The 144,179-nt window shown below is 43.0% G+C and overlaps 3 protein-coding genes across 3 annotated transcripts; 2 read left to right on the top strand and 1 right to left on the bottom strand.

The window, feature by feature from the left end:
- The first annotated feature begins 43,664 nt into the window (after positions 1-43,664).
- PDIA6 (protein disulfide isomerase family A member 6) lies at positions 43,665-65,501 on the top strand. Its single transcript, XM_069975728.1, has 13 exons — positions 43,665-43,860; positions 46,581-46,722; positions 48,254-48,311; positions 49,357-49,483; positions 50,650-50,768; positions 59,814-59,941; positions 60,660-60,774; positions 61,357-61,497; positions 63,239-63,323; positions 63,542-63,614; positions 63,810-63,968; positions 64,108-64,204; positions 64,955-65,501. Exons 1-13 carry the CDS (start codon positions 43,842-43,844, stop codon positions 65,021-65,023), a joined length of 1,332 nt encoding a protein of 443 aa, XP_069831829.1. The 5' UTR covers positions 43,665-43,841; the 3' UTR covers positions 65,024-65,501.
- A 543-nt stretch (positions 65,502-66,044) lies between these two features.
- Positions 66,045-92,828, bottom strand: ATP6V1C2 (ATPase H+ transporting V1 subunit C2). The gene is made up of 13 exons (XM_069973975.1): positions 92,739-92,828; positions 90,692-90,854; positions 87,651-87,718; positions 80,566-80,651; positions 76,315-76,409; positions 75,023-75,114; positions 74,090-74,188; positions 73,272-73,340; positions 72,371-72,463; positions 71,506-71,599; positions 70,376-70,473; positions 69,736-69,865; positions 66,045-66,515 (listed from the first exon to the last, which is right to left on the bottom strand). Exons 2-13 carry the CDS (start codon positions 90,818-90,820, stop codon positions 66,417-66,419), a joined length of 1,152 nt encoding a protein of 383 aa, XP_069830076.1. The 5' UTR covers positions 90,821-90,854; positions 92,739-92,828; the 3' UTR covers positions 66,045-66,416.
- Positions 92,829-96,091: 3,263 nt separating this feature from the next.
- NOL10 (nucleolar protein 10) lies at positions 96,092-133,592 on the top strand. Its single transcript, XM_069975727.1, has 21 exons — positions 96,092-96,285; positions 97,728-97,773; positions 98,307-98,405; positions 98,849-98,926; positions 99,705-99,742; positions 100,324-100,460; positions 100,890-100,955; positions 101,113-101,173; positions 101,269-101,354; positions 103,766-103,844; positions 104,454-104,603; positions 106,780-106,846; positions 107,306-107,358; positions 114,284-114,410; positions 115,246-115,325; positions 115,412-115,510; positions 115,854-115,940; positions 117,276-117,449; positions 118,078-118,325; positions 128,761-128,863; positions 132,400-133,592. The coding sequence occupies exons 1-21, from the start codon at positions 96,220-96,222 to the stop codon at positions 132,517-132,519; spliced, it is 2,064 nt and encodes a 687-aa protein (XP_069831828.1). The 5' UTR covers positions 96,092-96,219; the 3' UTR covers positions 132,520-133,592.
- The last annotated feature ends 10,587 nt before the right edge of the window (positions 133,593-144,179 follow it).

Raw genomic sequence — 144,179 nt, 5'->3', positions numbered from 1 at the left:
TAGTACAGTTACAACGACATGTAACTTGTATAACTTTTATTTTATTTGATTGCTTTGAAAAAATTAAAACCTTTTTTAAAAATATGTTCCTTAAAATTGCTCTATTACCATGCTTATAGTGCATCCTCTGGTCTGTACTTTCTATCAGTACCTTGATTGCGCATATGCGACTTTTTGATCACTTTTTATTACAATTTTTCTAGATTTGATGCAACCAAAAATGCGCAATTTTGCACTTTGGAATTTTCTTGCGTTTACGCCATTTGCTGTGCAAGATCGGGAATGTGATAATTTATTAGTTCAGGCGATTACGCACGCAGCGATACCAAACATGTTTATTCATTTATTTATTTTTATTTATAAAATGGGGAAAGGGGGGTGATTCTGACTTTTATTAGAGGAGGGGATTTTTTATTAATACATTTTTTTTTTTTTAATACACATACTAGAAGTCCCCCAGGGAGACTTCTAGTATGATTGCTCTGATCTTTCATTGAGATCTATGCAGTATAGATATACTGCATAGATCAATGAGATCTATGTTCTATAGAGTGCCGAGCAGGGATCAACGACATTACGGCGCAGACCCCGTCCCGGAGCAGATGCGGGGATCGCCCCTCCACGATTGCATAGCAATTGTATTAAGGTTTTATAACCATGCTGTAGCATCAGTATATACGGGGGTTGGGCCACTGTTTACATCTTACCTGGAGTGCTGTTTTATTTACTTGCTGACCCATACCTATTTGTATCTATGTGTATATTGCATTCCCCTATCAGGGAATAACCATTGAGACAGAGATGAAAGCACACTGTATTGTGGTCTTGCTCTATGGTTGTTCTTGTTTTCAATAGTTTTTATTAATATTTTCTGTGCTCTAATAAATATTTTTTTAAACATTCTATTTATCAGTAGGTGTGCTGCATTTTTGTGCTTGTCTTTCTTCTCCTTTTTGGTACATGTTGTATTTCCAGCACAGCAGCACCCTGTTATTAGTTACTTAGTGGTGCCCTCCCTATTCACATAGGTACTCATTGAGAACAATCTTCAGCGTGAATGATCTGATCTCACAACGATCAGATCATTCCCCTCCATTCGGCCAAGACCTCCATGACAATTTCTTGCAGCTACAATTCATCTCTTCAGAACCTGCCAGACAGACATTTTAGGCTCCGTACTTTTTCAGCAACTTCCTTACCTTTCTTCCTCCTATAAGCTTCCAAACTGTAGTAATTGCGCTGTTTGGTGTCATGCTCTGTTTGGTGTCATGCGCAATAAAGTGAGTAGGTATGTGGGTTGTATCCTCTATGTAGGATCCCCCATATACTAATAATAACCCCTGCTGTGCCCCTCATTTAATAATAATGTCCCCTGATGTGCCCCTTATACAAATATTGCCCCCTGATGTGCCCCCTTATACTAATAATGCCCCCTGATACTAACAATGCCCTCTGATGTACTCCCACATAGTAATAATGCCCCATTCTGTGTACCCCATACAATAATGCCCCCTGATGTGCCTTCTTATACTAATAATGCCCCCTGATGTTCCCCTTTATACTAATAATGCCTCCTGCTGTTTCCCCACATTGTAATAATGCCCCCTAATGTGCCCTCCATATAGTAATAATGTCCCCACTACTGAGCCCTCTTTAGTAGTAACACCCCTGCTGTGCCCTGAATATAGTAATAATGCCCATGCTGTGCCTCTCGTAATAATGCACACTGTTGTGCACTCCATAGTAATAATATACCCCCTACTGTGCCCTTCATCATAATAATGCCCCCATGCTGTTTCCCTGAGTATAAATGTCCCACCCCTGCTCTGCCCCTAGTAATAATGTCCCTGCTGGAGAGGTCACGTCCCGGTGTCTCATAGGCTGCTGGCATAAAGTGTCAGTGGCCTATGGGATTCAATGTAGGAGCAGGACGCTGATACTTCCTGCTCCTACATTCTGCTCAGTTGAACGTTCCGCCCGCTCACTCAACTTGTTACAATTTGTTTAGTTAGAAGGGTTCACAGAAATTAAAAGGGTATATAATCTTTTAAATGTTGCTGGGGACATACTGAAAAAAAAATTACACACACAGACTGCTACTGACAAAGCGGACTTGTCCCGACTGTGACAGCTCGCTCAGCCAACCAATGACAGAGGCGGGACACAACAGCAGCTGTTGATAAGAGGGACGACAGGGCGAGTCCATCTCTGAAGCAGCAGCTCGAAAGTGTTCAATCAGGGACCGAAAGACATCACGGGGGAGCCCTGTGGGAGCAAGGTAGGTAAGTATGCAACATTTCAAAAATTCTGTTATCGGAATACTCCTTTAGGGTAGCTTCACACGTACCGACTCTCGGCGTACTGCTCTCCCGCCCGGCCAATCAGTGTGTTGCCCTGCCGCAGCCACTGATTGGCCGGGCGGGACCCCGAGCAGTACACCAGGACCCCGTGCAGCGAGGACAGGTAATGTATACAGAGCGGGAGTCGGGCGGCAGCTGAAGGGGTTAAGCGGCCGGCAGAATTACATACACGCAGCGGTCGTTCAGACCGCTGTGTGTATGTAGTGAAAGTGATCTGCCAGGACCTAGCCGACTCGCAGCGTTATTAACACTGCGAGTCGGTACGTGTGAAGCTACCCTAAGAATGTGCGGTTAAACTGATCACTTATTGCCCCGCTGTTGGCACTCCCAGCAGTCAGCTGTAATCCAGAGTGACACTTAGCAGCAAGTGTTCAGTTCTTTGGCAACGCCACCACCCGAGCTAATAAAGGGGTTATCCATGGTTAGAAAAACATGGCCAGTTTCTACCAGAGACAGCACAACTCTTAGATTATTTGACAGTAGATTTTCCAGTCCAGACAACCCATTTGGTGGTGATGGATCTGAATACAAAAAGATGTGAGAAAGTTTCAGAAATTTTCATTACACATTGATGACGCTTTATTAACATGAAACCAGCAGGGTGCTAGGATGCGATGTAATGTTGGATACGTATCCGGCTTATGTCGCCATAAACTACAGCGAATGAAAATACTCTCAACAAACATTAATAATAGAGAGCAGGGAACGCACACATTACAAGGTAGAAAAAGCCACTTTTACACTTAGCAGAGCATGAAAACACGACTACAATACACCGGCACGCTGAATAACGTCCTTCAGCTAGTACTGAGGGTAAGAGAAGGAGTGCGGCAGCAGAGTCACACCTGACCATTTCAAGGTTTTTGCAGCACATTATAACAACACTTTAGAGTGGATGTGTAGAAAAAACAAGCCCAAGTAAGTAATGTGACTGGCGTATAGTAAACTCTGAGCAGAAATTTGCTCTTTACCAAAAAATCTTGTGCACTCACCACAGTGCTAAAGTATGAACTTTCCACATCTTTCCACTCATCTAGAGTTAGGAATATCTCTCAGCCAAAAATTATACACTCATGTAAAAGGTTTAAACATAACTGATTGAAGGAGTGTGTATGCTGCGTCATCAGCCGCGATTGGCTGAGCACAGTTATGCTCAGCCAATCGCGGCTGAGCATCTGATGATGCGGCAGAGGGCGGCGTCCTCGGGACGAACGGAGAGCTTCGGCCGGCTGTCCAAAGATGACGTCGTGGCACAGAAGATCGGAGACGGGGGTCGGCACGTGACAGGCAGGGGCGTAGCTAGGATTCATGGGGCCCCATAGCAAAAAGCTGTATGGGGCCCCATAAATCCTGAACGCTCCCCCCCCCCCCCCCCCCGCCAAACACAGACAATGACGCACATATACACACACAGAGGCACCATTAACATATATACAGATACGCCACTGACATACACACATATATACGCTGTAATGTGATTACACTAGTGCTGATGTATACACCATGAGTAGACTGTACACAGGGAAATCATCTCAGTGTAATAAGAAATACTCAACCAGAAATAAAAGAAAATGCAGCAGATATTAGTGGTGGGTTCTTTTATTAGAGCCCAGAATTAATAGAAGCTGCTGCAGAACATCTTTGGGAGCAAACACACACATATACACCAGTGCTACAGATAGTGCTGACATACACACACACACATATATATAGCCACAGATACATACACATACTGACATATAAATATATACACAGATACATATATACACACACTGACATATACATATACCCACAGATACATACATACACTCACTGACACACATACTCAGCACTTACAGCTCCCAGGCTTCCCCCCTCCTCCTCCTGTAGTCCGGGCTGATCTTCACATAGGTATTGAGGACCTTTGGGTCATGTGACCCAAAGGTCCTTTATCCCTCTCCTGTGCCCTCTGGCAGGTCCTGCTCCTCTGTTCAGCCCGCTCACCCGGCACTACAGTGAGGGGGCTGAACAATGCAGTGGGGGTCCCTCTTCCTCTCTGGACCCCTGGGGGAGCGGGGTACCTACCATAAAGGCAGGGCAGGCTTCCTCGGGCCCCCTTCCTGCAGGGGCCCCATAGCAGTCGCCTTCCCTGCCTTCACTGTAGCTACGCCACTGGTGACAGGTATGTATAATGCACCACACTTCCGGGTATATGTGCGGGGGTGGGGGGACACAGGGAAGGGGGCGATTCACAGACATAACATACATTACAAAGTTGTATAACTGTGTAATGTGTGTTATTCTGTGAATAATTTCTTAGCGCCGCACTACTCCTTTAAGGTAGATCCCGTAATTACCTCTGCTTTTTGGAACAGTCATTAGTCATTTGTGGGATTATAATGTAAATTTAGCTTGACAGAATAAAATATTGCATGCTTTAATATTGTGCTCACATATTATTATCTACCATTATTGGTGCTATTTGTCACTTAATTTTTATGTATTAGGACATGTGGATGTATATGATTTTTTTCTACAATTTACGAATCCTTGGACGTTGTCATTTGGCAAGGTTTTTTCCCTGTTATACTATACACAGAGTAAACCTTATAGGGATGGAGCTCCACCCTGTGGCTATATCTGGCACTTTACAGCTTTTGACTACAGATGTGAAGAATTAAGCATTGAGGCCAATGAGCCCTGGCGAGAGCACACAGATTATTGTTAAAGGGAATCTGTCAGCACCCAGGCGCCAGTGCACTGTAGATGGCAGGATCCTTGTGAGCATGGTACCTTTTGTGAATGAGTCTGTGGAGTAGATTCTATACAATCTTGGGTCCCATACTGTAATAGTTAAAGAAGAGTAGTGGTTTGGTGTTTGTGCCACACTCTGCCACGGTTTGTACCAGATTTTATTAATAGTAACTGCAGCAACTGAAGGGTTAAAGAGAAAGGGAGCCCTGTTCACCACCTTTAACACAACTGCGGGATACCATTGGGTTTTCATGGCAGAAAAGAACATAGTGGAGATAGCACGCCTCTAACCAGATGCCAGACGTTTGTTGTTAAAAGAAATCAGTAAAAACAGAATGCACTGCAATATAAGTCCCTTAAACAAATAGCTTCTTTCTTTAAGAAAGAGCGCCACTCTGGTCCTCAGTTTGTCTGCAGTTTTTTAGTTCATTTCCATTAAAGTCAATGCAGATGTGTTGTAATACTACACACACAATAGATGTGGCTCTCTTTTTGTTAAAGGGGTTATTCAGCATTAGAAAAACATGGCCACTTTCTTCCAGAGACAACACAGCTCTTGTCTTCAGCTCAGGCGCAGTTTAAAACTAAGCTCCATTCCCTTCAAGAGAACTGAGTTACAAAACCTGCACCCAAACTGGAGACAAGAGCGGTGCTGTCTCTGGTAGAAAGTGGCCATGTTCTTCTAACACTGGAGAACACTTTTAAGAAAGCAACCATGTTTTCTGGTCATGGATAAACCCCCCTTTTGAAAATAAATGAATAAAAATAATAATACTAAAAAACACTAAATACTAAACAATAGGGTAAACAATCATTCCCCTTGATATTATGGTAACCTTATAAGACATGAGCAGTCTAAGCCCTTCTGGCCTATATATACCTGACGCCTCTATAATTATCAGATTTTAGTCCAGACTTGTGAAGCTGCGGGAACAGCCGTCCTTTCTTCTATTATAATCTGTGATAATGGCAAAAGTAAACATTGCTGTGAATACATAAACTTTTGATAATTCCTTTATGTTAGAAGGGTTCTCATATAGAAACTGATCATGTGATGTCCTGCTGCTGGTGATCGGCCTGGCAGCAAGTGTTCAACTCCCCACCGCCACTGCAGAGGAACGGAAACTTGACATTGTGCCCATTCACAACAATAGGATGTCCATGTATGTATGGATGTGTTGGGTCCCCAAAAAAGAGAGAAGCTCTTGGCAGACACTACCAAGTTTGAGTACCCATTTGTGTATGAGGCCAAAATCATCATACAGGTTGTATTTTTTGGCATCACGGATCTGTGGCCTCACACCAATGTGCAGATGTGTGGCTGACCCTATACAAATCCAAGGGTAATTTTTAGTAAGTATGTTAATTTTGTAGAATCATTAGAAAATGTAAATAATTATTTTAATTTTGTCCATTTATAATTGTAGTATCTGTTCTATGTCCATAAGGCATAGGGTAACAGGATGTATTTTTCATCTTTTCCCTCCATAAACCATTCCATACTAATGGACAACTGGAATGGTACAATAGTTGTGTGGGTTGTTTGATTTGAAGCAAGTTGTTTGGTGAATTACGTCTATAGTGATGAGCCCTAGAAAGTACTGTTATGTCTCTGCATGTTCAGACCTCAATGCAGTTCTCTTTCCGTAAAGTATGTTTTCCTTGTACCTCTTATTCTGGTGATTGACAGGTTCTCCACCACACTGTCTGTTTTTTCTGCTAGCCTTGGGCCGGGCTTCAGATGGTTTAGACCAGTGCGAATGTCAGAGCAGCGTGCGATGTTACTGGTACTGTCAGTGGTGTGCATCTCCCAGCCCCGTGACACACATGAATTTCCATTCCCTGAGGGGTGTAGTTTCCATAATGGGGTCACTTGTGGGGGGTTTCAACTGTCTTGGCAGCACAGGGGCCTTTTAAATGCAAAATGGCCCTCGAAATCCATTCCAGCCAAATCCAGCCTCTAAAATCCAATTGGCGCTCCTTCCCTTTGGAGGCTTACCCTGCACCCGCATGGTGCTTTATTTCCACATGTGGGGTATTTTCGTACTCAGGGGAAATTGTTCTACACATTTTTTTTTTTTTATCTTTTAACCCCTTGTGAAAATGGAAAAATCAAGACAAGATCAATGATTTAGTGTAAAAATTTTAAAAAATTTACACTAAACGTTGGTCTAGCCTTCATTTTTTTTTCCATTTCCACAAGGGGTTAAAAAAGGAAAGGAACGTAAAACATGTAGGGTAATTTCCTTTGAGTACGAAAATACCCCACATGTGGACATAATGTGCCATAAGGGCACAGGGCAAGCCACCAAAGGGACAGAGCGCCATTCAGAGGCTGGAATGGAGGATGGAGGCCATGTCACATTTACAAAGCTCCTGTGCTGCCAGGACAGTGGTGTAAATGTGTCTGTCACCAGGGGGCCATATTCCGGCTGCACCCCTTGTTAGATTCCTTATGGGGTGTAGTTTCCAGAATGGGGTCACTTGGGGGGGTTTCTACTGTCCTGGCCGCACAGAGGCTTTGTATTTGCATTATGGCATCCTCTAATGGGAATGGCGGCCATGCCTATTTAGCTGGGGAAAAAGGACAATTTTAATTTATTTGGGGGTATTATGCCAATTATTACTTTATAAGGTTGAAAAGGACAGGTGTCTATCAAATTCAACCTGTGTTGATCCAGAGGAAGGCAAAAAAAACCTCGTGAGGCAGACAACAGTAGCCTCATCACAGGGAAAAAATTCCTTACCGACTCCATAATGGCAATCAGAATAATCCCTGGATCAACGTGACCCCTGAAATAGGAATAAGGGACAGAACTTAGAAGATTTAGAACTCCAATGACGTGTGGTACACCTTGAGGCGATCCAGTATGCAGAGGCCGGGGTGATCAGGACAGGCGTCACACTGGAAAATGGTGTCCTTCCTGATCTCCCTGTTACGCCACACTCTGCACTTCTTCTGGGGTCTCCTGTTTTCCAGGAAAATGTTGCCCTGGTACGATAGGGGGTCCTTCATATCCAGAAGCGCTGGGTCCGCTCCATGGCTGCTAAATATTAGGGCTCTAATTACTGTTTCTGATATTTTCAGATCGTGCCGCAAGCTACAGTAGCTCTTCCAGCGAGGGACCGGAAGAGGGGGTGCTGGTATAAAAGTTATCCCCGTACCGGTGGTAACCTTTATCCAGCAGCGGGAAGATCAGTTCCCAAACGATCTTCCCACTAACTCGGAGGATGGGGGGGGGCATCTGGGGGCTGGATTCAGGTGTCCCTTCCTTCATGCACTCTAAGGCTGCATTCCCACGTTCCGTGATCCTGACGGCTGCACCGTTAGGATCACGGAACGTGGGAATGCAGCCTAAGGGTATGTGCACACTGCGGAATTGCGACAGATAATCCTTTGTGCATTCCGCAGCTGGCACCCAAAGGCGGACTGATACGGGCGCGCACGTCTCCACTCATGTCAGACTCATGTAGTGACTGAAAAGACATACTGATAGTACTGGCGGAAAAGACGTGTCTGGGGGGCAGGGTACGCTACGCTACCCCCAGACACGTCACTGGATGATGATGATGATGAGGATGAATGGAGGAAAAAAGGATCCCCCCATTCATCCTCACTGGCTGTTTCGGTGTCGGAGGCAATAACAGCGTATGCCTCTGCCGCCGAAAACACCCTGGGGGCCATCTTTATACGGCGATTAGTATATGGCATATGTAAATGTGTAATGTAGTGTAGTGAAAAACTTTATTTCATGTAGTGTAGTGTAATGTAGTGTTTTTTACGTGTTTTTTTTACATTAGGAAGAAAAAAAAACCTATGCCAAGAAAGGTGTTGCTAATAAATGCCACACGTATGCGTGGTACTTATCAGCAGACCGTGGCAGTAGGATATAGCAAAAAAAAACCTATACCAAAAAGGAGGAGTTGCTGATTAGCAGCGCACTTACGTGCAATGCTGATCAGCACTCAGCGGCGGTAGGGCGCATAAAAAAAAACACTCCCTACAACCCTATAGCTACTGATAAGTGTATTATATACATTTATCAGCCGCTAGGGGACAGTACGACGCTGGAGCCGAAAAAAACTGAAGTTAGGACGACGAGGAAGAAGAGGACGCCGCGGGACACGGAAGACATCGCTCCTTCCCCTGGATCAGGTGAGTATGGCCCAAATACCTGCTGTGAACACCTCAGCTACCTAGCTGAGGTGTTCAGAGCAGGTATTTTACATTTTTTGGGGACATTTATCGCCGTGATCGGCCGGCCAGACCGGGTGTGGCACCGTGGTCACCATTACTTTTAACAGTAATGGCAGTCGGTGCTGTCTTGGACAGCACCGATCGCCATTGCTTTCCGGGTCACCGATGACCCGGAAAGCTGAAGATTGCTCTTATTGGCTGATCTGAATTGATCAGCCAATAGCAGCGATTGTCGGCACGGGGGGTGGAGAGATGGCCTGCTATGTATATAGCAGGCCATCATTACCCGATCTGTGTGTGTTTACACACAGCGATCGGGTAAACCACAGGCTTCGGGGACGTACATTTACGCCCGTGGTCGTTAAGGGGTTAATGGTCTGTATCTTTTTTTTGCCAATTTCACCTATACAATCCCTTGAGCTCACTCCAGCAAAATCTATTGATCCCAGATAAGAAAAACCAGCAGGTGATACCACAGTCTCAGCATATGTTGATATTGAACATTCCAGCTTCCATCTGACTAAAGATAAGGAAAACTACAAAGGGATCATTGTCACTTAAAAGTTATGAATAAAATAAGAAATTAGACATATTTGAAAATTTGGCCACTGTGAATGAGGACGTTGCTGCAGAAATTTATTGTTTTTTTAATTCTGCTTAAAAAAAACCTCTGACTTATCCCCTGTACTTTGAAAAGGCCGTGCCATGCCTCAATTGTCAAATAATAAAATTTATATGATGGCGGATCTTTATCAGTTAAGGTGAAATGTGAAAATGGACATGTGCGATCCTTATGGGAGAGCCAACCAAAAATCGAACAACAATCAACTGGTAATGTTAAAATCTCTGCTGTCTGTTTGCTCAGTGGAAAAAGTTTCCTAAAAATTAGGCAATTCTTCTAAATATAATAAATATGAAATGTATTGGCCAATCAATGTATTACTTTGGTGTGGACATGGAATGGGAAAAAAGCAAGAAGCTGTAATCCAGCAACTTGGAGGTTTGACTGGTGACAGCCAGTCGGAAAACCTCGGCAATACAGCTAAGTACTGTGTTTACAGTATTATGGATGTTGATCATAAAAAATAGCCTTTTCTTAGAACAACTACTTCCTACGGTAACATTGCTGGCATTAGAAAACGCAGCTTTCCAGAACCGCATGCAAGACCTGCAAGAGAAGGGTGTTGAGATGAGCGAACCAGGGTGTTGGAGACCTGGTGTTGGAGACCTTCCTGAAATCCTTGTTAAACATTGGAGATCAGTGCTATATCCTGTGGAACATCAACACTCATGAGAGTGTGAAACAGCTTACAGTGCCTACACCATGATTTGTCAGAAGCAGATGTACATGAAATAAACTGGTTGATGTCAAATACCCCACTGCATGACACATTGAAAAATATTGTGGAGAACCTGTTGTTCTTAAAAGAACTTAGACACCTTTCCTTGTTTTGTTACATGGGTGAGTTAGAAGTTTTCCACAGTTTATGCCAACAGTATCGGCCCAAGCGAATACATTTCTCCTATGACAGCCCAATGGCTCACATCCAACTAGCAGCACTGCACCATAATCGTAATGTTGGTCGTATTAAAGCTAGAGTTAAAAAAAATAGCCACATCTACTAGAGCACTAGAAGGAACTCTATGCCACCACACTGGGTTGAGTATAGTAAAGGTCGTCATTAGAGATGAGCGAACCTCGAGCATGCTCGAGTCAATCCGAACCCGAACTTTCGGCATTTGATTAGCGGTGGCTGCTGAAGTTGGATAAAGCCCTAAGGCTATGTGGAAAACATGGATATAGTCATTGGCTGTATTCATGTTTTTCAGACAACCTTAGAGCTTTCTCCAAGTTCAGCAGCCCCAGCTAATCAAATGCCGAACGATCGGGTTCGGATGGACTTGAACCCGAACTCGGTTCGCTCATCTCTAGTCGTTATGCCTGGGCGGTCAAAGCAATTTATGGACCAACAGCACAGGAACTTCTATTGGAAATAATGCATCAAGTGGTTGAATGTTTTAGACATCCAGAGCAGGTTCACTGGCAGACCAGAAGAGACTCCCTGCCACGCAATATTGCTTCTATAATAATGTTCTGGATTCTATGTAAGTGTTTTGTAATGCAAAAAGCTATACATATTATCTTGTACTATGTTTAGCTTGTATGAACTAGTTAAATGTTTTTGTCAAATCATAAATAAATCTGTCTGGGGCGTGGCCTAGCAATGGAGGAGTGAAGACGCACCTTGCTAGAGCTCCCGCCGCGAAGCTTCTTTCCTCCGCTTAACCCCGCTCTCTTCAGCCTGCTCGCACGGCCACATGTCAGGGAGAAGTCGGCAGACGCAATCCGGCACCCGGACCAAGCGTGTGGCCCCCCCGGCAGAGCCGCCTGGACGGATTCGTCAGTGCCGGGACGCGGCCTAGTACATCCCCGCCGGAGACGTCACAGAGCCCGGCGGTACGCGCAAGCACACAGCGGAAATGTTGCGGGAGAAGGAGATTCCCTACATGTAGGGTTTCCCATTCCAACTTATTGTACGCCAGGGAGGCAAGAGACACACCCTCAAAGATCCCATGGAATTGCCCTCCTTCCTGAGTGCTTTGGGGCTGCCAATGGTTCGTCTGCCAGGATGGTCGCTTACCCCCGCTAGCACTGATATGGGAGGTTCTGTGAGACCTACTTCTGACCGCTCAACCTCAGAGGGATGAAGTTGGTGTCCATCATTGAATTAACTCTTGATTCTATGGATGAATCTAGATGAGGCCTTTATAGTTACCTGTTGTTGCCTCTGTTTGCGACATAGTTTGGTGCTTGTGGGTCCCACATCAGACCTTGCTCCTCTAGCGTCTATCAGGATTATCTTTTTCTTTTCCTTTCCTGTTGGGACCATGTTGTACTGTTATATTGCTCTTTAAGTTTCTGACTCATTTAAGTAACCATGTTTCCTATGTGTCATAGGGGGGGGGGGGGTAGTTGGGGTCCTCATTGAGTGGGAGGGGGGTAGCCTTCACACGCTTCAAGAGATAATATGCATCTATATACATGTATGGCTGTTATTCTGTTACTCTTAGCGGGTTATATGTGGAGTTTGGTATGCTCATCAATGTTTACTTCGCAGCGGGAGCCGCCGTTACCACTGTTAGCCAGGTTCTATTTTTAGGGGCGCGAATTGCGCTGGTTATTACTTTTTTTCTTTTTCTGTGGAGCTTAGGACTCTGCAGTTACAGGACTTCGTCTGTAAGTCCTTGTTTTCATGGTGTCTTGTCCTGTGGTGTTCCTGTGTGTCTTTTTGTCTGTGTGTCACTGTGTCTTCCCCTTTTGTGTCTATCTCCACATTTCGCTGGCCCCAATGGCGCCGGTCTCACTCAAGGAAGCGTCACTGAATGTACGTGGCTTTAATGAGCCAATGAAAAGATCGCATATTACCTATGCTTTGCACAAACAACATGTTCATGTTCTGCTATTACAGGAGACGCATTTTCGCACGGACCATGTACCTCGGCTGCAGAATCGCCACTACTCGTACTGGCTGCACAGCACCAACCCAGAAGCGAAAGCCAAAGGGGTATCCATCGCTCTGCATAGATCCCTTCAGCACGACCTGTTGGATGCCTTGGTTGATCCTAATGGTCGGTCGATGCTTTTATCAAGGTCAGGGTGGCCTCTACTACATATACAATAGGTAATGTTTATCTCCCTAACACGAACCAGGGCAGGGTCCTTAGGGACATACTGCTGGAAGCGGATGCTTTCATGGAGGGCACGTTGATCATTGGGGGGAACTGCAACCTGACTCTTGACCCTACTATTGACACCTCGACTGGTCGCTCAGTAGTCCCCAAGTCTGCGGTAAACATGGTGACAGGAGCCCTACACACTCACAGACTGGTGGACATATGGCGGGTGTTACACCCGATGGATAGGGACTATACATACTACTCTCCTGCGCATGGTTCCCATAGCAGGATCGACATGATCTTTCTCTCCCACAACGCTCTGACTCATGCCCCACATGCTACCATAGGCACTGCTTTATGGTCCGACCACTGTCAGGTTTTCCTCTCCATTGCGGTCCCCGGTGGGGTACCCACAGAATGGACGTGGCGTCTCAATGAGACCCTTGTGAGGGACCTTGTCTGTAAAACGGAAATAGAGAAAGCGATAGCTGAATTTCTCACTGTGCATGAGCATGACTCCACCTCTCTTCCTGTGCAGTGGGAAGCTTTGAAATGCGTAGTGAGGGGGATATGCATTCAACAGGGCGCCCGCCTTAAGCGGGAACGGAGCGCCAAAATCACAGCACTACTGGCGGAGCTAGCAGACCTGTCCCGTAGACATAAACAAACGTCCGACCCACTCCTCTTGCCGTCGATAGCTAGTGTAAGGGAACAACTCAAGTCACGTATATCTGATATAGACCATAATCAAAAGATTCGCTTTCAGAGCTATTTGTATGCCAATGCAAATAAATGTGGCCGGGCTCTTGCCAGATATATCCATCCTCACACATCTCCAACGTATGTCCCCCATATTAGAGACCGCGCGGGCAAGTTAGTCCATGACCCTCGCTTGATTGCTAAGGAATTCCGAGATTATTATAGCTCCTTGTACTCAATAGCGGGCCACTATGCAGATCTCCCTCCTCAGCAACTGGAAGCGAAAATCCAGACCTATATTGAGGCCACGGCATTGCCCTCTATTGATCAGGAATCTAGGGAAAGCTTAGCGATGCCTTTCACGGAAATGGAGCTGGGTATGGCTATGTCATCTCTAAAGAACGGAAAAAGCCCTGGCCCTGACGGGTTTACCACCTTATTCTTCAAGACCTTTAAGGAGAGGCTGCTCCCCTTCATGACCAGGGTTTTCAACTCAGTATCAGATTCTACTCCCTTCTCTAGGCAATCGTTGGAGGCCCATATTGTGGTCCTGCCAAAGCCGGGCAAAGATCCTTCCTACTGCAGCAGCTATAGGCCGATCCCTTTAATTAACTGTGACATCAAGCTCTACTCCAAAATGTTGGCCACTAGGTTAAATGGGGTTATCCCGCATGTTATTCACTATGACCAGGTGGGGTTTGTCCCGGGGAGGGAGGCGAGGGACAATACTCTCCGTACCATCACTCTGGTGGCGCATGCTCGTAATTCTATTCCTGGAATGTGCCTTCTCTCGGTTGATGCGGAGCAGGCCTTCGATAGGTTTTGATGGAAGTTCCTGGTGGCGTCTCTGACTCAGATTGGACTTAGCTCTGAGTTCATATCTAGAGTGATGGCCCTCTATTCTTTACCCTCGGCCCGGGTGAGAGCCAATGGAACCCTATCGGAGGCCTTCCTGATCAAGAATGGCACGAGACAGGGGTGCCCCCTGTCCCCGTTGTTGTATATTCTCACCATGGAGCATCTCGCAGTCGCACTGCGTGCTAATGCGGACGTAAGGGGGGTGGACATAGGCGGGGAGTGTCATAAGCTTGCGTTATACGCTGATGATCTGCTTTTATGTTACCCATCCTCTCCTGTCCCTCCCATCGGTGCTGCGTGAATTTGAAAGATTTGGTAGACTTAGCAACTTCAAAGTCAATCTTTCCAAAACAGAGGGACTCAATGTCTCCATGTCATCTCGAGACCTACTAAGTGTGCAGGCTAACTTTTCCTTCCACTGGAGGGCGGAGAGCATTACATACTTGGGGTGCAGATTCCCTCTCGTTTGGAAATGTTATTTGAGTTGAACTACTCCCCTCTGCACAGAAAAACCATGGACATGCTTCAGGCGTACCAACGCAAATATATATCTTGGTTCGGGCGTATGAACGTCCTCAAGATGGATGTGTTGCCGCGTTTTCTCTATATTTTTCAGACAATACCCATCACAGTTTCCGCAAACTATTTCAAACAATTACAGCGTGCCTTTGTTAGATATGTGTGGGGATCCGGAAGAGCCAGACTTAGCTCCAAACTGCTCACTAAACACAAACTTCATGGGGGCACGGGTCTCCCTGATCTGAGACTCTACCACGAAGCAGCGGTGCTTTCCAGAATAGTTGATTGGTCCCACCACTCTACAACTAAGAGATGGGTTACCTTGGAAATGCATTTAGCCCCAGCGATCCTTGTCACGTCCCCCTGGCTACTTAAAACTGACAGAGAGTCACTGACGGGCTGGCCCTATTTAGCCAAACATACGTTTTGCGTGTGGGAGACGTGGCTGGCTAAATATAAGATCTCGAACAGGCCGGGGCCCATGACCCCGCTTTTTTCTAATCCGGCATTTGAGCCTGGCATGTTGGCCGCCGCTTTCATGATTTGGAGTCGTGGAGATGCGCCCAGGCTCCACCACTTGTTGGTGGCATCTCGGGTCCCATCCTTGCCCGACCTACAGGCTGTGTGTCCCGACAGGACCCTGTCCTGGTTCACCTACAATCAGCTCACTTCTTTCATGCGTGCATCTCACGCAGGTCTGCCGACTAGCCCTGATCTTACCGATTTTGACAACTGGGTCCTATCTTCGGGGGGGGAGTCTGGGACACTGTCAAGAATGTATGCTATGCTTCTTGCACTGAGCAATGCAGACAGAGCATCCTTCTTCTCAGCCTGGGAAAGGGACCTGAGTGTGACCTTTTCCGCTGAAGACGAACTAAAAATTAGCTCTTTCTCGCATGGGTTGTCCCTTGATTCCCACTCCAAAGAAAAAAATTACAAATTGTTGTCACGCTGGTATAGATGCCCGTCTTTACTCCACCGTATGTACCCTGAGGCATCAGATAGGTGCTGGCGTTGCCATATAGACGAAGGATCTCTGTTGCACGTATGGTGGGGGTGCCCCCTGATCCAGCGTTTTTGGGAGGGAGTTTTCGCGGTATATGAAAAGTTTGCAGGGAAGCCTGTCCCACATACCCCTCAGGTAGCACTTCTTTCTTTGCTACCGGGTACCCTGGCGGCACGGAAAAAAGGCATGTTAAGACATTTGTTGGCTGCTGCGCGGTCAGTGATCCCACGACATTGGAAGTCTGCGATAGTGCCTACGCTATCTGAGTGGCACCGTGAACTAAAAACTATACAAAAATCTGAGGAATTGGTGGCCGAGGTGCAGGACCGTGCGGAGAAATGTGCTAAAGTGTGGACTCCATGGATTCTCTTTGAGAGTTCTGCAGATTTCCAGTCTCTTCTGTCTTCTTAGATAAGAATGTGGCTTCTCCGGCATGTACAATGTGAGGTGCCTTCTTTCTAGCCAGTTGGATGTTTACCCTGGTGTGTGTGTCTACCTTGTGGGTGTTGTTGTGTTTTGTCTGTCTTGGTGTTACTCTTCCCCCCTTCTTCTTTTTCCTTTTTCCTTTCTTCTCATTCCTTTCTGCTTACACTGTTTTTCTAAATGCTGTGGGCACTGCCCATTATGAGAGTTACCATGTTTAATCTTTATAGTGTGTCACTGGATATTTTATATTGTAGTTCAGTGATAAAAGCAAGATTGAGGCCTGTGGGTATGGGGCTATATGAGTGGGGTTTGGAGCCTCTTACTATGCTATTTGCTTTGCTGGTACTACTGCTACTGCTACACACTTGTTTCACGAATCTGTCAGTGTGATTTACATTTTGCTGAGCATCTTGTTTGCCCATGTTCAACATGTTTCTGAGGCTTTCTATGTATATTTGAAAACTTTAATAAAATGAGAGTTGACATAAATAAATCTGTCTAACTTAAAATTTTAAATAAATTAGAAATTTTCTTTATTAATTTTCTTTGTCTTTTTAGAATCTTAACCTTTAAATAAATAACAACTCTAAAGGACAGTACACTTTTTAAATAAGATATAAAGCATAAATTAAATTCCAAATGTGTTGGACAAAAAAGTAACAAAACTTCAATGTTTGTCTATAAATTTACTTGAAGTAGTATATATCACCTGATGCATACTCTACAAATCACTTGAACCCTGTGTTAGATCCATTTGGTTCTGGTTTTTGTCACTCTGAATAGTCTGCTCGGTGATGCCTGGTTGAAGGCGAAGCATGTGTTCAAGTAAACGTCTATCGGACGAGGTTGTGGAGTTAAGGGCAATCACAGACACAATCGTAATCTTGACTGAATCGACAGATGTTCCCAAATTCTTTACAGCAAATATTCTCTTCTCTGTCCATGGATCAACAATGTTGGCAATGGAAACAATTACTATTTCCAAGTCTCCCCTCGCTGTCCTCCATTGGCAGTAAACATGACTCCCCAACAAGGATCTTTCTGAAAACAATAGGGATGTAATTTGGTTTTCCTTGCTTTAGTATTTCAAGTTTTTGTCAAAAAGCCTTAAAAAAATATGTTTACCGCTTGTTTCTGACTCTGAGGCAAGTTTGGAGGAAGAAGTAGGCCCTTCTTTCAGGGATGAATTACTTTGTTAGGTTGGTTCAAACTGTGTTTTTGCACTCCATTTTTTTTCATCTGTTTTATGTAAAAGACAGATGAAAAAAACAGATGTATTTTTGTTCATCCGTATTTCCATTTACTTGCATTATAAAAAAAAATATCTGAAAACGGATCAAAAACCTGGTTAACCACATTTTGCTATGTTGACTGGCACCGGCCTCTGACTTCTAGGAAACAACTAGTTAGGTGCTGTGACATTGCTGCCACCTAGTGGACAATTGACACATTACTAACCTGTAAAATGAGTTATGAAGGTCCACAGTATATACACAGCCCATATCATGGATTTGAATAAATATTAATTACAAAATATATTGCAGTTACCTACTTCACCCTGGAGAAGTGAGTCATTGTGGCATTAAAGGGATACTCCAGCAAAAAGCTTTTTCCCAGTAATTGAAACACATTACAAAGTTATATAACTTTGTAATATGCTTCAATCACCTATCTGCCCCCTTCCCTATCTTTCCCCCCCTCAATCTCCCACCAGGAAGTAAAGTAAAATCATTCTTATGTAATGACTGTTGACCCCAGTTTTTTCTGCGGCAGCCATTTTGTGACAATGACATCATCAAGAGGGAGGCAGGTCTAAGTCCTGTTAAGCCAGCCTCCCCTTGTCAGATAACACAGGTTGCTCAGCTCTTATTGGCTGAACAAGATGTAAGCCATCTAACAGTTTTACAGAGTCAGACATCAATGGAGACAAAGTGCATCATGGGAAACCCCAAACCAGGAAGTAAAGAAAAAAATGAAAACACCAACTGGAGCTTCAGGGACATTCAAACAGCAGGAAATTCAAACAGAGACAGACTCTGGAGGGATGGTAAGTGTAAAAACTGTGTTTTTGATTGTTTTTTTTTTATTAGCGCCAGAGTACCCCTTTAATACCATTGTTATGCTCCCTGGGGTTAGTAGTCATGGTACCTCGGGTTCTGTGGCCAGCCTGTGACTGTTAGGAACCCACACACCTATGGAAGTGTGATAGTTTTGAACCTCTTGGAGGAGGTAGGACCTGGACAAAAGTGATGGAGTATAGCGAACTGCTGCAACCTGTGCTTGACGGGCAGTGGTCTGGCTGTCAAATTAAGCAATTTATATATATATATATATATATATATATATATATATATATATATATATTTTAACTTATTTTTCGGTACATCATTTATATTACTTTTTCATCACTTTTTATTCATTTTTTTCTGGTTTCTGAGCTAAAAAATCATCTCATACTATAAATATAGTCTATCATGTGACTGCTATACAGGTATACTGTATATTTAGCCCATGACGTCGCCGGCTCACTGCACGAGTAAGAGGGCAAAAGGTGACATATTGCTGCAGATTAGGGAAACATCAGCTCTGCTATTGTTCGTATCAAATATTGTTTTATTGCTATTGTTTTATATCAAGTATTCCTACATATCATAAAAATAAGATTTACTGCAAAAACGTAAGTCTCTCTTTGAAAAATATTTCATAGCCCATGATTAAACCTTTCTTGCACAACCACTGGCTTTTTTCCCTTGTTCTTTCCCCTTTTTTTAGTTTATGCAGTTGATCATGTGGGATCAATAACATATACACTCACCCGCCACTTTATTAGGTACACCATGCTAGTAACGGGTTGGACCCCCTTTTGCCTTCAGAACTGCCTCAATTCTTCGTGGCATAGATTCAACAAGGTGCTGGAAGCATTCCTCAGAGATTTTGGTCCATATTGACATGATGGCATCACACAGTGAAAGGGTGATTTGGGTGATTTGTATCACCCCTCTTCGAATGACCATCCCTGTCCAAATTATAACGCTGAGGCCGGCAGTGAGAAAATAACACCAAACACGTGCGTTGGTATCGCTCCTCTCTCAGCAGGGTGCACCACTTTATTGCAAATACAGTGGGGTCTTATACAGTTTAGGGTGGGCTCAAAATGGACAAGAATATACATGTTAAGTTCTCATTGGTTACAGTCCAGAGACAGGGCACAGTTCTTTGCATAATTATAACTTCACAGCAATGGTCTGGTACTTCCATTTAGAGCCAGGGCTCCTCTCAATACATCCAGGATGGTATAGCTTGATTGACAAGAGGGTCTGTTGTCCAGCAGCATGGCAGAAACAGAAAACCTTCACCCGCAGATTCCATATGCTAAATATATATTGGGCTGAGACTGAAGTTAAGGAATAGCAATGGTTTTTTATATATATGTATATTATTATATACCTTCACAGTCCCCCCTAAAAACAATTGCAATTCATAAACTTTCCCTAATATCCCTTGGGGCCTTTGAGTCCGTCTGGTCCCAGGCGGGTAGGGTAAAGGAGATTTCACCAATTTTGAGATGAGAGACCCCTAATGGGTCACCCCCCTTTGTACTTGGACTTCCCAGGACCAGGGGACTCCCACTAAATTATCCCTAAATCCTATTTTATACTATTACAACCTTGATAATATTTGGTCGTCTTAAGAGAGGGAATATCATCGGAATCATAATCATTTCCCATTTACTTTAATGTTACAACTCCCCAATATCTAGAGTCATCACATTAAAATTATCTTTCACCCAAAATCTTATATCATTATTAAACAAACCCCTCATCTTCCTCTCCTAAATCTGTCTGTTGCTATTGACAGAAACCGGTGCGGTCATAACTGGACTTAAAAACAAATCAAAAGACTTATAGAAAAATTAAAAAAAGAGTTCAATTACACAAAATACACTGTCTGTGAATGTCATGTTCTGGTGTGTTTATTATAATTATGTGTATGCGTCTACACATATGTGACCATGACAAATATACCTCTATATGTCTGCATAACCTGTTTACAGTTATATATGTATAGATATCGTACTATATACTATGTTCTTATTTATAACTAGCAACACTACCCTCCATATGATATGTAACCATGAATAGTGCTGTACTAAAATGGTATCAGTAGTTTATAAACGTGCACTCCAATACAATACAATCCAATTGTTCATTGTAAAATCAACCCATCATATTTAACATTTCCCCCTAATGAGGGTGAGATACATTGTATCGATCCTTCAAAGCATTAAGATTTTTCAATGAACAATAACCTTAGAAGCAAACCATTACTGAATCTTCTTTCTTCATCTCCTCTCATGGATACACATGGCAATGTCCATAATAACCTGTCTATATAAGGACCATAAATATAAGCATACTATGATTTATAATATTTGTGTTATGATAAACTGTGATTGGTTTCACAAAACAATAGAATACTACCTAAACCTAATCTAAAAATGCACCTTCTTGTCTTCATTGTGAGCCATGATAAATTTAGTAGTTCAGATGACTTCATTCTTCTTGGTATAACAAAATTATAGATCTCCGTCATTATTAATTAAATATTTGATTGCTAAAGTTCTTAAAAGTTCATAATAAAAAAAGTAAACAACAAGCTAATGTCCATAGATTATTCCTCATGCAGCCATACACTTCACTTTCTTTGCATGGAAAGCATTTTTTGTTTCTTTGTCTCTCTGGAGTTGAAGCTGTGAGGTAACATCTGCTAGGCCTCTGAAAGAGCAAACCAAGGGTTAAAAATCCTTGAAACCCCCCTTGATGAACAGCAGCTTTCACATTTCATCTGACTTCTCATAGGAAACCTCTGCAAGGGTCGTCTTTAATTCTATAACTTCAGTACCTGAAGCAGACATCTCGTAGCGTAGCATAGTCCCAGGATAGATGGCCTGAAGAAAGTTCAATGACAATATAGCGATGTAGATGTAGTACTAGAGATCTCAGCATGTCTGTTGTCTAAACAAAACAATAGAAAAAACTGTCCATGGTTCATGTTCTCATATCAAGTGCTTCACTTGGATAAAGTTACAGGCCAGTCTCTTTCTCTTGCTTCTGGTCATCTGCTGGAGTTTGGAAACATCAGATATCAAGAATCTTTGCAAAGAATTGTAGGCTTTGATGTCTTGATTGAAGATTTTCTTTTCCTTCCCTATCCTATACCAAAAACTTGGTAATCATTGCTATCCTATGATAATCACAGTGTATCATAACATAGAATTCTATTTGTCTCTATATAATAGAACAATATGCTTATTATAGACCTTGTTTTGTTAATGTTTGTGCTCATGTGTTATTCCAATGTATATACTAATTCTTTTATTTACCTAAACAATGTCACAACATAAAATGTCATTTTTATTAATATTCCCACATTATATTGTTTTTAACATTATTACCCACAAATTGGTATCAGTGAGTGGTGTTTAAACCCAGATTGATCTATATGAAACATTCGCTGAACTTGGCAGCTGTCTTACTGTAATCTGAGACATCAGTGATGGTAAGTATACTAACAAGGACCCACTAACAATAATCAGATATTCCCAATGACCATACAGCTGTGTGTATATGTATACATGCACTTATCCATACACCTATCCAATAATTATACACCTGTAGGTATATACACTGCATCTGTGTCATTATATGTAAACTCTTTTGAAATCCCACCATAAAGAGTCCTGTAGAAATAAAAACAAAATTTAGTTAACAATTCAACTCCAAATTCTGATTATGACATCATTATAACCACATGATTAAAATCACCCCCTTGTATCTAAAGCATCATGTACCTCTAAAATGTATCTTTATGTATATCCGGATAAATGTCAATGTTTTTACTATAATGTCACAGAATAAAACATTGTGCACTTAATATTTTTTCCTATGTTTCCTCATATAAACATCATAACTAAGACACTTTTTCCTTAGTCATATGGTTTGTTTCAATTATTTTGTCACATCACACACACACATACACACATACATTCCCCTTACTGAGCAGCTGCTACAACACGTCACTCATTCATCATCGATAACTTTTACATTTACTTCCACCATCTAAAAATGCGCATTGCAACTTTTTAGTATTTTCATAGGAAAGTCCCAAAAAAATAGATGTTTAATGGATCCAACAAGTCTTGGTGTATTGGTTGTTCCTCAATATTCTGATCTTTCCATGGTGAACAAAAATATATATATATAGGCCTTTCCAAAAAAATTCTTCTAAAGACAAAATAGACATAAAAGAGAAAACATGGACACAAATGTATGCATCTATCTCAGGACATTCCAGGCCATCCTGTTCCCATCAATCACCTCCTAAGCACATGCTTTTATGCTCACACTAAATGGGAATTAAAATATCATGCAACAAGACTTGGTAGATACAATACATTGTTTAATCAAATGCATTCTGTTATATTAGTACAACATATTAGCAACATATTATAAAACAGTGCATGCTAACACAAAGCCACTGTTTACAATCCACCATTATATACAAGGATGCACATATTCTTTTACATAGAGACTCTGTAACGAGAAAGAATAACATTAGAATCACATATTATAAAATTTAGCCATTGGGAGTGATTCCGGAAATAATCTAATAATGCTATATTATGTGGAAAAGTAATAGATACAATAGAGAAACATTGTACATACAAATTCTTCCTGACATCTGAGGAATGACTCCAATACTTATTAATAACTTTCAAATTTTCCACAGGAAATTCTAGGGGGAGAAAAATGTAACCCTAAACCATACATTTGTTATACTAACGACTAATAAGTAATAATTCTCTTCTCTCAGGGTCAAATTATAATTACAATTAATTAGCATATTCTTCTATATTACTGCTAACAATAGGATAACTACTTTTTACTCCAGGTCATTTGCCAATAAATCATTACTCCTTTATGTACTGGGCTACTTCTAGCCAATACCTATACCAGGCCTGATAACTCCCTGTTTCATTACATCATTGAATGCATTCCTACTCAAATATTGAGATTCACCTAATTTATACATTTTCCCGATCTTCTCCTTAATAAATGTAATGCTGCTTCGGTCTTCTATCACCTGTCAGTCTGTTATGGAGAAATTCTCTGTGTATTCTGACATTCTTTTTCTCATGTTTCCTAGCCATATGAATTACAGAGGCAGCTTCAAAAATAACTCCCTAGCCAGAAACCAATACACAGGTCACAGGATCTAAAAATGGAGCCAAAAACACAGATCCTCTAAACAGTCTCTCTTTAACCCTAAAAATCCCTTCACAGATAACAACTTACTTGCTCTAAGGGCCCTACAACAAAATTGTCCCCACAATACAACTCTGGTCTTTCCCATTAATTTACCTCACTTTTTATTTTTATCTCAAATAAACAAAACTTTTCAATTACTGAGATAAAGCAGCAGTCACTATTTGTTAGTTTAGTTTTCAAACATTCTAAACCTGAGACTAGAATTGTACACAGATCTTACACAATCTGATTGCAACTCTCAGAAATAACACACAACTGCAGTACCCCCAAAAAATCATTATAAACTCCAGACCTCAAAGATATTACTGAGCAGGGGGATGTGTCTGACTCTGTAGAATGACATACTACTCACAACACAAAATACACACATTTGCTATGCAATAGCACTACCCCCACCAACTCCATGTAACAGACATAGGCAATAAATCAGCCTCAGAACCTGCACTGAGAACACAAAACACAGAGGAAAGATATTACCTCATCCAGCAACCCAGCTTTCTAAGGAGCTAAGCTTTCCTAACATTCAGATTCACAACTCCATACAAGCTTCCATTTTCCACTATACTACCCCAAACAGACAGTTCAGACACCTTTCTACTTTCTCCCTTGATATTAACTAGGGACTTCCCCACTTTCCCCTAAAACAAGAGGACATGTAGATTGTGGCCTAGTGGGTGTACCCTAAGGGGTGTCCCTTCCTACAAGAAACACAATACTCAGCTGTGGGTGGGTTTTGCTGGCCACAATGGAGACACTCTCAGCACTGGGGATTGCTACCATTATAAGGTGGGGGGCAGATTGTTTTCAACATGATATAAATATCCACTAACCTTTCCATTACAATATTCCAATTACATATATCCCACACAAATCCATCAGCTTTTTATCTCTACAAACCACCAACTCCACTGGAGTCTTGTATCCCTCAAGACACACTTTTGGCTTAAACAAAAATCGTAAGCCTTTCATTATGTTTGTTGGTTTCTGTTCCCCGCAGGGGACTATGACTGGTTCCCCTACACCGCCGTCCAGGTGTCAGCTTGTTTCTTCCCCCGTGATTCAATCAGGTCTAATCCCAAATTGTTTCACAAGGTGAATATCGGATTACACCGAATGCTATCCTGTGTACAAAAATATCCTGCGTGTGAGACCAAAAGGTCACACACACTGTCCAGGAAGCTTTGCTGACGCCCGTAAAAATACAAAAAACAGCAAAAAAGAAAAATCACAACCTTCCTCAGACAGAGTAATCAATACAGTCATAATCTTCCCTTTGGAGTTCAGTAACCCCCAAAAACTGAGCAACTGAGTGAATTTCCTACTTCCGCGTCACACCACGCCCAGTCTCCCTGCGTCAGCCTACTCCTCGTGTTATTACCGTAGCTAATCTATCGGTCTCAACAGGAGGCGGTTACCTGTAGAGATTACCTGTAGAGATCCCGCGTCCTCCACAATGTAGGGTCCAATTTATACACAACAAGGTCCCATGTCCCCCACAGTGTGGAGCACGACTTAATAATCCCCAGAGGTCCCTCACAGTTCCTGGACATATAAAATGTCACTGACACAGTAAAAATGAACAACCGATAACTGTAACCATTCCTCTAACCAAGAGTCCTCTAACCAAGAGTCTTCACCTCAAAAGAGTCCTCCAACAATGAGTCCTCAGTCACACAGTTCCTAAGGGAAACCACTTCCACCAACCCAGGGTATGGTCATTCGGTACGGCAGTATATATACATATATATATACATATACACAATAAGGGTTCTTGGGTCAGTACAACAGGGACAATAAAACTGGCTGTTCAGTCCTGATCTAAAGGATCGATATAGCCACACCCAGTTTCCCAAGGACCGTCTAATACACGCATAAGCCACAGATTTATAAAAAATCAGCAGACTTACCGTGTTTTAGTGGAGGTGATCAGCCTCCTAATTTAGGCAGGTCCTGGGGTCATCCAGTATGTAGCAAGTTGTCGGTCCTCGCGATCAATTGTCCCATGAAGACCTCAGGCCCCACGTTCTAGGCGCCACTGAAAGGGTGATTTGGGTGATTTGTATCACCCCTCTTCGAATGACCATCCCTGTCCAAATTATAACGCTGAGGCCGGCAGTGAGAAAATAACACCAAACACGTGCGTTGGTATCGCTCCTCTCTCAGCAGGGTGCACCACTTTATTGCAAATACAGTGGGGTCTTATACAGTTTAGGGTGGGCTCAAAATGGACAAGAATATACATGTTAAGTTCTCATTGGTTACAGTCCAGAGACAGGGCACAGTTCTTTGCATAATTATAACTTCACAGCAATGGTCTGGTACTTCCATTTAGAGCCAGGGCTCCTCTCAATACATCCAGGATGGTATAGCTTGATTGACAAGAGGGTCTGTTGTCCAGCAGCATGGCAGAAACAGAAAACCTTCACCCGCAGATTCCATATGCTAAATATATATTGGGCTGAGACTGAAGTTAAGGAATAGCAATGGTTTTTTATATATATGTATATTATTATATACCTTCACAACAGTTGCCGCAGATTTGTCGGCTGCACATCCATGATGCCAATCTCCCGTTCCCACATCCCAAAGATGCTCTATTGGATTGAGATCTGGTGACTGTGGAGGCCATTTGAGTACAGTGAACTCATTGTCATGTTCAAGAAAGCAGTCTGAGATGATTCTAGCTTTATGACATGGCGCATTATCCTGCTGAAAGTAGCCATCAGATGTTGGGTACATTGTGGTCATAAAGGGATGGACATGGTCAGCAACAATACTCAGGTAGGCTGTGGCGTTGCAACGATGCTCAATTGGTACCAAGGGGCCCAAAGAGTGCAAAGAAAATATTCCCCACACCATGACACCACCACCACCAGCCTGAACCGTTGATGCAAGGCAGGATGGATCCATGCTTTCATGTTGTTGACGCCAAATTCTGACCCTACCATCCGAATGTCGCATCAGAAATCGAGACTCATCAGACCAGGCAACGTTTTTCCAATCTTCTACTGTCCAATTTCGATGAGCTTGTGCAAATTGTAGCCTCAGTTTCCTGTTCTTAGCTGAAAGGAGTGGCACCCGGTGTGGTCTTCTGCTGCTGTAGCCCATCTGCCTCAAAGTTCGACGTACAGTGCGTTCAGAGGTGCTCTTCTGCCTACCTTGGTTGTAACGGTTGGCTATTTGAGTCACTGTTGCCTTTCTATCAGCTCGAACCAGTCTGCCCATTCTCCTCTGACCTCTGGCATCAACAAGGCATTTCCGCCCACAGAATTGCCGCTCACTGGATGTTTTTTCTTTTTCGGACCATTCTCTGTAAACCCTAGAGATGGTTGTGCATGAAAATCCCAGTAGATCACCAGTTTCTGAAATACTCAGACCAGCCCTTCTGGCACCAACAACCATGCCACGTTCAAAGGCACTCAAATCACCTTTCTTCCCCATACTGATGCTCGGTTTGAACTGCAGGAGATTGTCTTGACCATGTCTACATGCCTAAATGCACTGAGTTGCCGCCATGTGATTGGCTGATTAGAAATTAAGTGGTAACGTGCAGTTGGACAGGTGTACCTAATAAAGTGGCCGGTGAGTGTATATGGTGTGATTAAAAAAAACTGTTATCTTGTTATACCCTGCCTATTGCTAAAGTAGGACCCCCTGGTTTGGCCGTCCCCAGAAGCCAGGAGGAACTGTCCCTACCACAGCAGAGTGGGTAGAAGGGTCCTGGCCTGGGATTTATACGGTATGTTTAAAGTAAATGTACCATCAGGTACATTTGCTTTAACATGAGCCACAAATAGATCGGCGCCGGTGCTGCGGTCCATTTATTAAACTGCGGCCTAGTTCCCATGTACAGCGTCGTTCTATCCACAGGTACCGGGCCAGGGCTGAAGAACTGGAGGCAGGCTGGGCCTCCCCCAGTGGGAGGAATCCCCCCGCCCCTCTATGACACGGCTCCGTTAGAATCAATGGAGCCGCGTCATAGAGGGGCGGGGGATTCCTCCTGTCGTCCATGATAGTAAAATATGATTCTCTGATGCGGGACTGGATCTCACTGACCTGTCTGGCTGAGACAATGGTTATCAAAAAAGCTGTTTTGAAAGCAAGATATCTCAGGCATGAGTCCTTAATAGGTTCAAAAGGGGCGCAATGAGGACCTCTAAGACTATGTTAAGGTCCCAAGGAGGATGCAGGGTTTTTAAGGATGGATTCATTCTAGATGATCACTTTTGATAACTCTCTTCACCCATCTGTGGTCTGCTATGTTTGAGTCATAAATAGCCAATAATGGTCATATCTGGACCTTCGGTGTGGCTGGTTTAAGACCCATTTCCTGCGTGGAGGAAATCCAAGATTTATGGAATATTTGGCTTGGCTGGAAACAGAAGATGGGATGGGCACCGTGACGCAAACACTTTCCATACTATAGGGTGACTATGATCTGTTTTCTACTCTTTTGAAGAATAGAGATGACATCCTCAGAAAGTCCTCTACTTAACATGGACCTCTCAAGATCCAGGCTGATAGCTAAAGTTTGGACAAGTCCAGATGTAGAATAGGTACTTTAGGTGGACTGGAGGTTCCAGTGCCAACTCCGGAAGTAGGCCGAACCACACTCTTCTCGGACAATAATGAACCAGAAGAATCACCATGACTTTTTCTGTCAAGATCTTTTGTAGTGTTCTGGGTATTAGTGGAATTGGCATGAACCCCTAGGCGAGGCTGTAGTTCCAAGGTCAGACCGTCCACTGCCACAGGTCCTTCTTTTGGATTTAGAGAGAACTTCTCTACTTTCTTGCTGTGCCTGTTCGCAAATAAATCTATCGGCGGTAGACCCCATTTGTGAGATAACATCTGGAAAAGATCCATATAGGCTCCATATATCTGTTATCTGTTCGTGGGAATCTAGGAGAATACCTAGGAGAACCTTTCGGATACCTGATTTCTCTAGTTTATCCTCCAGCCTAAGGAGAATTCACTGAGATAGGGTATAAGGAAATAAGATCTAAAATATAACTTTTAATGATCTTCATATAAAATAAATAACCAAAAATGAAAACCAGACATAAACCAAAAGTGCCAAAACTAGGAAAATGTTTATCTTACCGCTCAACGGTGGCTGCTGAATCGGAATAACTTGGAGTGGCCGTGGACCATTCACATCGCCAAAGCTGTCCTTAATTCTGAATGGATTCCACGTAGGCGGCTGAGATCTCCCGGTAAGGTGAATAGGAGAAAACACAGTAGAGTGTATACACAAATGGGAGATAGGACAGCCGGTCCCTGACAGTGTCCTATTACACCCTATTAAATCTGTCCCTCCAGACAGAGCTCCCGCCCTAAAAAGGGCGACTCCGCCACACTCACTCCTAGCATCCCTAGTTAAACCCTACTAATACACGTGGCTGTGTCCCAATGCATTTCATCTCCCGTAGGGGGAATCATCAGGGGATCAAAAAGATATTCAAGTGCCACTAAGCAAACAAAAAAGAAAAGGAAAGGGTAAAGACTGCACGTATGCAGTTCTTACGAGGGAACAAAGAACTGCACTGGTAGAATTGAAAGGGATGAAAGATGTACTATTCAAACCAGCCGATAAAGGGGGGAACATAGTGGTCTGGCCAGTCCCAATGTATGAGAGAGAGGCATTGAGACAACTACGTAATCAGATATGTTATAAAAGATTGACTTTCAATCCCACAAAAACATTCCAATTGGAATTGTCATATCTGTTACAGGATGCCATGATGAACGGCGTCATTACAAAGCAGACTTTTGATTGTTTATTTGTAGAACATCCGAGAATGGCATGCTTCTATTTATTACCGAAGGTTCACAAGGATTTGAAGACACCACCAGGACGACCTATTGTGTCGGGGAATGAGAGCTTATGCGAACCACTTTGCAGGTACGTGGATACGTACCTCAAACCCCTGGTGGAGGATTTGCCATCCCATATTCGTGACTCTGGGGATGTCCTAAAAAAATTGGACCAAGTGTTCCTTGAGAAAGATATGTGGCTGGTGACGTGTGATGTGGAGGCATTATATACCTCCATATCGCACAAAGATGGTCTAGAGGCAGCCGAATACTTTTTGAGAATGAGCGCCATTGATCCCAAAGTGGTCGAATTCCTGATGAGCTCTTTGGAGTTCATATTAACACACAATTTTTTCCTCTTCAAGGAAACACTGTACCTACAGCCCCAGGGAACTGCGATGGGGGCGGCTTGTGCGCCCTCATACGCAAATTTGTTCCTGGGGCTGTGGGAAAGAGACATTTTTTTGATACATCCAGTCGCTAATATTGAAAAGGTCCACTTTTGGACACGGTTTATTGATGATGTCCTTCTGATTTGGCAGGGTACAGAGGAAGATTTACGACAATTCATGACAGATTTGAATAATAATAACAAAAACATCCGACTCACCATGAAACATAGTCAACAATGTGTGGAATTTCTGGATATCCTGATTAAGAGGGATCACTCCGGGTATGTACAGACTGATCTCTTCAGAAAAAGTACTTCAGTAAATTCCCTGCTTCATGCATCATCATTCCATCCGGAGCCCACGAAGCGCGGGATTCCAGTGGGCCAGTTTTTAAGGGCACGGCGACTCTGTTCTGACGATGCCTCCTTTCTCCAACAGGCCGATGATCTATCAAGACGTTTCTATGAAAGAGGTTATAGCAAAAGAAGTGTCAGGAAGGGCCTGGACCGCGCTAAATCCGTACAAAGAAAAGAACTGCTTATCCCAAAGAAGAAAAAAACTAACCAACAAGATGTGGTGAGATTCATAACCCCTTTTAATTCTCAGTGGTACCAAATGAAATCTACTCTTGCAAAACACTGGCCAATTCTGCAATCGGACCCCAACATTAAAAAATGGATTGGAGATTACCCGTCAATTACGTACCAACGGGCGAAAAATCTGAGGGACGAATTGGTCCACAGTTATCACAGAGGGGTATCACTGAGAAATGTTTTTGGATCCAAGGGACCCAAATGGGGTTGCTCACCTTGTGGTAGGTGTGTCGCATGCCCTAATGTGGAGAAAGCGGAGGAATTTACATCAAGTGATGGTTCCAAGACATTTAAAATTACTCAACACATTGACTGTAAATCAGAAGGGGTTATCTATTATGCCAAATGCCCCTGTGATTTAATTTATGTGGGACTAACCTCACGACAATTAAAGATCCGCGTGAGAGAACACGTTCATGATATTGTGAGAGCCAGAGAAGAGGATGACCTGACTACATTGAAACCGATACCAAGACATTTTAAGATAGTACATCAGTGCGACCCAAGTGGATTGAAGATTCGTGGAATAGATAAGATATACATAGGAAACCGAGGAGGAGATTGGAAGAAGCGATTGGCCCAACTGGAAACCCGATGGATTACAAAGATTGACTGTATACGCCCAAAAGGATTAAATGAAGTCCTGAGTTTTGCCCCCTTCCTGTAGATCATAGGTAGTCCATATGATGTTGGTACTACTCTTGTTGTTTGTTTTTGTTTTTATATTCATGATTTTAATATTTTTTTATTATGTTTCTAGATTGTTGATGCCTTTTCTGCCCTCAATTGTCCTTTGCCCGCCTAAGCGAACGAGAAGCTGATGTCTTGAATTCAGAAGAAAATTTAAATATAGAGTGTTGGACTGCCTGTATATGTGGTTTTTCATGTCTCTATTGTTGGTACATTGGGAGTGGTATGGGTATGTTGGATCACTGTTTAGTGGGCGGGGGGGGGGGGGGGGGGGGGGGGTATATATATTTTTCTTCTATTTATTTTTCAGCACTTTCCATATTTGGCACTTGTTATGTATTTTCCGTCACATGGGCACATATAAACGATTCATGCTATTCGGTTTTCACTTGTACACATATTGTAGTTTCATATACTGCAGTGTATATACTGCAGTTTCATATTTTTATGCACACATATTCTGCATTCATTATTTTTATTTTTATATAAATTTTTTTTTTATTCATTTATATGTATTTATATATTTCATTAATTACACATTCACATGTCACAATTCTGATATTTTTGTTTATATTACTTATTATATATATATATATTGTTTTATTATTCACTAATACTTCCAATTATATTTATATATATATTTTTTCTATATATATTTGTAGTTGTTTTGATGAAATTTATACACATATTTATATTCAACAATTGCACTATATGGTTTTCACTCTTATTATTTTCAATGTACATGCCCATTTCTACTACATTCTCCCAATATATACTATATACCTAGACTCGGCAATGATAACCTGCTTCTCATTCATTTTAGTCACACACCTAGGTGGGTTCCATCAGCCGTTCTTACATGGGACGCTGAACTCAGTGCGTCGAGCGTACGTCGCACCATGGCAACGCGTCGCCTTGATGTTTGTGTGTCCCACCGTCATGTGACTACGTCACTGGGGGTGGGCGGACGAACGGAGCGGCGCTACGTCAGTGGCGTGATGACGCGGGACGCATGACGGAAGCGTCCAATGATGGAAGCACGGCTGATGTGTATATAAACTGGGAGGGTAGTGAGTGTAGCCACGCCCCGTGATCAAGCGAACGCGAAACGTGCGTTGGGGAAGGAGGAGGACCACGCTGTCCCTGGACTTAAGGTATACTGGGCATTAGCCTGTGATTTCCTTTGAGAAGCTGGTTAGGCACCGTTGCCCCCACTTTGTACATATGTAGTAGCAGCCGTTCAGTTGTTGGAGTGTTTACATGTATACATCGCCCTAGTATTCTTGTACCTTAATACATACCCTGATTGCTGCTGCATATTTATTCATTGGATATTGTATCCGTGGCATTATGCACTTTGTAGTAACTGCACTTTATGGTTGGACCGCTGACTAAATGTACCGTGCTTCTTTTTACTATTTATCCCTGTCCGGGTGATCTCTGTGGTCTGCCTATGTCACCTGCCAAAATCTGTTTGTATGTCTTGAAAGTCATATGTGTGTTTTTATGAACTTCACATGAATTAATAATAAAGTTTATATTGTTTAGTATATTTTGTGTGAGCTATCAATTTTCTAGGAGATTTGTGCGGTTTATGATAGCCTTATTCATATATCTTGGTCTGTGTAGGAGAGGGTAATTATTTTCTGTGTTTTTTTGCAGAAATTGACCATGGATCTAAATGAGAGGGATTCAACTTGGTTGACCCAAATAGATGGTATTTTTAAAACAGATTGGCAGGGTGGAAGCAGTGATGGTGGGCAAATTCAGGAAATGCAAAACACTTTAAAACAGCTATTGCATAAAAGGATGCGAATTTGGTGGAATAAGGCCACTTTGGAAAATTATCTACTTAAAAACCTAATACCAAGGGGTCTGCGTATACAAGTCTTCCCATCATTCCCGGTGGAGGACACCTTTGTCCGGACGAGATGGGAAGAATCATGCAACACATGCTCTAGAAATTTTATTGAATTGCTAATCGGGATGAATAAGAAGAGCCTTGAGACTTTAGAAGGAGAGATCGCAGAAATCCAAGGTAAACTGTTAAAAGAGATGTCACCAGGGAATATGGAAAAATTCAAAAAAGATCTGGACTCACAATATCCAACGTGGGAGAGTGAAATCCAAAACCAGAAAATGAAGAAATTTCAGAGAGATCTGGGAGATTTTCAGGCTAATAAAGTGTATAAGTGGCATCATGGTAGAGTGAGACAACAAACATTATCAAGAGCGTCATCAGTCACTTCCATTTCATCTGTAGAGTGTGAGACTCCGGCTGCACGAGGCCATGATTACCAACGATATCGTGGAGCAAAGAGAAAGAAGGAGGACACATATAGACGAGGAGGTGATCAGAAACGACCCCTCAAGGTAAGTGATCATTCTCAACAAATACAGGTGATTAATCTATCAGAAGTGGTTCTAACACCTCCACAATTGGAGGTACTTGGGCTGGGTCTAACATTTTCACCGACGGCCTCCTTTGATACATTTACAGCACTAAAAGACCTACAGTTGTTTGCACGGAAGTTGATTTTAAAGAAGTTACATGAAAAACCACATATCTCTGATCCCACCTGGAACACACAGGAAGCAGCAGCTATCTCAATTCTGGAGGAATTGCTGGAGGAGTCATCTGTAAAAGAGGAAGATACAGGTAAGAAAACACACCAATTGACCCCTAAATCTAAACGGTTCCCCCCACTAAATTTGTGCCCCAGTGTCGATATCTTTGTGCAATTGGTGAGTGATGATTTTAAGAAAATGACATCTAGGGTGACGAATGATAACCTTACGAGGGAACAAAGAACTGCACTGGTAGAATTGAAAGGGATGAAAGATGTACTATTCAAACCAGCCGATAAAGGGGGGAACATAGTGGTCTGGCCAGTCCCAATGTATGAGAGAGAGGCATTGAGACAACTACGTAATCAGATATGTTATAAAAGATTGACTTTCAATCCCACAAAAACATTCCAATTGGAATTGTCATATCTGTTACAGGATGCCATGATGAACGGCGTCATTACAAAGCAGACTTTTGATTGTTTATTTGTAGAACATCCGAGAATGGCATGCTTCTATTTATTACCGAAGGTTCACAAGGATTTGAAGACACCACCAGGACGACCTATTGTGTCGGGGAATGAGAGCTTATGCGAACCACTTTGCAGGTACGTGGATACGTACCTCAAACCCCTGGTGGAGGATTTGCCATCCCATATTCGTGACTCTGGGGATGTCCTAAAAAAATTGGACCAAGTGTTCCTTGAGAAAGATATGTGGCTGGTGACGTGTGATGTGGAGGCATTATATACCTCCATATCGCACAAAGATGGTCTAGAGGCAGCCGAATACTTTTTGAGAATGAGCGCCATTGATCCCAAAGTGGTCGAATTCCTGATGAGCTCTTTGGAGTTCATATTAACACACAATTTTTTCCTCTTCAAGGAAACACTGTACCTACAGCTCCAGGGAACTGCGATGGGGGCGGCTTGTGCGCCCTCATACGCAAATTTGTTCCTGGGGCTGTGGGAAAGAGACATTTTTTTGATACATCCAGTCGCTAATATTGAAAAGGTCCACTTTTGGACACGGTTTATTGATGATGTCCTTCTGATTTGGCAGGGTACAGAGGAAGATTTACGACAATTCATGACAGATTTGAATAATAATAACAAAAACATCCGACTCACCATGAAACATAGTCAACAATGTGTGGAATTTCTGGATATCCTGATTAAGAGGGATCACTCCGGGTATGTACAGACTGATCTCTTCAGAAAAAGTACTTCAGTAAATTCCCTGCTTCATGCATCATCATTCCATCCGGAGCCCACGAAGCGCGGGATTCCAGTGGGCCAGTTTTTAAGGGCACGGCGACTCTGTTCTGACGATGCCTCCTTTCTCCAACAGGCCGATGATCTATCAAGACGTTTCTATGAAAGAGGTTATAGCAAAAGAAGTGTCAGGAAGGGCCTGGACCGCGCTAAATCCGTACAAAGAAAAGAACTGCTTATCCCAAAGAAGAAAAAAACTAACCAACAAGATGTGGTGAGATTCATAACCCCTTTTAATTCTCAGTGGTACCAAATGAAATCTACTCTTGCAAAACACTGGCCAATTCTGCAATCGGACCCCAACATTAAAAAATGGATTGGAGATTACCCGTCAATTACGTACCAACGGGCGAAAAATCTGAGGGACGAATTGGTCCACAGTTATCACAGAGGGGTATCACTGAGAAATGTTTTTGGATCCAAGGGACCCAAATGGGGTTGCTCACCTTGTGGTAGGTGTGTCGCATGCCCTAATGTGGAGAAAGCGGAGGAATTTACATCAAGTGATGGTTCCAAGACATTTAAAATTACTCAACACATTGACTGTAAATCAGAAGGGGTTATCTATTATGCCAAATGCCCCTGTGATTTAATTTATGTGGGACTAACCTCACGACAATTAAAGATCCGCGTGAGAGAACACGTTCATGATATTGTGAGAGCCAGAGAAGAGGATGACCTGACTACATTGAAACCGATACCAAGACATTTTAAGATAGTACATCAGTGCGACCCAAGTGGATTGAAGATTCGTGGAATAGATAAGATATACATAGGAAACCGAGGAGGAGATTGGAAGAAGCGATTGGCCCAACTGGAAACCCGATGGATTACAAAGATTGACTGTATACGCCCAAAAGGATTAAATGAAGTCCTGAGTTTTGCCCCCTTCCTGTAGATCATAGGTAGTCCATATGATGTTGGTACTACTCTTGTTGTTTGTTTTTGTTTTTATATTCATGATTTTAATATTTTTTTATTATGTTTCTAGATTGTTGATGCCTTTTCTGCCCTCAATTGTCCTTTGCCCGCCTAAGCGAACGAGAAGCTGATGTCTTGAATTCAGAAGAAAATTTAAATATAGAGTGTTGGACTGCCTGTATATGTGGTTTTTCATGTCTCTATTGTTGGTACATTGGGAGTGGTATGGGTATGTTGGATCACTGTTTAGTGGGCGGGGGGGGGGGGGGGGGGGGGGGGGGGGGGGGTATATATATTTTTCTTCTATTTATTTTTCAGCACTTTCCATATTTGGCACTTGTTATGTATTTTCCGTCACATGGGCACATATAAACGATTCATGCTATTCGGTTTTCACTTGTACACATATTGTAGTTTCATATACTGCAGTGTATATACTGCAGTTTCATATTTTTATGCACACATATTCTGCATTCATTATTTTTATTTTTATATAAATTTTTTTTTTTTTTTATTCATTTATATGTATTTATATATTTCATTAATTACACATTCACATGTCACAATTCTGATATTTTTGTTTATATTACTTATTATATATATATATATTGTTTTATTATTCACTAATACTTCCAATTATATTTATATATATATTTTTTCTATATATATTTGTAGTTGTTTTGATGAAATTTATACACATATTTATATTCAACAATTGCACTATATGGTTTTCACTCTTATTATTTTCAATGTACATGCCCATTTCTACTACATTCTCCCAATATATACTATATACCTAGACTCGGCAATGATAACCTGCTTCTCATTCATTTTAGTCACACACCTAGGTGGGTTCCATCAGCCGTTCTTACATGGGACGCTGAACTCAGTGCGTCGAGCGTACGTCGCACCATGGCAACGCGTCGCCTTGATGTTTGTGTGTCCCACCGTCATGTGACTACGTCACTGGGGGTGGGCGGACGAACGGAGCGGCGCTACGTCAGTGGCGTGATGACGCGGGACGCATGACGGAAGCGTCCAATGATGGAAGCACGGCTGATGTGTATATAAACTGGGAGGGTAGTGAGTGTAGCCACGCCCCGTGATCAAGCGAACGCGAAACGTGCGTTGGGGAAGGAGGAGGACCACGCTGTCCCTGGACTTAAGGTATACTGGGCATTAGCCTGTGATTTCCTTTGAGAAGCTGGTTAGGCACCGTTGCCCCCACTTTGTACATATGTAGTAGCAGCCGTTCAGTTGTTGGAGTGTTTACATGTATACATCGCCCTAGTATTCTTGTACCTTAATACATACCCTGATTGCTGCTGCATATTTATTCATTGGATATTGTATCCGTGGCATTATGCACTTTGTAGTAACTGCACTTTATGGTTGGACCGCTGACTAAATGTACCGTGCTTCTTTTTACTATTTATCCCTGTCCGGGTGATCTCTGTGGTCTGCCTATGTCACCTGCCAAAATCTGTTTGTATGTCTTGAAAGTCATATGTGTGTTTTTATGAACTTCACATGAATTAATAATAAAGTTTATATTGTTTAGTATATTTTGTGTGAGCTATCAATTTTCTAGGAGATTTGTGCGGTTTATGATAGCCTTATTCATATATCTTGGTCTGTGTAGGAGAGGGCACTTTTGGTTTATGTCTGGTTTTCATTTTTGGTTATTTATTTTATATGAAGATCATTAAAAGTTATATTTTAGATCTTATTTCCTTATACCCTATCTCAGTGAATTCTGTTGGTAATTTGTTAGGCGTTTTTTGTGGCTTTGTTTTTGGATTTGTCCAGCCTAAGGAGGAATTCTGGCTTTCATTAAGGTCTACCAAGTCCCAGGGGAACTTCTAATTAATGTAAAAGGGTTTTTTTTATTAGTAAAAACACCCCTCCTTTAATAAAAGTTTGAATCACCCCCCCTCCTTTTCTAATTTTCTAAATAAAAATAAGTAAATAAATAAATAAACATATTTGGTATGGCCGCGTGCGTAATTGCCCGAACTATTAAATTATCCTACCGCTGATCTCGTATGGTAAATGGCGGAAGTGCAAAAACCCACCAAAGCGATCAAAAAGTTGCATATATGCAAGTAAGGTACCGATAGAAAGTACAGATCATGTCGCAAAAAATGACACCTCACACAGCCCCATAGACCAAAGGAGAGCAATTTTAAGGAACATTTATTTTCTTTAAAAGGTTTTATTTTTTATTAAAAACCATTGAATATAAAAGTTATGCAAGTTGCATATCATTGTAATCATACCGACATGAGGAACATATATAACATGTCAGTTTTACCCTATTTTAATTTCACTGCGCCTATAATTTTTTTTCTGTTTTCACAGCATATTTTATGCAAAAAGTCTGCCATTGCAAAGTAAAATTAGTGGCGCAAAAAATAAGGGCTCATGTGGGTCTGTAGGTGAAAAAATGCAACTGCTATGGCCTTTTAAACACGAGGAGGAAAAAATGAAAATTGGCTCTGTCTTTAAGGGCTTAATACAGTCTATAGCTCTGTCTGCCATGAGTGAAAAGAGGCCATCAATGTCCCCTACTGTTCTGAGGGAACGGCTGGTGACTTCCAAAGGTGGAGCACCATTCAACGTTCTGGCACAGTATATTGTAAGCTATTGTGAAGAACGTATTATTAACCTTTAAAAACTTGTATCACATTTAATCCGAAGTCTACAGCTAATAGCAACTAATAATGTCAAATTTAATATGAAAATTGCCTCTTATTTATAGTCACATGGACATACTATCCACCTACAAAGAGAAGTATTGGAACATTCGGCGCCGACATAGACAATTGATAAACACTTAGAAGTAAGATCAGGCGTCGATCCTTAAATGTCAGATTTGTTCTCATTGGCTTAGATAACATTCACAGTGAAACCTTGGATCATGAGCATAATTTGTTCCAGGAACGTGCTTGTAATCCAAATCACTCGTATATCAAAGCAGATTTTCCCATAAGAAATAATAATCTGTCTGTTAGGCTGCAGGCTATGCTCCACTCCCTGCCACTCCTCCCAGGGTGCTGGGGAAAGATGGACCCAGTCCTGGGAAACTTCTCCCAGTTTCCCAGGACTCGAAAAATAAGTATTTCATACACTCCAGTTTTTACACGCTTTCCCACCTACAAAGAATGGACATCGGGGGAATTAGATTGTGAGCCCCACTGGGGGCAGTGACTGATCTATACGGTGAGTGTACAGTGCTTTGGAATATGTTGCTGTTGTATAAGCTAAGGGAAACCAATTACTTATAATTTTGACCGGCGTCTTCACGTCCTGCACAGCCAATCAGTGCGCTGTGAGCGGGACGTGCTGGGAGCCCCAAAGCAAGCCGGAGGGTGGAGCAGGTGATGTATACGCTCTGGCGGCGGGGGTTAACAGGGCGGGCTGCTGACATACAGTGGGATATCCATCCCGCTGGGAGTTTGTCTGCCCATAGAGTGTACAGGCAGGGATCCGCAGCGTATCTCGCTGCGAGAAATCCACTGTGGATCCATTACATGTAAAGGCACCCTCAACCTGCTCTGGCCACCACATCTGTTGGTTTATTGCATTCTGTGGTGGGGAGAAAACCACCTGGCTAGATGGTCTTTGTGGTCAGTCATTTTCTGGCTTATATAACCAGCAAGATGGCAGCCTAACAGTCTGGCAGTGGCATTCTTAAACTGACCATACACATTACATTAAATTTAGTTTTTAAATTTGGAATATTGGCAGGTCCATGCAATCGTCTAATGTGTTTCAGGGCCTCCTATTGGTAGATGTTAAATAAGAGGACGGCTGAAATTTTAGATTTCAACATACCTAATGGTCTTAATGGTCTTCACAAAACTGTAGAGATTAGAAAACACCGGGGGCGCACATAGTGTGTTACTGCAAACTGGATATTCAAATAAAAATGGTGGCTTTGGAGCCGCTCACTTGGGGTGGTCGTTCTACGAGCCCGACACCGCCGATTGCTTAATCAAATATTGAGCCTCTGGCAGCCTGTCCACGGGGCCGGGAGATCCCGGAGGAGAATCAAGGGAAGGTTATGCCAGCTGGAAGTCTAACCGTGCAAGGAGATCCGGGACTTTTGTGCAGCTGACTGCATCAGATGGACATCACTCCTTCAATGATGGGAGTAGTAGTACTTGATGTCATCAAGTACTACTACTCCCATCATTAAAGGAGTGATGTCCATCTGATGCAGTCAGCGCCATCAAAGTCCCAGATCTCCTTACACGGTTGGACCTCCAGCTGGCATAACCTTCCCTAAATGGTCTACACAGACAGATTTATTTGACTGATTTTTGAAGCCAAAGCCAGGAACAGACTATAACAGAGAACAGGTCATAAAGGAAGTTTAAGATTTCTGCTCTTTTCAAATCTATTCCTGGCTTTGGCTTCAAAAATCTGTCAGATAATCTGTCTGTGTAAATACACTATTGGGCCATGTTCAGACAGTGGTTGTTTTAAAATAACAGCAATTATTTGACATTAAATGGTGGCCATCCACTCAATTTCAACAGTGTGTGAGCATTGTTTTTCAATCCACTCCTGGTTTTGGTTGCATAATACTGAGCAATACTACTGTGTGGGAACATAGCCTTAGGGAGATACACTGCAGCTAGATGTGCATGGAATCAGCTTACCTTCCTTCTAACCCATCTCCATGCAAAATTCATGCTTACCGTACACGTCTAAATGTTTGGCTAACTTTATACTGTAGACACATTATATATCAGCTTCTTGTGGTGTGCGGCTGTGCGCAGGAAATACAGGTGCACCGAGAACAAAATCATGGGGGATAATAACACTTAAGAATTTACGCGTATCGTCACATCACATGACTTCGTCAGGGGTAATGGTTCCACAGTACATGCATCTTTATTAGAGATGAGCAAATCGGGTTCGAGTCGATCCGAACCCGATCATTCGGCATTTGATTAGCGGTGGCTGCTGAACTTGGATAAAGCTCTAAGGTTGTCTGGAAAACATGGATACAGCCAATGACTATATCCATGATTTCCACATAGCCTTAGGGCTTTATCCAACTTCAGCAGCCACCGCTAATCAAATGCCGAAAGTTCAGGTTCGGATCGACTCGAGGATGCTCCAGGTTCGCTCATCTCTAATCTTTATATATCCATTTGTCAGGAAATTGAATAAACTTGAACAAAAAACAGGTGTCCGTACCTTATTAGCTGAGGGGGAGTATCTGTGTATCGCCAACATGGCGGATGTCAGCGTGCGTGTCACGCAATGTGGTGTGGACACCTGTTTTTTGTTCAAGTTTATTCAATTTCCGGACAAATGGATATATAAAGATGCATGCACTGTGGAACCATTACCCCTGACGAAGTCACGTGATGTGACGATACGCGTAGGGTCTGCAGTCTGGAGCCCCATTCCAGAGCCCTGGGTGCTATTCTATGCAATAACATTTTTTCCTCAGTACCGATTCTATGGGAGTAGGGTGTTGTAGCACGGGGTCACTTTTTTGGATGTATATATGAATTTTTCCATTGAGTATTTATTTATTCATGTATTTGTGTGAGCACGTGCACTTTAGGAGGTATTATTATTAGTGACAGTGTCTGAGGGTCATTTTGTCATATGTTGTACAGGGCCTGGAAGGATCTTTCTGTGTAGGGGCTGCGGTGGGAGCGACAGATATTTTCATGCACTTTCCCTGTTTCGGTTCACCCTTATTGGGTTTTTAGGTGTTTTTAAATGTGTGTCCATTTGTTGTGTAAATTGCTGTATTTTTTGTTAATAAGGATATTTATCTATTAGGTATATGATTGTGGGTGCGCCATTTGTTGTCTTTCTGTGTTGATTTCGAATATGTTCTGCAATTGGGACATAGACAGCATCCCATATGTAGATTATTAGCAGCTCCCACCTTTGTTTGTACAAGTGTATACATGGATACGACGCCGCGGGCTACAACCAATGGGGTGCAGGAGCAGAGGAAAACCCCTGGAATCCTGAGGCAAACACTCCACAGCGAGGCTGCATTCATACATCCGTAAATTTTGCAGACCTATGTACGGTGAATGCCTGTCCTGGATTGTTTCCCTGTCCGTCATGATGTACCAACATTATGCTGGCAGCGGGGAAAATACTTGAATCTCTGTGGCTATGTAATAACAGTGCCACGGAGATTGAAAAAGTTCCCCCACCGCCTGCATGTTAATACATCATGCCAGGTGGGGAAACAATCCAGGACCGTGGGGAAACAAACCGTCCGTAGGTCTGCAAAAGTCTGAAACTGCCTAACTGGCCTAACAAAACCTTAAACATGTAAAGGTTTCGATCATGTCCCCCTTTCCCTTCTTTTCACCCAGCTACACACATTTAGACCCTTAAAGTGTACCTCCGGGGATTTTTGTGCACTGTAATCATTTTTCGAATAGACATCAGTTTTGAATTCAGACAGAAAAGGGGTCTGAGCAACCTAAAGACCACATATGTATAACTATGCTAATGGTATACTGGGGTGCTGCCTGGACTGTCCGCCATTTCTGGAGCCCGTCTTTGGACCCATTCTATTTTATCGATATCCTTATGTAGGTCAGGTCTCCATAACTGGACACAGTATTCTAGATGTGATCTCACTAGAGCTCTATACAGCGGGATCACAATCTCCCTCTTCCTAATGGTGATACCTCTAGTTATACAGCCCAAAATACCATTATATATACACAGCCCAGCATACCAATATATATATATATATATATATATATATATATATATATATACACATACAGCCCAGCGTACCATTATATATATACAGCCCAGCATACCATTATACATATACATTATATATATATATATATATATATATATATATATATATATATATATATATAGCCCAGCATACAATTAGCTTTCCCTACCACCTGGTTGCACTGGTGACTCATTGTAATGCTGTAAGAAATCACTGCCCCTAAATCCTTCTCTTCTGAAGTCTTTGCCAACATAGAACTGCCGATATAACAGTCAGGGGATTCCTTCTTTCATAGTGCCTTATTTTACATTTGTAAACATTAAACTCCATCGTTTGGACCACTTATCTAGTAAAGCTAAATGCTTTTCAATATAACTGACTCCTCCAGGAATATTAACTTAAAATGCAACAAAGTTGTGCAATAAATGGTAACTTTCTTACACTAGCGTACTGGTATTGATAAACCCCCTGTATGGCTCTGTGGATAACGCATTGGACACCAACATGACACATAATGTGAACAGGGCGCAACACACCCGCTATATTATCCGCCTCCTGTATTTACTCCTGCCATGTTTCTTTACCCTGGCACAACCCCTGCCAACAAGCAAACCCCGGCCTGAGATAAGGAGGATAAGAAGCTAATAACAGGTCTTAGAGGGGACGATAAGGGGAAAGGGCAGGAAACCAACACACAAAGGAGAACACCACAAACTCCAACACGGCCCAACTTCTCAGCGCTGACGTCACGTTCCGTTCCGTGAAATAATATACCCCGCCCACTCCGGAGCGTCAGCAGCCGTCAGCCAATCAGATTGCCCCAGCTCGCCCCTGACAGAGGAAAGCTGGGGGAGAGGCCATGGCGGCTGCGCTACCCGGCCGCCTCTGATTGGCTATATTAATGATGGAATCCTGGCAGAGACCAATGGGCTGCGGACACGGCGGAAGGTGAGAGTGTAGCTGTGCAGTACTCAGGCGAAGTCCAGGCAGACGCTCCAGACACCACAGGGGACGCACCGGAGCCGGCGGCAGCATGGCCAGGATTCTGCTAGGTAAGGGGATCGGCTTATCGGCGCTCCATAGCTTCTGCCTTGTAGTCCTCTAGTATATTATATGCAGAGATTGCTCTGTGTTGTCCTTAGCGCTGAGCACCCAGGTGATGGTCTCTATAGTGACATCCTCCAGTGCATCTTCTCTGGTCACGTGATCATCCTTCTCCAGGGCATTGATCCCCAACCTGCACCTACTCAGTGCCTGCAAAACTACAACTCCCAGCATGCTTAGGGTTGTAGTTCTGCAGCCACAGGTAGTAGAATACCAATCTACAAGGAGATCGGATTTCTTGGGGTTGGCAAACCGTCTTCTATGGAAAATCCTTAAAAGTGTAAAGGGAGCATCCATAATAGAGTCCCCCAGCTTCTATGCATCTATCTGTCAATTATGATAATTGGTTTTATATTGTGACCTGCTATATGGCGGTATTATTTTTCTATTAGAACCATAGTGAGGCCCCATCTAAAGTATATGACACATGATCGGTCCCCAGGCTGATGAGCTGACATGACACCTGTCATTCCGGGTCCTAGGATTGGCGGCCACACCAGGATCTGCAGCAAAAATGCATCATATTATGATGTGAAACCGGCCCAAGGCTACACCTAGACCTTCCCAGAGCGAATGATCTTTATTGATTAAATTGTAGCGAAAGTTACCAATCAGTGAATCCTGTTCAGTCTTCACATACGAGAAGGTGGCCGTGGTATATGTAGTAGGAATCTAGGACTGGTGGAGTGTCCTGTAGTGAGACGCTGCGTAACGGTTTAAAAGTTTGCACTACTGTACTGACACAGCCGTGCAACTGTGTCGGTATAGTAGCACAAACTTTCAAACTGTTTCAGAGCTCCTGGCATCATAATGAATCATGATGCCGGAAGCTCAGATTTTCGGTCCACAGAACACTGTTCATGTACGGACAGTTTTTTCCGGACATGTGAATGCCCCCTTTGGCAAACATTGGCTGTTTTACATGTTCCTGCAGCCGATATAGTTAGCAGGAACATCATTTTATTCCTGTTTGATTGCCGGCGCGTTTAGGTGTGCCTGCAATCCAATTAACCATATAGGGGTGTACAGTGTACAGGGGTCGTAACGGCCATATGTCATGTGCACAGAGCGGGAACAACGACACTTGTTAGTGCACTAGCGGCTGCAAATAATTGACAAGTCAATTATTTGTGCAGCCATAGCGAACGCCGGCCGTTGTTCAGTACGGCGTGTGAACAATGGCCACTGTTCCCATAGAGTTCAATGCAGTGTATTTTTATGTAACAAGATTGGCCGTTGTTTTAATCGCCAGCAACGGTCGTTCTTCTCATAAAAAATACATTGTGTGAACATAGCCTTAAGGCCCTATTACACAAAACGATTATTGGCCGTATACGGCCGTTAATCACCCAGTGTAATAGAAGGTAACGATCAGCCGACATAAACGATGTTGGATGATCGTTGCTGCTGTTTGTCTTTCAACATGTTGAAAGACAAACGACAATGATGGCAGCGATCTGCTGCCGTTGCTACGTGGAATAGGAGGGGCGGCAGCAGACCGCCGCTGTCCTCTATGGGCTGCTTGGACGATCTAGCGATCACTTGGGCAGCTCCCAGCGGCCTCCCCTGCACTCACCCGTTCGCTGCCGCTGTGTGTAATGGCGGCGGCAGTGAGTGGGGAACAAGGAGCAAAGTGCGCTGACAGCACTCGTTTACTCCTCACAGCTGCCTCGTGTAATAGGGGCTTTATGGTGTGTTTACACAGGCAGATTTATCTGACAGTTTTTTGAAGCCAAAGCCAAGAACAGACTATAAACAGAGAACAGGTCATAAAGGAAAGACTGAGATTCCTCCTCTTATCATATCCATTCCTGGCTTTGGCTTCAAAAATTTGTCAGATAAATCTGTCTGTGTAAACGCACCATTAAACTCCAGGTAACGGCTTATCTCTCTGACAACAAAATGTTCCGGTATACTAAAATCTAACCAGTTGATCCGCCCCTCCCCCAATATCTGCATGGACACCATTCACATTAAAGCAGGGATGGGGAGCCTCTGACCCTCCAGCTGTTGCAAAAACAAAACTACAATTCCCATCATGCCTGGAGCCATCTGAAAATCATGGGAATTGTAGTTTTGCAGCAGCTGGAGGGATCAAGGTTCCCTGTCCGTGCATTAGATGGTCAGCTGCTCCTGCCAGTTGGGCCATGTCATGTCTAATGTATATGGCCGCCATGCTGGAAAATGTATTTAAAGGAAACATTAAAGGGTTTCTTCTTAAATATTGAACCCCGGTAAGTCCCATCCTACTTGTGACAGATCCTGAGATGAATTAGGTTGTCAGGCATATTGGTGCTTATTTATAGTGATCCTTGCAAAAAATCCGGCTAAGATTACAATGAGCTGTCAGTCCTGGAAGAAGCCGGGAGCATCGATTCCACACTCTCCTGTGTTTACTCTGCAGCGTGCCAGATGGGACACTTCCAAGTGATGCAACCTGTGCTACTGCGTCCTCATCACAGGCGCGGCCCTGCACACATTCGTTTCTATTCTCTAGCTTCTGGCCCTCTAACCTTTGCAAAACCACAACTCCCAGCATGCTCTGACAGCCGCAGGCCTGGAGTTGTAGTTTTGCAACAGCTGTAGAGCTAGATATTGTTCATCCCTTGAGCAGTATATGTTCGCCCCCCTCCAAGCATCATATTAACCTGAATTAATCTCCTTTCAGGCGCAGTCATTTGCTCGCTGTTTGTCGCAGCGCAGTGTGTATACTCTCCCAGCGATGATGTGGTCACGTTAACACCCTCCAATTTCCAGAAAGAGGTGCTCCAGAGTGACAGCTTATGGCTGGTGGAGTTCTATGCTCCCTGGTGAGTATTGTACCATTGTCATTTTTCATACTGGGAGTTGTAGTTCCACAACAGCTGGAGAGCCACATGTGGGAAGCAGGGATAGCGAGACTTCGAGCTCCTATTCCCAATGCAGAATGCAGAGGCCTTACCCGCACCATATGACCGTGAATGACGTCTTCTAAGAGACTAGTCACATCATAGGTAGCCAACGTGTGTACTGCTGACAGATATCTTATGTGTATGGCTACCATTACCCACAGGGAGAGTCTTGTGACTAATCCCTTAAAACTTTAAAGGGGTTAGGGCCCTATTCCACCGGACGATTATCGTTCGCATAATAGTTAACGATCTCAAACGACCGCTATTGCGAAAGACCGGAAAACGTTCACTCATTTCCATGGAACAATAATCGTTACTTATGATCATATTTGCGTTCGTTATTTCTTCGCTATTGCGTTCGTATCTAGTGCGAACGACCAAATGATGTCTTATTCAATGCGAATGTTTTGAGAACAAGCAACGATAAAAATAGGTCCAGGTCTTATAAAGCGATCAACGATTTCTCGATCAACTGCATTTCAACCAAACAATTATCGTTTAGAATCGAACGATTTAACGATAATCTGAACGATAATCGTCCGGTGGAATAGGGCCCTTATCCAGGCTTAGGAAAAAACATGACCACTTTCTTCCAGAAACAGCACCTCTTCTGTCCTCTCCTTCGGTATTGCAGTTTGGTTCCTTTAAAGTAAATAGAGATGGATTGTAATACCACACACAACCTGAGGATAAGGGTGGTGCTGTTTTAGCAAGAAAGTAGCTGTACTTTTTATTTTATTTTTTTTTTAATTCTGGGTTACACCTTCACTTTTACTCCATTGGGGACAATTTTGGGGTATAGTCGCTGGTAGCCGGTCATGAATATGGGACATTAGTGCGGATAGGAAGGCTGTTTTTTCCATTCAGCTCTACGGTACCTACACAAAGAGCCTAGGGCCATGCCTGGCTAATCTCCCCGCCGATCCATAGAACCAAAAAGAGCGTCAGACAGCATGTCCACCAGCTGCTCACTTCAAATGCAGGATCAGCAGATATATCTGTTCTTGTGATCAGTGAGGGGCTTACTGGTGGGCTTCCCAGTGATCAGACACTTACCAAGAAAGTCCCATTAACTTGTATCCTGAGACCATCTTTAACATGTGGTTAAGAGCCAGGGAAAAGTGACAGGTGTCAAACTGCGGCCCTCTAGCTGTTGCAAAACCACAGTTCCCATCATGCCTTGATATCTATAGCTTTGGCCGTCATCTGGGCATAATGGGAATTGTAGTTTTGCAACAGCTGGAGGGCTGTGAGTTTGACACTTTTGATCTAGCACGGCATCTAGCAAGGCTACAGCGCTAGTGACAAGCTGGAATAAAAAGTGTGTGTGTGTGTGTGTGTGTGTGTGTTATCAAATGTTATGGCCTCTTTAATGAGACTTTTCTATAGAAGTACTATACCAGTATAATGTGTAACTCCTATGATAACATATTGCGGTTTCTTTTAAAAGGTGCGGCCATTGTCAGCGACTGACCCCCGAATGGAAGAAAGCTGCGACTGCCTTAAAGGTAAATGTCTGTGTGTGAGCAAATGTGTGTTGAATAGACTATAGACATATAAAACACTCATTTACACAGGAGCATAACGTTTGCTATAATCTGCTCAGATCTTTTTAAGATTCATAAACTAAAGGAACTTTAGACCTGAGCAATCAAGACTGGCTCTGGAATCAGGGTATGAGATGGGTGAGACATAACGTAGCTGCCTCACACAGGCTAATATGAAGCAAAAGAGAATAGCAGGAATAATATATACAAATTTTGCATATTTACACTTTTTGAGACTGAAAAATCATCTTAGAAGCCGGGGGTCGCCTTATACGCCGTGTATGCTTGCCATATACGGTGGAGGGAGCTGAAAAATGGCAGCATCCCCACCATATGGGGCGACCACTATAAAAAAAACAAACCGTTAACTCACCTGTGACCCGTTCCGGCAGCCGAGCGTCTCCTGTCCCAATCCCGGCGCAGGCAGTGTGAGGTACACTGCCTGCGCCAGACATCCCCGAAGCTCTCCCGGGCAGCCGAGCATATAATCGGAGATGCTGCCAGGAGAGCTTCGGGAGGATGACAGAGACGCCGGAAGTTCCCAAAGCCTCTGTCATTCTCCCAAAGTTGTCCTGGCAGCTGAGCGTCTCCGAGCTTCTCCAGAGAGATGCTCGGCAGCCCAGGAGAGCTTCGGGGATCTCTGACACAGGTAGTGTACCTCACACTGCCTGTGCCGGGAACAGGACAGGAGACGCACGACTGTAACAGTTTTTTTTTTTTTTTTTTTTTTTTTTTTTTATTTAGCTGCGGCTAACCCCTGTCTGACCGCACCAGTTAACATTTGTCGGCGTATAAGGCAAACCCCTGACAATCTTCTTAAAAATCAAAGGGCGTCTAATAAACCCAGGCGCCTTATACGCCGGAAAATACCTTCTGTGTGTGTGGATGTGATCAGTAGTGAACGTAATCTAGTCTGTTACAGAGATGTTGAGGATCATATATATCTGTCTATAGAGAAGGCGTGAAGGTGACCAGGCTCTTATCTCATCTCTGTTGTTAATTTCAGGGAATAGTGAAGTTGGGAGCGGTGGATTGTGATGAGCACAAGTCTATGGGTGGTCAGTTTGGAATAAGAGGGTACCCAACCATCAAGGTCTTCGGTGCAAACAAGAACAAGCCAGAGGAATATCAAGGTAAGGGGCTGAGTTTTCAGTAGAGGCTTCTGGCCTCCAAAATTTTTTTTCTTATTCTTTTTAAGGGGTAGTCTGGAGGGGAAATTTTCTAGAAGCCTAGACGGTGATGTAAATATATAATTTAAATATTCAGTGTCCTTCCAAATACGGGAAAATATGGGACCTATGGTGCTGCTCCCCCCCTAACAAATATCTCAGAGTCTGATATACCCACATGGGGTTAACCCCTGAGTGATGGTTTCTTACTTTCCCTGCTATGAGGCTTCTCGTTTTCTGGTTTGTATACTTTATGGCTGTATGGTACTGATGGTTGTATTTTTGTGTAATTTATATTTACGGTCTCAATATTGTCCTGTATACTGCTTTGTAGTCTCCCATTAATAAAATTGAGTAAAAAATATATATATATAATTTAAAAAAGATGTACTCTCCTACCGTGGTTTCCAGCTGCTGCCACACAGACACTCCTGGTCCTCTGTTGGTCATCGCTTCTTCCTTTGACATGCCAGCACCACTACCCCTTTTAGGCATAAGTGGCTGTGGCCACTTATTGGCAGTGACTGAGGCAGGCAATTCTTGTGGGGTTGGAGCAACCAGGAAAAAGCAGGTTCCAACCGATGACCAACAGCATCTGCGTAACTTCTGAGGGGGACCAGGAGAGGTTAGTATAGCCTTTTTTATGTTTTATAAGGGTTGTCCTGGGGGAAAAAATAATAATAATAATGTGGTGATGCTGATGCCCCCACTTTTTGGTTTATTCCCTTATTTTCAGCTGCATTCTGCATTTCCAGCATGCAGGCCTATAGAGTAAGCGGGCAAGCAGAAATCTGCTTCGCACCACTCCTACAGGACTGAGTCATCCATTTGACACCTGTATACTCTGAATAGGGTCTCTATATCAGGGATGGGAAACCTCCGGCTCTCCAGCTGTTGCAAAACTACAATTCCCATCATGCCTGGACAGCAGAAGCTTTAGCTGTTTAGGCATGAAGGGAATTGTAGTTTTGCAACAGCTGGAGAGCCGAAGGTTTCCCATCCCTGCACTATATGCTTATACCCTTTCTCCACTGATGGACTGCAGGGGTGATGGACTGGAATACATTTTCAGTCTTTTGAGCAGCTAAAGCCTTCAGTTTTCTGAATGCATATTCCATATTCTTTTACAGGCGGCAGAACGAGTGACTCCATTGTTGACTCTGCGTTAGCTGCTCTTCGGTCTCTTGTGAAGCAAAGGCTTGGTGGAGGAGGTGGTAGCGGTGGTGGCAGCTATGAGTCTGGAAAACAGGTAGGTATCTGTGCACCCACATGAGTCTGGCTCTTCTTTACTCTTGCCTGTAGAGAAGATGAAACCTATACAGAAACAGCACCACCCCTGTGTGTGGTATTACAATTCAACTCCATACACTACAATGGAACTAAGCTGCAAAACCTAGACTCAAACTGAGGACAGGAGAGGTGCTGTTTCTGGAGAATGTGGCCATGTTTTTCTAAGCCTGGATAATCTCTTTAATATGCACTTCTCCCAATTATATCTAGTGATTGGTGGGGTCTCAGCACTGACACACCAACCAATCAAACCTTTTAATGTGACAGTGATTATTTAAAAGAACACTCAAAATAAAACTGTTGCAGGCCTTAAAGGGGAAGACCGGGCAAAATAATTTTAAGATATGTTATTGCCCAACAAAAGTTATGAAAATTGCTAATAAAGACTTATTATGGAAATTGCACCTATAGTGCCTTTTCTCTGCACTTATTACAACATGGCGGGTTCAGGTTGGTGATGTCAAGTCACATAAACTGCTGACACCTGCTGCAGCAGTGGGACAGACTGTAGCAGCAGCAGAGAACATGCACTATAGGTGCGTTTCCCCATAAGTGTCTATTTAGTAATTTTCATAACTTTTGACTATAACATCTTAAAATTATTTTTTCCAGACATCCCCTTTAAGAGGGTAGGGCATAACCCAGAGATTGACACCTCACCGGAGAGTATTATGCTCCACCCACTTCTGGTCCATGTGGTTGCAGTAAAGCATCTCTCTAAATGCTGTCGGGAAAAATGTCTGTCCCAATAACAATATACATAGAATAGAACAAAAACTGATTTATTATTTATCCAACGTTAGAAAAACATGTCCATTTTTTTTTCCAGAGACAGCACCTTTCTTTTCTCCAGTTCAGGTATGGTTTGCAAGCTCCATTCACTTCAATGGGACTGAGTTGCAAAACCTACGTTAAAACTGAAGAGGAGTGGTGCTGCATTTGATTAGCGGTGGCTGCTGAAGTTGGATAAAGCCCTAAGGCTATGTGGAAAACATGGATATAGTCATTGGCTCTATCCATGTTTTCCAGTTAACCTTAGAGCTTTATCCAAGTTCAGCAGCCACCGCTAATCAAATGCTGAATGATCGGGTTCGGATGGACTCGAACCCAAACCTGGTTCGCTTATCTCTAGTCTTGATGGATCCAAATTAGCATGGCTTTACTGCGGGCCGATCACATCAGACTAATCTCGGATTTCTTTGATTATGGTACAAAAGTGCTGGATGAAGGTGGTGCTGTGGATGTCGCCTATCTTGACGTCAGCAAAACTTTTAATACAGTTCCCACATAATGACCTGATAGAGAAGTTAGAGAAAATTGGTCTTAACCCCTGGATAGTTCAGTGGATTTGTGGTTGGCTGAAGGATAGATATCAGAGGGTTGTTGTTAATGGTGTATATTCCGAGCAGAGACTGGTTACAAGTGGTGGCTACAAGGGTCTGTGCTGCGTCCCATTCTTTTTAATATGTTTGTAAGTGACATAGGAGAAGGTTTGGTATGTAAGGATAGTGACATAGGAGAAGGTTTGGTAGGTAAGGGTAGTGACATAGGAGAAGGCTTGGTAGGGAAGGATAGTGACATAGGAGAAGGTTTGGTAGGTAAGGATAGTGACATAGGAGAAGGTTTGGTAGGTAAGAATAGTGACATAGGAGAAGGTTTGGTAGGTAAGAATAGTGACATAGGAGAAGGCTTGGTAGGTAAGGATAGTGACATAGGAGAAGGCTTGGTAGGGAAGGATAGTGACATAGGAGAAGGCTTGGTAGGGAAGGATAGTGCCAGAAGAGAAGGTTTGGTAGGTAAGAATAGTGACATAGGAGAAGGTTTGGTAGGTAAGAATAGTGACATAGGAGAAGGTTTGGTAGGTAAGGATACTGACATAGGAGAAGGTTTGGTAGGTAAGGATAGTGACATAGGAGAAGGCTTGGTAGGGAAGGATAGTGACATAGGAGAAGGCTTGGTAGGGAAGGATAGTGCCAGAAGAGAAGGTTTGGTAGATAAGGATAGTGACATAGGAGAAGGTTTGGTAGGTAAGGTTTGTCTATTTGCTGATGACACAAAAGTGTGCAACAGGGTTGATATTTTTGTTCAGTTCAGTGTTTCCAGTTGTAAAAAAAAAATGCACAAGGGAGGAGGAGTCATCTATCTGACTATCGTATCAGTTGTTCATCAGTGGCAAAGACTTCAGAAGAGAAGGATTTAGGGGTAGTAATTTCTGACGGGCAAAGGCTATGTTCACAACTGACTACAATTGATTGGCACTCAATGCACAACGGCCAGAAATAATTGACGTGTCAATTATTTCAACGGACTTGGCAAACAATGGCTGTTGTTCAATACATTGTGTGAACAATGGCCGTTGTTTGCATTGATTTCAGTGCAACACATTTCACTATGAAAAGAAAGGCCATTGTTTTAATAGAAAACAATGGCTGTTTTTTTTTTTTTCATAAAAGGTACATTGTGTGAACATAGCCTCAAAATGAGTCACCAGTGCAACCAGGCAGTAGGGAAAGCAAATTGCATGATGGACTGTATAGCTAGAGGTATAACCAGTAGGAAGAGGGAGATTGTGATCCCGCTGTATAGCGCTCTAGTGAGATCACATCTGGAATACTGTGTCCTGTGTCCAAACTCCCAGCAGAAGTAGTTGGTAAATCTACAATAACTGAATATAAACCTGCCTAGGATAAACATATATCTATCCTCAGATAAAGAGAAAGGGAAATACTAAGAGGACAAACTAGGTTTGTAATGCTTTATAGTTGTGAATCTTATAGAAGAATAAGCCTGACCTATTACAGTACAGTAATATAAAACAATGGCCTCCAGCATATCAGGGATCAAGATACAGTGCATGTAATGCTGTTAAAGAGGTTGTAGTATGTAGAAAGTTGATAAAATCCGATGTGTGCACATACATAAAGTAAAGAAGTAGAAACTTTATACCAAAGAAGTGAAACTTTATACTGCACGTTGGTGACAGGGCTCACACTCATTGAATAAAGTGAAAAAATTCAGGAGGAGCCAATGAGTGTGAGCCCTGTCAGTATTCTGTAAAATAAATAAAAAATAAAATAAAAAAATATATATATATATTTTTTTTATCCTTTATATCACCTTTTATAGCAGTTCTATTTTAAAAATGTAATATTGGCCTGCTTTGGATGTCCACATGTTCTCACCAATGACCATTCTGGATAAAACTTTCCATTGTGTTTGGCGAATGTGATGGCCACTACAGAAATTGGTTAATCCTCCATTTTGATTCCTGTAGAATTATTCTAGTGGTTTGCAATTTCTGCCACCCCTTTCCCTACTACCGTGTTTCCCCGAAAGTAGGACCCCCCCGAAAGTAAGGCAGGGTGAGGGTTTCGGGGGGGTCCGCCAATGTAGGGCACCCCCCGATTGTAGAGCAGGGTAGCTGGGAGGGGGGAATGTAAGGCCGCATATGGGTGGGGTCCCTGGGGAAAGTACAGGAACTGCTACGGTACCTCGCTCCATCCAGGAGCCGCCCGTATTCCGCCTTCAGTAAATGGCCTGCGGCGCATCCTGCTGCTCGAGCTGCGATTGGCCAGTCAGCTCGAGCTGCGATTGGCCAGTCAGCCGGCTCGCAGCTGATTGGCCGAACGTCACCTCGTCAGCCCGGTACCGCAGAGGAATCGCGTTGAGACAGAAGAAAGGTAAGGTGTGTATGTGTGTCTGTGGAATGAGAAGAAACAGGGGAAATGGAGGGGAATGAATAAGAAGAAGGATAGGAAAGGAATAAGGAGGAGTGGGAGGAAGCATGAGAAATCCAAAGGATCAAAGAGGAATAAGGGGGAAATGAATGGGGATGTATACAGGAGAGGAATATGGAGGAGCGTTAATAAATGTTAATTTTATTGTTAAAAAAAATATTTTTTTCATTTTTTTTCCCAATGTAAGGCCTCCCCCGAAAGTAAGGCAGGGTGGGACTTTTGGGAGTAAAATTAATGTAAGACAGGGTCTTACTTTCGGGGAAACACGGTATCTACAGTGTAGATTTCCTGACAGTTTTGAAGAGAAGGGATGTTATATCCAGTATTGGATGTATACAGAAGAAAGGTTCTCCATGCTCTTGTAGAAATCTTCTTAGAGAATACTTGTTCATTTTCCTCCTGATCCTTTCCACTTGCGGCTGACACAAGGTTTAGAGGTGGAGCTTATACTGGCAGTAGAGGGGGAGTTCTCCTCCTGCAGCACTAAGGGTCCTATTCCACAGGACGAGCAGGACCTGATCAACGACGTATACGGGCGCAGATCTGCTAAATCTCTGTTCGTTTACTGGGCCTATTCCACTGCCCCGATCGTGAAACAAGGGCTGCAGGGACATCGTTACCGATGTCCTTGCAGCCCTTGCTTCATACATTACCTGTCCAGCCGCAGGTCTTTTTTCCTCCGGCTCCGCGAGCCACGGCAGCTTCGGAGCGGGGCTGTCTGAACTGACAGACTGCTCAGCCAATCACTGGCCGCAGCAGTCCCGGACAGTGATTGGCTTAGCAGTCTGTCAGTTCAGACAGCCCGCTCCGAAGCCGATGCTGCCACGCGGGAGCGGGAGAAGACCTGCGGCCCGGACAGGTAATGTATGGTTCTGCTGAAATCGTCAGTCGCTGCCGTGCACCGCTATTCAACAGTAGCGATGCGCTGGTGGTGAACGACTATTTTAGGTCTGAACCTAAATGAACGATCAGCCGATGACTCGATCATCAGCTGATCGTTCTCTCTATTCCACAGAGCGGAAATCTGCCGAATGGGGCTGATTCGGCCGATTATCGCTCCTGTGGAAAAGGCCCCTTAGTCGTCTACAGTCAAACTGATCTGAACTTGAGGAGGATGAAGGAATAACTGACCAGTGCAGAAGAAAAATAATTTATTTTTGACAGTATAGAAACAAAGATGAATAGATATTTATTTGTAGAATTTCGTGCTACACGATTATTACAGCCTGTAAATGGGGACATGAACACAAAGCAGATATACCTAGTTTTGCCCTTTACCTACAAACACACACAGGCTATTCTGCATGCGTGTTTTACTGTCTACAAGAATAGACATGAACGCAACTCAAGCATATAGCCATAGGCTGTATCAATGTCCCTAGGGTTGCATCCAACTTCATCAGCCAACAGTAATCAAATGCCAATTGATCGGCGTAGCGCTCGTCTCTAGTCAAGAATCATTTAAGGAGAAAGTAAAACTTTCAAAGGAAAAGACAACTTCTACATGAGTAAGCAAAAACAAATAGTGGGTGGCGGATCTATATAGCTCTGGCAAGAATCCAGTTATTATCCACTGGTGATCACACAGTTATGGCTGCCCAAAATATGACAATAGTCTCCAAATGTGAAGCCCTATATAGAGCGAGTTGTAGGTTGTTTGATATGTCATCTCTTCTGTGATGGGATTATCATTGTGCAGAAACAATATGTACAGTATCAGCAAAGAAAACCACAACGGCAACCACCGCAAGACGAAGAAGACTATGAGCCCGGTAGACAACGGGGTCAACAACGCCAGAAGCAACGGCAGCGTCCTCCATCTCAACAATACGGCTCCCAGGAGCAGCAGAGGCGGCGTCCACCCCCCAAAGGTCGTTGCCAAGCCCAAGATGACGAGGACTAAGGCCCAGCATATGGCCGCTAGTCTGAAGTTTTCCTTTTAACCTAAGCCAGAGCCCCTCAGATCTTTGTGATTATATTGTTGTCTGAATGACTTGAGGAATAGCGACAAACAACGTAATGATTTAATTGAGTAGCCCCCCCCCCTTATGTGATGATAGGTTCACATTCATCATCTAAAGCTCTTGTAACCTTTTCTTCTTCCATGTGACTACTATATGGATTCTGTACTTCTAAAAACTTATCATGTTACATTATAAAATCGCACTACAGTTCTGCTCTTATAAGATGAGTTCTGTCATTCAGTACCTGTGATCACACACCGCTTTTACTATTAGCCATTTAGCAATGGTGGTGCCAGAGATGGAAAGACAATTTAGTTTACATCCATCTAAATGACTGGTATATTGGTGTTTGAAACCAATGGTATAGAATTTGGTTTGGTGCAACACCATCTCGTTCCCACTAAGCCAGGCCTCCTTAGGGATGTAGCGTAGAAAGTGTCCATAACACAAGATCTTTGGGTCAAGTCATAGAATCATTATTCTGCCAATGGCAACCCTTCCCCGTCTTCTCCATCATCAACGAGTCACATGACCAAGGAAGCCAAATCCCCAAAGCTTGACATAGTAAATAAATCAATAATGGTAGCCCATTCAAGACTAAAGCTTAACCTGAATACTAGTTCTGAAGTTGAATGGCAGCAATCGCTTTGTTAGGCTTCTTTGACAATATGTTAAGGAAAAAAAAAAGAAAAGTCACGTCCATATGAGCAACGTTTGAAACTAGATGCCCAATCTCCCCTGCATATTCCAATCTGGGCCCTACCGATTCCTGGACTCCCTTTCCTTTCATATTAGTCCTACCCTCTAAGCCATGACACAATTGCACACTCCAGTGCGGATAAGTTGGACATGAAGTTTGATTGCTCAGCACTCAATACCCAAGATCTCCCTCCATATTAAAAATTGGAAGACCGTTCAATTTTAGTGTATAGCTGAATGAACATTTATTGGAAAGGAAAGCTATATGTGGTGAAAAAGTACAAATTCTCCATTACATTATGATAAAATGGTGATAAAATAGAGGGCCCCATAACCTACGACTTGGAAATGGAAGGTAGAAGGAAGTCTTTAACAAAGCCGGAGGATTAGTACTAAGATGGTGCCAGCATTAAATTAGATGTTTGGTTACTAGGTTTAGGCCTAAATGCATGGTTCCAAAATGCGTTTGACACCATCACATGACCCATAGTTCTCTTGCGTCATACAACTGTTGCTTTGTGAACCTACTCATAGTTGGGAGTTCCCGCACCAAGATCAACCAGTGCCGGCCATGGTTCTCTTCTGCAGAATTCACGTCATATAAAACTTCGAGGAGGATAGTTCATTGGTTCTAAAACACAGATATGATGCGTTTCGTCATATTTGTATAATGTGATGGATCGCAGACTGCAACTAATCTATAAAATATTAAGCAAAGGCTGTAAACCTGAGCAGGTTCTGTAAAATGGAGCGATCTAGTGGTTTGGCGACCAGCTCCTCAACTTTGAGCAGTGGACTATACTTGTCTTCTATAGCTGCACAACGAAATAATTTACCAGACTACCATTTATAGTAGAAGACCCGTCATCTGGAGCACTCCACGTTTTGTGTTCTATCCATCCTTAGCATATGTTCTCCTGTTGTATCTACCAGGAAGATAACATGAGTGCCCTTAAGTTGGCAGGATCCATATTTGATCTAGGAAATGTGTCTGCAGGAAGGGTACGGCTTCACGTGGAAGAGACCCTGTGGGTTTACAGAGAATTCTTCTTAGCCTGTGCTCCATATAGAGAAAGGGAAGTCCTCCATCTGTAGACGGCTACTTTGAGGGTCTTCTTCCCCATTAGTACAGAGCAGGCTGCTGAGATGCCTTTATAGCGGAAGGGTGTTGTGCATATAGTGAGGGCTTTTTTTACATTGGTATACAGCGAATGCAAGGTACTCTTTGTATGAAATAGATTTTTCAGGGCTATATAAAGATATTAGATCTTGCTCTCACCACCTCAATCTCTGTATTCATGTTGACACCATCGATCTTGGCAGACTCTTGTATGGTGCTGGCCATGATGCCGTGTGTATGTTATAACTTACGTGTACATGCAGGCAGCAGACGTAACCTGCTCTTAGAGACAGCTAGCCCCCTTAAAGAAAAGATCCAACAGTGTCCACATCAATGTAAAGGTCCTCGGAGCAAAGTAACTTTTTACAGCTCCCGACAACTGGACAATCACGTTACATCCTAGGGATGGATTCTCCTTTTTGACCCTGTTTTCTCCATAACTAATCTGGAAAAGTGCTCAGTGAAAAGTCTCGAGTCCTCCTCCTACTTAGTATGTAAACTGCACAAAAGAAAATAATTTTTGGAATTGTGTGACTAGTTTCCATTGTCTTCACTATGGACAGTAATAAAGTAAAATAACCTTATTGCCTTTAGTGTTTTTGATTTAGGTGTTAGGGTGGTCGGAATATGTCTTTGCAGGCGTAGCATTGATTCATTTTTAGGTATCTTCTTGGTTCTATCATAATAGCAGTGCAGACAGTGAAGTTTCTCCTATAGTCTATAGTAACTTATAAGTCAATTTAGATATACATACATCTAGGTATAGTGCTCTGGTTTTCCCTCCTTTATGTTTAATTTGCAAATGAGCGCAACTTGCCATAAGTTGTATCCATATTTTCCCGGACTCCCTAGGGCTGCGTCCAACTTCTTTAGCCTCCGGTACTGAAATGCTGAGCGATCTCGAGCTTGCTCAAATTAGGCTCCTCTCTAGTCCACTTGCATTATGATCTTTTATTGGTGATTTTTGATACGCTACCCATTCCCATACTCAGTGCCAGCAAGTGACATAGTCCAACGATATGTTAAATGTAGGCTAAGAATTAGGTCATTTTCAGATATTTTGGGTAGTAACAGCCTTAGCCAGAGAGTAAAGCGGCTACAAGCAGTATCTCTTGTTATTGTGCGCCACTTACAACTTATTACACAAAATAATGTAATGCCTAATATTTTTCCTGTGGTGGCGCTGCAGAGGCATTGAACACTTACTGCAGAGCTTCCAAGATGATCAGATTATTGGCAGGGGTCATGGCGAGCAAAGGAGGATTGCTCTCACCATCCAACCATATGTCTGGCTTTTATTGTAGCCCATGGTTAGACTTCCATCTTCTCCTTATCTGACCTTATGTGACCACCACCGCCTAATCCATCCCGCCACTCCTACAGATATTGCAAAATCAGGAACATTTTCAGTGAATGTGGAAGTAGTCTGTAATTATTAGTATTCTGGAATTACTAATCTCCATTATATCTTTTGCATTCTGTAGCAGAGGAGCGGTGGAAGCAAAAAGGACGTCATCGAACTTACCGACGACAATTTCGACAGACAAGTATTGGGCAGCGACGAAGTGTGGCTTGTGGAGTTCTTCGCTCCGTGGTGCGGCCACTGTAAGAAGTAAGTGGGCACTAGTGCTTCCGGCATCTTTTGCACTCTTGGCGCCTCAGTTGTCGTTTAAAGGAAACCTGTCACCCCTCATCGCGCGGGGTCCCGCTTCCTGAGCTGGTTGGGTGACTGAGATTTCAGCGCCCGAAGCCCGGCGCGCGCTCACAGGAGAGTCCGATGCCCATAGAGAATGACGGAGCAGCGGACTCCCCATTCATTCTCTATGAGCATCTGACTCTCCTGTGAGCGCACGCGCCGGGCTTCGGGTGCTGAAATCTCAGTCACCTGACCGGCTCAGGAAGGGGGACCCAGCACGCTGAGCTAAGTATAGGAGATCTAACAGGGGGTCGGGAGCCTGTCACCCCGACACAGGGAGTGACAGGTCCTCTTTAAATTTGAACGATATGTCACTTTTTTGCACGATAATCGTCTCTTGTAAAAGGGTCCTTAGACTGTTACTTTCATTTAACGCTTTTTTGACATGTGACAGATGCTTTCAACATTTTGATCAGTCTGGGTCTAGTTGCTGTGACTGATCATCTCCTGCAGGAGGGAGACTGGGAGAGAAGCACTCAGTTGTGCACTTCTCCTAGATCATTCTAGTGATTTTAGTGGAGGTCTGAAGCCTCAGACCCAAACTGACCAACTTTTTGTTAAAACTTTTTGTTGAGAAAATGATGATAATGATAAATTTACTTCTCAGATTTATTAACAATGTGTCTATCTTTAGCTTAGAACCTGAATGGGCAGCCGCAGCCAGCGAAGTTGCTGAACAAACCAAGGGCAGAGTTAAGCTGGGTGCTGTAGATGCCACTGTACACCAAGGACTAGCCAGCCGCTATGGGGTGAGTAATGACTGGTTATGGCCATAAATCTATAGGATAAAAATTAAGGCATCACCAGGGACAGGTCAGGAGATTGTATATTACTACATACGGGAACCAGTGATCATGCTGTTATCTTCATGTACATCAGGTCATGGGAAAACCACTATTGAACTATATCTGGTCCATTTTTATTGGGTTTGTTCATTTTGTGTTTGTGTGTTTGTTTTTTTTGTTTTTTTTTTTTGTTTTTTTTGTCCTTATGTCTGAGAATGTTGCCCATGGCCATTACTATACTGTATGCCCTGTAATATATGTGCTGCTAGCTACAGAGTTATTGGAGGCCTTTCACTAATAGGATTGCACCTTGGTTGCTTTGCTTAGCTTGTATGCTACTTCAATGTCTCCTTCTAACAATCTGGGGTAGTCCAGAGCACGGCATAGGGGGTAACCAGCTGATCCTCCTGTCACGGGAATGGAGATCAGACTAAACCCTGTAGCACACATTCCCGACTGCTGCAAGTACAGTGTCCTTCAGAGTGAACCTGTCTGCTTCCATGTCAGTCACCGCAGCTTCTATAACTAGAATTCTACTTCTTCCAGATCAGGGGATTTCCCACCATTAAAATCTTCCAGAAAGGAGAGGAACCTGTCGACTATGAAGGTGGCCGGACAAAAGCCGACATTGTGGCTCGTGCTCTTGACTTGTTCTCTGAGAACGCGCCTCCCCCTGAGATCCTGGAGGTTGGTCTGTTTCATGGCTTGTCTTTTTCTATGTGTAGTTTCATTGTAAGGGTCCATTCACACATACTGTGTTTGCTGTGTAAACCAGACCAACAAAATGCTTTAACACTGCACCAAACCTACAGCGAGCACAATATATGTGACTATCATAAAGCAAGTATACGAAAATGAGCTGTCACCGGGCCAGATGGTCACCCTAAGGAATGATACAACCCCTTTTCCAAGAGAGAGGTCTGGCAGACACTTATCCTCTTCCTCTATTGTAATAACACGTAGTTTTAGTAGATGTATTTCCCATAAAATCACAATAGCGTCTTTTGTCTGCATTGTACTGTCCCTCTTATTCTTCCTGGAAATGTGTGATTAAGCGGACATGTGGGTGTTTCCATTCCTTGTGTCAAAGAGGCGTGTCATTACATTTGCTGACATTGTCCAATCAGTGCAGACTGTGTATGGACACGCCCTATTGTCATGGAGGATGGTAACACTAAAGGCCCTATTACACGGAATGATTATCGTTTAAAAATTCGCTAAAACGGTTTAAGGGTACGTTCACATGTACCAGATCCGCAGCGGATAGCACTGACAGCGCTGTGCTGCTGCGCTGTTCCGCTGTGCTGCTGCTGTCAGGCCTGGCTCTCTCCTCATGGCTCGGGGCACTGCACGTCCACCCCCACCCCAAAGCAAGCTGGAGTGGTGAGAGCCGTGCCCAACAGCAGCTGCACAGCGGAGCCTGCATGATGTAACAATGCTCTGTGCTGGAGGATAAGTGCCGCTCCACTCCAGCCGCTGTCAGTGCTACGCTCCGGCCGCCAGGGGTTAATTTACATACTCGCAGCGCGATGTCAATCCCGCTGTGAGTATGTAATGTCAATAGGGTTGAATGACACTGGATCCGCAGCGAATTCGCAGCGTGAAATCCTGCGGATCCAGTATGTGTGAACGTACTCTAAATGAACAATTTATCTGTCCGTGTAATAACGCCCAACGATGAAACGACGAATGCAAAATCATTCATTTTGGTCTTTCAACATGTTGAAAATTATCGTTGTTAGTTCGCCAATCGTTCGCTTATTTGTTCGTGTAATAAGTTGTTCACCGATTAAAACATGTTGTGTGGTTTGTCCACAGGAACGATTGGCGACCATATATAACAATGTAAAAACAATCGTTTGTAACAGTATTTAGTGAATGTAGTAACCTCAGAATCGTTCGCTAAACTATCGCTAGCAAACAATCGTTATAGTGAATCTTTGAACAATAATCGCTACATGTAATGCGGCCTTGAGCTGTCAATCTGATAAATTACCAGAAGGAATAGCTGAGAAATTGAACAATGCTTTAAGCATTTCAAGGGTAATGCAGGAATTTACTAAAGTGTAACATTGGATATTGACTGCTAATGAAGTTGGATGTGTTAACTAGTGATAAGCGAACTTGCCATACGTTCAGGTTCGGTTGAACCCCAACGCTGTGCATTTGTTTCCTGGCAGATGGAGAAGTTGGATGCAGCCCTAGGGCTAACAGGAAAAATATTAATACAGCCTATGGCTTATAGCTGTATCCATGTTTTCCAGGACTTCCTAAGGTGGCACCCAACATCAGTCACTGGGAATCGTTGGGGCTCTGGCGTTGAAGATCAGCCAGTTTGCTCATCGCTAGTGTTAACACTATAACATTGCAGCTCTGTTACCTGTTCCCAGTCATGAATATTGAGCCTTTTCTTCTAACTCTCTGACAGATCCTGAATGACGACGTTGTCAAGAAGACCTGCGATGAACACCAGCTCTGCATAGTCGCCGTCCTGCCTCATATCCTTGACACAGGTAACAATCTATTCCCACAAGTGTATATCAGGCTCCTAGTAATGGTCTATATCCTGTTGCTCTAGGCCGGGATGTCTATTTTACTTTAATTTAGTACCCAATAGTCAGAAAATTCTGATAATCCAGCACATCCAGTTTTTGACTAATCGCAGTGGATAGTGTTCTGTTTCCGCTTACTATAGTGTTCTCTCGGTGACATGTATTGGGGTTTATTGCAGGGGCGTCTGGAAGAAATGCCTATCTAGAGGTCATGCTCAAAATGGCTGACAAGTACAAAAAGAAGATGTGGGGGTAAGTTTGACTAGGTCAAATTCTTTTACTCAAAGATCAAATTTATTTAAGGGGTATTCTGGATACATAAGGGGATAGGTCAGCCACATTTGTAGCACTACTACTCCTAACATGCCTAAGGGATTCATCTTGCAGACTGCAGCCATAGTCTTAGGGCTTTACCACTGAGTTATAGTCTTGTATGCTTTGTTACAGATGGCTCTGGACTGAGGCCGGTGCACAGCTCGATCTGGAGACCTCTCTTGGTATCGGCGGCTTTGGTTACCCAGCCATGGCAGCTGTTAATGCACGGAAGATGAAGTTTGCACTATTGAAGGGTTCCTTCAGTGAGCAGGGAATCAACGAGTTCCTACGGTAAGGATTACTTATATTCTTTGTGATATTATCTGTTCAGTCAGAACTTAAGCCATATAATGCCCTGCACTATACTAGATTGCTGGAGAACAAGACCCCCATATTCCACAAGGTCATGTCTTTTCTAATGTATTTGCAGAGAGCTGTCATTTGGCCGTGGTTCCACTTCGCCAGTCGGTGGTGGCGCTATTCCTAAGATTAACACAGTTGAGGCCTGGGATGGCAAAGACGGAGAGGTAAGAATATATGTGATTTATCCCCTCGGAGATCATCAGTCATCACCGTATAGGAGCTGCTGCATCCAGCCATGGTCATGCTAAGTCTGCCACTGGGGAAGACTTTAAACCACTAGCCAAACTCCACCAGCAGGAGGTGCTGAGCAGATTGATATATAGTTCTGCGGATAAGGTTTCAGGATAACCTATCATTTATTAATGTTCATTTTGGGCTAAGTAGTCAAGTGGGGGGTCCTATTCCATGATAGATCTTTAAGTGTGCCTATAGATAGCTGTCAGTCACAAAGTAGGACTGCCTATATGACTAATTAGCCAAAAATGATCAGAGGTTTACATGTATAAATTTAGAAACCAGTGGAGAGTAAAGGACGGCACTCCAGCAGGCGGTGCTTCTCGTGGTGCGATAAACCAGTAGTATGTAGAAAAAAACCTGGCACTCACCAAATTGGTGCTCCATTTATTGTAGTGCAAGCTGCATCAGTATTACATCAGTACACGTTTTGGCCATCATGGCCTTCATCAGCTTTAGCTCAAGCTAAAGCTGATGAAGGTCCTACCGGGCCTAAACGTGTACTGATGTAATACTGATGCAGCTTGCACTACAATAAATAAAGAAAACGATTTGGTGAGTGCCGGGCTCTTTTCTACATAAATTTAGAAATTATTCTGTGACTTTTCCCACCAAACTATATTTCTTTGTGTGGTGTCAGTTCCTTAATAAATCCACCTTTATATCTGTTTCTTCTGCAGCTGCCTGTTGAGGATGACATTGATCTCAGCGATGTAGAACTTGATGACATTGGAAAGGAAGAACTGTGAAGAGAAGAAGCACATCACTCCTTGTTGTATTGTTACATCCCTCTTCTTGAAGGAACTTTCTAGCTGGTGGACATCCACTCGTCCGGCCTGCTGGGGTGGCAGCAGCAATGATTTGTAATCTGACAGATACATGTGCACTTGAAGAACAGGATTACAGTGATAACAATGGACAGTTCCTCTCGGGAGAACGCTGGAAAAAAATTCTATGAATTGTTGTAACAGTGATGAGTTCTCTTGTTTGCTCTTTAGACTTTTTTTTTCCTTTTTCTTTTTTTAAAATTTTGCCTGGGGTTGGTAGGTGATGTTTGCATACTGAAGGAGTTATCGGTCCTGTTCACCAGTCGAGAACTGTCCCCAGAACGTCCTGTTGGTCGACACTGCAAACATTTATTTTGTTTAATGTATTTTATGTTTTTGGGAATTTTCATCGGTAAATTGATCAGCTTGACTCAATTTCTGAATAAAATATTTTTTGACATTTTGTGTTATTTTTGCTTGATGAGTTATCTGTAAATGTAGCTTTTGTTTTTGTTTCTGATTATTATTATGTTATGTCACTTATTTTTGCTAATAGTTTTGAGGTTCTGGAGGCACAAACATAGATGGATAGATGGATGGATAGATAGTCATTTAGAGGATTATCTTGCATTTGGGCGATGTACAGGCTCTTTATATGGTCTAGTACTAGGTAGAGATAAGAGAATTTGCAGTACAAACAAAGCAAATCACTTTGTTAGCTCGGCAGTCTGCTTATCAGCCTGCTGCCTTTGAAGTCTGTGCCGCTCCACCCCGGGTGTCTGGAAAGCTGGATCCAGTCCTAGGTGAAATTTCCCAGGACTAGATCCAGTTTTTCCAGGCACCCGGAGTGGAGCAGAAAAGAATAGCCTGGACTTCAAAAGCAGCAGACTGATAAGCGGATAAGCTTCGTTTGTACTGTAAATTCGCTCATCTAGGTAGGTAGCCACAGAAAAGTATTGCACAGTTCTACATATACAATTTTTTATTGTTGGTGGTTACTTTCCACCAGGCACAGGGAAATGGACTATGATATAATTTACAAATATTACATTCTGGTGAGTGATGTCGTCTTAGGCTGGCTTCACATTAGCGCTGCTCCTTCCATTGTCCTGCTCTGTTGTTAGAGCAGAACAATGGAAAAAACGGCACTGGCAGATACATTACACGCTGGACACTAACAGCACCCGACAGACCCCTCCGGTTTTAGCACACACATTACTGGCTCATTCCATGCAGTTTCCTTTTACATACTGACTAAGACGGCATCCATTGTCTCTAGGAAGGACTAGGCAGCAATGTCAGCACAGTGTTAAAGGACCGATGGTCACTATAGAATTCACTATGATATGTTCTCTCTCTTCTATAACATCTAACACTAAGACTCAAAGTCTAAGCTGGCCAGGTCAATCTTAAAGCAGACGTACGGGTAATAGTCCTGGGTGTTCAGCTGTAATCCAGGGATATCCATACCGACCTATGATAACAAGCATATTATGGTCAATGCAAAAAATATCTAAATAAATGTTTTTACATGAAGATGTAAGATCTTAGCCCATATTATATTGGCACTCATTTGCCCGCATGCCACCTCAATGTTTCTTAAAGAAGCCGTGAAATTCAATGTTGCTTAAAGTCAGCCAAAATATATATAATTCAGCTAATACCTCATTTACTTGTTAAGGGTAGGTTGACACTAGGGTTGCAGTTCTGGACGATTCCGTGGCTCGTATATCTGTTCACAGCTGCGCGCCTCTCCGCCTGTGCCATAGACCCCATTCTATGGCCGGGCGGATTCCTTCTTTCTTTCGGTGGAACTTTGAATCGGCCCGTCCACAGAATGGTGTCTATGGCACGGGCAGAGGCGCACGGCCGAGAACGGGTACGAGGCACGGAATCAGCTGGAACTTATCCGCGCGGATTCCGTAGTGTGAACCTACCCTTACTTTTTATCTGAATATTCCTGGAATCATTCATTTCAGTTGGCTCATGTAATCTCATGGTGACCCCTGGAAATTTACATGTGTTTCTGTGCTCTCAATAGGGTCACTATTTCAGTCAACGACCAGCTGTATGATAAATCTGCATGGACTGTTCTACACAAGCTCTCAAAGGGGGTGGGGGCAGTAGCGAAATTTGATGGGGGGCAGGGGGGGCGGCCGCCCCCGGGCCCACTCTGGCAGGGGCCCACTCAGATCGCTATTGAATTTTCTCTCCCTAAGTCTATTCCTGAAGATACAGACTGCCTGTGCAGTCTGTATCTTATGCTTTTACCTAATCCTGTATAGCGGAGAAGTACGGCCGGGGGCGGCCATCTTGATGACGTCACAGTGGTGCGTTCCAACGCTGGAACGCAAGGGACGTCATCAAGATGGCGCCCGGCTTTACTGCACCGCTACAGAGGACTGGGTAAAGTATAAGATACAGACTGCAAAGGCAGTCTGTATCTTCATGAAGTTTATTTCTGAAGATACAGACTGCCTGTGCAGTCTGTATCTTATACTTTACCCAGTCCTCTGTAGCGGTGCAGTAAAGCCGGGCGCCATCTTGATGACGTCCCTTGCGTTCCAGCGCTGGAACGCACCACTGACGTCATCAAGATGGCCGCCCCCGGCCTTACTGCTCCGCTCCGCTCCGCTCCGCTCCGCTACACAGCTATAGGTAAAAGCATAAGATAGACTGCACAGGCAGTCTGTATCTTTAGGAATAGACTAGAGCTGGACATGTGGACGCAGGGGGAGCTGGACATGTGGACGCAGGGGGAGCTGGACATGTGGACACAGGGGGAGCTGGACATGTGGAAACAGGGGGAGCTGGACATGTGGACACGGGGAGCTGGTAAAGAGGGGGAGCTGGACATGTGGAAACGGGGAGCTGGACATGTGGACACAGGGGGAGCTGGACATGTGGAAACAGGGGGAGCTGGACATGTGGACATAGGGGGAGCTGGTAAAGAGGGGGAGCTGGACATGTAGAAACGGGGAGCTGGACATGTGGACACAGGGGGAGCTGGACATGTGGAAACAGGGGGAGCTGGACATGTAGAAACAGGGGGAGCTGGACATGTGGACACAGGGGGAGCTGGACATGTGGACATAGGGGGAGCTGGACATGTGGACACAGGGGGAGCTGGTAAAGAGGGGGAGCTGGACATGTGGACACAGGGGGAGCTGGTAAAGAGGGGGAGCTGGACATGTAGAAACAGGGGGAGCTGGACATGTGGAAACAGGGGGAGCTGGACATGTGGACACAGGGGGAGCTGGACATGTGGACACAGGGGGAGCTGGACATGTGGAAACAGGGGGAGCTGGACATGTGGAAACAGGGGGAGCTGGACATGTGGAAACAGGGGGAGCTGGACATGTGGAAACAGGGGGAGCTGGACATGTGGAAACAGAGGGAGCTGGTAAACAGGGGGAGCTGGACATGTGGAAACCAGGGGGAGCTGGACATGTGGAAACAGGGGGAGCTGGTAAACAGGGGGAGCTGGACATGTGGAAACCAGGGGGAGCTGGACATGTGGAAACCAGGGGGAGCTGGACATGTGGAAAACAGTGGTTTTCTGATTTAACCCTATTTGGCCCAGTTCTCTCTGGCAGCTTCATAGAGGAGCTGGGGGCTGATCTGGAGATCCTGGGGGAATGGGGGCAGAGGTCCGACCCCTCCACCCCAGTCTCTTACAGGATAAGGGACAAGTATGTTTAAATCAGAAAGCTGTGATTCGGATCACAGAGAGCAGGGTGCAGCAGCCTGTAGTGGCTGCCCGAGTTAGCTAGTGATTGAGCCTGCGGTACCTCCCTGTGAGTGATGCACCTGTCTTAGGCAGAATGCAAATTATCTACCTCTATGGTATATGGGTCAGTCAGTGTATAGGGAAAATAATAGTCTTTGCATAATGGATTTAACTTTTTTTTACAGTTTTAACTACAGATCTCAGGTGAACCTGTTATACTGCCCATACATCCATGACATTGGGATAGTGAGCGACTCCGATGAGAAGACACCCCTTGTAAGTCACTGTTTCATTTTATGTGTCTATATATGTAAATGTAGAAGCCTCTAACACTGCTCTTAATTCACTATGAGTAATGGAGCAGAATATACCCTTTATTATTTAGAAAGCATTGTTGTCAAGCGAGGTTCCCTTTGGGTAACATAATCGGTTGGGGGCCCACTCAGACTTGCTCGCCCCCCCTAGGCTGAACCCCTAGCTACGCCCCTGGGTGGGGGAACATGATGATGGTACTAATATAGCTCCTGGCATTCACTAATAATTTATTTGCTATAAAGTTTAGCATCTGACTGTATACTTATAGGGAGAGATTTATAAAACATGGTGTAAAGTGAAACTGGCTCAGTTGCCCCTAGCAACCAATAAGATTCCTCTTTTCTTTCCTCATAAAACTTATTGGAAAATAAAAAGGTGGAATCTGATTGGTTGCTAGGAGCAACTGAGCCAGTTCCACTTTACACCATGTTTGATAAATCTCCCCCATAGTCTCTTAGCCTCTTTAGTAGAATATAGAGAAGAGTATTTTTGCACTGTGCTCCCAGCAGCAGAGATGGCACTGGCTATAGCTGCCCATGTGATGCATTATGGGATTGATGAATTGGCCTGACACATCTATTGATAAATCTGATGTTCTACCCTTCAGTGTGAGGCAACAGAGCCACAACTGTACACATACTGTACTTACATCCTTCATGTTTGCAGCTGCCGCCTCATCCAGGTGTCTGAACAGAGCATTCAGCACGTCTCGTAGTCTTTTCATAGACTTCTTGTTTGGCTGCATAATCACTGCCTGGAAATTTACTGGTAAGCCGTATCTATATGAAAAAATAGGGCAATAACAAAAGTTACAAAATATCCTGCCAAAAGGCAATCAGCTCTAGATTATATAGTGGTTCAGTATCAATCATGCAGGTCAGAGAAGAGTGGGGAAAAGAGAAGGCATGCATACTGCAGCTTAGCACCGCCTCTCGACACCTAAACTCAGCCTGATATGGAACTGACAGGTTCCTTTTTACACTGCTGAAACAGTAGGGACCAGGATAACATTTAGACCATTTGCAGAAGCAGAAAATCTTTGCAATAAACACAAAAAGTGGCACTAGCTAACCATGTACTGCAATGCTTATAGAGTAAAACGCCTATGTAATACAGCAACACACCGCATTAGGTTTCCAACTGGAAAATTACAGTATCTATTTACACCACTGTGTCCACTTGGAAGCATACAGAAGTGTCCGCATACAGTACATGACCCCATAAAGCAGCAGCATCTAAATTCCTGAGAGAACTTCACCTAGGGCGACATCCCTACATATAATCCTCACCTTAGAACAGACTCCACGAAAACTCGCAAAGCTTTTATGTGAATCCAGGCTATGAAGGCTTCACTGAAGTTCACTTTCAACCAGCGCAGGAGAGGACCCTGTAGGGTTAAACAGCAAAAATATGCATCAATTAATGCATCAATGAATTTTTGAAGGAGCGTATGGCATATGTTCTATATTACAGGAGCTTGAACTATACTCAATTTTAAAGTTATATAGCACATGTGCTAAACTTCCCTGGATGCCTCAGTCTAAGATTTTAATGGGACGTTTCTAATTACAGTTTGGCTTAAACAGATTTTGCCATAAAGCAAAGTTGGTAAATTACATATGTAAAGATGTACAATTGTGCAGTTTTTTTTTTGTTTTTTTTTAGGTAGAATGATCTAGTTCTCTGTACTGTTCTTCTCCCCCAGTGATCTGATCACTTCCTGGTTTCCTCTCTTAAAGGAGACATCTGGTAAAAAAATTTTATTAAAGTATTGTATTGCTCCCCAAAAGTTATACAAATCACCAATAAACACTTATTATGGGAAATTCTTATAAAGTGCTTTTTTCCCTGCACTACTACTGCATCAAGGCTTCACTTCCTGGATAAAATGGTGATGTCATGACCCAACTCCCAGAGCTGTGCGGGCTGTGGCTGCTGGAGAGGATGATGGCAGGGGGATGCTCAGTGTCCCTCCAGTGCCCTGTGTCCCTCAGTGTCCCTCTGCCATCATCCTCTCCAGCAGCCACAGCCCGCACAGCTCTGGGAGTCGGGGCGTGACATCACCATGTTATCCAGGACCATTTTATCCAGGAAGTGAAGCCTTGATGCAGTAGTAAGTGCAGGGAAGAAAGCACTTTATAAGCATTTCCCGTAATAAGTGTATCTTGGTGATTTGTATAACGTTTGGCGGGGGTGGGGCAATACAATACATTAATAAAATTTTTTGCTGGACTTCTCCTTTAACTGCGATCCTGTTTTTGCCATGTAAGCAAACACGCCCTTTTCTAAAATCTATGCTTCCTGCTTACACAGTTGACCCCAACTGCCAATACTTCTGGGCAGCAGATTACAACTGCACACATGGCAGTGACACATCCCATAGTATTTGTATGTATCAATGCCTGTATATAAGACTTACATACTGCTGCTTCTTATCGGCCTCCAGTTTGATGATTTCGTCTTTTTCTGACTGCAGCTCCTTCTCGTTGAAGTAAAACTCCCGCACCATAAACCTAAAACCAGTAAAGTACAGAAATCTGATCATCACACTACACATCCATCCAGCACATATATATAGGATGTATAGCGGACATATAGCTGTATGTTGTACCGCTGTATACGCCTGCTTCTGTACAGACTGTATGGCCACAAATATGTTCTGTCCATAGAAGCAACCCTGCTACACTGCAGTATAAGAAGGTGGTGAATGCTGCAATGATGTCTGTGGTTATAGCTGGATGTAAGCAGGGGCAGCCTATGGGGTATTGAGACATAATATTTATTAATATTGAAAGGGGATATCACCAGCACTGATGGCTTGGGCACCTAATATTTACACCCCTGTTGCCACATTTTATAGCTGAACCTATACAATGGCAGATGAATTGGATTTAGCTTTACCAAGTTTATTTTTGGAATTTTATATGTTATGTTTTTAGGTTGCCCACTTTAATGGTCTATTCCAGGCAAAATGTATTGATGACCTAACCTCAACATAGGTCATCAATATCAGGTTGGTATACATGGTGCAGTGGCCATTCTTGGTTACTATTTTCTTCTATGGGAACTGAGCTGAAGTAACTCAATACAACCACTACACAATGTACAGCTGTCTGCTTCCTGCTCTGGTAATGGCATATGGGCACTGTTTGTCTGAGTATTTTTATACTGTATCAGTGGATTATTTGGGTACATTATGGTACATGAGGCCAAGGACAATCTGCCCTCCGATCTAGTGTCATCCTTTCGTTCCTATTCTATACAGTGATATGTATAGCTCTTACTTGTTTTCCCGAGCTTTCGCTTTAAATTCATCAATCACTTTTCTGAACAGGGTGACTGTAAAGAGACCTCCTTCTGCATCCTCCGCGATCATCCTACAAAGCAGTAACAGACAGCACAATGAACAAGGAGGCCAAGTACTGCCAGACATCCCATACATCCCAAACATATCCCTGTCTATATATTTCCCTATATATATATTCCCTATACTGTCATATTGTTCTTGTTTGCGGTGGTAAGGTATTAGCTTTCTTAACCCTAGCAATATGCCATAACCTGCCCTGACTGTAAAATGGGTACATTCACATATACCTATATCTGCTGTGGATTTGATGCTAGGAAAAAAAGTGTTTTTTAGGGGTCTCCCGACACTCCACCGACAGATGACGCCTATGGAGGTTGGGTGTCATGGAAAATCACTGCCGACCCCCTTGTTCTCAGAGAGATAAGCCACCGCCATGCCACAGAGCATTATGGTTGATTACCCCCCCCCCCCCCCCCCTTCACTTTACAAAACACAGGAATCCTCGGCCATGCTGAAGGCTCCTATGTATGGGGATTTATAAAACTGTTTAGACTACAGTTGTTAAAGGTTTAAGGCTGCCTATAGGTGTACTGCAGCCTCCTGATCCTCCAATGGAGAAAAGGGTCGGCAGACATGTTTGATTTCCACTGCCAACCCTATTGTTCAGGGAAGAAAAAGTTGGCACCAGGACAGTCTGGCGGGAACTTTTCCTTTTCTTTCCCAGAGTTCAGCTGGACTAAGCGTTCATGTGTATGGGGAGGTGGGGGGAGATAACTGTTGGCTAAATGAGTTCAGAGTCTGATGTCTAGATTAAAGTAGATTTTTTTAGAGGTCTCCCAAAGGAATGATCCTGAGATTTTAACCACTTTTGCTCTTACTTGGTTGATCGAGGTACTACCATATCAGACAGTGATTCATAGGTCTTTTGCCAAGCGCCATAGTTGGATCTGTAAATGAAAAATTACAGAATTTGTGAGTATTAGATGTAGAATGAGGATCACATTTGAATGTACCTTGTTCATCTATTTGGCACTGGTAAAACTCAGTACAGTAGTCTCCTGACTGCCCCATACTTATTGTAGGTTTTCTTGCATTAGGAGTCTATCTGACAAGTCTATCACAGGCTTACTCAGGCTCGGACTGACAATACGACGGACCGGGCATATTCCCAGTGGGCCCCTTAGATTGTCAGTCTGTGGGCCACTTCACTGACTACCTTGAGGGTCTGTAATGAGCATGTGTTTCAAAAGCAGCCAGCATCAGAAGAAGCAGAGCAGGGGAGGGAGTAGCCTGAACCAATAGTGAGACAGGGGTGTGTGTCTCCAACTACTTTAGGAGGCAATGTAGTTAAAGTGTAGTCACAGCTTTGCCCTAATGGAACAGAGCTAAAACGCAGCCATATAGTGAGCACTGAAGAATAAATTGCAGGTATCACCTAGAGGTGCTGATCATTTTTAGAGTCATAAGTGGACATGTCATTTAAGACCATGTTTTAAAGGTGTATTCCCATCTGGGAAATTTATGGCAGGATCTAAAGGTGGGACATCTGGCGCAACTACCATTGATGTTACCGAAAATGATGAAAACAGCATGGCATCGCAGGCCTATGGATATGCCATAAATGTTAGGGTGGGAGTACCCCTTTAAGCCTTTGTTACTTTCAGTGCACCATAGTATAGGTGTCTTTAGTACTTACTTGGGGACCACCACCAGCAGTGTGATGAGGTATTCTGAGTTCAGCACAAAGTCTTCTTTATTTACAATGTCAGCCAGGGTTCTGGTCAGTAAGTTTCCCCTAATGAATAAAGGAGACGCTTATAACTAAGTACATTGTATGCAGTCGTGGTAATAATAGAGTTTATTTTGTTACCATAGTGCAGACCTAGGCAGACAAAACAGATTTTAGGCAAAAAAAAGTCTTCTACATTGCCTAGAACATACTAAGGACCGATTGTAAACAAAATAATAAAAAACTAAGCTATGGCCTTCAATGGTTCATACATGTATCATTCCTGTCTGCGTGGACCCTCCATAGTCACATGTAGTCCTAACAGTCCCATACTGCACACCTGTAGTCACTCGTTATCCAGCGTTTAAAGTGACTCTGTACTCTCTGACCCCCCCAAACCACTTGTGCCTTCGAATAGCTGCTTTTATTTCAAGATCTGTCCTGGGGTCCGCTCGGCAGGTGATGCAGTTATTGTCCTAAAAAAACTACTTTTAAACTTGCAGCCCCGTGCCCAACGACCGGGGCTTAGAGTATCTGTGCCCTAACTTTGACAGCCCTCTCAGCCAATCACTACCTGTGGCACTGTTCCGTCTCAGTCGGTGATTGGCTGAGCGGGCTGTCACTCTCCAGACAAGTTAGTCTCGGAAGTAGCAGAGCAGCAGTCAGCAGGAGACACTGGAGAGGCCGCATTGGGACACCAGGGGAGCGTGGAGAGGTAAGTATAACATGTATACTGTATATAATCAGTGTCACAGTATGGGCCCAATGTAGTCCAGGGTCCAAGTATTATGGATCTATACAGTACAGATCTGTAGAGACATAATGCTGTACTATACTATAATCAGTACTTGTATTCTCCTATAGAAATACAAAGTCACTCACATAAGCATCTATACGTACACAGTTTTCCTCTCCAGACTCTGCAGATTGCCTTTAATATTGTTATATGTATGTGCTCTTGACTTCAGGTCTGTATCTATTTGTGACATTTGCTGGAAAAAAAATTATATGAAACAATAAAACAGGATCCTGGCAATAGCTCCAACTATTATATAGTAACAAAATGTGCACTAAACTTTAAGGGAACAGCTGATAAAGGGGGTTATCAGCTCAAGTTAAATACATGTTGAATCATCCCCCTCCTGGAGACTAACAACTCCATACGTGTTATTATTTCTTTTTGTCTCCTCCCTCCAGTTTTGAGCTGCTGCTTTCTGCTGAAGACACAGAAAACTGTGTAGGCTGTTCACTCCGTCTCCCCCTCCTCCCCCCTCCCTTGACCACATTGAGGTCATCAGCAACTTGACCTCAGATTAGCCCTCCCAGCATTACAGAAAGCAGAAAGAGCTGGCCAGGGACACTGTTTACATGAGCTGTCTCAGAAGGGAAGGGAGAGGAGGGAGTTCAGTGCAGAGATTAAGTGAACAGCTTTTGCACAGTTTTCTGTGTCTTCAGCAGAAAGCAGCAGGCTCAGAAGTAGGAAAAGAATTGTTAGTCTCCAGGAGAGGGGGTGAATCAACATGTATTTTATCTAAGTGGAATACCACTTTAACACCTTTAACATCCCTTTGCACAGGGTAGGGAATAACTTGCTGATCATGGGGATCTGACTGCTGGGACCTCAGCTAATGACAAAAATGCAGGTTCTTTGTCCCATGGATGATTGGAGCAGCAGTGTGCATGCTCAACCCCTCCTCTACAGTGGTCACCTATCCCATATAGAGAGAATGGAGCAGAGGCCAAGCATGTGCAGTGCATTTCTGTTCACTCAGTGAACAAGTGACCTCTGTTCTTGGGATAAGTGGGGGCTTCAGAGGTTAATATAAACATTTCTAGGCTGCCTCCCTTATAACTGTACTTAGCTCCCTCACAACCCTTTGGGGCCCAGTCTCCACTGCACTACACTCACTAAGGCAGTGCATCCAATAGCTGAGCAGCAGTGTCTTGTGCCAGCCCCAGCACCAGTAGGTGAAGTAGAGACTAAGTGGGAGCTAAGTAGAGAATCTTTTCTTTTAAAATGCAGCCTGGGCATGCAAAAAAAAAAAAAAAAAAAAAAAAAAAAAAAAAATATATATATATATATATATATATATATATATATATATTTATTTATTTATTTATTTTTTAACAGACACCCCCTTTTAAGTAATTCTTAAAAACAATGTTAAAATAATACACGATGGCCCCCTCACCTTGCTCAGGGAGTCTGTTAAATTCTTCAGAGGCTGCTTCACTGGATATTTAGCCATGTCCCACTCAAAGCGGGCTAAGTAGCTGACCAGGTCAACTGCAAAAACAAAAAAGCACTAATCACATATATGTAAGGTAAGTGTGGTGAAAATTCCTTGATTATTTAGAAAGTCTGATAATCCAGAACCTGCCAAATGATGTGGAATTTCACAAGATCAGAATGTTTATGTGATTACTATACTATATGATAGCGGGATGCAATGTGCACACAGTCATTCCTTCACTATCATGCAGTCCAAGCATAAAAAAATAAAAATAAATAAACAAACATGAATAATTAAAAAGATAAAAGTCTGGGGTGTCGACCTGGAACCCACAATGTTCTTGAACCTTTCAGTATCTGTATTTTCTAGAAAACAGGATTTTTTACCCATAAACAGCGCCACCCTTGTCCATAGGCCGTTTCTGGTATTGCAACTTAGCCCCATTCAGTTGAATGATACTTAGCTGCAATACTACAAGCAGCCTAAGAGTAGCGCTCTTCATAGAAGCATTCATTTTGAATTTCCTAACAAACCTAACAAGCACCAGAGATTATAAACATCTGGTCTGGGAGAAAAAGCTGCACTAACATTTTATATACCAGCCAATAGCCATGACAATGGTGGTGGTCCCATAATTAGTCCACTACTATTACTAATGCTACAAAACTGCATGCATAAAATAACCTGCATGGTTTGGCACATTCATAAGGAATTCCACTGCAACCTATAGGAAGTGTAGAGTCACTGGCACTTAGCTGCCCAGGTGTCTGATCTTTACGTTCTAAAGCACCAAGGCTAAAGAACCCAGAGAGTCTTAAAAAATAAAAAAATTTAAAATCTTTTCTGTTGTCACACATAACCCACACATAGGTGTGATCTAGGCTTTGAAGGGCTATTCCACTAAAATATAACTTTTAATCTATTGCTGCCCATGGTGAGACTAACAATTCATTCCATACTTATTATCTATTTAGTCTCCTTCCCTTAGTTCTCAGTTGCTGCTTTCTGCCGAAGACACAAAAATCTGTGTGTAAGCTGTTCTCTCCGTCTCCCCCTCCCTTCTGAGACAGCTGATGTAAACAAGTTCCTGACTGGCTGTATCTGCAACATTGTAGCTTCTTTGTAACGCTGGGAGGGTTATTCGGAGGTCAAGTTGCTAAAGAACTCACTGTGATTAATCGTCCCAGCATTACAAAAAAGCTACAATGTTGCAGATAAAGCCAGTCAAGGACAGAGAGAAAAGCTGACATACAGAATTTTTGTGTTTTCAGCAGAAAGAAGCAGCTGAGAACTAGGGGAAGAAGACTGAATAGATAATAACAAGTATTGAAGGAATTATTAGTGTCACCATAGGAAGCACTATATCAAAATTTATGTTTGAGTGGAATACCCCTTTAAGGTAGGCCACAGAAAATAAACTCTCATTAATCACCTTTAATATATAGCCGTAATAATTTACAGTATATATATATATATATATATATATATATATATATATATATCTAGCTTGACTGTAATATTCTTTGGTGCCATCAAAGTGTTAACAGCACTGCCGCCTGGATAGGAGCTGCACATAGGGCTGTCTCTTCTCACTGATAGCTGACCCCAACTATTGCTTTTCCATCTCATGTACTAGAAGTCCGGAAACTGATACGGCCTGAAAAAGGCATGAACTGCGCAATGTTTCCATTCCTCTAGAGGTAAGATATATTGCAGGTATGTTCTATCTGTCCCTCAAAGAAAACGACAACTCCCATCATGCTTTGCAAACAACTCGGCCATCACACTATATTGAGATTATTCTAGAAACCCCATTTCTGTATCGTTAGATATATAAAGGGGGAAAAAAAACATGGCTTCTACTGATACCGGATCTGAAAAGGGCCTGGCAAACATTTTATGAATGAAATGATGTGGGTTTCATATCCGACAATGATATCCCTCACCTCATCACCATGATTTATAGCAGTATATCATATTCATTAATACAGCGAGCCAATACATTGTAGTACAATAAGTATCATACAGTATTCCTATATATTTATCATGCTGTTTTCATGCATCCAATTGTGGTTGTAGCTACTATATAATGTGGCACTATACAAGGGAGAAATGGTATCCATGCAGAATTACTATAAAATTTCAAGGATTTCATAAAAATTCATTAAATCCTTGTTTTTCAGCAAAATGACCTCCTTTGTGGTCATGTATAAGGTGTAGAATACAGAAGAATAGTGGCGTTGCCCATAGCAACCAGATTTCAATTTAAAATCTGCAGTATTACAAATTGGTTGGTATTGGTATTACAAAAAGTGGTTGCTATGGAAACCTAAGTGTTTCTCCACAACAACTAGTATTATTGGGTGACGGTCACTTGCTAATCGTCCGGATACCATTTCTGCATTCAGGAAAAGGATAAGGCTCAACTAGCAATGAGTCAGAAGAACCTGAGGAACCTGAGGAACAGAGATGAAATGGTCCGTTCTTGTGCGGCTGTAACAGAAGAAAGGAAAAACTTATAACACAGAGCCGGATGTTATCTGAGTCATACGGATATGGTGACCAGGCTACGCGGCCATTTAGTCACACATCCATCGTAACCTGATCACTGTACCCCTACAACTAGAGTCGTCGTCTGTGGCCTATCGAAAACTGGGCAATCCATGCGGAAATAAAGCACACAACACACCGGAGCAGGTTACATACTGTGCATGCCTTTCATTTTCTTCTTCTTCCCTGGAAAAAGATTAACGGTGAGGCTCTAGGTTCATCATTGTCGTGAGACATGGCTGACTTGTTCCAATACCACAACTCATCCAATGGTGGTCACCATTCTAGTCTATGAGATCATCACCACCCCCTCCAGGACACATCTACACCTTGATGTCTACCCTGTTCCTCACAGATTTTAGATGGCTTCATCTACCCAGATAACTGTTACCTGCAAGTGACCCGCAAACCACATCATGCTTTATAAGCACTAATGTTCCGAAAGTCAATAGAACTTAAAGGGAATCTTTCACCTAGTTGTTATTGTTTTTTTTTTTTACTGATCAGAGCCAGATACTGAAACATGCTTTTTTCTAATTTGTTTCTATGTTCTGATTGTAATTTTTTGTATTTTATTTTTTTGCACATTATTATGGGGCGGCAGCCATCTTGCCTGAGTTGTTTTAACAGAATTTAGTGATATGCTTTACACCAAACCCCATGGAACCTATACAAGCACAATTGACAGCACCTCTCCCATCCCAGGGTTTTGGACATGCTCGGTAACTTTACAGGTGCTGTTATCTATATACTGGTGTCACCTGTCACTGTACTCCTGTCTGTGATGATAGGAAGGGCAAATTATTTGTACAAAACGGTAAGTCTCAGCTAAGTTTTAGGCCTAGTGGCCATAATGGAAACTGCAGGATTTCAGCATTATTTTAAAATATAGTAAATTAGTTAAAAAACAGCACCAAAAATTCTTAAAAATATGTTTAACATAAACATAAAGCCAACCTCACAAAAATGACTTGTTATTATGTGGCTTTATGATTTGTCTGATAACTTAGTTACCAGTCAGATGGGCGTGAACTTAATTTTAACAATGTCAGATGGGGGGGCGTATATACCTAATTCATACCCTCTGACAGTATACACCCGTCACTTTTATTATAGGACTTCTCTTGAGTAGAGATGAGCGAACCTGGAGCATGCTCGAGTCTATCCGAACCCGAACTTTCGGCATTTGATTAGCGGTGGCTGCTGAACTTGGATAAAGCCCTAAGGTTATGTGGAAAACATGGATATAGTCATTGGCTGTATCCATGTTTTCCAGACAACCTTAGAGCTTTATCCAAGTTCAGCAGCCCCAGCTAATCAAATGCCGATCGTTCGGGTTCGGATCGATTTGAACCCGAACCCGGTTTGCTCATCTCTACTCTTGTCTGCATTTTCTATCCCCCTATATAAAGTACTGGGCTAACATGCTGCTTACTCATTTTAGTTCTTACTATATAAGTCCAATTTAGCTGGGAAAAGAGGAAAATAGACATATGTGATAAATACAGGCATATCAAGGAAAGAATTTAGCAATTGAATAAATGGAATATGATCAAGAGTGACATAATAGGTTGCATGCATAGAGTCTATACACCAGTGTTTGTCCCTTTAAGGTCCATTTAGCTTATGAAGGTTCATCATGGATGCAGCAGTTCTTACCTCCATTTGCCAGCAGGTTTTCTTGCGCCTTTTCTACAGAGTCATCCATGACTTCTCCTATATACTGAGCAATTTTCTTGATCACACTGAGGATATGAAAAAACAGCAGGGTTAGTGAGAGAAGGGGGGCATGTGTCACTGTAATATCTGGATTATTTATCACTGTAAACCAGGGAAGGCGAACCTGCAACCCTCCAGCTGTTGCCGGACCACAACTCCCATCATGCCTTGACAGTCAAAGCTTTGATGTGGACTAGACAAGAGCACCATTGGATCATGCTCGAGTGTGATTGATCGTCATTTGAATACCGGAGGCTGAAGACGTTGGATGCAGCCCTAGAGAGTCCAGGAAAACATGGATACAGCCATAGGCCATAGGCTTTTACCCTTATTTTCAGCATTTTTTTTTTTTAGACATAAAGGGAGATTTAAAAAAAATGCAGAGAGGACGGCACCTTGTGTAATCCTGATGTATAAGTGTGAAAGAGAAAGTATCGGGCCCAAATGGACTGTCACCTTAGAGCCTCATGGGCTTTATGCGTATAACCCCAATGGATGGGGTAACTCGGGATACCAGGAGGTGGTTCTAAGCCAGACAATCCAGGAAACAGGGTACTCCTAGTATAGTGGTCTGCTAGTGGAAATGCAGGAAGGGCTAAAAAAATGGTTGTGGATATGGTACTGGCACTGCCAGCAAGGAACTTCTAAAATACAGGGTGTAAACTAAAATACACATGCCGTTTTTACTTTGAGTTGATGAAAAATGGATCCATAATACTGTGTGTGAACATAACCTAAGGCTGGGTTCCCACATGCATTTTTGAAATTATTATTTTTTTTTCATCCGTTTTTTGCAAAAACCCATGATGAAAAAAAACCCATGCATTTGTATGCATCCATTTTGATCCATTTTTCCATTGACTTCCATAATAAAAAAACCTCATAAACTCAATGGAAAAACAGATCAAAACGAATGCACACAAATGCATCACTTTTTTTCATCCATTCATCAATTGCAAAAACGCAGTGTGAACCCAGCCTAAGGGTCCTATTAGAGAAAGCGATTTTTTAACGATTAACGACTAACGATAAATGATCGCAATCGTGATTGTTTATCGTTAACCTGAAATTGTTCACCATATTGTTCACCATAGTCGTTAGTTACATTGGTTACAGCGATCTTTACTGCGATTGTTTGCTCCATCTGATCCCAGCAAAAGAAGGAACGATGCAGAATTATAGTGCGTTTACACAGACAGATTTATTTGGCAGATTTTGGAAGCCAAAACCAGGAATGGATTTGAAAAGGAGAAATCTCAGTCTTTCCTTTATGACATGTTCCCTGTTTATAGTCTGTTCCTGGCTTTGGCTTTAAAAATCTGTCAGATAAATCTGTCTGTCTGTGTAAACGCACCATTACACGGAACTATTAGTGAACGAATACGGAACTACAGCAAACAATTTTTTTGATCATTGCCTGAAATTACACAGGGCGATTATCGTTTAAATTAGAACGATATACCGATTTTCTGCATGATAAGCCCTAAGGCGTAAAACAACTGGAAATGGTTTGTGCACATAGCCTGAGGCTATGCTCCCACACAGTATTTCAGGCAGTTTTTTTGAGCAGTTAATGGTTGAAAACATGGACCAGAAGCAAAAAAATGCCTGAAAATAACGCTTAAAATGAGGCTCAAAAAATGTGTGGGGAACATTGCCTTACAGTGATCCAAGGAGTTATCATTCATTCATTTCCCCATTGCCTTTACATAACAATAGTGTCAGTTTTCATTGTAGTCCTGGCATTTCATTCATGAATCAGGAAGATCAGGCTGAATAGTAATAGTGAGTGCACTTTAAGAAAAGTTTAAGGTGACAGTACGCTGAAAAATCCCCTTCACTGTCCATAAGTGGCATGGAAAAACACTCCGAGACAAAGACTAGCCGGAGTAAATAAGTAATGACAGGAGATGAGACGACGCCTGAAAACTTCTCCCCCCCTCTCTCTTATACAGAACAGAGACAGCGCTGACAGGTTCTGACTGCCTGGGTATACAGGAGCTGCTTCTGTGTATCCCATAACATAACAGAGCGGGATCAGGCCATAGGAGGAGCTTCGGGCATGACAAAGTGACTATTTATTTGGAAGGGGGACTAAAAAATATATTCGTTTTATCTTCTTACTCTCCCTATAATCTACGGGAGTCTTTATATGGTATAATGACACCATCCGGGGGGATAAGCCCTAATGAACCAGGTTTGGGATTAGTTAAAGTGCACCTCCAACTTTCAAGAACTTTTACTCGTACAGAGCCAAAGGGACAGGCAAACAGCTAAGGGCTAATGTCTCCTGTCTCATTAGATAGTGACAAGAGACAGTAGTGTTCCCTGATGGGTTTTTAAAACTAGATCCTATACGATCAGCTGATCTGTGGTTTTAGGGCCCGGTTTACTCCAGACATGACACTGAGAATTGAGACCAAAAAGGCCAATCTTGGTTTCATTAGACCATGTGTCTTTTACTTTACTTTCTGTCTATTCTGCCTTAAAGCCCAGACTGGTGAAAGCTACAGTGATGGTTGACCTTCTGTAAGTTTCTGGAATTTTTGGAGCTCCATCAGAGTGACCATTGGGTTTTTTGTCACCTCTCTTACTGAGGCCCTTCTCCCCCTGATTACTTAGTTTGATTTAATGGCAGCTCAAGGCTTCTGGTTGTCTTCCCTTTACGAATTATGGTGTGCCAGCTGCTCTCTGGATCTTTCAACACAGAAGGATTTTGTTTATACCCTTCTCCAGATCTTTGCTGTCACTCAGTCCTGTCTCTGAGCTCTACAGGCAGTTCTCTCCTCCTCATGGTTTGGTGTTTGTTCTGATATACATTGTCAGCCGTGACCTTATATTGATGGGGGCGCACCTTTCCAAATCTTGTCCAACCAGCTGAATTTACCGCAGGTGACTCCAATCGAGGTGCAGAAACATCAGGAACTAGAGGCCCAGAACTAAATATCAAGTGCAGCTGGACCTGGACCTGTACACCTGCTCCGGAGCTTTTTGCAGGCGTAAACCAGAATAAATTAAAGTGTCACTGACGTTTTTTTTTTGTTGTTGTTGCAGAAATCAATAGTACAGGCGGAAAAGGTAAAAACCTGTGTGTTCTCCATGGCGCACACCAGGGGCGCATCTTGTCCAAACAGCTGAATTTACCACAGGTGACTCCAATCAAGGTGCAGAAACATCTCAGAGATGATCAAAAGGAACTTAAAGGGAATCCGTCAGCTCTCGGGCACTACCTAAGGTGCTGACAGTGTGCTGTAGCTGGCAGCCCCCAGTAAGAATGGTGCCTTTTTGGTAATTTTCCGTGCAGCGGATTATGTACAATCTTATGTCTCCTACTGTCACAGAGCTGTTTTTCGTGCCACACTTGTCATGCATCCTTCCCCCTCTTCAATAATCAATGCTGCCCGGCCTCCTGCTCGCTCAGCTGTTAGATTGCAGATCAGTCCTCTGTAGGCAGGTTATCTCTGAATGATTCTTTCCTCTGTAACGTGTTGGATCTGTGGTCTAGGGGTAACTCAGCTCTCTAGAGACCTGATAGCAGTTCATTCTCTGGTTTGAATCCCCTGATGGAAATTACATAGATGTCTTTTGTTTTCCTCATTATTGTATCATTTTTAAGGCTATGTTCACACACACAGTATCTTGCTCAGTACTTTGGTCAGTATTTTGCAACCAAAACCAGAAGTGGATTGACATCACTGAAAGGCTATGTTCACACACTGTTGAAATTGAGTGGATTGCAAATGATTACTGTTTTTTTAAAACAACGTCCGATATTTACCATTAAATGACGGCCATCTGCTCAATTTCACCAGTGTGAGAACATAGCCTTTCTGTGTTCTCAATCCACACCTGGTTTTGGTTTCAAAATACTGACAAAAATACTGTGTGTGAACATAGCGTTAAAAATGATACAATAATGAGGAAAAAAAAGACATCTATTTAATTTCCACCAGGGTATTCGAACCAGAGAATGAACTGCTGGCAGGTCTCTAGACAGGTGAGTTACCCCTAGACCACAGCTCCAACACATTAGGGAGAAGAGATTCTTTCAGAGATAAACTGCTTACAGAGGACTGATCTGCAATCTGACAGATGAGCGCGCAGGAGGCCGGGCAGCATTGATTATTCATGAAGAGGGAGGAGGATGCATGACAAGTGTGGCACGAACAACAGCTCTGTGACAGTAGGAGACATAAGATTGTACATAATCCACTGCACGGAAAATTACCAAAAAGGCACCATGCTCACTGGGGGACTGCCAGCTACAGCACATTGTCAACACCATAGGTAGTGCCCGGGAGCTGACAGATTCCCTTTAAGGAACTTTGTATATAAGGCTTTGTATATAAAATTGTTGGGTCATCCATATAAGTTCTGTTTCTCACCAACATCTATGGACCAAAATTTTCTAGATCAAGCTGGAAAAAAGATCCACAAAATGCTAGTCATGATATTCATATTAGACTGGGTTCCCACTGCATTTTTGCAGTCTGATTAACGTATCCGTTTTTAAATGATCACTTTTAACGTACACAAAAACGTGGTCAACCACATTTTTGTGTGCGCTAAAAAAAAGAGAAAAAAAAGAAAACGCATTTGTTTTGATGCTTTTTTTTTATATAATGGAAGTCAATGGAAAAACAGATCCAAAAATATGGAACAACATCTTTTTTTTTTTTTTTTAAATTGTATACGTTAAACGGATTGCAAAAAGGCAGTGTGAACCCAGCCTGTGCACTCTATGTTGAATTTATGTGCACAAAATTTGGAGCTGGACCCAGGCTTTACCTCCTAGGTAGGGATGGTCCGAACCTGCCGAGGTTCGGGTTCGTACGAACCTGAACTCTCGGCTTCTGATTCCCGCTGTCTGCCATCTCCGTGGAGAGGGTGGATACAGCCGGAGGAGCGCCTGGAAACTGGGATACAGCCTATGGCTATGGCTATATCCCAGTTTTCCAGGCGGTCCTCCGGCTGTATTCACCCGCTGCACGGAGTGGACAGACAGCGGGAATCATTGCTGAGAGTTCAGGTTCGTACGAACCCGAACCTCGGCAAGTTCGGACCATCCCTGCTCCTAGGGCATCTTATAAGTCTTCAGGGATGTTGTACTACCAGCAGTCAGGTGAGCGTAGTTTTTTTTCTGCTCCATCCTCGTTCCCAGTTGCATTCTGCCTGTAGGCTTCAGGGTTTTTCTTGTCTTTCGGCATTTGGCACATCTTAAACCTCAGGCAAATCTACAGCATAAGGGCACGTTCACACTACGGAATCCGCGTGGATAACCTCTGGCGGACTCCGTGCGCTCGACCCCCGCCCCCCCAACATGCTCCCGCTTGAAGATCTGCCCGTCCTACAGGCTCCATTCTATTCAGTCAGATTCCAGGCCCGCGCGGGGGCGAGCCAATGGAATCCACAAGAGATTATCCACGCGGATTCCGTAGTGTGAACTCGTTCTATAAGCTGCAAATCCACAGATTCCACAATGGAAAGATCTGCTAGTCAATAGGAAAGGAATCCATGTCTTAAAATCTTTAAAAAATTTGATCTGTACAATGTCCATCACATTGGGGGTGGTAAGTGGCCTGCGGAGACTCTCTATGTTACCTCGTGTTACCTTCTTCCCATAAAACATGTGCTGAATATTTTCCTAATAAAATATTGAGGAGTCTACTTTCTTTGTACGCGTTTCACACAGCTCAGGGTAAGTAGAGTTCAGGCGGCTACTCGACTCTGTTTACAAACAACTTGATACTCTATCCGCACATACGGTACGGCGTTACGCGGGGAGAGCACGCCTACTATAATATTCCCTGAATACTCAGCAACTAACTTCTGCTCAGGCATGAAAATTCCCACGATAAAACTCAAGTTTTGCACAAAGACCAGTTGGTCCACAAGCTCACAAGCTCCTGGGCCCCAATGCAAAGTCGGTAACACAGCCATACCTATCATATGTCATATACAGTACATACACCTAATAAAGGCAAAGGTCCCTTTTAGCCTGATACAGGCAAAAATGGTGTCCTTTTGGCGTCCTTCATGGTTGTACAGACTGCACTCTCCTATACAGTAAACCTTTGCAGATAGACCCTTCTATATACCTGACATACATGAAGGTACATACAGTGGATGACAGCTATATTATAGTCGCCACAGTGGCCAGGATCAGAGATCCTCTAGTCCTAACTATTTAATCCTCTATTGACCACAACATCTTAGTTTTCACACATAAGGGGGGTTCCCGCTGTCCCCTGCAACACATTTTGCCTTACAACATGGCAGCCAATTTGCTACTGATGTGCACCCTACTGGATGTACTTGAAGGGCACATAGAGCACAACGCACGTATGGGAAAAAGAGCTAAATAAAATAAATAAATCAAAATATGTATAAAAATAATTAAAATATATAAAATAAAAAGTGATTATATTTACAAAAACTATGGGTGTCATAAAACAGTGTAATTATTTTTTAAACCAAACTATATAAAGTTGGTGTCACCAAGAACAAAGCACCACAAAAGTAACAAAAGTACAGTTTCAAGTTTGACTCCACAAAAAACGGAGGGTTCTTATTCTCCATTCTCTGAATGAAACATTTTAGATTCCATATTGCTGTCCACTAACAACGGGTCCAACTATATATAAATATTATAGAAGGATCCTGTGCAACATTTCTGGGACAATATTGCACGTTCGGAAAAGTTCATCCCAACATTTGACTGTACAAACCAGATGATATACATAATATTACCTACACAAGGCAGATGACAGCAGTGATCAGATGGCTGGGTCGTCCGAAATTAATCCAAAAAAAACGAAACACCTGGGCCTATAATCTCTATAAAGCCAACATTCACCATGATTACTACAGATACATATAAACACTCCCAGAGCCGACCCCGGCCACCTCTGTTGAGTTCTGGATCCAGAGCCAGTCAAGCTAGGGTTTGGTTCAGTCTAGATCTGTGTGTATGGGAAAACACCAGGCTCCATGACACTGTGTGCAGTAAACAAGAGATGTTGTACCTTTCAGCAAAGATGTCAAGTTTCCCCAGATCATCCGAGAGTCCAATGAGAGCGTCCAGGGTCCCCACCTGTACAGGAACATGATGTGGTGGGTTATACATGGTATCTTTTATTAAAATGTATCTATCCGTCCATCTACTGTATATATCTATGATGGATATCAGATACAATAGATAATAGATAGATAGATAGATAGATAGGAGATATGTGATGCTAATAGGTATATATAAGATAAAAAGATATTGGTACAATATACATAAGATTTTTAGGTATATTAAAATATCATTTTTAGATTATCTCATATCCATCTACCTATTTTATCTAATCTATCTAATAATGTACGATATATCATATATACAGTGTGTATATATATATATATATATATATATATATATATATATATATATATATATATATTATAATAAGAAATATACCATACATGTATATATCCTCTTATCCTATGTATATGGTGTAGGTGACATCTATCTAGGACAGGGGTCCTCAACTGGCGGACCGTGGTCCGAACGCGGACCGTGGAGGCCAGCTGTCCGGACCCCTGCTGTGCTCTGCACAGTAACTATGAGCGCTCGTAACGAGCGCTCATAGATACCGAGCAGCAGCAGCACTGATAGAGAGGGAGCCATTGGCTCCCTCCATATCAGTCACTCTTGTGGCAGCAACGGTCACAAAAGCCCGCTCTCTGTCTCTGGTGTCGGCGCTCGATTGACATAATTGGAGCACCGGCACCAAGACAAGGGGAGAGTGGCCTCTTGTGACAGCTGCAGTGGGCCACAAGGGCGAAGAGAAGAGGAGATGCCCAGACCCAGGTGAGTAAAGTGTTTTGGTTTTTTTTATGTTATATGCTATATGGGAGGGGGAGCACAGGGGGCTATATATTACTGGGGAGCACAAAGCGGGGGTCTATATACTACTGGGGGAGTGCACAGGGGGGCTATATACTACTGGGGAGTATACAGGGGGCTATATACTACTAGGAGAGCGCACAGGGGTCTATATACAACTGGGGGAGCGCACAGGGGGGCTATACACTATTGAGGGAGCGCACAGGGGGGCTATATGGGAGGGGGAGCACACAGTGGGCCTATATGCTACTGGGGAGCACAAAGCGGGGGTCTATATACTACTGGGGGAGCGCACAAGGGGGCTATATACTACTGGGGTAGCGCACAGGGGGGGCTATTTGGGAGGGAGAGCACACAGAGGGTCTATATACTACTGGGGAGCACAAAGTGGGGGTCTATATACTACTGGGGGAGCGCACTGGGGCTATATACTACTGGGGAGTGCACAGGGGGTCTATATACTACTAGGGGAGCGCACAAGGGGGATAAATGGGAAGGGAAGCAAACAGAGGGTCTATATACTACTGGGAAGCACAAAGTAGGAGTCTATATACTACTGGGGGAGTGCACTGGGGGCTATATACTTCTGGGGCATGCACAGGGGGGCTATATACTACTGGGGGAGCGCACAGGGGGCTATATGGGAGGGGGAGCACACAGAGGGTTTATATATATATATACTGGTGAGCACAAAGTGGCTATATACTACTGGGGAGTGCATAGGGGGGGCTATATACTACTCGGGGAGCGCAAAAGGGTCTATATACTACTGAGGGAGTGCACAGGGGGGCTATATACTACTGGGGGAGCCCACAGGGGGCTATATACTACTGGGGGAGCGCACAGTGGGGTGATATACTACTGGGGAAGCGCACAGGGGGGCTATATACTACTGGGGGAGTGCACAAAGGGGCTATATATTACTGGGGGAGCACACAGGGGGGGCTATATACTACTGGGTGAGCGCACAGGGGGGCTATATACTACTGGGGGAGCACAAAGGGGGATTATATACTACTGGGGAAGCGCACAGGGGGGCTATATACTACTGGGGGAGCGCACAGGGGGGCTATATATTTATGGGGGAGCACACAGGGGGGGCTATATACTACTGGGTGAGCGCCCAGGGGGGCTATATACTACTGGGGGAGCACAAAGGGGGATTATATACTACTGGGGAAGCGCACAGGGGGGCTATATACTACTGGGGGAGCACACAGGGGGGCTATATATTACTGGGGGAGCACACAGGGGGGGCTATATACTACTGGGTGAGCGCACAGGGGGGGCTATATACTACTGGGGGAGCACACAGGGGGATTATATACTACTGGGGAAGCGCACAGGGGGGCTATATACTACTGGGGGAGCGCACAGGGGGCTATATACTACTAGGGGAACGCACAGGGGGCTATATATTACTGGGGGAGCGAACAGGGGGGCTATATACTACTGGGGGAGCGCACAGGGGGCTATATACTACTAGGGGAACGCACAGGGGGCTATATATTACTGGGGGAGCGCACAGGGGGGCTATATAAGGGCTGGTGAGAGAGAAAAAAAATGCCAGTTTTCCCACTAATAAGCATCAATTCTGTATGTAAATAGTTCAACAACATTTATGAAAAGTTAACAAAACACGTTTATTACTGATGTTCAGCTTGGACTTTCACCTGACAATAGACCCCGGTATGTGGACTAAAAGTTGTTGAGTACCCCTGATCTAGGAGGATACAGATAGACATCAGGTCATTCCTTCCATCACAATATCCACAACATGGATTTCACAACAAATAAATGTGTATTGTGGAAACAAGAGGAGAGGAGACAGGTTCTGCTGCTAGTACACGGTCATTGGAGACACAGAGGCAGGCAGTCACCACTGTCATCTCATTCTTGTTCTGTGGCTTTCTCTAATACTTTGTGTCTTACTGTCAGTGACCAGAACCAGAGAGGCTGTACACCTGTCCTCTTATATCTCTGCTTTGCCATGTTCATACTGTATCAATAAGTCTGGAACGGGAGAGACATTTGCTGCCCATTCATCCTGGATACAGTAGGGACACTGCTTCAGCACTAGGCCAGGATGGGTTTCCATTCATTGACAGCAAACAAAGAATTTTAAATTAATGGTGAAAAGCTTCTTCTCTTCTGGTACATGTTATGCTATGTCCGTACTTTCAGGTCAGGTATGATGAATTTCGAGTTGACGGACAGGTTGGCTTTAGAAGTGACCGTATTCATCCTCTCCAGAGCCGCTAAGTTGGTTTTATCGCCAGGAACGGAAATTAACCAGAACTCAGACATCTTCCAGCGATATAATGTGCTTCAGACCCTGGAACTGAATATGTTACAACATGTAAATCAGTATATATATATATATATATATATATATATATATATATATATATATATATACTATGCATCATACTGGAGAATAGAGGCATACTAAGTAACACATAGACATATAGTACTATAATGAATGGTCCTCTCTGTAGGGTAGTTATTCAGGTGCAGAAAGTAGTTGACATACAGCCCCCCGGTGCTGAGTACAATCCGCTTCTCACATGGGGACAGATCAAGTGTCCTGTACCTGCGATATTACCTAAGGTGTGGGGTTACTGACATCTCTGGTCTGAGAGAGGTGTCAGAGAGACAGCTAAAGTGACAGGAGCATGGGGGGGTGGAAAGTTTCAGTAATGCTGCGTTTACACGGAACGATTATCGTTTGAATTTCCGCAATAACGATCGCCTTTAAGCGATAATCGTTCCATGTGAACACAGCAAACGATCAAGCAATGAGCGAAAAACCGTTCATTTTGATGTTCTCAAATCGTCATTCATCGTTCGCTAAAAATTCGCAGATCCTTTCGTGTAAACAGTCTTTCAAAGATTTACCCTACGTAAAAGATGGGCTAAAGCGATCGCATTAACAAATTTTCTTACGAATTTTCTTATGATTTATTCGTCTAAACGCTGATTGTTATAAAAACCAAATCGTTGCTTCAAAATCGTTAAACGATCGATTGGGCGAATTATCGTAAACGTAGCATAAGATGCAGCAATCAATCCTGCTCCATCTGTGGAGGGATTATAGACTCTGTATGGCTAAGACCCCTTGTACACACAGTCCGTATCCTATCCCTATATATGATAAGGGATGGATTCCAAACTTCATGCATTTGCCCAGGTTAATATAATTCTATGCCATCTTGTACTGTGCCCAGTCCGCCATTGTGGGCGACCCATAGATTACACTCAATGGGCTGTCTGTAACCTACCAATTCATGGTTTTGCATACCACAAAACCAATATGGCCGTGTGCAGGAGGCATTAAAGTGATATTTGAATAAACACTTTGGAGTTTGATCAAACTTTATATTAAGAAAGTCCATGTTAAAGTGCACCTGTCATTATAAAGGAACTATATTCAGAGTTTCTTTATAGAGACATGTCAAAAGTTGAGACCCGTACCGATCGTGAGAGCGCGGTTCCCTCCCGGCTCTGTGTTACATGGTGAGTCGGGCTCCTAATTTAAAGGACCTATTACACGGAACGATTATCATTAAAAATTTGTTATAAGGATTGAAAATGAGCGATTATCTGCCCATGTAATAACACCCAACAATCAAACATCAAACAAAAAAATCATTCATTTTTGTCTTTGAACATGTTGAAAAATTATGGTTGGTAGTTCACCGATGTTCTCATATCTGTTTGCGTAATAAGTCGTTTGCGGATAAAACATGTTGTGTGGGTTCGTCCTGAGAAACGTTAGATTAACCACCATATAACAACCTAAAAACGATCCTTCGTAACAGCAGTCGGTGAATGTAATAACCTCAGAATGTGGGGATACTTAGTCAATGCCCTTGGTTTGATCAATCACTCCAGTAACAGGTATCTATTCCTAGAGCATTGTCCTTATATACAAGGTCACTCCAATAGATATTCAGAACATTTCTAAATGGCAATAACTAACAGAAGCGTATATGTTTAGGGTGGTTAACTACTGTCTGTGACTTGTAGTTCTCCAACATTTAATGCAGGTTATGAATCATTGAAATGCCTAACCCTAACCAAGTATAGCAGTAGCATGTTATAACACACAGGAGATTATATAGCATAGCCCACAGTCATTGGTCACGTCATATATCCTAATGACACAAGTACTGAGGTATTGCCTCTAGCTGTATATCTACATAGTGATGGCTTCTTGTGTTACCTGAGTCTATGGCGCTGCCTCTGGTGTGCTGTGCCAGTCCCGGGCACCTCCTTGCAGCCTCCTCTCCTGTTCACAAATGCTGCACTTAGTAGATGAGAGGCTGCCTTTATGTGTGGAGTAGAGGAAGGTGGCACCTGTGTGACGTGACAGCTCTCAGGGCTATCCCCTGCAGGCAGTGCACACATCCCTCACTACACCTCTCATTAGCATCACCTCTTTTATTCTCAAACTGCTACACACACACACACACACACACACACACACATACACACACACATATATATACAGAAACATACACATATATACATACACACACACACATACACACAGAAACATACACATATATACATACACACACACACATATATATAAATATACACATATAAACATATACATTGTACTGCTGCACAATATCTAAACATAAATAGTAATAATAGTAGCAGGAATAATAACAAATATTTTTAAAAATATATATTATTACTACAAACTCACTTTAAGAGGTAGTTCACTCCTTTTTCTTTTCTCTCCAATCAACTATCATCTATTAAAAAATATCAAGTCGTTCAGTACTTATCAGCTGCTGTACGTCCTGCAGGAAGTGGTGTATCCTTTCCAGTCTGGAGAGCAGGAGAGGTTTTCTATGGAGTTTTGCTGCTGCTCTGGACAGTTCCTGACATAGACAGAGGGGGCAGCAGAGAGCAGAGAGAAGTAAATTGGTGAACAGCCCCCTTTATTGCAGATGAATTATTGAAGACTACTCAAAGATGTTGTATTCTTTTCACAAATCTTAAATCATACCTCCACTAAAAGAAAAAAGATTCTAGCAGCTGGGTTGAGTGTTCAGATCTGATCAGTAGAAAGAGCAGGGAGACGCACTCTCCTCTCCCCACTCTCGTCTATGACACCTGGATAGCCTGATAGACATACACTGAGAGTCCGTCAAGGTCACATGATACAAAGCCAGGAGAACAAATCTTATGAAGAAGTATAGAACAGAAGACTTGGCCCTGCTTCTCTATACTGAGAGGATGCTAGATTACCAACGACCCTTGTAGCACTAAACTGGTGGTGCTCTGCTATGTAGAAAGTTCATCAATCCAATAAGAAGAAAAGAAGATGTGGCCACTCACCATACAAGTGTGACTTATTCAGTGTCCCAACAGCCAGGTCACCATTGTAATCCAAATGATAAAATACATGAAAAAAGATCAACAATAACTACGATACAAGAAATTTATCTTAGTACATACATTTTTTGCTTGCTTTTTCTTCTGTTGCACGTCATGGGATTCTCTGAACAAGGATTTCCCCATGAAGAAATGCAATGCCTATTAACGGTATGGTCACACAGGCAGAAAAGGCTCTGGAAAAAAAAACCAAATTTTAAAATCAACATGGAATATGTTGCGCTGTTTTTAGTAGAGGTTTTTCATCTGATCAGTGTTTTTATTACACGGAGCGATGATCTGCTGAATCCGCAGATTATCTATCTGTGTAATAGATAATTCTTTCGATGGAACGCGGAATCCGCCCGTGCATAGAATAGTGTCTATGGTACGGGCAGAAATGCACGCCGCCGCGTGGGGGGATGAGAGACGGAATACGCCGCGGGTTATACGCGGCAATTCCGTAGTGTGCACGCACCCTTAGGCTGTGTATTGGCACCTCAATGAAAATTCAACCTTAAAGGCCATGCAATAATAGTATGCCAAGAAGCTCTCCTGCAGAGGGAAATGGGCTGGCTCTCTAGCGCCTCCTATTGGGAGGAAGCACACCCTTCATAAAACATGAATGGCGATTATCAGCCAAACCGAAACACCCTCCTTTGGACCAGTAACCCATCTGTGGACAGTCATTTCAGGGTCCCTCCTCCTCATCAGTACAAAGCAGAGTGCTGACACTCTCTGTACTGCGCTGCAGAATATGTTGGTGCTATTTGATAAACAAGCAATAAATAACCAGCAGATATCATTGTGTAAACCTGCCCTGTATGTGTTTGCACCAGTGACTACTGGACAGTGTGATCTAGACAGTATACACTGTACACAGTGTCCTTTGTATACTGATGGTGTGATAGTGTATACAGTATACACTGCAGCTCTCGCGGCTTCTGCTCTTAAAATACAGAGACATGGTGAGCCTGGACCCTTCCCCCACTGATCACTGTGATCTGGAGATCAGCTAAGGGGGCTAGAACTTATGATAAAAATATATACATACATATTTGGCCATATTACATTCATGTGAAACCGGTGTTCACACTAGCTTTTTTTTTTTTTTTACATTGAATCCATGTTCAGTCTCTTCTTAATCAAAAATTTTGATTGGTCAGGGTCTCGCCAATCACTAATCAGGGTGTCGCCAATCACTGATCAGGATCTTCGTATAGGCGTCTCCATTAAAAGTCTATGGAGCTGCCTAGACAGAGATGATTGACAGCGGGGAAGTGAAGTGCACTCCTGAGGGCTCGTTCTCCTAATCAAAACTTTTGTCTCCCCCCCCCCCTTATTTTTGTTTTTTTATTTTATGACAGGTATGCATTTTTTTCACTATAGTAGTCGAATAAAACAAACATGTAAAGTGGCTGTCATAATCTTACTGACCGACAGAATAAAGATAGGTCTGTGTTCACACTACGTTTTTTTCATCCGCACTTGCAAAGAACGAGTGGAAAAACGGATGCATTTGTGTGCATCCGTTTTCCCATTGACTTCCATTATAAAAAAAAAAGGATTAAAACGTATCAGTTGTTTTACATACACAAAAACGTGGACGACCACATTTCTGTGTACGCTAAAAAAAACGGATGTGTTTTGATCCATTCTCTTTATAATGAAAGAGAATGGAAAAACAGATAAAAACAGATGCCAACAGAAACGGATAAAAAAAACCTGTAGTGTGAACCCAGCCTTACCCGTAAAAATGAAACTGACAGGATTGTGGGTTTTGTTTTTTTCAATTTCTGTCCCTAATTTTTTTTAGTTGTTTTGCACTACATTTTATGGTAAAATGATGGCGGTCTTTACACTAATAGAGGAGAAAAAAAACAAAAACAGGAATCTTTTTTTTTTGTCACACTTGGCGTTGATATTGGAACCAATGAAGTGAAGTTTTTGATTGTTGAAAATCTCCTACATAATCACAATGTAATGGAGCTGAGAAATCTCACGGCCATAAGAGATGAGTAAGTCACAAAACTAACAACAAACATCAGCTAAGTCAATAGAGCTGACTACCTACTTCTGCCAAACACAAAATGGCGCTCTTTGTGGTTTGGAAGTTCTGCCAACCAGCGCGGTCCTCTCCTGACGTCATTGCTGTGCGCTGACAGCCCCAAGATGGCGTCGCCAACCAAGCCTTCTGGTTCAGCTTCCTGCTTCCTGTCCATGTGCTGCTGTGAACGTCCATTCGGCTGCTCGGGAGACATCACCCGGCCCGTGAGCTGGTTATGTGGTACCTGTAGTCCCCGTCCGCTATAACCATGCAGGTGTCCAATGTGAACGACGTGAAGATCTATAACCTGAGCTGCGGCAAGTCCCTGCCCGAGGTGAGCGCTGCTGTGTGTGTACAGTGCGCTGTGTGCTCCAACCATGGCAGAACTACAACTCCCATCATGCCCGACTAGCCAAAAGACGTCTAGGCGTGATGGGAGTTGTAGTTCTGCAACAGATGGAGTGACACATATTAAGTCATGATCTAGGGGCACACACTGTATGTAGATGATGCCTATGTGTGTGCCCCTTAAAGGGATTCTCTCATCATACATAAATTTGCTTTAGTTTATTAGTTATATTCATCCAATAATGTATATTGAGACAATGGGGGTCCATCAATGCTATACACCTCAATCTACATGGAGTATGTGATAGATGTAGCACCTTCCCCTCAGAATAGGCCCTCAATATCTGTCTGACACCCCGCTGATCAGCTGTTCACCAAGGACCTGGCACTTACATACAAGGCAGAAGCAGAATGCACCATACATGAAGAGCCATTGCTGGGTTGTATTAATTGGATCTGAGCTGCAGTACCATGGCATGGCCACTACACAGTGTATGGCACTGTCCGCTTCCAGCTCTGTTTACTGTGTATGTGAATGCTAGGGTCCTGGCATTCACTTGGTCACCTGTTGAACAACCAACAATCAGATGTTGATGACTGCCAGGGACTTGTTTACATCAGCTGTCTCAGGGAGGAGGGGGAGACGGAGAGAGAGGCTCACATACAGCTTTTTGTGTCTTCAGCAGAAAGCAGTAGCTGAGAACTGGGGGAAGGAGACTAAATAGATAACAAGTATGGAAGGAATTGTTAGTGTCCCCAGGGGCAGCGACATATCAAAAAGTTATGTTTGAGTGGAATACTCCTGTAAAAGTCTGCAGGTCTGGCTGCAATGATGGAGAAGCCCTCCCCCAAACCCAGAATACTGTTTTCCGTAATAAAGCATATGGACCTGGATTTTGCTGGGACAGCCCCTTTAAATGGGTGCCTATTTACCAAAACATATTGCCTGGGTTGGAGTGTTCAGACCTGATTGGTAGAATTAATGGGGAGAAGCACTTGCTAAGCACGTTCTCTCCTTGCTCTAGCCTCGTTACAGGAGACAGATATGTGTATACATATAGATATTAGAGATGAGCGAACCTGGAGCATGCTCGAGTCGATCCAAACCCGAACTTTTGGCATTTGATTAGCGGGGGCTGCAGAAGTTGGATAAAGCCCTAAGGCTATGTGGAAAGCATGGATATAGTCATTGGCTGTATCCATGTTTTCCAGACAACCTTAGAGCTTTATCCAAGTTCAGCAGCCCCAGCCGAACGTTCGGCCCAAACCCGGTTCGCTCATCTCTAATAGGTATATAAGTCTATGGGGAATCTGCTGCAGTGAGCCATAGAGGAAAGCGCTCAGCCAGGCACTTCTCCCAGCTCTAAGACTATTACCATGAGCTGCTATAGTCAGCTGCTGATATGAATTCATCTTCCTCTATTCCAGTGGCTTTCTGACCGTAAGAAGAGGGCACTACAGAAAAAAGATGTCGGTATGTAAAATAAGTGTCTTCTTTCCCTATGCAACTGTTCTCATGTTCTAAGCTGTTAGAAGTTTTTTTGTTTTTTTTTGTGACAAGTACATTTTAAAGTGTTTATGTCATTTGAAGTTTAAAAAAAAAAAATGTCAAAAGTTTTGATTGATCAGGGTCTAGGTGTTCAGACCCCTACTGATTATTAGAACGGGCTGGGAGAAGCACTCACTGAGCACTTCTCTCCCCAACTGCAGGCTCCATAGACTCTCTGTAGAACTCTTCTCCTGCGGTGAGGTGAGGAGGGAAGCGCTTAGCCGTGTGCTTCTCCCAGTTCATTTTAATAATCAGTGAAAAAAGATTCTCTCTCTCTCTCTCTCTCTCTCTCTCTCTCTCTCTCTCTCTCTCTATTTATATATATATAATCTCTATCTATTTATCTATATCTATATATCTTACAAAGAGTATAACTGCAGGCAGCGGCTTTTGCTTTACATTCCTATAGACGCTGTACTACTAGTGGGGTGAAAATATATTGTGAATTATTTTTTTAGATGTTCGGAGGAGGATTGAACTTATCCAGGACTTTGACATGCCCACGGTTAGCACCAACATCAGGGTCTCCAGAGATGGACAGTACATTATGGCCACAGGTGAGTGTTCGGGGGGGCTCATCCCCCCTCCATGTGCAGTGTGTCTATGCTATGTGTATGTATATCGGTTTAGGGACTATACCTCATTTCAGCCCTAGACTAAATAAAAATATTCTGCTGTCTCCCTTATAAAATTGGGAAGGGGTGGGGGGCGGAATACTTGACTAGCCCTGATCCCCCGATCTCCTCTATTCTTTCTGCCTCCAAGACCTGGAAGTGTCCCATAGCTGCAGTCACGTGTTCTACCTGTCTCATAATGGAGCAGTAACTCCCAGTAATAGCCCATAGAAGTGCATAGACGTGTCATGTGACCCCCTGTAATATTCAGGTAACACCGACCATTTATCTAACATGGGGAATAGTATAGAGTGGTAGATTGTATACGTCATTGCTGGACGATTCATAATGGCGGCTTAGATAACCTTACTTCTTGTCTCTTTCAGGAACATACAAGCCTCGCGTCCGCTGTTATGACACCTACCAGCTGTCTCTAAAGTTTGAGAGGTGTCTGGATTCAGACGGTAATCCTCCTTTTTGAGTCCTCTATCAGAAAACTACTGCTGTGCATCTCTATGTGGTGGTCCCTGTATGCCTGGCATTGAGCCTATGTGCTTGTACTCTTGACTGGCAGTAGCGGATTATACTAGGTCCGTTTCAGGCGGTAACCCGGGCCTGGCCACCCAAACAGACTTTGAGTGGTGTATTCTCCCTGGCTACAGTTCTGCCATGATTTGCAAATAATCGCTGCTTTTTTACCTCTATTTTGTATAAATCAGGGCATTATGACATTATTTACTCTTTACTATGAACACCAAGCTAGTGTTACCATAGTTACAGTAGGGTGGAGGGGCCCAGGCCTGGTGAACAGCCCGGGGCCTGTGGTAAATTTTATCCGCCCCTGTTGACTGGGTTATAGGGACATCCATGTATTAAAGGGAAATTATTGCCTATCACTTTTTATGATCAGTGGTGATTGGATCTCTGAATATTCTGCCTGTTTTTTTTGTTTGCACAGTGCTCACTATAGTTGTCTGCATTCTGGGTAGTGTAGTCCGGCAGTGATCTGTCATCTGCAGACTGCTCTACCAGAATGTAATTCAGCAGAATTGGGTGCATCTATTGCAAGAATTGTCAGGAGTGTGTATGTGCTGACAGGATTTCAGCTGGTTCTGATAATAACTTAGAAGTATTATGAATGCCGCTCTGAAGTAAAGGATTTAGGCTTTTTTTTACACCCAAGATGATTTATGTTGACTTTTTTTTTTTGTTTTTTTTTTAATTTTCCTTTTTTCTTTTCAGTGGTTAAATTTGACATCTTATCGGAGGACTATTCAAAGGTAAGGTGCTGGAGGCCTGGCTTCAGATCCAATCAAAAGTAACTACAGCTCCCAACATGGAATACTGGGAGTTGTAGTGTCTGAGCAGATATAAAACCACAGGTTCTAAAACTTTTAAATACTAACCTTACCTCTGCCCCACTTCTGGTCTCCTCAATTTTATGTAATCTCTTATAGTGCATAGTGCATAGAGCAGGGGTAGGGAACCTTGGCTCTCTCTCCAGCTGTGGCAAAACTACAACTCCCATCATGCATGGACAGCCTTAGCTTTGGCTCTCCAGGTATGATGAGAGTTTTAGTGTTGCCGCAGCTGGAGAGCCGAGGTTCCCTACCCCTGGCATAGAGTGTCTTCCATAGTGATGTCACATGGTCACAGTGGGTGGCAGACAAGGGATCAGTAGGGATCTAGGACACAGTTCTTGGTATAGCCCCCAATCCTTTAGGCATCAGTCTGAGATTCGGGTCACTTGAGCAGGAAACATGACCTTTGCTTTATTTCTGGTATGTTCCCATATATTGTTGGGGTATATAAAGATGTCACATTGGGATAAGGCTCCTGAGCACTGTCTTCTCTGTTACAGATCATCTTCCTCCATAGTGACAGATACGTAGAGTTCCATTCGCAGCATGGCTTCTACTACAAGCTGAGGATACCAAAGTTTGGCCGAGACTTTTCCTACCACTACCCGTCATGTGACCTGTATTTTGTTGGAGCAAGGTAATAACTATGGTGACCTATAATCTCTTCTAGAACTGATTCCTTTGGATGGCCTGTTACCCTACAGCAGGGATAGGGAACCTGCCGCCCTCCAGCTGTTGCAAGACTACAATTCCCAGTATGCCGGGACAGTAAAGCCTCCCCTTTGGCTTATGCGTACAAGGCTACAGCTACATTTTCTTGCAATGTTGCCAAAGGTCACCATGTTGCAGTTCAGTAGTTGTGCTGTAGGGGGCGTCTGGTTGCGATTTATATTCCTCTATTTACAAGTAACTCTATACAATTTGAAGGGTTTCTTACCTCATTCAAGAAATACTTGTACTCTCCACACTGTTCTCAACCATAATTTGTACACTATTTAGCATGCCTGATTTTTCATTTATAGATGTAATTAAAAAAAAAAAATTCTATGTTTTTTCTCTTTTTCAGTTCTGAGGTGTACCGGTTAAATTTAGAGCAGGGACGCTATCTGAACTCCCTTCAGACTGACGCTTCGTAAGTAATAGTAATGGATGCTAACGGCCTCTAGGTGGCGCCAGACTGTCACATAACCTTGAATCTGTCTTCACTATAGAACCTTATAGTCTTTGTATGATTGTGTTATGTGACGGTATTCTGTATATCACAATCTTGCCAATTTCTTTTCTTGCAGACAGATTAACGTATGTGACATCAACCCCGCACACCATTTATTTGCTGCAGGCACCATCGAAGTAAGGTTTTCTTGTTGCGTCTCCTTCCATATAGACTGCAGGACATCTTAGCTTTTGTATGCTGATAGGAGTTGCCTATACTTTCTTCTCCCCAGGGTAAAGTGGAATGCTGGGACCCCCGGATAAGGAATCGTGTGGGGATTCTGGACTGTGCTATGGGCAGTGTGACAGAGGACACAGAGTAAGTGACATGGCGAGCTGCAGTTTCTCATAACTTTTAGATAAAAATACTTTTGACATGTCTAACATTTTGATTAGTTTGCGTCTCACTCCAGTCAGAAGAACGAGCCAGGAGAAGCATGTGGTAGCTGCATTCATTCCCTAGCTTGCATTGATCTCCGTCCAGACGGCTCCATTATAAGTCTATGGGGCTGCTGGACCAAGGTGATGGTGAGGAATTGGAACATGCTACCATGCACTACACTGTCACTCTCCTGATCGATGGAGGTCTCAGTAGTGAGACCCCGACCAATCAAAACTTTGGACCTGTCTCTGTGACTTTAAAAAAATTTTAACTTTTGAAATGATAGGTACAATTTAAGACACCATCAACTCTGGTGGAATATATATATATATATATATATATATATATATATATATATATATATATATATATATACCTGGTATATTTTAGGTGTGCAGCCTCAGGGAGTTCGTCTTCCTTTTCCTCGTTGGTTAGATGCTATAACCAGTGCGCTTTTGGCCATTGCAGCAACAATTGATAAAAAGTATACTGAGCCTACTGTATAGCTGCTACAACAAAAGTACCACCAGATCAGTAAGTGTAGTATGGTAGTCAGCAGTTAGACCTATATAACTATATTTTTAAAGGGGTCATACACGATTAGAGAGAGAACAGCTATTTTCCTGGAAAAACAGCGCCACGCTCTGTCCACTGAGCACAAGATTCTGGAAGAAAGCGGCCATGTTTTTCTAAGTTTGGGTACCCCCCTTTAATGGAAACCATTCATCACCTTTATACTTCATATACCAACCAGTTGTCCATTTCGTACTAACTGAACCTGGAGCCATCTAGGCCGTCCCCAGAGGTCTCCTATTGTCCGATCAGCATTTATTCATCTATATAGGGCAATATCTGTCAGGCAAGGCCAGCAGGACAGGCAGAGGGGGTGACTGTCCTCATGATTTGGGCAGTGTGAAAGTGATGCCAGCTTCTCTTTAGAGGCCCTGACTTGTATATTGTAGTAAACAATTACCTGTAATATAACAAGTTTGTGGCATCTTTTTCCACTTTGTCGTGAAATTGATGAATACATTGACATCTGGGTGTGGATGTGACGTTGTCTAGTTATTGCCATTAGTACCAGACTATGTAAGGGCACATCCCTATGTAAGGACTATGTAGAGACTCCTCCCTATGTAAGGACTTTGTAGGGACACCCCCCTTTGACAAGAATAAAAGGTAGCACCGAGTTTTTATGTTATCTTGATAAAAGCATCGGGTATGGTGGTTGTTAGGAAGAAGCAGTGTGTGTATTATGGCATAGAACAGTGTTACCCAAACTTTTTCAACTTAAGGCAAAAAAAGTTGTTTAGTGACTCACAGGTGACGTCTTCTTTAAACTGAGGTGTCACTCTCCGTCTCCTCCCCTTTTGACCCAGACCACCATGATGATTTCTTTGTAGTAATTTCTACAATTACTCTTTTCTGAACCTGCCAGACAAACAGCTTAGGCTCCGCACTTTTACAACAACTTCCTTCAACTTTTTTGTGTTGTGCAGTAAAGTCAGTAGGTTGCCCTCTATATGTAGGATCCCCTGCTGTGCCCCTATATAGTAATAATGCTCTGCCCTCCATATAGTAATAATGTCTCCTGCTGTGCCCCCATATAGTAATATTGTCCCCTGCTGTGCCCACATATAGTAATAATGCCCCCTGCTCTTCCCTCCATATAGTAATAATGTCTCCTGCTGTGCCCCATATAGTAATAATGCCCCCTGCTGTGCCCTCCATATAGTAATATCTCCTGCTCTGCCCTCCATATAGTAATATTGTCCCCTGCTGTGCCCTCCATATAATAATAATGACCCCTGCTCTGTCCTCCATTTAGTAATAATGTCTCCTGCTGTGCCCCCATATAGTAACAATGCCACCTTGTGTGCCCCCATAAAGTAATATTGCCACCTGCTCTGCCCTCCATATAGTAATAATGCCCCCTGCTTTGCCCTCCATATAGTAATAATGCCCCCTGCTGTGCCCCCACATAGTAATAATGTCTCCTGCTGTGCCCCCATAGTAATAATCACCGCTGAGTGAGGTCCCGGCCTACCCAGCGCTAGAAACGCCCCACTCTATAGGTAATTTGTGAGGGAAGTAGTGTGGTGAAAGACAGCTAGCTATGAAAAATATCCAAGAGAATATAAAACTATATGGAGGTGAAAAGAAACCAAAGAAATAAGAAAAAAATATAAAGTATATCAGGACAAGGAACAACGATAGAAATAGAAATGGAATTAACATACAGTATTAATTTAATTGCTATTAGTATAAAAGTCCTGAAAAGTCCCTTTAATCCTTCTCTTATTTGCATAGCCTGTGTGTATATTACATGTCTGTTTCCGTTCTTCCAGAATTGAGGGTTTACCATCCGTCTCTGCCCTGAAGTTTAATGGACCTTTGCACATGGCGGTGGGCACATCAACAGGACAGGTAAAGAGATGCAGGAAAGTGTCCGTGATTCCGGCGCTCCCATAGACTTCTATGGGGGCGTCTGTGCCGGAATTCCGGACAAAAATAGGACATGTCCTATTTTTCCCGGATCTATTTTCCGGAACGGACACCCTTCCGGAAAAATCCGGAAGGGTGTCTGCGACCAATTAAAGTCTATGGGTCCAGAAAGCTGTCCGGATTTCCTATCCTATTCCGGACCTGAAACTTCGCCTATGAAGTCGCTGGCAGCAATTGTTCAGGTTCCCTGCAGCGCCACCACAGGAGAAATGAAATGTATGTATGTATATATATAATATATATGTATGTATGTATATATATAGATATATATATAGTGAAGGGGACCATTTTGGCAGGCTGATTGGTGCCACAATACAAGTACAGATTTTGGAGGGCACCTGTACACATTATGCTGTTTGCCAAACCACCCCCCAGCAGACGGTTTATTACTATAAAGTGTATGGTCACATATACACAGGGCAGTATTGTCCTGATCACCTAATAATCTTGACTTGCATATGGAAAAGACCCTCAGGGCCATGATTTGTAAAGCCTGTTGGGGCACAATAGTAGTGTGATCTCCTTTTGCAGGTTCTTCTGTATGATCTCCGCTCCAACCGGCCGCTGATGGTAAAGGATCACCAGTACGGGCTGCCCATCAAATCCATTCAGTTTCATGATCCATTAGAGCTGGTTATATCTTCTGACTCCAGAATCATCAAAATGTGGAACAAGGACAATGTAAGTACTGTGGACGTGTAAAGCTTAAATGCAAAGTGAATGTTTAGTCAAAACTTATTGTCCCCTTGTACATAATGAAAGTGGCTATAGACGTTACAGGAATACACTGTGCAGAAACCTTACTTGTGCTGATTCTTTATTCTAATGCAGGATTGCACAGTATGGGAAAACACACTGGTTTTTGGTGAGGCTAGCTGACCGTCTAGCAGGGATAGGGGGGCCTTGGGCCCTCCAGCTGTTGCAGAACTATAATTCCTATCATGCCTGGGCAGCCAGAGCTTTAGTTTTGCAACAGCTGAAGGTTCCCCATCCCTGATCTAAAGTATATGTGCGTCTTTCGACTTCTTCCCAATAGCAAATAAGGATCTGCTTGTTCTTGAAGAGTCCTAATCCATGCATGCTTAGCTCAGCAGAGAGTGCATGTGTTTGGGGGGATCAGGAGAGTAAAATGTATGACTAGCGTTACTGAAGTCCCAAAGCAGCAGCAAAGAGTTGATGTTGTAAAGCATACTTCCACTCGGCATAGTTGTTGCAGAAATTGTGGAAAGCTGTTCCATATATCCGAATATGCGTGCAATAAGACGCTCATAGAAATTTCTTCTGCAAATCTACCCTGTGTGAATATACCCAAACACTTAGGTTACCGAGTGCAGTTCCATAAAAAAAAAGTGGAAAGAAATTCAGCAGAACAATAGTCTGAACAATACCAGGCAGGTGACAGCAGTGAGTGCCTATCATGTACTGTGTCCGCAGACATGTCTCTGTGACATGGCTTTGTGATGTATCGACAATTATTCTTTCTTTTGTGACATTGAGTTTTGATTGGTCAGGATCTAAATATTCAGACACTCACCAATCTTTAGATATATCTATACCACAGCTACCTGCAGTCTCCATTTTGCTGCATGAGATAAGCTCCTTATACTTAGGGCCTTTTTACACTGACCGATAATCGGCTGATTCGGCCGATTACGGCTCTGTGTAACAGCTGATCGTTTTTCGCCCAGACCTAAAATCATCAGGCGTCGGGCATGCATTGCTACGTGCGATGCACAGCCGACGGCTGATGATTGTAGTATAAAATAATTAAGTATATACTTACCTTACCATGTTCCCCAGTGTCCTCTGGGCTTTCCTGGTCTTTGCAGCTCTGCCTTCTGTTCCTTTCTGGTCGGTCTCTGCACTGACAGGCCTTTCTGCCAATCACTGGCCGAGACAGGACTGCGGCCAGTGATTGGCTGAGTGGCTGGCGGCCTGTCATTGTAGAGACCGGAACAAAAGGCAGAGCTGCAGGGACCAGGGAAGGCCCAAGAACACCAGGGAACGTGGAAAGGTAAGTTATTACTTTATTATTTTACACTAAAGCCAAGGGCTGCACAGACATCACTAACAACGTCCATGCAGTCCTTGCTGACTTATAGTCGGCCTGTGTAATAGCTCAGAAAAGGAGCACTGATCTAGCAGATTGGCGCTCATTTACAGTTTATGATTGGGCCGTGTACTAGGACCCGTACAATGAAGCTTGTTTTGTGCATTAAGCTGGGTTGAGTAGCATTGAGTCGTGCTTCTCCTGGCTATATTTTGAGATTGGTGGAGGTCTGAAAACTCATAGACACATCCATTTTGATTGGTCATATGCTGAGAGCTATCCACTAGCATGAGCAGATAGAAGTGTTCAATCCTTATGACACCGCAGAATTTTTTTTTTTTTTTTTCCAAATTTAGGGGTGACCATTAAATTCTGTAATGGTTTGGTCCTAGGTCCGTATAGTTGTTGCCTTTCGTCAGGCATCTGAGCAGCCTGGGGAGCTGCAGCCTGGATGCTGTAGACATAGCAGCTCTATTCTGCTTTAGCCGCTGGTTACAGCCGTAAACCAGTTATGACCGCAAATCTCTTGGGCGTGTGCCCTAGTTTTATTGTAGATTTGGGATTATGTAAATGTTGTGCTGGCTTTCTACATTGTTCAGCAAAGAGATCCTTTATCTCAGAGCAGGATTACATAGTCAGACAATGCGTACAGATGCCTTACAATACATACACATGGCAACTCTCCAACCATACCTTTTATAGTTGCATATACAGGCGCCATGTCTATACATGCAACTAGCTCTCTGCCGCTATCACCTAAAACCTATAATATAGATTATATTATACTTTTTTTTTTTTTTCAAACAGGGCAAAGTTCTCACCTCTATTGAACCTGAAGCTGATGTGAATGATGTTTGTCTGTATCCTAATTCAGGTGAGAAAATAAAAGGCTTGACTCCCAGTCCCCTAACTACCATCACTGTTGGCAATTCATGGACACATCGCACCTTTTATTCACATTTTTACAGCACATATTACTGAGAGGCATTGTACCTATTGCAATACTGGTTAAAGTATACATTTTAAGAAACTTCATGCAGTTCTTAGACTTTAACAACAGAGGGCGTTGTTATCTCAGTGAATGCAATACAGCTATATATATATATATATACACACACACACACACAACCTTCTCAGGCTGGGGTAAACCAGCGGTAGTACAACTCATCACCAGTCATGTTTCTCACGCCTCGATCTGCTCATTGCTGTCAGCACTGGTAGAATAGTGATGTGACCTAGAACTTTCCCATGATCCTATCACCGGGCTGCACCTAGTCCCTGCCTGATGCCAGTAGATTAACAGATTTTATGATCTCTTGTTATGTATCCACAGGAATGCTGTTCACAGCCAATGAAGCCCCTAAGATGAATGTCTATTATATTCCGGTAAGTCAGCCCCTGCTGTATAGTGGGCTGCTGGGTGGAATGAACGTATATATGTTTTTTTTTCTCTCATTGCAAGTCAATTGATTGCATAGATACACATATAATATTTAGGTCAAGTACTTATTAATGGCAACATTTTTATCAAAGCAGCTCAGTACTAGTATGTCAAGTTTTAAAGTTGTATTTATAGGGGGAAGATTTATCAAACATGGTGTAAAGTGAAACTGGCTCAGTTGCCCCTAGCAACCAGTCAGATTCCACCTTTCATTTTCCAAAGAGTCTGTGAGGAATGAAAGGTGGAATCTGATTGGTTGCTAGGGGCAACTGAGCCACTTTCACTTTAATTTTTACAAACTTTTGTCACGTCACACGGACTTCCCTTTCTGTTCACAAGGAAGTGCCAATCAGAATCGAAGACCTCAGCTCAGCACTTCTGCTGTTTTATTTAAGTGATGGGTGGGGGTCCAAGTAGAAGGACCCAAGTTGATCCTTAAACTGAAGGGGTGAGAGCATTCAGCTGAGGTCTGTGCCCCTAAGTTCTGGCTGTGTTACTGTAAAATGTCTAAAGTTTGTAGAAACAATAGGTATCCCTTAAAAATTCATTTCCACTGTGGTCAAAATGACAGTGCCCCCACCCCCTATAGTGACTGTCACTCGGCATTCTCGTACACATGGGTAGCCATTCTCTCCAGTTATGCAGAGACTCATTTCCTTCTCTAGTAGGAATATATCACCAGGCAGATTAGCCATTCAGGTTTCTAAAAAAGCTGAGTGGAAGATGCTAAGGGGACTAAATGACCAAATTCTCTATAGTTGTCTCCAAGCTTTCCCACAGCCCTGAATGGCACAACCAGCACAGTGATATTTTTACTATATAACTAGGCGGACTTTGTGGTCCTGAAGGAAATCACTTACCTGGGTTTACTATTCATTGGTCAATCTGTAGCTTATGTTTCATTGCAGAGATTCGACCTAATGAATGGCTGCCCAGCTCCAATAAGCGCCTATTACGCAAGTGGGGGCAAGGGAACCTGTAAGGTCAGCGCTCGCTTGCTCCTCGTGTCCCGCTCACTGCCGTCGCTATTACATGTCCCGTCAGCTAGCGGGTAAGTGCGGGGGGCCTGCGAGGAGCTGTGGTAGGGGCTCCCCGGATGATCTTTAGATTGTCCGGGGAGCCCATAGGAGATAGCGGCAGTCTGCTACTGCCGCTTCGATTACTCAGAGCTACGGCAGCAGATTGTTGTTATCCTAGCCTTTAGTCTTTTAACATGTTGAAAGACAATGATCAGCCGACATCCTGCATCTCGGCTGATCATTGCCTTTTATTACACAAAGCAATTATTGGCCGTAGTGCCCAATAATCGGCCAAATAGGTCCTATAATCGCTTCATGTAATAGGGCCTATACACACCATGTCCTCTTGATTGTTTACACAGACAGCCCATGAATCCCCCCCCAAAAAAACTAATTTTTACTCTGCATCACTGAACCTCAGCTGGATGTAAAACACACGTAAAGTATAAAACATCATGCATAATAATTTATATAAGAGTAGAACCCATGACAAGAACATCTGTATAAGAACGGTCCCACCCCCCCATGTGCACTTTGATGCTTTTAGTTACGGTATTTGTCTTGTGGTTGGAAATAGAAGAGCGCCTAGCTGAGCACACATCCTCTTATCAGAATATGCAAACCTTTGTCGCTTCAGTTTCAGCTGAAACTAGCTGATACAGGAGCAACTTAAAAGTGTCATTTACAAGAATGTTCATCATGTCAAAAAAAACTTGGGGTCCGGGCATTCAGTCACTTCATTCCCCAGCATGCTGCGATCTCAGATTCTCCATCTCCGAAAAGGCAGTGAGTTGGTGTATTAAGCTCTTCGCCGTCCACTTATCCTGAGAGTATGAACAACAAGACTCCTAACTGATCAAAGCTCTTGACTCGTCTCTGTAACATGTCAAAAAGGTTTTGCAAATGACAGGGACATGTAAATCCAGGAATGGGGAACCTTCAGCCCCACAGCTGTTGCAAAACTACAACTCCCATCATGCCTGGACAGCCGAAGGCTGTCCAGGCATGCTGGGAGTTGTAGTTTTGCAATAGCTGGAGGGCCAAAGGTTCCCCATCCCTGCTTTAAGCAATGCAAAAATAGCCACCATGTATAAAGGGCAGGACGTCTGCTGGGAATAAAGGTCCCAGTGTAAGCGCCAGTCAGCCTATCCCATAAGAGATCCAGGTCTGGGTTAAATCCAATAGATGCAGATCTTCAGCTCTAGGATTACAGGCCACTATCCAATTATGCAGCCTAGGGTCGGCTATAGTCAGACATATGTTCTGTCTGCCTGTCTCCAGACCCTCGAGAGCTGAGCCACCTTCCTCACCTCCTCTCCCTGAAAATGTAGGACAGATAGAGTTTCCGGCATTAACATTGGTTTCTTTTCTTGTCGCAATTGGGCCCTATTCACACCACATTTGACCTATACAGGTTAGAAAAATAACAATAAGTCTGTCAGACATGTGTCAGAAGGAGACATGCCAGGCATTTATTTGCCCCTTAGTGAGATTCTGTACCTGAATTTTTTTGTGCCTCTTTTTTTTTTATAGGAATCTGTCAGGTAGACATTGGGGATGGTATGCAATTGCTGACAGTGTTATACAGCAGGGGTTGTGCTCAGAGTAATAATACCTGTGTATATAGCATGGCCGATTATCAGCCAGGAAACCCTCCATTGGCTGATTAATCAGCCCGTGTAAAAGTTACAGCAGTCAGCTAAGGAAAATGCTCGATCCTCACCTGATTGTATCTTTCAGGCAGGCTTCAAAATTTATCTCTAGGCCGCTGCTGTATCTTCAGGCCACCTTTTCCTCCAGAATCATTGACAGCCACAGGAGGCAGGGGCATCCTGAAGATACAGAGGAGGCAGGAGCAGGAAGGGAGAGTCGGATGCCGGATCACACAGCAGTGCAGGAGGTATCTATGCACTGCATGGGATTTGGAAACCGACAGCACGGATATACCGTATATGCATGTACCCTAGCAGTTGGATTTGTTGTGCTGTGTAAAGGCACAGCAAACAAGCTCATTTACATTCTTGCATGGCCCCATGCCGAGCTGTGTAAAAGGACCCCAAGTGTAATCTGTATAGTGGCAGTATATTGTGGAATATGTAGGACAAGGCAAAAGATATGTAACTGTGTAGGGGCAGTGTCCATGCTAGTGGCGGCCGTGTGGCTGTGTAGGGGCATCAAGCATGGCAGACAAGGCAGGAGATGTGCGGCTGTGTAGGGGTAGTAGTACAGTATCACCCCCCCCCCATGATCTCATGATTCAGTGCTGTTCTGTGCTATGTGGCGGCTCTAGATCACACGTTATGGCTCACGCAAGTCCAGTTATTTCTGGTCCCAGTCACATGCCTCTAAGTATGTTAGGAAATAAAAGCCATAAAACTCCCCGTTATGGGACATGGCTCTCAGGGCGGAGGATGTTCACAGCAGGATATACCTTTAATCTTTATGAGTTTTCCATTGAAGTAATTGTGGATGTGACATGAAGGGGCCTGAACGGTGATAATATGTGGCTTGTGCTAAATCTGACTAACGTCAGCAAAGTGCATGAGTGGCATCGGGGAGCTCCTTGGAATTATCTCAGTACCTGGAATCCAGCGATTTTCTTGGAATCGTTAAATCCCGCCGTCCTTGTGACTGGGTGTTCTGTTTCTGAAACCTGTTATCTATCATGCCGCTCACTTGAAGGAGTTTCAAGGAACTTGACATAAGTACTGAGCGAGTCCGCGCTGTGTATGGATACAATGACTTTTCAGGCTTTAATCACCCTTACTCTAGCACAATGTAGCACAAACATACTCCAGCGTTATCTACCCACAGGATAGAGGATAACCGAGACCCCTACTGATCATGAGAGTAGGGGCTCCTCATCCCTGGGCTTCTCTATTGTTGAAAGTCCTATAGAGAGTGAGATGAGCGGTGGTTGAGAATGCACTTTGTCACTCTATCCACTTGGGTAACAATTGACTTCCATACTGTGATTTGTGGGGATCCCAATATTTAGAACCCAACTGATCAGCTGATTATGACCAATAATAAGTGATACATTTAATTCCTTGGATAACCCATTCATCCACAGGATAAGTGATGACTAGCTGATCAGTGAGGTGGTCCGTCTACTGGGACACCCACAGATTACAAAAACAGGGGAAAATGTAAAACTAAAGCAATTTATCAATGTATGTACTCTAGTTTTCTGGCATATAAATTATCCTCATTTTTATACAAGTCTCATTTCTGTAAAATGTTCCAACTTTTTGCCAGACGTACACTACTTGTGCCACTTCACAGGTGGATGGGCCTTAACTCGAGCTGTGGCCTTCCGTGGCTAAACTACTTTATACCAAAAATTTCATTGGTGGCATTGGAAGCACCAGAGTTTGGAGACACTTTGTTGATCTGGGGCTGTGCCCTGCTGTACAGTGTTACAACACAGCCCCATTTACTACAATGGAGTTTTGGAAAGGTTTTGATTGGTCACGGTCTTAGGATACTGTTACACCAAATATCTAGAAACAGAGCCGTGCATGGACCATTGCCCTCAGTTGGGGTCCCTAAGGTCAGATTATACCAGAAATAATGGCCTGGTTGTTCTCCGTCTTTCCCAGAAATTAAGTAGATAATTTTTTTTACCCCTCTTGTAGTCCTTGGATTAAGGGGAGAGCCAGGTCCGATATATATCAGATCTTATGCAGGGATGGTTGTAGCCCTCGGTGTCACCCCGTGTGTGCTTTGTCTTGTTCTCTCCAGCCCTGTCTATGTTTGCTGTCTCGCTGAGCTTTGCACAGATGGGCAGAGACAGGAGGAAGTAGGTCAATGTGTTAAAGATTTCACCCGCCTTGTGTGTCTAATACAGGGTGGAAAACATGTGCATCCTCCCTCCGCCAGCCCAAACACGTTCAAGGAGAGCGAGAGAAATTACAAAATCGGACCCAACGACAGGAAATCCTAGTGATTTCCTCCAGCGTGTCAGGAGGAACCCGACGTGTGCGCCGTGTTTACTTTACGGCCATATCTTCAAGAGCGAGATGATTTATTGTTATTGTAGCCGCCTTTTTTTTTTTTTTTTTTTTACTCCTTTATGTAAATGCAGAATTTTTTCGGAGACCTGTACCTTGGTCCGGAGAGTACACATCACCCCTTTGTTGCAGTTCTTGGCACGGGCTTCTGGTGCGCTCGCACACCTGGCTGCTCCTGTAATGTGACCCCCGAGGCGTTGGCGACTGGGAATTTGAGACTTTACTGTATTCACACATTGCTTAGAACTAAAGAGCAGCAAAAGCAGAATTCTGAATTTCGCTTTAGGCATGAACAGAGAAGAAACTTTAAAATCAGTAGACTGTAAATGAGGCCACATGTATACAGTAAATGAGCCATAGGCACCCCTTGTGTCACCATATGGTGCTTCACTATAGCTAGGTAGCTCCATTGTAGTATATGATTCTGCATCACCCTTAGCATCATGCTCGGTCAATCCAGGTGGATCTGCTGAGATTTTATTGCGCTGCCAGCGACGATTGCCCTGTGATTCTAGGTGCCGTGATCATTCTCCGCCCAACTTTACTACAATGTCCTGATTTCACTCCATTGCCATCTGCTAGGTTATGAGCCTCTGAGGTATTTACTGCACACACCTGTCTTCCTCAATGACGTCCATTAATGTTTTTAAGATGTTTCCACACCACGGGAGTCTCTCCATCCAGCCCTTTGTGTTCACATCGCCCTTAAAATTAGCCCTTAAATGCATAATGGGGATTATGTATTTTACATTGACCCTGCAGAGCATGCTGGGAGTGTACGTTGCCTAACCTTGACTATTCTAGCGTTAGAATTCATTAGACTTTAATAGGTCATGTTGTTTAGCTGTTTAGACGAGAGAGTCATAATGTAACGCTGCCAAAAATAAATTGTGCAATTATTTTTTACAGTGCAGGTTGTCGTAGGCATAATGTTGTTATTTCTTAACACCTGTATGTTTTTTTTTTTTTTTTTTTTTTTACATTAACCCAAGGTTATTTGTCTGACTAGTCGAAGCACAACACCTACTCATCACTGCTATACTGATAAAAGTGCACTGGGGTGGGAGATGATTTACAGCGCGATAGATGACTTGTGGGGACAGGGGGAATTTTAATGTACATGCTTTGCACGGTGTTGTGTAAGCAGAGGTTAAAGGGGTTATCCAGCGCTACAAAAACATGGCCACTTTCCCCCTACTGTTGTCTGAGTTTCAAAACCCCACCCAAACTGGAGACAACAGTAGGGGGAAAGTGGCCATGTTTTTGTAGCGCTGGATAACCCCTTTAAAGGAACAGCAAGAAAGGGGGAAAACAACAAGTGAACTAATGATCATGAGGATGAGAAGTTAAGGGAGGAGTAAATATGATTATATTTAGGAGGCAGCACTGTGTACATACAGCAGTACACAAGAGACAGCTGACAAAATCTTTGAGATATGGGAAGGAAGACTTGATTTACCTTTTTATTTACAGAGTGGATCGTCAGGAGTGGCAGACAGGCTCACAGATGTCTACTTCAGCACAGTGGTCTCCATTTTATAGCTCTTAAGCTGTTATGTAGCTGTAACCCCCAGCATGCCTGGCCTGGTCAGCCTTTGGCTGCCGGGAGTTTGAGTCACAACTTCTGAAGAACCACTTATTGGAGGCCAGAGCTGTGATTGGTTAACCACACATGACTACTTTTTGGTTCTGTATTTGTGTGATGCAATAAATTCTATAACCATTGGAATGTTTCCAATGCTGGGGACAGGACTATCTGTGCATTACGGTAACGGCTTGTACAATCTGTGTCTGCGTAAACGATGGTGCCTGCACTAAGCACATATCTACTGTTTTAGGCTCTTGGCCCCGCTCCCAGATGGTGCTCATTCTTAGACAACCTGACAGAGGAGTTGGAAGAAAACCCAGAAAGCACAGTCTATGATGACTACAAGTTTGTTACTAAGAAAGATCTAGATGACCTTGGTGAGTAATGTTATATACTTGACCTGTATGCTCATCCTGTTTTCGGCCAGAATATCATGACTCCTTCTGCTTTTCTCATAGCGATGATTCTTCTCTTGGTCGCTGTTTTAATTCCTTTCTATGACTAATTTTTAAAGATTATAGAGTATAAGAGCTGTCACTGCAGTCAGTCCGTTTCTTGTCACCCCTGACAATCATCTGACTTTGTTAAAAGTTGGCGGCGGCAAAGAGGCCAGACGGCCCTTGATCCCGAAATTAGTGGGACCTGCAGTGATCACACATTTAGGCCGTTTCCACACACATATGACACCGGCCGTTCTGTCCGAGTCACAGATAACCAGTATCAGTGAAAATCATCCCAGCCAGTTTTGCAGGACCGTCCGGATGATCTTCATTATTGTTGAATTTGGATGTGGGCGCACCCGCATCTCAAATAACCATTGCACACAATGGAGAGCGGCCGCACAAAACCAACATGTCAGTTTTTCATGTGGCCGGCTGGAGCATATACTATGTGTATACACTCCAGCCGGGACTCTATTCATTCCAATACAACTTATCTTTTGCATTAATCACGGCCGTTGTTGCAAATTGCAACAACTACCGTCATTTATGTAACAGATACGTTGTGTGAACATAGCCTTATGGCGTATATAATGGCAGATTAGAATGACCAGGTGATCTTATTCTGCCGACAATCTTCTATATCATAAAATAAGAAGCCACATTACTCACCTGATCCCTTACTGTTCCAAGCCGCCTCTTCAGGGGGTCCTGGAAAATCCCTTCGTGTTCTGTAAAATAAAATTTTTGTGCACTTTTTTTCCCCCCCCAGGACTTTCCCATCTCATTGGATCTCCCATGCTCCGGGCTTACATGCATGGCTATTTTATTGACATACGGCTGTACCATAAGGTAATTCAGTTATATTCTGAATGTCCACAGCCGTTGGAAAAATGGAATACATTTCTGGATTATAATCTGTTGTATCCTGACCACAGGTAAAAGCTATGGTGAATCCATTTGCATATGAAGAATACAGGAGGGAGAAGATACGGCAAAAGATCGAGGAGACTCGGGCTCAGCGCGTTCAGATCAAGGTAATCTAATGCAACTTGGACTGGGAGAGGTGTTTCAAGAAGGGGAAGAAAAAAAAAAAAAAAAAAAAAAAAAAAAAAAATATATATATATATATATATATATATATATATATATATATATATATATATATATATATATATTTATATTATTTTACCAAAGTAAGCCGTGAATATGGAAGGGATAAAAGAGTTTTGCTTCTCATCTTCTGGATTATTTCTTCCTGGTTTACTACAGCCGGTCTTCAGCTAGACTAACGTGCCATTTACTTTTCCTTAGCGTGACCCGTCTCTATATACATACTATTTGCAGAAGTTATTAAACTCGAACTTTCCTCTATTGTAGAAATTGCCAAAGGTGAATAAGGAGCTCGCCCTGAAACTTCTAGAAGAGGAAGATTCGGAGCTTCCCTTACCAAAGAAAAAACAAAAGGTAAGAGATGAGTCAGTCATGGCTGTGTACACGTAAGACATAACTGTGCTGGGTGTAACCAGTGACTATATCTTGTATATTGGAGGGTCTCAGCTGTAGCCATTACATTATTTTTTTCCCACCACCTGTCCTATTAAGATGGATACCTCAAAAACTTATAACACAGGGTATACTTTTTGTTGCAATGGCAGTCAATGGGCAACATATGGATCTAAGATCCCCTGCTGCAGCATGATCCCAGCTTAGCAGCACGTCAGGATGCACTCACTTAGGTGGATCACCACTATAACCAGTGATTGACTGAATGCACAGTCTTGTATGTGAAAGTATAAGCAGAATTTGGGAACTGGCCATTGTTGCTGACTGCAAATGGGCGGGGTCAGGAAAAGGGAGTATAACTTAAAGGGGTTATCCGGCGAAAATCTTCTTTCAAATCAACTGGTTTCAGAAAGTTATATAGATTTGTAATTTATTTCTATTTAAAAATCTCAAGTCTTCCCATACTTATCAGCTGCTGTATTCCTGCAGGAAATGTTGTTTTCTTTTAAGTCTGACACAGTGCTCTCTGCTGCCACCTCTGTCCAAGACAGGAACTGCCCAGAGCAGTAGTAGCAAATCCCCATAGAAAACCTCTCCTGCTCTGGACAGTTCCTGTATCAGACAGAGATGACAGTAGAAAGCACCGTGTCAGACTGGAAAGAAATCAAGTTTTCCTGCAGGACATACAGCAGCTGATAAGCTGATAGAAGTAAATTTATTACAAATCTATATAACTTTCTAAAACCAGTTGATTTGAAAGAAAAAGATTTTCGCTGCATAACCCCTTAAAGCCAGCCCAAGCCCATAAGGAAACATTTTGTGAGCTTTAACGATGCTTTCAGCTATTGAGCTCTATTCTTCCAGCTTGTTAAGTAGATGCAGAGAAGTTTCTTTGGTGATTTGCCTTTTTGGCAGCTTGTATGTGCAGTACTCTGGTGTTTTCTCTTCCAGAATGCGGTGCAGCACAGAGAATAGATACGCCTCTAAACTGTTAGGTTTGAGCGTGTCGGCTGGTTTCTGTAGAATCTGATAGATTGTTGTGTGATCCACTGGTCTCATCTCACACCTTAAACCCACAGTGATCCACTGCTGTCCCATTATAAACATATCTGGTAACACATCTGTTTAAGGGGCAACGTATGTAATACGTGGTAGGGAGTGTCCACCATGGTGGCAGTTAATTTATATAGACATGATGGGGGACCCAAGTAGAGGACCTCCTTTTGTTATCTCCTACCATTTGGTACCTTCAAAGTGTTTCCGCCTCTAAAACGCGTTTGACTTTGTCTCCTACAGAAAATGCCCAATATCCTCTCCGATGACCGGTTTAAAGTCATGTTTGAGAATCCGGACTTCCAGGTGGATGAGCGAAGCGAGGAGTTCAGGTTGCTCAACCCTCTGGTGTCTAAAGTCAGTGAGAAGAGGAGGAAGAAGTTGAAGGCGATGGAAATGCAGCAGGCCAAGGAAAAGGTAAAGAAGTGACCCACCTCCTGTTCAGCTCTGTGCAGGGTGTCATTGAGTTTTAAGGGCATAGGTTTTTCAGGGTTGAGAATAGAAATATATATGTGGGGTAACATATAACATTATCATGGAGCAGTTGTCAGCTGAACAAGGTTTTAACCAACATCTTATGTGTACAGCCACCAGTTAATGATGGACTGGGCACCTTCTCCTTAAAGGCATTAATGGGATACATGTCCACCATCTTGGAATGATGACTACACGGGCTCTTTGACATCTCCCTTAGGAGGACATTAATACTAGTTTTCTATATTCTGTCATAATGTATGTGCCCCGTAGCTTTAATTTCAGTGTGACCTCTTTCTTCTGGATTCTATATTCGCCTCTTGCCCACATTATTTATATTTAGTTCTGAGCTAGTCGATTTCCTTCATGGTGGGAAATGATTTGTATGAAAACATCTTGCTCGCTCTTTAGACGTCTTCAGTAAAAACACAGGTGTTGTCCCCTCCTTTGTGTTTCGGGGAAATGTTCCAGATGCATCTGTCCTGCAGGACACCGATGAGACTTATTAATAGACCTTTACCGCCACAAGCCACTTGTCTGATTGTCACTCGCTTCTAATTTTGGCCCCTAGGAGGAAGAGGAAGAGCCAGAAGGAAAACCAAGTGATGCAGAGAGCTCCGAGTCTTCCGATGATGAAAAGGGATGGGTCGAGGAGGTCAGGAAACAGCGCAAACTCTTACGCCAAGAGGAAAGATCCAAGAGGCAGGAAAGGGAGAAGGAGGACCGACAGGCATCCCTCAAGCCTCAGTTCTATGAGATAAAAGCCGGGGAGGAGTTCCGAAGCTTCCAGGATGCTGCCAAAAAGCAAAAGATGATGAGGTAGGTGTGACATGCCCTACCTCTGTGGTCTAGCCTCCTGTACCATGGTGTGCAGAGGACATGACACTTGGTGTTCCTGATTTTGGTCAGTGTAGTTGCCTGTCCTATAATACATGGTGTCAGGTCATGTGAGCTTTATTAAATGAGAAATCGGTGGATTATAAAATCCTGCAGCCAGCAGGGGGGAAATTGATTAGAAGTACCAAGTTACCTCTCCCCATGCCCGCAGTGAACGTTGGGGCCGGCCTCGGAACCCCCGCTGATCTCCGGAGTGTACACATCACAACCCGGCTGATGGACTGGCCGCTCAGCCAGTGACTGGGGCGGGACGCTGTTCCAATCACTAACTGGCAGAGCTGCCAGTCCATCAGCCAGGACAGGCCTTTCCACATTACCACTTTCCCTTGGTGTCACATACTGTTTTTGGTGTTGGCCAACTCTCTTAAGTATGTGTTAGTATGTGACTTTTGGTAATAGATAATGTTGGAGGACAGAAGGATTTGGGCATGCTGGATTTCAACAACTCTATCCTGCTCTGGGGGAGAGAAGCTGCAGCCAGTGCTGGCGGTAACTTACTTACTTCTCTCTCCGGAGAAAATACAAGAATGTTGATGTGTTTGAGGAGGTCAGGAGAGTTAGCTGGCAGCTGAATGACTGTTTTGAAGCCAGTTAATGAAAGTGTATAGCCACCCTTATTAAACTATAGACAAGCATGACACCTGTTTTTATTGCTTAGCTTTAATTGGACTGAAAGTTGTTAAAGTAAATCTCTATGACTATAAAGTTGATGGCCTATATTGTTGGGATAGACCATCAATCTCAGATTGTTTGGGTCACAATCACCAGGCTGAACAAGCCAAGTGCTTTATATCCTTCAAGACATGCCTGTAAAGGGAGGTACAAAATCTCTGAAAAAGGTTCCTCACCTTGAGCGCCCCTTCTTAAAGTGTACCTGTCATAAAGTAAGCTGATCCAATCAGTGTGAAATCCATTTTGCGGACAGACATTCAGGTATCCATGGCGGGGTCAGTATTCTGCACAAACCCAATTAGATCAAAATGGGGTTTGCGTGCAGTAGTGATCCGGCTGCAGAATGGTTTACACACCAATGGGGTCAGCGTACATCATGACCGGAATGCTTTAAAATAAGCTTGTCCACTAACCGGCCAGGTCTGGCTTCTGAAACCTGCACCCCCGCCATACTGGACCAACACTGTGGTCTTATTACTCTTAGTAGAAACCCACTGATCATGGTGGTGACGCAGCTCACATTTCCTCTTGTTTGATATCTTATCAGCCGGGATTATTCCTCCCTATTGTACACCCACATAGTCCTGTGTCATATGATTCTGTCATTAGGTAATATTACACCTTACATTCACGTGATGTGACGCATAGAAGTGAATGATGTGCTTGAATAGATTTTTTTTTTTTTTTTACCTGAAGTAATTTCATGGAAAGTCGGCGTCACATGATGCCGTCTGTGTCACTTTATTGCCATTAGGATTAGTGTGGGGATAGGTAAAAGGTGACAAGTGCAAATTACAGCGAGCCGTGAGACGTCTTACTAAGAGGTTCTACTGCTTTTTATTGCACAACTCCCTTTTACATGTAGATGTCAATATGTCAAGCTGACTGGAATTGTGTTAATTCAGCCTGTAATACACTTACAGTGCTCTCTATAGGACCACCATCCACATAGCTCGCCACAGGGGTGTCATTGCCCCCCTTTTTTTTCTAGCAGCTGGTGGGTGATGTCGGCCCACTAACCCAACCCCACCAGTTTCTTAGTGACATGATGATTTCTTTGTGACATGTAAGAAGTTTAGATTGCATTCACAATTTAAAAAATTAGAATATGTAGCATGCTGCATGTATACTGTTATGTATGTGCTGGGGAAGGGTAGGACTAAAAGCATTCAGGTGGAGCCAATGACCCAGCCTTAAAGGGACAGTCCAGTATATAACACACACACACACACACACACACACACACACACTGTTAGGCATTTCTAAGTTTGTATGGGTGAATAAAAGGTTTAAAAAAAAAGAGTAGGGTCTATTCAAGACCCTCATCTCTTGGCCAAAGTGGCTAACAGAGGGTCGCTCGCTCTGAAGAACTTGTCCTGCCCCGCATCACACAGACAGCTTATTGATGTGACTGCACTGTGTAATACTTTGTTCCCCCTGTGGCGGCGCTGCAGGGAAATAGAAAACTTACTGCCAGGTTTCGTACAGGTTCTATATGATCGTTCTGATTAGGACACTTTGTAATCGGCTTCTTGTCAAGAGACCCTTCTAAAAATTTGACATTTGGAGAAAGCGGAAAACACATAGGGGGAGATTTATCAAACTGGTGTAAAGTAGAATTGTCTTAGTTGCCCCTAGCAACCAATCAGATTCCACCTTTCATTTTTCAAAGAATCTATGGAAAATGAAAGGTGGAATCTGATTGGTTGCTAGGGGCAACTAAGACAATTCTACTTTACACCAGTTTGATAAATCTCCCCCATATAGATCTCTCTATGTACCTTTAAAGACATGCTACTTGTAATTTTGTGGCCTTGAGGAGCTGTAGGTTCTCTGTGTGAGCAGTGAGTACAGCAGCAGTAAAGCGCTCAGACCCTGTGGCCGGCAGGCTATGTACTATCTGGGGGTGATGGCTGCTTTCTCTGCGTCATCCTCTTATTTGGTCAGTGGCAGAACATCCTGACCTGGAACAATTTTAAAGCTATTTTGTTTTTTAATGTTTTTACACAAGATATATATAGGGGACTAAAATAAATGGTTTTCTGAAGATATAAGGGAGGGACAGACAGGAGGATGGAGAGCCCCTGAGATAGTAGGCCTGCGCTTCAGTTACACAAATGGTTAACTTTAGAGTGTCTGGGCTACATGCAAGGCACACTATTCACTCCAGTGAGGAAAAACCTTGGATCTTGCAGCTTTGCCCTTATTCGATTTTAAGCTGCAGTACCAAAAGTAGCCCATGCACAAGAGTGGCGCTATTTCTGCAAAAAAAAAAAAAATCCAGACCTTTTTTAATAATCCTAAGTAAACTCTACTTTCGATTGTTTGGTGCAACAGATACAAAGATACAAAGATCATTATTAATCACATTGCTTGTGTGCGACTCCCTGTGCCAAAATAGTTGCGTAATATTCTGGAGTAAAGTAAGCTGTCTAGTAATTTGTCTAAATTTAGCCGACTCGGTCTAAAAATGTCATACATTCAAGAGCATTTTGGACTGTCAAGTCTTAAAGGGGCTGTCCAGGCTTATAAAAACGTGGCCACATTCTTCCAGAAACAGCACCCCTCCTGTCCTCAGTTTGGGTGTGGTTTTGCAGCTTATTTCTATTGAAGTGAATGGAGGTGGAGTGGTGCTGTTTTTGCAGGAAAGTTTATCTGCTTTTTTGAATACTGGATAACCCCTTTGAAGTCTCTTTAAAAAAAAAAAAAAAACTTTCGACATGTTGTAGAGCCTTGTCAACAAAAGTTTGATCAATGTGGGTCTGGGTGGTATAGTTTTGCCTTGTATACTGAGCCATTTTGCCCTCTAGAAGTAGTGAAATTAGATAGCCTGTTTACCCTGAGGAGAGGCAGCAGATCCCAACAAGAGCCCATGTACCCCTTGTGTCTAGCACTCCTGAACGCCACGGATGGATGTGACTTGTAGTCCTTCCAGCAGCGTCTTGGGTTCTTATGACTGGGCAGTAATGAATTGTGTGACTCGGGCTGCCAGTCCCGGGCTCTGGTATCGGGCGGCTGATGCAGACAGATTGTGCTCTTTGTCTCCTCTCCGGTCATGAATAATGTCTGAGGATGTGGAAGCGAGCGGGAGGACGGCGGATGTCTACTCTCCGGATGAAATGCCTTCTCATAGTGAGAGTGGGCAAAGAGGAATTCATGATGACAAAAAGCGTTTCATAAATGATTAAGAGGGTAGAACAAGGGGATGGCATAGAGAGGGCACTGACAATAGGGGGGCACAGCACGGGGTCCACAGGGCATACACAAGTACTCACTGGGAAATTAGTGGAGGGGAAGATTAACCCCGTCCTCTGCTCTGCACTCACCAGAGACAAAAAAAACTCACAGAACTATTTAATATTCATGATGAAAATGAGGATTTCAGATGTTGCCTGTCTCCAGTCATCTGTGGTGATGTGACCTGATATGCTAATACACTCCTTCAAGGGAAAGTTTAAAATTTCACCGACCCTTCTAATTCTTGACATGACTGTATTGAGAAGACGATAAGGGACACATTTACATAGAGCATCCCTATGGAGGGGAGAGGCTGTGATCACATGACCCCTCTATACGACACCATGATATGGACCAGATATTAATTAATAAATTATTTTTTTTTTTACTAAATACATTACATATTGGAAAGAACACATGATTATTAGTCGATTTATCACGCTGTCTTATAGTAAGGTTCTTTTTCTAAAAGCAATAGACTTGAGGGGGGCATTTATAAAAGTCCTATCACAAGCGTACGTCAGGGAGAAGACACAGATTCGCCCCTTCTCCCTGCCGTGTGCCCCTCTCGCCCAAAGGACGGGCAGGGGGAGCCGGGTGGGGGCAAGGGTTGCAGCACGGCGGGGTGGAGGCGCGACCTCGTCCCGGGCCGCATTTAACATGATTTACATCTGCACATAAATCATGATTCAAATCTACACCTAGTGGAAGCAAGTGTAGATTTGTTGTGCCGGGCGCAGGTTTGGGCACCAAGCTGGGCGGATTTACTAAGAGACGTGCTCCCCTTAGTGAATTTGGCAGGGGGAAAGGGGGCGAGGCCTAATTTAAGACTGGCGTATGAATATGAGGTCTTCATAAATCCCCCCCGAGGTGTCCATACACTTTATACTAAAGTCCTCCAAAGCTGAGGATCTCCAGAATGGGGAACAAAGTCTCTCTGAGAACTGAGTGGTCTCCACTGAGAATGGGGTCATGCCTACTGACCCCCACTACATTCATTCTGTATGGGAGTCGCTGAAGATAGCTTAACCCTGTACTTGGCTTCCAAAGAGGAGGCTCTGTCCCCTGTGCTGGAAATCACTGTGTTTCCTAGCAGTCAGACCCTCCACAATCAGGTAGTTATTCCCTATCCTGAAGATAAGAGAGAACTTGTATTCATGGACCTTATAATAGGATGGGTCCAATGCAGACTGTAGTTAATGGTCTTCTGCAAGGGGACTAAAAGACCACTTTTCACAGCAAATTTCATCACAAGGCTGCACTATATATGGATATACAGTGGTACCTTAGTTTAAGAGTAACTTGGATTGAAGCGTTTTGCAAGAAGAGCTCAGTTTTTCAAAATTGTAACCTGGTTTAAGAGCATTGCTTTGGTTTAAGAGCTCCCTGTAGCGGTTGTGTGGGGGAGGGGCATGGTCTGCATAGCGTGGTCTACAGCAGTGCTTCTCAATTCCAGTCCTTAGGCCTCACCAACAGGTCATGTTTTGAGGATTTCCCATACAAAGAACACCTGTGATAATACCTGATGCACGGAGTATAATTATATATCACCTGTGAAATACTAAGGAAATTTTTAAAACATGACCTGTTGGTAAGGCCTGAGGACTGGAATTGAGAAGCACTGCTCTGCAGCACTGTACTCTGACTCAGAAAGTCTCCCTCACCTTCCAAATCATACCAGATCCACTTTAGGCTGGGGCTTGCATCAGGGGATAGGACTGTTGAGGTAATCTCTTCAGAGCTGTAACTCTTCTCTGCCCAGACAGAGAGCGCTGCATGTATGTGCCCATATCTGCCCTGCTCATTCCTTCATGCTCCCTGCAGTCTCTGTCAGCCTTGTGTTTCCCATCCTCTCAATTCCTGCTATATTGTGCCTGCACTCACACTCAGCTGTACACACTGCTGCTATAATGTGCCTGCACTTACACTCAGCCGTTCACACTGCTGTATAGAAAAGTTTCTGCCACTGTCCTCCTGCACAGCTCTGTGATTCTCCGTTCCTTATATCTACAAATTGCTGCTGTTTTTTTCAGGTTTATGCCCTTACTATACATTATACTTAGTACTATACTGTACAGTAACTTATAATATCACATATTCAGCTCTTTCTAAATGTTTGTTTCATTTGTTTTACATGTTATTCAGAATAAAAAATAATTTTGGGGGTGTGGAACCAATTGTCTGCATTTCAATGATTTCTTATGGGAAAACTTTCTTTGGTTTAAGAGTGGATTTGAATTACAAGCACAGTCCCAGAACAAATTATGCTCGTAATCCAAGGCACCACTATATACGCCTGCAGATCTGAGGCCTCAGTATCCACATTTCTAGCAGAGGAAGGAAGAGGACCCCAGTCTGAGAGCCAGTGCCAGCGACTGATCCTCTGCCATAGCCTGCTCGTAGGCGCACACAGGAGATGTTTGTACAGGGATTCACGAGGAAAATTCAAGCTCGGGGCACATGGCTTAAATCCTCATGAGACCAATTGTCCTATAAGAGAAGCGGATGTCATATATTCTCTGAATTGGCCTAGAAGTAGATTGCTCTCAGAAAGTGCCGATTTAGAAATGTCATACCTATTCCAGGTATTTAGGCCCAAGAAAGACCAGACCGAATTCCAGTTGTGGGAATAAGTAATCAGAATGAGTGTCAATATTACATAAGAAACCTGACCAAAGTGTGTGCTATGTACTGTAAAGGCTGTGGGTCATCAGGGGCATGGCAGTAACTTAATAAGTACAAAGTTGATGGTGTGTGATAAGTGAGGAGCATACAGTGGCGCTCACATGGGTATGAATGTGCTCCTCGGTTATTGCCCAGTACTGCTATACCATTAACTTTGCACTTTATTAAGTTACTGCAATGCCCCTGATGACCCATAGCTGTTATAATTGTATAGAAACACGCAGGGCTGAATTTAGGCTGCGACCAATCGGCCAGATAATCATGTTTTCTATTTCAATTTTCGCCTTTTTTTTTGTGCTGCTCCCCAACAGGTTGCCCTTAAGCTGTAGCAAACCTACACGTCCCAGCATGCAGATTCCTAGACAGTCCTTTAGTGGTTCATGTTGCTTGAACAATTATTGCAGTCTACTGTGCTTGCCTGTACCTGGACATTGTCATATTGTGAACAGCTGCCAACGCGTGACAGATTTCTGGTTTGTCAGCTTGTCAAATGTGACTAACCATTCGTTGCATCCCACCGCCAAGTTTCAGATGAAACCATCTTCAGGGCCTCTCCTCTCCTAGTTTTCTTACATAAGTCTACTTTAACAGTTTTTTTTCCCCTCATGTCGTGGACCAAATTCTTTTCTTTTAGAGACAGTCTTGACACTCCCTAATATCTATATTACTATTGTACCATATGATCTCCCTGCAGCACCTTACTTTCTTGGATCCAGTCTAATAGTCTTCGTTCTGTCAGGCTTCACTTGATTGATAGGTCTCCCTAAAGTTATTGGCGATGAGAGTTTGTCAGAATTTAATGCCGACCGTGGTGGCGGCAGCATGAATCTGACAGACTCCCTTACATCATCTATAGATTCCTTAAATGAATATTCTAAGCTGAGCCTGGAGGGAGCTGGTCCTGGTGCACCATGCTGCTTGTGTAGCACACTGCGGGCGCCGGGCAGCACATATGCAGACTTCAGAATGCCCATTAAATTTTAATGTTATTGCACTTTTCTTCATACCCTACATAATACAATATAGGCTGTACTTGTAATACTATACTTTAACCCCCCCCCCCCCTTTATTTTTTTAGGAAATCCACTTCCAAATACACTATTCGAATACTCAGTGTAATACAGAGTCTTCCCCATTCATATCCTGATTTATTTTTTATTTTTTTAGCCAGAGTAGAGAGAGGCTAGAAGATTATATTTTGCTCTAGGGGTCCTGTCCGGTCCACAGCATCCTGTTGCTTTCAGTGACAACAGTGTAATGCTTTGTTTCCCCTGTGGTGGCACTGCAGAGCTTCCCTAAAGATTAGAGCTGATCAGTAGAGTTCAGGAGCTCATAATGTAAATTATTTTTTTAAAATGGACACCCCCATTAAACCCCCTATAAAATTGAGACGTTATCCTTAAAGGGGAACTCCAGGTAAAGGTTAAAAAGAACCCTGAAACTTCTGCAGAAGCATATAGCATTACTTGCCTATCTATCCCAGTTTTGAAACTACCAAAAATCTATTTGTTTGGAGGTTTATGTTCTGTATTGTGTTTCTGTACTTCCTGTTTGAGCAGTTCCCAGAATGCAGTACTGGTTCCAGAATGCAATGCTTTCCCTCAGCTGTTCATCACAGTCTACAGTCCTTGCAGCACCTGCTTCTGGCCGGTCAGAGATGGTGAATCACTCAGGGGATTGGGGGATCCAGCCACGCCTCCTGTGATATCACGCCCTGCCCCCTGTCTGCATCATCAGCCTGTGCTTAGCAAACACACACAATGTGAGACAGAGACATGGAATATATGTTTCCTAAGGGTGGTATTACACGGGTCGAGCAGGGCCCGATAATACCTGTAAACGAGCGCCGATCTGCTAAATCGTCGCTCGTTTACTGGGCCTATTACACGGCCCAATAATCGTTTAACAAGAGCTGCAAGGGCATTGTTACCGATATCCTTTCAGCCCTTGCTAAACTGGCATACATTACCCATCCACGTTCCAGGGCTGCTCCTGCCGTCCGCTTCTCCCGGGGTCCCACGCGCGCTCTAGCTTCACAGGCCGCTGTGAAGCTAGTGCACGCGCGGGACCCCGGGAGAAGCGGCCCTGGAACGTGGATGGGTAATGTATATTACACGCAGCGTTGCGCGGTCTGCACCCGACAAAAATAGGTTCTAACCTATATCAACGATCAGCCGATGATCGTTGTCATCGGCTGATCATTGCATTTATTACACGGAGCGATGATCTGCCGAATCTGGCCAATTCATGCCGATTATCGTTCTGTGTAATAGTACCCTAAGGGAGGAGAGCAGTGGGAGCAGGAGACAATGTGGATTGGCACAGAGGCCATTTTTCTTGACTTCCTGGATTTCTATCAGCTACCAGTGTGGCAGAACTGTACAGATATGGTAATACATTATGTAGACACATCTATATATAACTTTTAATGTACTTTTAATAGCATTTTTTTTTCCTTATGTGGAGTTCCCCTTTAAAGGACTATTATTCCTATCTGGGGCAGGTATGCTCTATCCAGAGAATAAACTGTAAATAGGTTTGTGATCAGGGCACCCTAAGCTATTTATTGGTAGTGACATCTCATTTTTTCTTAGCGTTTTATAATTTGTGCCTTTTTCACATCTATTTTTAAGCTTGCACTTTTTTTTGGTCAGTTTCAGTTGTGCGAGACTTTGGATAAACGTTACTTTTGGTTTTGGTTGGGAGTGCTGTCATTTACCAATACATCTCAGTAGTACAGAAAGTTTTTTCACTTCTGTATAAACTTTTCCCCAGCTCTCGTGTAACTATTGCACAACAGCGGGGATTTTTTAGGATCCGTAGGTGGATGACCTGGATTAGTTTGGCAGCTTGACATGTTATACATTTCCCTTTTGTATCATCTCAGGTCACGTCTGATTATTTTTTATAATTGCAGCGTGACCGGCATCTCTTTTGTAACATTGTGCAATGCCGGGTCCTCATTAGGCAAATAGCTGGAACGTTACATAAGGCTTCATTCTCCTCCGCCGTCCGATCAGCGCACAGTGCTCTCTTGTAAACTGTCCATCCTCTAAAGTCATGTTGCCCCAGTGTTATAGGTGTAATATTGTGTCATTCTCAATTCCACCCCCAAACAAAGTAATTTGTCGTGGTCTTGTAAGCCTGGTTACATAAAATAAAATTGAAGGGGTTAGGCAGGGTTTGAAAAACATAGCTGCTTTATTCCAGAAACTCCTGTTTTCAGCTCCCTGTGAATAGAGCCGAGTTGTAATACCACACACAACCTGAGGGCAAGGGTGGTGCTGTTTTTGTAAGAAAGCAGCTATATTCTTTGTATTCTTGGATACCCAATCTCCCAGAACTCTTGCTGAAGGTATCTTGTACAGGGCAGGCCATACGTTTTCAGACAGGGGAGACACATTCTCATTAATGGTGGGGGTCCCAGTGCTCCCTGTGAATATATAACTTTTAATCTTGCGGTAACCCCTTTCTTTTTGTCTTGACACAGCTTAGTATATAGCATAATCATACAAGAGCAGCTGCTATCGGCATTAGCCCCAATGTGTCATCTGTAGGTCTTGTGGTGCTTTTACCTATAACCACTTCTGTAAGGTGTAATGTCGTTTAACCGATTTGGCCGCTTCCAGGCATCCATACTGCAAATGTTTTTCTTACCTTAGACCACCCTGTTATCACAGTCCTATAAAATAAAATATATTTGTGTCAAAGACTGCTATATAGCAGTACATTAGGATTTAACACTCGCTTTTTGTCCTTTAAGGAAAACACTTGAAGACCGGCTGAAGGTAGAAGAGAAGCTCGGAACGCTCAATGTGTCCGACACGGCTGTGGGCAGCAAACAGTTAACGTTCCAGCTGAAAAAGGTAAGAAATGGATATGAACGAGTTGTCTGTCTAGGAGTGTGTACCGTATCCTAGCATTTTAAATAATTGATTTTAACATCCTTATTGCTGCAAAGATTCCGTATTGGGAAGGAAAAAGCAATGTAATGGTTTTTGCTAACATTTGTTGTTGTTCCTATGTATCGGAAATAAAAGATTGAGCCACTTTGCAGATGGTGTTGATATAAAAATTCCTTCCAGCTTTACAGACATGATGGTCTACAAATAAACCCTGTGTCATCTGATCCCATATACTCCTTTACATCCATCAAATGTACCGTATTTTCCGGTATATAAGACAACCCCTAACTTTTAAGAAGGTTTTTAGGGGCTCGTCTCATATGCCGGAAAATGTTAACCCTTGCCTAACCACAGCAGGGTTTACCAGCTGCAGCCAGTCACCCACTTCAAAATTATAATCTGTAGCTGGAGAGCCCTGCTGCGGTCAGGCAGGGGTTAACTGAAGCAGGACTCCCCTGGCTGCATGGCTCCCATAAAAAAACTGACAAAAGAAATCGAACAAACCAACTCACCTGTCACCTGTTCCCGGCAGTTCTTCTCTCCCGGAAGCCGCTTGTCTCCTCTCATGTTCCTGGCGCAGGAAGTCCCCGAAGCCGGGAAAGCTTTGGGAGAAAGGCAGAGGACAGGCAATGTCTCTGAATCACGCTGCCTGCGTCAGGGACATGACAGGAGACACACGGCTGGCGGGAAAAAAGAGTTGCCAGGAACAGGTGACAGGTGTGTTCAATCGTTTGCTTTTTTATAGCGGTCGCCGCATACGGTGGGGATGCGTCCGTTTTTGAGCTCCCCCATCATATGCAGTGACCTTACCCGCCATATAAGACGACCCCACTTCTAAGCGGGGTTAAAAAGTAGTCTTATATATTGGTAAATACGGTACATTGGTAAGGTGTAGTAGGGCAGGGATGGGGAACCTTTAGCCCTTCAGGTGTTGCAACACCTGATGTAGGGACATTAAAAAATGAATGCAGGATCAGACTACACAGGGTGTATTTGTAGCCCATAGCGTTTGAGACTTATAGGTCTGCCTGAGGGCTGTGGACACAAAACAATACACTATTTGCAGAGTTTTTTTTAAATTAGATTGCATTGGGTCTATAAAACAGTGTATGCAAGGGGTAATATAGCAATTAGGTTGAATAGATTGAGCTGCTTCTAGACGCCTATATTCGACCCTGCAAAATTCTTAAAATTCTATGGGTCCTATAGTCTTACACGTTACATATTAATGTGTTTGCTAATCCCCTTAGTCTGGCATTGACCAAGATTGTAGGACTTTTAATAAGGTCTTACGGAAACTTTTTTATTGTTTAATATTCTGCAACTTGCACCGAGCCCATCGCTGATGGAGAATGACGGACAATGACTCTGGGTTGATCAGAGCTGGGATTCATTCATCATCTCATCTCGGTGACACATTTCTTTGACTAAGCATTGCAGGACTTATATTTAGCATGCAGGGAATTCGATCATGCAACTGCTTCAATCTTTTTTTAGTTAGCTACTCAGTGTGAGAACAGGAAAAGGGGCGGCCTTGGTATAGCAGTTGGCACGCCACCCACAGTGAATGCCCCTCTCGGGTTTCAGGTATATTTTTGTCTCCCGTTATATATCCAGGAAATAAATGATTAAAAATAACTTAGCTGAAAATACTGATAGGGAAGACATTTTTCATTATACAGTATGATTAGACTTTTTATTGGACACTATACCATGCTGGGGAAAACGCCACATCTAGCTCATGCTGCGGCCGCTGCATTACATGCCATGTTGATGAATGGCCAACCTTATACATACACAAGTCTGATATTCTACACTGAGAAGCTCCGAGTTGGCAATCCCTGTTCAAAAGTAATTCCTTTAATCCGGCAGAAATAGATAACAGCATCTTGTTTCTAGCATCATCAATGAAGGTCTTAGGGCCCTATTCCACCGGACGATTATCGTTCAGATTATCGTTAAATTGTTAGAATCTAAACTATAATCGTTCGGTTGAAATGCAGTTAATGATTAACGATTGAACAAGAAATCGTTGATCGCTTTATAAGACCTGGACCTATTTTTATCGTTGCTTGTTCGCATGGAATAAGATGTCGTTCAGTCGTTTGCAATAGATACGAACGCAATAGCGAAGAAAAAACGATCGCAAATACGATCATAAGTAACGATTATCGTTTCATGGAAATGAGTGAACGTTTTCAGGTCTTTCGCAATAGCGGTTGTTTGAGATCGTTAATCGTTAATGATTATGCGAACGATAATCGTCCGGTGGAATAGGGCCCTTAAGGTGGCCATACAACTTCAGTAACTGATGGCAGAACATGATCTCTCCCGTCCACTTCGGCTGGTGATTTTCAATTAAGCCAGGCTCCTGTCTCCACTATCTTCATTTTACGGTGGTTGTTCAGAAGAGCCCTGTGAGCGTCGGGTACGGCCGACAAAAGTATAAGGTGTATGGGACCTTTCACGTTTAACAAGAATAAAGGCAGAAGACTAAACGGGAGAAATTAGGGCCCAGTGACAGATCTTGCATTCAGTTTCTTCATTCGCTGTGTAGCTTTCTATTCTGCTGAATATTTCATAATGTCACCCATCATAGCTCATTAAGACCTGATATAAAGCAAGGTCTGACACAGATGTTAAAGTAGGGGTAGTTTTAATCTCAATGGTGGATTACACGGATGTAAACCACTTGTATCACAAATGTAAGCAACCTTAGAAACCAGCCACAGGTGCTCGATTTCTGTCCAGATTAAGATTTCAGCTGGATCTATGTCTCCTTTATCAGGACTGCCCAACCACTTCCTGATGTCTGCATTAAGAGGAAAGGGGGATCCATGTGTTATGTGGACAACACAATGTTTGAATAATGTATGAGTCTTTTTTTAGTGGTCCTAGGACAAGACAGACAGACATGACCAGAGAAGAGACAGCCAATTGAAAGGAATAGGGAATGCCAACACAAAGAGGAGCATGGGGGAGAAAGAAAGAGGGAAAATGACAATGGAGACAATCAGTGGAGAGGAGGAGTTAGAAATAGGTTATAGGGATTGCACACTCTAATATTTATCTTCATTCTTAGAAGCCCTCTATCTTCTTTCCACTGTCAGTAATGAATATTGTTTAGCTTCAATCAGAATATAATTGATTTATTGGGAGAGAAGTGATGAGATTGGGGATAACAACTGGTTTGAGTGGGTTTTGTTGCAGGGTGTCTATGACAACTGTGACAGTGGCTCAACTACCGGAACATAAGATATAAGAACTACCGATATAAGACCCCGACCAAACATGGCGTGGATTATATAAAGAAACTGCCATATAGATGGTTGTAGAATGGACGGTACATGATATGGACGATCTCTTTCTTACCTTTTTTTAAAATTAGTCATTTGGCTGCTGTGCCATAACTCTCGCTCCCAGTTTGTATACATCTCTTTTTTGTTTGTCATTTTTCCCCATTCTCTTCTAAATTTTATCTTATTGTTTTGCCCTAGTCTGAACAACAAAAAAAGCGTCAAGAAGCTGAGAAACAACACAAAGAGGAGAGGAAGAAGCTGCGGCGCTCTGCAGGACACTTAAAGAGCAAACCCGCCAAAGGGAGGCCGTTTTATTGAGAGACTTGAGATTTTCTAGAGAACTTCATAATGAACTTATGTGATGTGTGTGGAACTTTAAGGAAGCCTGATTCCTTCATGTCGTTCCTATGTCACCAGCTGTAGGAGGCTGAAAACATCTGTGCCCGATGCCAGTGATGAAGCTGTGTACGTGGTCTGTGCCTATAAATAAAGCTTCGTTTTATTTTTTTTTTTAACTTCACTTGTTACCAAGTTTCTATCTATCATGTGCTGATTGGTGCACGCTTAGTGAGGGTAATCTCATTTCCATCAATCGTATGCCGTACATGTAGCAGGGCTAGTTACTGGAGCAGCTTGTAAACCAAGGTAAGGAAGAGTTGGGGCATCCTGGAAAGTAGTCTTCAGCATTTGCTAAAACCACTGTCATACTCTACTCCAGGAAATAAGAATTCAGGAATCTAGGGGAGGGGGGTGGAAGATGCTTGCTTTACATTTTCTAAGTCTAGTAGATGCAGGACTTTTTTTTTCTGAACCAAAAAAACTCCTTTAACCTGTTACCATACATATTATATGTATAAGTGCAGTATGTGGGTATAAAAAAAAAAGTATGCAGGAGGGCTTTGGCATAAGCTTGCATCTTACGAAACAGATATCTGCATCTGACAGCCACCATCAGAAATCTCTGCGATGCAGTCATTTAACTGAAGATGGAACAGTCAATAAAAATGAAGTTACTTCCAGGTTACATGCAGGGTGTCACATCTGTCGGTCCTCCAATTAGCCCGACTGTGACACATGTGAGGGTGCTGCTTAGTTGCTGTTGCAGACAGGGGCCTTCTGAAGGCTATAGGGGCTGCCATGCTTAAGACTGTTAATATACCCACCCATAGACAGGGTGTAGTAGCAGATGAGAAAAGTGACATTGCATTATGATGGTATTGCAGTGTACTGTACAACCGATCTAGTTTTCCAAACTTTTTAACAATGGTACCTTGTTTTTCAAATGCTTCAGAGTTTGAACAGTTTGGTATGCAAATGAAAATTTACCTAGACGTTAGGTTTAAATCTGCCTTCCTTCCCATTTTATAAATAAAAAATTAACACATTTGGTATATTGTCCAAACTATTAAATTATTGCGTTCCTAATTTCACATGGGAAACAGTGTAAGTGCAAAAATGCCAAAATACTGATATTTGGTCACATCAAATCCAGAAAAATTGTAATAAAAGTGATCAAAAATTCATATATACGCAGGTTCACCTGTCACATGCTGGGTGACCTCCAGTATGGCTGCCTTTACAGCTTGAACATCTGCCCAAATATTGATAAATAAATAAAGTAAGTGGATGTACTGGCCTCCATCAGAGTGATCCTGGACTATTGGCCACAACCGCATCCCCTACGTGGTCTTTGTTAATGGGAGAAAGGGAAGAAAACATTGCAGATTGTAGATCTGGTATCGGGAGACATACAAGAATCGTTTGAGGCATTATGGAGAAGCTTTTCTCCTCGTATATAATTGTCTGCTCCTCTCGGTTGTAGACCTAAATTACAGCTCGCAAGGGACTCGCTCACACTTGTGATTGTGGAACGAAGTCCAATTTTCTAAAGTGGAGTGTGATTGCGAGTCCCTGACAAACGGTAATTTCTTAGAAAGCACTACCAGTCTCAGGTGATTGTGAAATGGCTTAGACTCATGGAAATAAAGTGAAGGGATATTACAGATTCAGCTAAAACACAGTATTTGTCAAATGATAAAATTATACTATTTCCTAAGAGATTTATGTGTCGATTCCTGGTGTTTTTCAAAATTTGTGTCTGCAGTCATTTAATAGGAACTTTTATTGGTTACTTGCACTATATAGAAATCTGTCCTATCATGTGATGATCATACAGGTGCTTTGGTAATTACGGTACAGGTACCAGGGTGATCATACATGAAGCAGCCACAGGTAGTGTCCACATTGTTACCACTATTTTTGTGCAAGTCCAGGTGCTGTGCAACCATTAGCAGGCCTTGTGTCTACTAAAACTTTGTTGTTTTTTTTTCACTTTTTGTGGGGCAAGTTGTAGCTTGTTTTTTTGGCATCCTTTATTTTATCATGTTTTTTTTTGTTTTTTTTTAATTAAATTTATTTTTCAATTATAAGCCCAACGAGAAAAAACATTACATAACACATACAAAAAAAGAGAATATACATTACAAAAAATTTATTTAGCGCCCCCCCCCCCCCCCCCCCTCCAAGCCCCAGAAAGAGAAAAAGAAACCGAGGAGAAAGAAGGGAAGGAAGTTTGTTTTTTGGCATCCTTTATTTTATCATATAACGTATTTAAAAAAAAAAAAAAAAAAATTATAAGATGAAATTTAAAAACAGTAACTTAATTGCAACTTTGTGTGCTTTTTTTTGTGGAGTTCACATACTTTTTACTTATGCATCAACAAAGTCATACCCAATTTATTTATTTATATTTTAATCGTACTGTACTTGTGTATCTTGCATTTTGAGTTAATATACGTAAAATATACAAATTTTGGTGACTTTATTGTACTTTTGACATGTAATCGGACAATCGTTTTGGCCATCAGTTATTGTAGGTGTATGGGGACCTTTATGATGTTGGATCGATGTCAAAAGTTATTTGTATTGACAGGTACTCTTTACAAAAAAAAAAGGGTAAATTCACACGGGCGTCTCGCATAAAAAAAACGCAGCTAATCCGCAATACACGTATTAATAATAATAAGAATAATAATAAATGTATTGCAGATTAGCTGCGGATTAGCTGCGGATTTTTTATGCGAGACGCCCGTGTGAATTTAAGTCTTTGTTGAAACTTTTGCTCCTTTTCTCTTCTGCAGTCTGATACCCTTTTACATTTATAGTTCAAAAAGACACTTCCAATTTGTAATCCAGAGCAGTTCTGCAGCCATATGCCAGTAACCACTTATGAATCCCTCGTCTTTTGGAGCTGGAAATCACAACAGGTTTGCTCTTGTATGAATAAAACAGAAGATAGAGTCCTGGCACAGAGCGAAATGCAGCGAAGACTGATGCCTGTGCTTACCAGGAAGGAACTAGGGCACTCGTGCCAAGACCGGATTCATCTATCGGCCTCCGGAGGATTTCATACTAACAGCATTAGGAGGCTGATCCGCAGCACTTAGTGACGGTGCATTTTACCATTCTGTGTAATCCGCAGTCATTTCAAGAGTCAGGTTAAAAGTACTCTTAAGACATTATCCCTCCTGATGTGGCGCAATGATATTTTGCAAGGGGCCAACTCTCAATGGGACCCCTACAAAATGCTTAATGGATGTTGGGCCATTACATCAAAGTTACAACCAGACCACCCAGTGGACAGCTGCATTTAGACAGCTTCTATAATACAATTTATTTTAGCTTTATCTGTTTTTGTGTCTCCAGACACCCCAACAGAGAATGCCCCATGCAAGGATGTAGGAGAAATGATGCATCACTTGTGGGAGCTGTATTGGCTACCATATTGGTTCTCACCCAACATTTCTAGACTCCTCCATAAAAAGTCAATCTAGTTTGGTAAACATGCCAGTGGAAGCTGTGATGTCAACCATAATGGTCTTATTGGGACATGATCTGCTAAAAAAAATTTTGGCTCCCATAATTGCTATAACTGTAGTATAAAAATTGTGATTAGAACGGAGATATCTGGAAACTAGGGATGTTCCGAACCTGCCGAGGTTCGGGTTCTTATGAGCCTGAACTCTTGGCAATGATTCCTGCTGTCTGGAGAGGGTGGATACAGCGGGAGGACCGCCTGGAAAACTGGGATATAGCCATAGGCTGTATCCCAGTTTTCCAGGCGGTCCTCCCGCTGTATCCACCCGCTGCACGGAGCGGCCAGACAGTGGGAATCTGATGCCGAGCGTTCGGGTTCATACGAACCCGAACCTCATCCTTACTGGAAACAGTAAACGTTTGTTGGACTAAAATAGATAGATTTTAGTAATGTGTAATTCTCCCTACTTTATGTAACATTTATCTCAAGCATTCTTCTAAGAAGCGACTGTAACAAAGGAAGGGTCCCAGCATCTTGGAATGTCCGTCGTCCTCCCAGACACCTGCAGCAGCTCACGCAGCAACTTATTCTGCTCCCTCTGCAATCATACGCTATGGACGGACATAGGAAACCTTCTCATCTCCCAGCTTCATTAAAGATGTCACAAAAATCTCATCCTTTCCAAAGTCTCTGGAAAACTGTAGGTGTCCTCATTGACAATATCCTGCAGATGTGTTGGGGCAGGCTTCCTACTTTGTGTAGTCATTGACGTATATACAAAATGGGAAACTTTGTTCCAGGATGCCTGCAAAGCTAATGATTTAAGCTGCTGGGATAGTGACGTACATGTTCACACTTTAATGTCAGACTGACAGTATGAAGATGTTTCATGACAGGGCTGATTTATGGTCTGTTCAGTGGGTAGTATAAAAGAGTCCATAATACACAGCTGCATACGTAGTCCCTATCTATAGTTCATATCCGATAAGATGAGGATCTCATTGTGTACTCCTCCTAATCTGTTTTCTATGTTTCTATTCAGAAATATTGTGTAATGTGAAGTTCCAGGGCCCCTAAGTGTCATATAAAGTAGGTGTTAATACTTTGAGAAATATAGCCAAATAGTAAGACAGTCCTCAGATGACCTAAAACCAGAAGCAGAGCTGATTCTAGCTATTCCACTCACTAAGGTGGAAATGGAAGTAATGCTGTCCTTCTGCCCTCATACCATAGGAAAGTAGTGTGTGCTCAACATCTTCTACAGCATATAACAGTACCAGCAAAGTGTACTGTATATCTCTATAGATTAGTCATACAGTTAATAAACAACTTTTGCATTCCCAGTCCCAGTCCTGTTTAGCATGTTTAGACATAATTTACAGATCATGGGGTCAATGCAGCCAACAGTACAGAACAAGATGGTAATGTAGCAGAAGATGCAAGACAGTATGATTTATAACTAGAGATGAGCGAACCTCGAGCATGCTCGAGTCGATCCGAACCCGAACTTTCGGCATTTGATTAGCGGTGGCTGCTGAACTTGGATAAAGCCCTAAGGCTATGTGGAAAACATGGATACAGCAAATGACTATATCCATGTTTTCCAGACAACCTTAGAGCTTTATCCAAGTTCTGCAGCCACTGCTAATCAAATACCGAACGTTCAGGTTTGGATCGACTCGAACCCGGTTCGCTTATCTCTATTTATAACCACTCCATGGAACTCTGCAATCTGCCATTCGAAGTGAGATACTCATCTTACCTTATGGCAGATACAGCCCTGCCCATGAAAGGCTTCAAATTCATATGAAGAATATATACCAAGGAAGATATTCAGGGAATGTGATATTAAGGAGTACTCCTTAATGTGTGTAATCCATCTAAATATTAAATAGGGTCCTCAGGGGAAGGTCAAAAGAACACAAAGATGTAAGTTAAAGAAGAACAGAAGAGAAGGAAAACCAAACAGCAGAACACAAAGGGGTGAGGGGTCGATTGGGACAGTATAAAATATATCACCTCACAGCTAAAGATGAAAGAGCCAGAATATTACCACACTGCAGACTGGACCACAAATAGCACATAGACACCTCGTATTGGCGCATAGTTCCTCTTTGAGCCACCATATTCTCACCATGTATGCTTCTAGGAACAAAAACCTCTATAATAAAAGATGAATGGAACTTGACATTTTTTTCTCTCAAAGATTCCTACAATTGGAGTTACACAAGGCTACAATTTAGAGTCCTCCTATCAATAGGATGTCAAATACAGCCATGTATAATGGGCCCTACATCAAATATTAGCATTTGTTTATTTTGATTTTTTTTTTTTTAAAGAAGTAAAGAAAGGAGCATGTTGTACTGTGAAAAATACAAGAATCCATAAAGATTAAATCAGGATAAAAAAATAAAAAAAAACTGAGACCTCACATGCGCGGATGCAAGATGTCTGAAAACCAAGACTGGCCTTGTTTTTGAGCTGCATAAAATAACACGTTTTGGCGCTGAACCAACGCCTTCTTAAGGCTCTAGTAGTAACCGTACAACTCAGTGCCACATAGTATGGTCCTCATCATATAGGAACTTTCTCATACATCTATCCATGGACAAATTATAGTCAAATAGAAGGTAAAAACCTTAACTGGACAATGTCCGCCTATGGGTTTCTGCAGTGATTTCCTTTTGCACCATACAGTTCTTCGTAATTGCCAAGGGAAAGGCCATGGTCCTCAGATCATTTAGCTGTAAACCTTATCCCTCTATGCTAATTTTGGCTCATTCATTGCTTCTTTAGAAGTTCAAAGGGACAGAATTGGCTCTTCTGAGCTTGACAGATGATTGACAATCTTTCTGTCTGTCCCACCAATCTTTTCATCTTCCAACATTCTCTTCAACTTTAAAAGTATTTTTTACCCTCTGCTTACTCTTAACGTGTTGCTTAGCTACCAAGACACAACACATCTCTTCTATGACCTTGCTCATGTAAACTTCACATGAAAGTTCAACGAAGGAAATTTTAGAGTAAAGTTAGGAAATGTCAGAAATTTTAAAGGGTACTAATCAGCACATTTGTGCTGATTGGGCTCCCAGAACGGCTGCACGCACCTCGCAGCTGGGTCTTCTGTGGTGTCGGGGGTTCCAAGCTCCATGTTCTTCTATAGATCTTCGTCTAATGAGCCTCCTTGCCTGTTAATCACTCCACAGAGCACGCAGACAGGACAGAGAGCCATGACTAGTCACAGCTCAGATGACTAGTTCACGGTTCTCCCCCTGCCTCGCATGCAAAATTAAGATTTAATTTTACTGGAAATGAAGACCATGGAGCCTGGAACCCCTGACACCACAGGAAACCTGGCTGCGAGGTGCGTGAAGCTGTTCTGGGAGCCAAATTAGCCCAAATGTGCTGATTGTTTCTCTTTAATTAGTGGGAATCTAAGTGTAGAGAGCCCCACTAATTGCTAAAAGAAAGGAGTAGAAGGAAATGGCTGTACCCATGTTTTGCAGGACTCCCTAGGGTGGCATCCAACTTCTCTGATTAGCGTTCGGATTTGGACAAACTTTGTCTAATGTGAACGTAAGGCAAGTTTGCTCATCACTAGACAGAAGCTCTCACCTCACCGCTTTACCTCATTGTTTCTGCAGAGAGCTCAATCAATATCTATCAGACCAGTGTGCAGAAAGCAAGATCAATAAAGGTACGATTAGGGGAGTTTAGTGTGGAAGAATTTGACTGGCCCTACAGAGCCCTGACCTCAACCCCATCCAACACCTTTGGGATAAGATAGAACATGTTATTTCATGAGTTGGACCCATGGCTTCAAGTGCAGATTAGGGATGGTCCGAACCCTCTGAGGTTCGGGTTCGTATGAACCTGAACGCTCGGCATCAGATTCCCGCTGTCTTCCGGCTCCGTGGAGCGGGTGGATATAGCGGGAGGACCGCCTGGAAAACTGGGATACAGCATATGGCTATGGCTGTATCCCAGTTTTCCAGGCGGTCCTCCCGCTGGATCCGCCCGCTGCACGGAGCGGGCAGACATCGGGAATCATTACCGAGAGTTTGGGTTTGTACGAACCCCAACCGAACTCTGTTCGGACCATCCCTAGTGCAGATCATTGATCATCCATTTTTCACCGAAGAAAAAGCATTAGTTTTGAACATATGGATGCAAATCACAAGAAACCATTTGTAGTCTTATCTGCAGAATGACTCATCATCATTGACATCATCAAAAATTAACAGAGCTCCACAAGTTTCTAAAACCATTAATAAACCTCCTGAATCTATATTTTAGACTCTTGACGCATGCCCTCAAATCTTTTTTTGAAGTTGCATGGTCAAATTGTGTAGTCCATTCTTTAATTTCTGTGCTTGTCCTATTGTCATTTCCCGAACAATCTCACTACCTGATGAGTCTGAAATTTGCTTTAAATTATTAATCTTCCTGTTTCCATGTATTAAGTCAGAACATCAGCAATCAGCAGTTATCTGGTCCTGTTTGTGCTGTTCATGACGTGTGTCCTACTTCTCCATAATTACTGATAATTAGGTTACAAAATAACTCATAATAAGTGCACTGTACTATGGTTTAATCTAGAAAAGTAAAACATGAATAGTAAGGTCCTTACTATTTTAATCAGTCCCGTTGACGTAAAATAGAGCCACAGTGCACATGCTTTACTGCTCCATTCAAACTTCTCAATGTGGTCATGTAGTGAATAGGAAAGGGGGAAGGGGGGGGGGGGGGCGTAAGATTCCTGTTCTCATTATTACTGGGATTGCCAGCAATAGGGCCCCCAGCGATCAGAAATCTATCATCTATCCTGTGTATAGATTATAGTTCAGTATTAACCCCTGTACTAGATCTTAAAGGCGTAAAAACTGACCTGGTCATGTGGTGGGCACACAGTTTCATTACAAGATAAACTTAGTACTTCTGTTTTCATCCATGAGCAGAACAGATTTTTATCTTCTGGTGAAGAATTAAAATTTTTCAGGAATTAACAGTATACTGGAATTATTACACACAAAAAAATAACATGTATTTACAAAATATATTAATAATGTGGCTAAAATAGAGATTTCTGCAAAAAAGCAAAAGGACTGTGCAGATCATAGTTAATTTGTGAAAACTGGCTCCCCAGCTGGGCCTCATCAACAACTAGGGGGTGCCTCACTGGTGAGGCCCGCCTTACAGTTTGAGAAGAACTGTTCTAACTTACCTGGAATGTCCAGAAGACTGGAAAAAGAGGAGACCTCAGGACTCCTTGAAGGAAAGGCTGTGTCCCCAATACCACATACTCTTTAAAGCGACTCTGTACCCACAATCTGACCCCCCCCCCCAAAAAAAAAAAAACACTTGTACCTTTGGATAGCTGCTTTTAATCCAAGATCTGTCCTGCGGCCTGTTTGGCAGGTGATGCAGTTTTGTCCAAAAAACTACTTTTAAACTTACAACCCCATGCCCTACGGAAGTATCTATGCCCTAACTTTGCACCACCCCTCCGTCCCTCCTCCCCACCCTTTTCATCATTAGGAATGCCACTAGAACATTTTCTCCATGCTAAACATTTGCACAGGTGTCTTAATGATCCAGCCCATGTGCCGGACTCTCACAGCTGACGAATAGTAGGCAATCTGCCTGGAGCATTCCTAATGATGAGGAGGGTGGGGAGGTTGTGCCAGCCTAATGCATACACAATCTGGGTAACTCCCGTTGGACACAGCGCTGCCAGTTTAAAAGTTGTTTTTCAGGACAATAACTGCATCGCCTGCCGAACGGACCCCAGGACAGATCTTGGATTAAAAGCAGCTATCCGAAGGTACAACCATTTGGGGGGGGGGGTCAGATTGTGGGTACAGAGTCGCTTTAAGTTATACTCACCTTTCCTAGCTGCTGCAGTCTTCTTCATTCCCGGGAGCCTCTCCAGAAAATATTTTAATACTGTGGCCGAAGACCTAGACATTGTCTGCTGTGACCCCTAAAAGTGAAGAAGCCTAAGAACATGGTAGAGTATCTGCTTAATTACCCACAAGTCTGTACTAAAGGGGTACTCTGGCCAAATTTACTTTGTATGCAGCACTGTCGCCGGAAGGTAATTTTTGCTTATGTCTGTTGGGTGGTTTCTTTGGTTAACATTTAAAAGAATCTGGGGCTTTGTAATCTCTGCAGGTTATGAACCATGTGATATTTAAAGGCCCTATTACACAAAGCGATTATCATGCAAAAACCTGCCAAAATGATCACACAACAAACACAAGATTGTTAGATTGTCGCTGATTGCGGTCTTTCAGCATGTCGAAAAAAATCACTGTTGGTCTTTCACTGATAATTCGCCAATCCGTTCGTGTAAGAAATCTTTCAGTCGCTTGGGAAGAAAAAACATTTTCTCTCGCCGCAAATGATAAGTGACCACATAATCACCACAAAAATGATAGTTTATAACAGCAATCACTGAATATAACATAAAAACCATTCACTACTATATTGTTAGTTATCACTAGCAATCGATCATTTTGGCCGATTTTTACTCAATAATTGTTACATGTAATAGGGCCTTAAAGAGAACCAATCACCTAAATGTAACTGTCCCTATTATGAAAGTATATCTCTCCCTAAGTCTATTCATGAAGATACAGACTGCATTTGCAGTCTGTATCTTTATACTTTACCTGATCCTCTGTTCCCTGGCTGTTCCGGTGGGCGCCACCATCTTGATGACGTCACTTGCGTTCCAGCGGTGCGTTCCAGCGTGACGTCATCAAGATGGCGCCGCCGCCGGAACAGCCAGGGAACAGAGAATTGGGTAAAGTATAAAGATACAGACTGCAAAGGCAGTCTGTATCTTCATAGATAGACTTCATGAAGATACAGACTGTATTTGCAGTCTGTATCTTTATACTTTACCTATCCTCTGCTTCAGTGCCCCACGGCCGGGCGCCGCCATCTTGATTACGGGCCTTGCGTTCCACCGCTGGAACGCAAGTGACGTAATCAAGATGGCGGCGCCGGCCTTGCTGCACCGAAGAAGAGGATAGGTAAAGTATAAAGATACAGACTGCAGAGGCAGTCTGTATCTTCATAAATAGATTAGAGAAGAGGGACTAGAAAATACACAGCGATCTTGCGCTGTATAGCGCGAGATCACTGTGTATTAACGGAGCGGCGGGCAAAGGATCATGGGAACCTTTCCTGCCGCTCTGCATGACGTGAGTTTCCTGTCTCGCGCCGACTCTTTTGAAAAGAGCCGGCTCGAGACTGGAAAGTAAAAAGTGAATAATTAAAAAACGTGGCAATAAAAATAATGAATTATATTTACAAATGTCAATAAAATGATGATTTACATCTAATTAGGGAATAAATTTTTTTTAACTTTTGTCCATGATTGGTTCTCTTTAAGTCCCTTGTCTATTTCTATGCTATCCTGATATTGGTATTTGGTTGAATGTTTTTCCCTTGCTCACTTGAAGTGTTTGCTTTAGAGGTTTTCGCCTTCTTCTTTTAGCTTAGTTTAGTGAAGGGCTATTGCAGGGATATTACAGGGACAGTGAGCTTTTATTTGCTGTGTTAATTTAACTTAGGGGATGATCTAGGGGAAGATTAGGTTAGGGCCTTTTCTGTGTTTGTCATCTTTTTTTTTTAGGCTGCATTAATATTAGAGATGAGCGAACCGGGTTCGGGTTCGATTCAATCCGAACCCGAACGTTCGGTATTTTATTAGCTGGGGCTGCTGAACTTGGATAAAGCTCTAAGGTTGTCTGGAAAACATGGATACAGCCAATGACTATATCCATGATTTCCACATAGCCTTAGGGCTTTATCCAACTTCAGCAGCCCCCGCTAATCAAATGCCAAAAGTTGGGGTTCGGATCGACTCGAGCATTCTCAAGGTTCGCTCATCTCTAGTGCCTGCTAAAGGTGAAGTTCAGTTCTGCTGTCTAGCTACCAGACAGCGGCATTATCCTCTCTTTTAGTAAATGTTGCATTGAATCCCAGACGGCTCCTCGGTAATCTGCACCATGTGTTATTTTATATCTTTCTAAATTTACCATATCAGATCACAAAGCCAGTAAAGTAAAATTACTTCCTGAATCATTCAGTTTCCTCCTGTGATGTGCGTTCACTCCCTGGAAACAAGATGGAAATTAAAATTCCAGAC

The sequence above is a fragment of the Dendropsophus ebraccatus genome, chromosome 6 (genome assembly GCF_027789765.1).
Source record: "Dendropsophus ebraccatus isolate aDenEbr1 chromosome 6, aDenEbr1.pat, whole genome shotgun sequence".
NCBI lineage: Eukaryota > Metazoa > Chordata > Amphibia > Anura > Hylidae > Dendropsophus > Dendropsophus ebraccatus.
Note: the sequence above shows the minus strand (reverse complement) of the source record. Positions and strands in the feature narration are given on the sequence as shown.

Bases quoted from the DNA above. Each gene is read 5' to 3' on its own strand.
- PDIA6 (XM_069975728.1), top strand. The intron at 49,484-50,649 runs GTAAGGGGCTGA...ATTCTTTTACAG, and splicing joins CAAGCCAGAGGAATATCAAG to GCGGCAGAACGAGTGACTCC. The intron at 63,324-63,541 runs GTAACAATCTAT...GGTTTATTGCAG, and splicing joins GCCTCATATCCTTGACACAG to GGGCGTCTGGAAGAAATGCC.
- ATP6V1C2 (XM_069973975.1), bottom strand. From the start codon at position 90,820: ATGTCTGAGTTCTGGTTAATTTCCGTTCCTGGCGATAAAACCAACTTA. The intron at 87,719-90,691 runs GTACGGACATAG...GTTCCTGTACAG, and splicing joins TCATCATACCTGACCTGAAA to GTGGGGACCCTGGACGCTCT. The intron at 69,866-70,375 runs GTGAGGATTATA...TTTTTCATATAG, and splicing joins TTCGTGGAGTCTGTTCTAAG to ATACGGCTTACCAGTAAATT.
- NOL10 (XM_069975727.1), top strand. From the start codon at position 96,220: ATGCAGGTGTCCAATGTGAACGACGTGAAGATCTATAACCTGAGCTGC. The intron at 100,461-100,889 runs GTAATAACTATG...TCTCTTTTTCAG, and splicing joins CTGTATTTTGTTGGAGCAAG to TTCTGAGGTGTACCGGTTAA. The intron at 101,355-103,765 runs GTAAGTGACATG...CCGTTCTTCCAG, and splicing joins AGTGTGACAGAGGACACAGA to AATTGAGGGTTTACCATCCG.